General features: G+C 35.7%; 5 protein-coding genes and 1 long non-coding RNA gene across 11 annotated transcripts; 3 read left to right on the forward strand and 3 right to left on the reverse strand.

Moving 5' to 3' along the window:
• The first annotated feature begins 5,912 nt into the window (after positions 1 to 5,912).
• LOC149940555 (uncharacterized) lies at positions 5,913 to 7,712 on the forward strand. Its single transcript, XM_090179310.1, has one exon. The coding sequence runs from the start codon at positions 5,913 to 5,915 to the stop codon at positions 7,710 to 7,712; it is 1,800 nt and encodes a 599-aa protein (XP_090035436.1).
• A 26,635-nt stretch (positions 7,713 to 34,347) lies between these two features.
• On the forward strand, positions 34,348 to 49,088 carry LOC149940556 (meprin A subunit beta-like). Of its 4 annotated transcripts, none has more exons than XM_090178667.1 (11): positions 34,348 to 34,414; positions 36,769 to 36,787; positions 36,938 to 36,990; positions 37,064 to 37,145; positions 39,328 to 39,445; positions 40,604 to 40,785; positions 41,160 to 41,378; positions 45,503 to 45,682; positions 47,453 to 47,605; positions 48,390 to 48,652; positions 48,804 to 49,088. In XM_090178667.1, exons 1-11 carry the CDS (start codon positions 34,394 to 34,396, stop codon positions 48,921 to 48,923), a joined length of 1,410 nt encoding a protein of 469 aa, XP_090034793.1. In that variant the 5' UTR covers positions 34,348 to 34,393; the 3' UTR covers positions 48,924 to 49,088. The 4 variants fall into 4 exon arrangements, with proteins under 4 accessions (XP_090034793.1, XP_090034795.1, XP_090034794.1 ...); XM_090178669.1 differs by having other exon boundaries at positions 39,373 to 39,445; XM_090178668.1 differs by having other exon boundaries at positions 34,379 to 34,414; positions 36,965 to 36,990.
• Positions 49,089 to 51,147: 2,059 nt separating this feature from the next.
• On the reverse strand, positions 51,148 to 90,473 carry LOC149940557 (putative G protein-coupled receptor CG31760). 3 transcript variants are annotated; one of them, XM_090178354.1, is made up of 15 exons: positions 89,829 to 90,473; positions 86,699 to 86,894; positions 86,323 to 86,506; positions 83,110 to 83,509; positions 82,051 to 82,207; positions 76,933 to 77,075; positions 71,273 to 71,374; positions 71,040 to 71,193; positions 70,658 to 70,767; positions 63,518 to 63,732; positions 61,578 to 61,716; positions 57,751 to 57,856; positions 56,834 to 56,977; positions 52,530 to 52,579; positions 51,148 to 51,303 (listed from the first exon to the last, which is right to left on the reverse strand). In XM_090178354.1, exons 2-14 carry the CDS (start codon positions 86,855 to 86,857, stop codon positions 52,556 to 52,558), a joined length of 2,037 nt encoding a protein of 678 aa, XP_090034480.1. In that variant the 5' UTR covers positions 86,858 to 86,894; positions 89,829 to 90,473; the 3' UTR covers positions 51,148 to 51,303; positions 52,530 to 52,555. The 3 variants fall into 3 exon arrangements, with proteins under 3 accessions (XP_090034480.1, XP_090034478.1, XP_090034479.1); XM_090178352.1 differs by lacking the exon at positions 51,148 to 51,303 and having other exon boundaries at positions 52,547 to 55,595; XM_090178353.1 differs by lacking the exons at positions 51,148 to 51,303; positions 89,829 to 90,473 and adding an exon at positions 87,368 to 87,441 and having other exon boundaries at positions 52,547 to 55,595.
• Positions 90,474 to 96,812: 6,339 nt separating this feature from the next.
• LOC149940558 (uncharacterized) lies at positions 96,813 to 98,100 on the reverse strand. Its single transcript, XR_016481402.1, has 6 exons — positions 98,017 to 98,100; positions 97,870 to 97,956; positions 97,717 to 97,793; positions 97,472 to 97,656; positions 97,179 to 97,412; positions 96,813 to 97,094 (listed from the first exon to the last, which is right to left on the reverse strand). It is a non-coding gene; the product is annotated as an uncharacterized LOC149940558 (long non-coding RNA).
• Positions 98,077 to 99,555, reverse strand: LOC149940559 (uncharacterized). Its single transcript, XM_090179312.1, has 6 exons — positions 99,515 to 99,555; positions 99,155 to 99,442; positions 98,916 to 99,094; positions 98,764 to 98,851; positions 98,433 to 98,682; positions 98,077 to 98,368 (listed from the first exon to the last, which is right to left on the reverse strand). The coding sequence occupies exons 2-6, from the start codon at positions 99,414 to 99,416 to the stop codon at positions 98,077 to 98,079; spliced, it is 1,071 nt and encodes a 356-aa protein (XP_090035438.1). The 5' UTR covers positions 99,417 to 99,442; positions 99,515 to 99,555.
• Positions 99,556 to 125,555: 26,000 nt separating this feature from the next.
• Positions 125,556 to 126,142, forward strand: LOC149940560 (uncharacterized). The gene is made up of 3 exons (XM_090179313.1): positions 125,556 to 125,697; positions 125,751 to 125,960; positions 126,012 to 126,142. Exons 1-3 carry the CDS (start codon positions 125,556 to 125,558, stop codon positions 126,140 to 126,142), a joined length of 483 nt encoding a protein of 160 aa, XP_090035439.1.
• The last annotated feature ends 18,037 nt before the right edge of the window (positions 126,143 to 144,179 follow it).

Raw genomic sequence — 144,179 nt, forward strand, 5'->3', positions numbered from 1 at the left:
AATCCGGGCAAAAGCAAAGTCCTACACCTAGGAAATAATAATCTTAAACAACACTATACAATCAACGGTTCAAATATAGAAAGTTCGACGATTTTCGTTTGACTTATTCATCACATACACATAATATTAGCAAACGCATTAACTCAATCACTGGTTTGACTTTTTTTTTCAAAACCTTTATAAAACTATTTACAATTCTTTAATCCTACAAAATATTGACTTTGTTTCTGTGGTATGGACTCCCGCTCTGGTGGGTGATAAAACAGAATTGACGGTTTGACCAAATCCCATACGAAACTCACGCGAGCCCTGAGCAAAACTCCACCGATTCGTCGAAACGACGCCTTAGGACTTGTGGACCCAATAACGCGACATCGTGTTAACGACCTCGTTTATGTGTTTGACCTCTACCAGCGTTACATAAAGACTCTGGATAGCGCTACTCCTCGACCTATTTGCGTTATCTACTAATGCGCATACAAGGGGTCATCAGGCCAATAAGTTAAACCTTTAGTAAAACGCTCTGTGCGTTATCGTCACTTATCAAGCCGTGTCATAAATTATTAGAATGAAATACCGTCGGACATTCTACAATCGTCTTCCATAATTGCTTTCCGAAAGGCCATCACAGATTCGTCTATTATTTCCAAAAGCGCCGCACCCCACTTAATCCTCAAAATTTTTAGTTTATTGTTATTATTATTCATATTAAATTTTTATTAGGCTCAACTTTTCAGTGTATATTAACTTTTATCTAACTTTTATAAAAATGTAACTAACCACTTATGGACCGCACATAAGCCTACTGTGGCTTCGTGGTCTTTGTTGTTGATATCATAAATAAATAAATATGTGGGGTAACCGTTTGCACTGTTTAAGCTCATATATAAAAAATACCCATGTTACTATACAGTAAAAACATTACTATCGGGCATCTCGATACCATTTAATATATTTAAATAACATCAAGAATCCATTTAGGTACCATAAGAATATGGGAGCATAGCTTTAGCCTCTGGTATCGTCCTCGCAAACTTTGTAACGAAAGTTCGTCTGCAATTTTCACACCACGTACACAGCGCACTCAGGCGTTAGAATCTGGCGTTTTAATTTTTTTTTTCATTTCGTTAAAATGGTGGAAAAAGAAAATGGATTTAAATCGATTTATTCTCTTCCTTGGCGGAAATTAGTGTAAATAATTTTATTAACGACAATGGGTTGAAAGATCTTAATACTAGTTAATTGTTATTAAATAATAATTCCGAAGGTAGTTTTTCTCTAATAAATAGTATTTGCTTCAATAATGGCTTTTGATTTCGTTTTCTTTTTAACATTTCTATGCGTAGTTCTTTTTTTTGGTCAGCTCCATTTTCAATTACTTAAAAAATAATATGTCAAGGTCGTGTAGTAGCGCGGGTTTATCATAGATGGCAGGAGTGAGTTACTCGAAATATCGAAGCAGACGATCTTTCGCTACAAAGTTTGCGAGGACGGGTATTGAATCGCGGTCCTCCCATATTCTTATGGTACCTAAATGGATTCTTGATAACATGTTTTATTTTCGTGATAAAGGTACTTATTTGTTGCCTAACATTAAATAAACATTTAACAACATTTTTAAGTAAAATTTGTAATTTTAGTATTTAATTAAATTTCATATTCAATTGATTGTTCCAACGGAAGGAATTATACTGTACTATTTTAACAAGAATATATGAATGGAGTATAAATAATATGAACTTTGTTCGATTAAATTATTTTCAGTAGGAGACGTAGAATAGTAATATGCTTGGTGATAAAAATATTTTGAATATGGTTAATTCGATCAAACAAACGCTTTATTTTGAAAACTGAATTTCATTGGAAAAATGGAAGCAAAAGAGAAGACCCTATCGTTTGATAAAAAATCAGCTGCATGCCAACGCGACGCTAAGATTTTCGGGCGTGTTCTCTCTCTGCGCCGAGAGCGATAAAAGCGAGCGATAATCATCTTAGTTCGCGACAGACTCGTTCGTCGCGCCGTAAGCGGCTTCCGTTGATCGTGGTATTTCCACGCTTAGAGAAGCTTGCTCGCTCAAGAGAAAGCAAACGAGGAGAGAGCGGGATTCGTTTAGCTAAGCTTAGATTGAGATTGCTCACTTTGAGATCCGTCGATTCAACTCACCGTCTTTAATAACTCTATTTAAAAGCCAATTTTCGACACTTAAATTCTCACTGTTCATTTAGTACTCACATTTTTGCCCACGTATGGTAGCGAAGGTCAGATTTTAATTTGCGGTCACCGTTCCAAAAAACGCGGGGGGGGGGGGTTCGGGATATTTTGGGCGTGTTATATCGTCTGAAAGTGTGAAACAACTATCTATATTATAAAAACCACTTGATCGTCGTCGTCGTCCGAGCTTCGTCTTTCTGGCCTCTGTAATCGAAAACCCTGTTAAGCCAGCCGAGTGTTATAGTCTGCGCGTATGGGTAGTGGCCCTTCTTTTTCCACGCTATTCTGTGGTCGAGAAAACCTATTAGCTCGGTCTCTCGGAGTCTTTATACTCAGTCGGGGTAGCAGTAGGTAACATTGTCAAAGCTTGGAGGGGGAATGCGGCAAGCTTTTCCATACTCCCGGCCTTTCCGCCGGATTGCGAGGCGAGGCGTGCATGGGAAAAAGGGGTAGGGGTGCCTCACTGGGGGCTTTGGAAGAGAGAGAAAGGTGAGTTTTTGAGTTATTTTTGCGAGGCAAAAAGGGTATCCTGGTAATTCTGGCATGGGAAAAGGGGAAGGGTGCCTTACTGGGGGGTTTGGGACGAGAGAGAAAGGCAGGTTTTTATGATTTTTTTTGCGAGGGGAAAAGGGGGTGGTTCGACTATGGGGAAAAGGTTACCACGGAAATTATCGCATGGGAATATGGTGAAAAGGGTACCACGGAAATTCTCGTATGGGAAAAAGGGCGGAAGGGGGTGCCTCACTGGGGGGAGGGGTTGGGACGAGAGTGAAAGGCGAGTTTTTATGTTACTGTTGAAAAGGGGGTGGTTCAACTATGGGGAAAAGGGTACCACGGTAATTATCGCATGGGAAAAAGGGGGGAAGGGAGTGCCTCACTGGGGTGGAGTGCCTCGAAACACACAACTAGCCAAGGGCCCTCCCGTAGGGTAGGCTTCTCGGCTAGTCCTTTATATTGTGCGCCTCGTGGCTTAAGCGTTTGAGAATCTTCGCTTTCACCATTTTTGTCATCGTTTTGCGACGGTCGATCAGCATTTGGGGTTGAATACTAAACATAGGTTTACACCTAGAGAAAGGTTACTAATACAAAAAGTAAGATTACCGTTGAACTTTGTGTACTTAATTTGTATTCATTGAGTGGATTTCAACGGATTACTTTCTATAAGGTAAGATATTTCTAATGTTAAATGAAATTATTGGTAGACTTTGAAAGTTAAAATTATTTACCCTAATGAATTTATTAAATAGAAGTCACTTCTTGCCAACCAAAAAGTAACAATATTGACATATTAGATAATCGATCAGTGGTGTAAAATGTAAAATATAAATGTGGTTCTATTTTTGTTATCGAAACAAAGCACCCTCTACGGAAAAGATTTGAGTGATATAAATATTACATAAAAACAGGTAATATTGAAAATGAACCGGCTGTACATATTTGGAGTTATACTAATGATTACATGCTGAATTTTGATGAACCGGAAATTTTGTATAGAGAGGTTAATTTGTTTAAACGCCGTTACGTAGAATCTGTTTATATTAATAATGCTACTAAAAAGCCAATGGATCTAAAAAATGGGTTTGAGGATGCGAAATGTTTGGGGAAGATAGTTAACAAATATCTGTATAAAAACAGCATGGGAGAGAAAGATTTGGGTCTACTCTCTAGGTCCAGTAATTTTTTACCTCTCCGAGGGGACAAAGTCCCCTAGGAGGGGTTATACAACGACCGTGTCTGTCTGTGGGTCTGTGGGTCTGTCAGGCCTGCGAACGCGTTCGCATTTTCGGTGCAAAGTGTAATCACTGCGTACGCAGTTTCTCGAGATCTCTGCGTTCGCAGTTGCTAGTAATTAGGGAACAAAGTTGAAAAACCGTGTTTGCAAAACCACCGTGGGACGGTGAGCGTTAACGGATTAATTTGCAGTCGGGGTTGGTTTGGTGGTTTTTTTTTTCGTCAACGCTCGCCGTCACGACAGGTTTAATTCAGGAGTTTGGATATTTCGCTATTGTAATGTTTATGTGTAGGGTGGTATTGTTGTGTTATTGTTATGACGTTTGTGGGTGTTGAGTTTGTGGTGTGTATGTACGGGTGGTAACTCTCCAACTCTTTCTTATTGACTTTTGGGACGGACCGAGTGCTGAGTGTAATGCTACCTCTCAACATCCAATGGCAGGGTTTCCACCAATTGTTCACGGTATTCGTCTTAGTATCAATTTGCGATCGCATCGGGCGGGTTTCGAACCCGAGACCGCCTGTTTGACAGGCGGACGTTCTACCACAGAACCACCGACACTTATTACATTTCATTGAAAATTAGACCTTCACCTTTATCGAAAGCGTATTTAATAAAACATGAAATTTTGGTTTAATTGAAATAGAGCAAGATTTCGTGAAAGATTTAAATTATTGCATCGAAGAAATTCTAATTTAGCGATTTCTCATTTGATTAAAAACAAATGCGTCACCCAGGTTTCGAACCCGGGCTGCTCAGTTAGGCAGTCGAGCGCTCTACCACAGAACCAACGATAACTTCAAGCTATAATGCAAATAAGACACTCATTGTAAGCATAATAGTTAACAAAGTCTTGAATTTTTTTACGAATGAAATTGTGAAGGCCTAATGTGGTTTTTTTACGAAAAAATTATAAAGACTTAATCTTGTTTAATATAATAAGTTGCTTTATTTCAATTTGGTACTTTTGTTTAGTGTTTTTTTAATGAATGGAGTTAAAGATTTTTTCTTCTATTATTTGACGTTTTATTTTAATGAATGGAGTTTAAGATTGTTCCTTCTATTATTTGACGTTTTATTTTTGCGGTTGTATATTTGTTTTATCTTTTATTCTTTTAAAATTATTTACTTCTTCCGCAAAATGGTTAATTTTTTGGAGGAACCTTTTTACTTATTTTTTGTGTATTAATGTTTTGAGAACCTTTACGTTTGGGAAAGGATAATTTTTGACGGAACCTTCAAAGTGTATACGTCGCATTTTCAAAAAATTTAATGGTCAAATCTTGTTTTAGCGCAGTCAGCAGATAAGGTAAAGGGTAGAACCCGTTAGTTTTTTGTAATTTATTTAGTTTTTTCAGTCGTATATTCTTATCTATTAGGTTTAGCGTATTGGTTTTCAAGCTTAATAATTCATTTATTAACAACATATCGAGTTGGTCTGGTTTTCAACTCGGTCGTAATTTATTTTAAACGTTTTCTCGGCTGATTAAGATGTTTAATGCAGTTCATCAATTGGGTTCGTTTGTGTTTATTTATAAAGAACCCTAACTATTCCCTCTGTTACGTCATAGTTCTGTTGTATAACCTTTTTATCATTTTAACGCTTATCAATATTTTTCACGATATTAGCGATTTTTTAAATGACTACATAAAGTTAATTATTTTTTAATTTTTGTATATAAACTTAACATTACTTATGTATCTGGAGTTACAGTCATTCGTCCATCAATTATGTAAGCATCCTACTCTCTTAATAAAAAGATTAGTTTAACTTAAACCCATTGGTATCACTTTATTTTAATCTTCGTTGCTGTCACGAACATCTTTTTGGTCCGTCGAGCCGGATATAAATCACCAAGCGGTTAATCAGTCAAATGAATCGTTAAGACCAGTATCCTTTATCGTGAGACGCAGCTACGCAAGTTTGAATTCAGTCATCTATCAACGGTGGTTAACTTCAATCTTCAAATGGATCCGTACCTCATCAGGAGACGAACAGTCAAGGGTCAAATAACCAGACTTGAGACGGTGAAGACAAATCATGCCATCACACCGATAATACCAGCAGCAGTTAAGCTGTATAAAGACAAGGCTAATACACTCGCTCACGAATTGGACGACGTACATGCAAACATCGTTAACAGGTGCCCGTCAACGGACTTAGAAACACATGAGACAGAGTACAACGATCTCGTCACTCGCATGGAAGATCTGGTTGTATTCTTCACTTTTCTCAGCAATCAAGTACCAATAGTGAGAGCGACTAGTCAACCCACAGCAGATATCAAGTTGCCAAAACTGGAATTACCTGTCTTCGGAGGGAATTATATCGATTGGTTTCCTTTCCATGACCTGTTTACTGCCACGGTCCACAGTAATGCAGCACTATCCAACGCTCAAAAGTTTCAATATCTGAAGTCTACTCTCCGTGGCGAAGCAGCGTTACTGATTCATTCGATACCAGTCACGGATGGTAACTATACCGAGGCTTGGGATATATTACTTAACCGTTTTAACAATACGAGAGAGATCATAAATGCTCATGTCAAACGGTTATTCAATCAACCTTCAGTTAAAGACGAATCGGCAACAGCCTTGAGACGATTGATTGACACTAGCGCTGAATGCATACGAGCATTAAAGGTCTTAAACGAGCCAGTTCAATATTGGCATGCGATGCTGTTACACATAATTGGAGAGAAACTTGACCAGGAATCCAGACGGCAGTGGGAGTTATCACTAAAAGGAACCGCAAAGCCAAAATACGAGGATTTAACAACATTCCTCGAACAAAGAGCCAGGGCCCTAGCTGCCTCCCAACCGTCAAGCAATATAAAGATAAAGACGTTGGCGTTTCCCAAGACAAATCCATTATCACACCATGGTTCAATTCAAGACAACGTCTGTCCTATCTGCAGTGAACAGCATCCCTCCTTCAGATGTCCATCATTACTCAAAGCCAATCACGAAACCCGTTGGAGACTGGTAAAAACACATTCACTTTGTTTTAACTGCTTAAAGGGAGACCATGTTAGCAGCAACTGCAAAGCCGGAAGCTGTCGAAAATGTAAGGCGAAGCACAATACGCTTTTACATGCCGAATTGCAAGAGAATTCCTCGATTCAAGAAAGATCGAATGGAGACATCGTCGTTCATGTGTCACGATCAAAATCAGGACCTGCTCAAGTCATATTGCCAACAGCTATGGTTCAAATCCAAGGAAGTCAAGGCAGTACTTGGTCCAGTCGAGCTCTGATAGACTCTGGTTCACAAGCAAGTTTCGTGTCTGAACAACTCATGCAGAAACTAAAACTTAGACGGAATTATCAAAATATACAGATAGGAGGAATCAGTGCCACTGGTATCACTCATTCAAGAGGTGGTACAACGCTGAACTTGGGCTCTCACACAAACGCCAATTTCCATATCACTGTCCCAGTACTTATTCTCAAGAACGTGACGGAAAGACTTCCCAACTTCACCTTCAATATCCAAGACTGGTCTCATTTCAAAGGTCTAAAGCTGGCAGATCCCACGTTCCACGTATCAGGTTCAATCGATCTCTTGCTAGGAGCTGATGTCTACTTGGACTTAATTGAAGATGGGAAACTCTCGGGAAAACCTGGACTTCCTGGCCCTTTCAACACCGTATTTGGCTGGGTGGTAGCTGGAACTCTTGGAGGTTACGAGACCAAGACAACATCTTCAATCAAAATCAACCATTGCAGCCTCGAACAGCAACTCGCCAAATTTTGGGAAATAGAATAGCTAGCCCGAGACCACTTTTTACCTCCATCGAACGACAATGCGAAGCTCACTTTCAAGATACAGTCACTCGAGATCCCAAAGGAAGATTTATCGTCAGATTACCGATGAAAACTAACAAAGAGAAATTCGGTGAATCACGATCCATAGCCTTACGACGATTTCAATACATCGAAAAACGACTACGAGCTAATCCTGAAATCTACAACAAATACAAAGAATTCATGGATGAGTATCAGACTTTAAATCATATGGAATTGGTACCCACTGATCATCTCCAGGATGACAACGCTTATTACTTACCACATCATGCAATATTCAAAGAGTCAAGTTCTACCACGAAGACCCGGGTCGTATTTGATGGCTCGGCAAAGATGGCGAATGGAATTTCCCTAAATGACGTTCTTCTCGTGGGACCGAAATTGCAAGACGATTTGGTGAACTTATTAATAAGATTCAGGAGTCATGCCGTAGCATTAACCGCAGATATCGAGAAAATGTATCGGCAGATATTGGTTGCCCCGGCAGATCTTCGCTACCAACGTATTCTCTGGCGACGACAGAAGGAAGATCTCATTCGAGATTATCAACTGAAGACTGTAACATACGGGACATCAGCGGCACCCTATCTCGCTACAAAAGTTTTGCAACAATTATCCGAAGATGTCAAGTCCAATTATCCATTAGCAGCTCAAGCGTTACGAGAAGATTTTTATATGGACGATCTCTTATCTGGTACTGACGATACCAATACAGCGATTAAACTACGAGAGGAATTAAATATAGCAACGAATCAAGCTGGACTCCCATTGCGAAAATGGGCCTCAAACGATTCCCGTCTCCTGGAAACCATTCCGTCCGACCTACGAGAAACTCTAGTTCCTCTAAACATGGATAATGCAGAATCAATTCTTACCTTGGGATTGCAATGGACTCCAGCGTCAGATGTCTTATCCTTTTCTGTCAAGTCACCAAAGTCACGACTAAAAGTCACTAAACGCACTATGCTGTCTGACACGGCCATAGTGTTCGACCCGTTGGGTCTCCTAACACCAGTCCTCGTTCGAGCAAAGATTCTTTTACAAAAAATGTGGCAAATTAAGATTGGTTGGGATCAAGAACTACCCGAAAATATCGTTCAAAGATGGGACACGTTCAGAGAAGACTTAACCATGATCGAAAAACTACGTATTCATCGACATATCGGTCAAGTACACATCAAGACGTCGAGTCTTCATGGTTTCTGTGACGCCTCAGAGACAGCTTATGCAGCAACGGTGTATCTGAAGACCACAACTTACTTTGGAACGACTAAGGTTCGACTGATCATCGCTAAAACCAGGGTCACTCCTCTAAAGCAAATTACACTGTCCAGACTGGAACTTTGCGCTACGGTACTCCTCGCTCGACTCCTTATGATCGTACAACAGTCTCTTCGTCAACCCATAGCGGAAGTTTATGGCTGGAGTGATAGCAAGATTGTACTGTCATGGCTAGCATCGACTCCTCAGCGATGGAAGACCTTTGTCGCAAACAGAGTTTCTGAAGTTCAGAACGTAAAGCCCTCAATTCAATGGCATCATGTTCCTGGTATATCCAACCCATCTGACTGTGCTTCCCGTGGAATCGAAACAAAGGAGCTCCTTAATCATTCATTATGGTGGAATGGTCCAAACTGGCTTAAAAACAATGTTCCATACGATAACGAACAATCTACTAGAGATGATCCTGAATGCAGTATCGAAGAAAGAATTCACACGGTCACCGTCATGCAGTGTAGCCTAGATCAGAGCCTTCTCCAGAAATACTCGTCGTTAACCACGGTACTCCACGTAACGTCGTATATCCAGAGGTTCAGTCGCAACTCCAGAACAACTAGAGACCAGAAAGAGATGGGACCATTGACGAAAGATGAAATTGAGTTGTCCCTTAACCATTGGATCAAACTTGCTCAGATGAACGAGTTTCGCGACGAAATTAAGCAATTAACAGCCAAGAAACCATTGTCCTCAAAGAGTAAAATCCTGACGTTGACACCCTTCCTCGACCAAGCCGGCCTCTTAAGAGTTGGAGGACGCATCCGGAACGCTAAAATCTCTCTGGATCAGATCCATCCAGTCATTCTTCCACGGAAACACAGATTTACCGATCTCGTCATTCAGCAAGAACATCTCAAAACCCTTCATGGTGGGCCTCAACTTATCATGGCGTCACTACAATCAAGATACTGGATTCTGAACTCCCGTGACGCTGTCCGGTTCCACGTTCGCAAATGTATGCGATGCGTCCGTCAACAAGCACGTACAATCAGACAACTAATGGGAGATCTACCATCAAATCGAGTCAATCCCGGTAGAGCGTTCCTGAAATGCGGAGTGGACTACGCCGGACCCTTCCATCTTAAAGTTTTGAAAGGCAGAGGATGCAAGGGTTTCAAAGGCTACATCGCACTTTTTGCATGCTTTACTACAAGAGCTCTACACTTAGAACTCGTGAGTGACATGTCAACCGAGGCCTTCCTAGCTGCATTCAAAAGATTCACCTCTCGCCGAGGAAGATGTATAGATATCTATAGCGACAATGGTTCAAATTTCATAGGCGCTAGCAAGGAGTTGAAGGATTTCGAAAAAACTATCAACACTACTACGACAGATCAGTCCCTTGCTAGATGGATGAGCGACGAGGGCGTTGTCTGGCACTTTAATTCTCCAGCAGCTCCACACTTCGGCGGACTCTGGGAAGCCGGCGTAAAGTCGGTTAAGTTCCACTTAAAAAGAGTCATCGGCGAAACCCGTCTGACCTATGAGGAGATGCAGACCCTGCTTTGTCAAGTGGAAGCGTGTCTCAATTCTCGCCCGCTTACCTCAATGTCCGCAGATCCAACCGATCTCGCTGTATTAACTCCTGGTCATTTCCTGATTGGCAGTGCTCTGACGGCCATACCAGAACCGGACTTCACATCGACCAAAATAAATCAAGAATTCTATAATATAACGTGGTTAAAAATATATAGTCCCCCATGTAGTGACGTTTTCCACATTGATTTGCGTCATCACAATAGCTTTATTAGTGCACAAAATTTTAAGAATTTTTTTCTCAGTGGTAGAGTAACATTGGTAACGTCAGCGTGAGATTATCTTGGAAGCTCGAGAGTGCCGTACCTTAATTGGCAAATGGTAAGGTTTATGAAATTTTTCTCGTTACGTCATCCAGCGCGCATTGGCCCACGAATCAACGTTTTTAATTATTATATTAAAAATTCCTTTTAATCATAATTGAGAATAGGACTGTACTAACTAAAAAGTAATTTTTAAATACGGGTATAGTTTGCCTACTTAGTATGTAAAGGCCGTTATATATAGGCTGAAAAGCAAAACTCCCCTCTAAATACACACCAGATTTCAGTACCAGATTAGGGACGATTCCACTAAATTAGGGCGATGTCACTAGGTACTATGCCGTTTAGGGCGATGCCACTATAGGTACGGTTCTATTTAGGGCGATTCCACTAGGTACGATTCTATTTAGGGCGATTCCACTAGGTACGATTGGGGCGATGTCCCTTGACACTATGCCACTTAGTAAGATATCATTAGGTACGATGCCAGTTAGGGCGTTTTCTCTAATTCCTGTCCCTTCTTGGCCGCAACGAATGGCACAGGACTACCTATATATAACCTTCTTTACTCCGCGTAGCTGAGCTTTTTCCTATAATATTTGTTCCTTCTTCTAAACAAAAGAAGCGTGCATTCTTTAAGAATTTAAATTTTTAAATGTACTACAAATGTAACATTTTATAGTATAAAATATAATATTTCATATTATTAATAATAATTTTTCATTAATCATAACAATAATCAACAACTAAGCTAATACGTAAGTCACCAACCCAGGTCTAAGTCATCTTGCAACTTATAAGCCCTTATTATTACCGGTGGCCGGGTGACGAAGCATAGGACGGTGGGTAGTCAGCCTTTCATGTCATACGAGCTAACCGACAGCTCCCTACACCTACTGTTACCGTTAATCTTTATCAGAAGGAAAATGGAAGATCTCGCGGGAAAAGCCCTTTAAACAGTGGGGAGATAACTTATTTCGCTTAAAACCGTGAACAAAAATTATAATGGATACCAACTACATGTTTATATACATGAATGATCGGAATATCATTGGTTTAAAAATATAAGAGTACTTTAATTTTTAATTATTTATAAAAATCACAGATTAAACAAAATACAATAAATAAATGTTATTATCGTTAAAAACATTTAAATTGATCATTCTTAGATTAATTTCCACAATTTTTAACAATAACATTATTTTATTATAAATATGTTCATAAACACATTTCAATATTTCAACTTAATGAAATCAGAAATTTACTAGACGCCACAAGATAATAAATATAGCCGAAGAAATCAGCAGTTCGGGAATAAAATTAAAGAACAGAATAATGAATGTAGTAAATGCGGATATAAGCATGAATCGGGAAAATGTCCGGCCTACAAAAAAAAATGCTCAATTTGTCAAAAATTAGGTCATTTTGCTAAGAAATGTAAAAATCAAGATCAAGGCCGACAAAGAAATGTAAGGTCTATTGATACGAGCGAGAACGCCGAAGAAAATAACAAAGAATTATACATCTCGGAAATTAGAATCAATGAAGTATCGGCCTTAACTAAAGACGATTGGCACGTGCTAGCACAATTAGATGAGGTGCGTGTCAACCTAAAGTTAGATACTGGAGCAGAATGCAATGTTTTTCCGCTGAAAATAGCTCGAAAAATTAATAGGCCTATTAACAAATCTAGTACAAAGAGAATAATTTCATTCACAAGGGACACGGCAAATGTACTCAGAGAAATAGATGTACCTTGTCAAATTGAAAATAAAAAAACCCATATAACGTTTTTGGTCATACGCGGTAACGTAACGCCTATTTTAGGAAGGTCAGCTTGTACCGGCTTTGGCTTAGTTAAGAGAGTGTTGTCGGCTGAGAAGCAGAGAGAAAACGAAAATATAAAGATATTCGAAGGACTTGGATGTTTAAAATATTACGAATATGAAATAGATCTGAAACCAAATCCTACACTTTCTGTTAAAGCTCCTAGAAGAATTCCCTACGGGTTACGAGACGAGGTGAAGAAGGAACTCGACAAAATGGAAAGCATGGACGTCATAAAAAGAGTCAACGAGCCTACACCTTGCGTAAGCCAACTAGTGGTTGTTCGACAGAAAGGTAAATTAAGACTTTGTATGGACCCAGTAGAGCTGAATAAAAATATTCTAAGACGACACCACCCGCTTAAAACCTTAGACGAAATAGCAGCCAAGCTGAAAGGTGCTAGGTATTTTACGTTGTTAGATTGCTCAAGAGGATTTTGGCAAATAAAGGTGTCCGAACGTACAAGTAGTTACCTGACATTTGCAACCTATTGGGGGCGTTACCAGTTTAAACGTATGCCATTTGGGATTTCCTCAGCACCAGAGGTTTTTCAAGAGTTGGTTAGTGGGTTACTTCAAGGCTTACCAGGAGCAGAGTCCTCCATGGATGATATCTTGTTGTATCACGAAACTGTAGAGGGCCTTGAAGCGTTAACAGCGAAGGTTATGAAAATTATAGAAGAAGCAGGCCTAACTTTAAACAAGAGTAAATGTTTTTTTTCCGTACCAACTGTAAAATTCTTGGGACATATTGTAACGCGAGAAGGCTTACAAGTAGATCCGGAGAAAGTTTCGTCAATAGAGAAACTCAAGGAACCGTCTAATAAAGAGGAACTCAGACGTTGGATAGGCATAACTACTTACTTGGGGAAATTCGTACCTCAATTTTCGAAGAAGGTTGAACCGTTAAGGGAACTGCTTAAGTTGCAGGCGGACTGGTCATGGGGTGAGCTCCAGCGTAAAGCCATACAAGAAATAAAAACAGCATTGACCACTGCACCAGTACTTCAGTACTATGATGTTAATTTGCTAGTAAAGTTATCAGTAGACGCCAGCTCAAAGTCACTCGGTGCTGCTCTTATGCAGAATGATAAGCCGGTTGCGTTTGCGTCCGCCGCACTAACGGCGTCTCAACAAAATTATCTGCAAATTGCTAAAGAAGCACTAGCAGCTCGGTTTGCATGTGATAAGTTCCACCCATATATGTGGTAAAGAATTGGTGATCGAAACTGATCACAAACCGTTAGAAACACTTAGTCTAAAACCACTTTCAGCAGCGCCGCCCAGACTACAACGTATCCTATTCGACATACAACAGTATTCGCCGAAAGTCGTTTATCGCAAGGGTTCAGAACTCTACCTCGCGGATGCGCTAAGCCGAGATGTTGAGACGGCGGAGAGTTTTACGACGGTATCTCAGGAAGATATGACTGTCTGTTTGGTTGTACCGATGTCCAACTCGAAATTTAAAGAACTTCAAGAAGAGACAGCCAATGAGCCCGTGTTGTCGAAGGTCATAAAATATCATTCTCAGGGTTGGCCGGCTGATGGTGCAAAGATTAGAGACCAAGTTACGACATACTGGTCCTTCAGGGATGAAATTTCTGTTCACGACGGCGTGGTCCTCAAGGGTGAACGCATCGTTATACCTACCGCCATGCGGCCTACGGTCTTGAAGCACATCCATGAAGGCCATCTCGGTGTTCAAAGTTGCATAAGGCGAGCAAGAGACGTTCTCTACTGGCCTGGCATGACCAACGATATCAAGCGCCTGGTAGAGACCTGTGCAACTTGCGAGGCGAATCAGAGGGCGCCAGCGAGTGAACCGTTGCTAATGAAGCCCGTTCCGGAGTATCCCGGCCAAATCCTAGCCGCGGATATCATGTACTACAAGAGAGATTTATTGGTCATGATGGATAGCTATTCAGGATACATAGACATCTGGGAACTACCACGAAGTAATACCGCAACGGTTGTTCAATGCCTGAATCGTTGGTTTGCATACTTCGGGATACCAGAGGTATTGGAATCTGACAACGGTACTCAATTCGATTCCTTCGAGATGAAGAAATTCGCTGAAGATTGGAACTTCGACATTCGTACGTCCAGTCCTACTTATCCAAAATAAAATGGTCTGGCTGAGAGGGCAGTGCAAATCGCCAAGAACTTGGTCCGTAAGTGTGACAGAGACGGGACGGATCTACAATAATAATAATAATAATAATAATAATCAGCTAGGCTAATACCCAAGGCACCACCTTAGGCCTAAGTCATCATGCGACTTTTGAAGCCCTTAATTCAGGTGGCCGGGTTACAATGCGCAGACCTCGGATCTCCAGCTCAGCGTTTCTTGTCTAGAAGACTACGGTCCACACTTCCTAGCACCCAGGCGAGGCTATTGCCAAAAGTCGAGCATGACGTAACGCAAGAGCTTAGTAGGGCTAGACGCAAACAGAAGTCGTATGCCGATAGAGGGGCACGGAAAGCTCCTGCTATGCAAATTGGAGATAAAGTTCGACTTCGTATTGGACCTAGGCAGTGGGTTCCTGGTCATATAACCTCTGCTACTGGAGCTCCTCGCTCTTGGAATGTACAGACGTCCCGGGGCAACTACCGTCGGAACCAGAGCGTTATCCGTCCTACTCAGGCCGATGGCTGGAGGGAACGTATCACGCCAACTTTGGAGTCGTCACCAGTATCCAGGTCACGCCTTCCAGTCACCGAGTCTTCAAGCGCCGGAAGTCAGATCTCAAAACCGACATCTCCACCGGTGCCATCATCACCGTCAGTTCCTGTGTCCAGTGTTCCTGAGGTTCCAGACGTCTTGCCCAACGCTACTGTCACGCGTTTTGGAAGAGTCGTGAAGCCACCGACTCGATTCGGTTTTTGTTAGTTCTGTTACCTGTTTTGTTTTAACTTATTTTCGCGCGTTTGAACTTTGCGTTTTTAAAGTTGTTTCGTTAAATACTTAAGTAATTCATTGTAAAAAAAAAGAGAACGATGTCACGATAGACGGCGCATGTACAGCGCCACCTGTACCTAACGAGGTTTATGTTTTTAAAATAAAGGTCACTCTTCCCTTGACACTCGTTGTTGTTACAGGTATTAAAACTATTTCTTTTTTACTAGGCTAATTTATAAAGGAAGTATTGGATTCGAATTTATTTCTATGTACAATACGGTCTATGCCACTATTTAAAATATCACTGTTAAAACCTCTATCAGTAGCGATGGATTTGACAAATTCTAATTCTTGAGTTATGGTAGTTTCATTTGAACACAATTTGACTGCGCGATCAATGAAGAAGTAAAAAGAACTTAATTTATGATGACCGCGTTTGTCCTGACGAAGCCCCCGAATGGTGACGAAACTAGTCGTCCGAATTTTAAAGATTTAAATAAAATTTTTTAAAGATTTAAATAAAATTTTTTAAAGATTTAAATAAAATTTTTTAAAGATTTAAATAAAATTTTTTAAAGATTTAAATAAAATTTTTTAAAGATTTAAATAAAATTTTTTAAAGATTTAAATAAAATTTTTTAAAGATTTAAATAAATTTTTTTAAAGATTTAAATAAAAATTTTTAAAGATTTAAATAAACTTTTTATTGTACAAGAAGTTTTAGTTGGGAGCCTCAATTCTCAAATTTAAAAAAGGGTCGTAACTTTTATCGGAACTGAAAAAATCTAAATCTCGTGCGGCGCCGCTAATAATTATAATTATAACAAAAACAGTTCTTCGAACTGAAAAAAAAGAGAGTTTTGATACGTGTAGCCTTAAAGGGACATATTTTAATTTTTATTGTTATAGGTGCGGCCTTGAAGTGGCATATATTTTATTTTATTTTTAATTTATCGGTCCATTTAATTACAAGAGTATTTAGGTATATTTCTGTGAACAACAATGACGTCATTCCGGCTTTAAGTCACGGTTCACAGCTCCTCCATTTTTAACACAATATTTGTGGTCACATTTAGTCCATAAAGATATACCTATTTATTTTTATCCCTTCAAATCTAACACGAGGGGTCGGACATTTGCCTGTTTTGTGTACGGGATTTTGGATTTTTTTAAAAGCCTGGATTTTTTATGGTGGATTTGTCATACAAAGTCTATGGGAGCTTAATTCTTGGATTTTGGATTTGTGGATTTTTTCCAAATTTTGTACGGGATTTTTCGAAATGACCGACCCCTCGATCTAACATTTATAAGTTTAAAATTTAATATTATTATAATTTTTTATTTTTTGTTGCAGATCATTGCATGAAAATTAAAAATAATATATAATATATGCCCCTTTAAGACTGCACCTATAACAATAAAAAATTATGTATGTCCCTTTAAAGCTGCCCCTATCTAAACTGTTTTTCCATTCGAAGAACTGTTTTTGTTATAATATATGCCCTTTTATAAGCAGTGCTTTGGGAACTCCTAGCTTTTGTTGACATAATAGCATCCCAAAAGCCATTTTTCTCGAAAAACCCCATTAGATGACGCATTAACTGCTAAACCTAATGGTTTTTCGTCAAAACTATACGAAAGTATTTCTAAAAAAATACAATAATAAATAATATAAAAATCTAAGAAAATACAATACGATTAAAATCTAAGAAAATACAAATCATACGTTTAGAATCTAAGAATATACATAACATACGTTAAAAAGCTAAGGAAATAAAATACATACGTTAAAAATCTAAGAAAATATAATACATACGTTAAAAATCTAAAAAAATATAATACATACGTTAAAAATCTAAGAAAATACAATTCATACTCTAAAATATGTTTTAAAGAAATAAATACAATTTTAAAGGTTAATACTATAGAAAAAAATAATTATGAAAACCCCAAGCTCATTAACCGTCAAACCTTGAAATTGTTTTTGTATACCGCGTAAAGGCCGAGGTCAAATAAAACTCTTTATTTTTAAAACCTAATTTCATTGGAAAAATGGAAGCGAAAGAGAAGACCCTATCGTTCAATAAAACAAGTTGGCAAGCCAAAATATACCTCTCCTCGGAAGAATTGTCCCTAGTGGTATTAATTTCTCGAGATAACCCATAAAGATATCTCCGCAATTTAGAGTTATTTGTTAAAAATGTTATCCCAGTTCTATCCCGCCCGGTATAAAATTTTAATTATAATTAAAATAATTGAGACGAAACGACCAATTTTAATTTATTCAGAATATCATAAGTTAAGTAGTTACAACAGTGAGTTAGACGTAGTATAACAATGCACAATTGAATTAAACCCTTTTTACTGTACAAGTTTGTCAGTTGAATATAATACAAAGCAAATTTTAATGAAAGAAATATCTACAGAGGGTATTATAACGACCATTCGCTTTTTGGTTCATAATTTTAACGCAATCGCGCCGATTTGAATTAAGGGATAGTTTATCGAAATTTTGTTAAAATATTCCCTAATTTCCCGTCGCCGTTATATCGAAAATTTAGTTGATTCGGGATTGTGGGCGAGTGATTAGAAAATAAAATGGCAACCAGAATTATGAAAATTATAAATGTTTATTTTTATTCAGAACAGTCTATGGAACGTTCTAGATTTAACTTTCATCAATAACCCAACAATATATATCCCTCCTACGTAATTGTACAGAACTGGTACTCAAGTGTCTAAGACTAGATGTGTCTTAGTTCATCGTGATTGAAAAATAAACACTTACACTTAAGTAAATATAATAAATTATACTGAGTGATTTTAACTAAATTCAAACTACCTTACTATAAACTCTTGTCTTAATTAACAGCTGAGAGCTGAGAGCTACTAATTACTTCCAATCTACTTAATTAGCCTCACAGGTTGAGTTGATAATTTCAAGGGTATAATTAGTTTATTCCAATTCAAAAAATAAAAACAATCAATTTTTTCTTACAGCTGACTTGACTTAGTTCACAATTACTTTAACACTTTCAGTCTTAAACACGCACTGTTCATACACTTAAGTCCATTCACTCACATTCCAAACGCGAAACACAATTTAACTCTTTTCTTGACCGAAGACCGAACATACTAATTAAAACCGCAAAGTTACCTCATAACTTTTGACCGACACCAGGACCCCGTCCTGTAGTAGTTCGTCTGACAGCCAAGAACTAAGAAAGACTTAATCTTCTAAATTGACGGCAACGGCTTTATATACTTCTATTTGGTGTTTTTAGACCTGTCAAGATTTGACTAAAGTTCGAAAAATTTAAAAGATTATATTTTTTACCCGGTTTGATTGATAGTTCTCCACACGGTGGCGCTATATTATTACTTTGATATAGTTTCCGCGGGAGTTTTGAATAATTATCCTTTTTCTAAGCGTTATTAAAAGGTAAAAAACCCGCCTTATCATAATTGTTTCTTTACTTTCTATTTTCCTAAAGAAAGGCAATGGCTCGGCGGTAAACTATCTGCATTGTAACAATGCGACCCGAGTTCAATTCCTGAACACGATCAAATAAATTAAAATACTCAGATATTTAATTAAATAGAATATTAGTATAATTTATTAATATTTAATTAAATATAAGATTAATATAATTTATAAATATTTCATTAAATATAAGATTAATATAATTTATAAATATTTCATTAAATATAAGATTAATATAATTTATACATATTTAAAATGATGTAGAATAAATTATAGTACCTAACGTTATAACTATGTAAATGACATTCGCCAAAGCTGAGTGGTTAGAGTAAATCTCTTGCACGAAGCAGACCCGGGTTCGATTCCCGGCCGGCGCCAATAAATCGCAAATTGATACTAAGACGAATACCATGTACAATTGGTGGAAACCCTGCCATTGGATGTTGGGAGGTTGCATAACACTCAGCATTCGGTCCGTCCTAAAGTCATTAAGAAGAAATTGGAGATAAAACGACCGTACAAACACAACAGACTCAACATCTACAACCATCATAACACAAACACCACAAATTCAACACCCACAACCGTCATAACACGAACTCAACATCCACAACCATCATAACACAAACACAACAAACTCAACACCCACAACCGTCATAACACGAACTCAACATTCACAACCTACGCATAAACATTACAATAACTAAATACCCAATCAAACTGAGTTAAAACCGTCACGACGGTGAGCGTTAACGAAAAACCACCACCCAAACCAAATCCATCCGCAAAATAATCCGTTAACGTTCACCGTCACACGGTGGTTTTGCCAACACTACGAAAAACTGCGAACGCAGAGATTCGAGACATTGCGTACATTGATTAACCTTCGCACGGAAAATGCGAACGCGTTCGCAGGACACACACACACACACTCAAACACAGACACGGTGATTGTATAACCCCTCCAGGGTACAAAGTACCCTCGGAGAGGTAAAAAGTGAAACACGCGAACTAGTTCAAACAGTCTCTCAGTTCGCAACGCAATCTAGAATAATTGACATCGTGAATCAGTACCATTAGAACTTTTTGTAATGTTGTATACCATTGACTGGCTTAACTCCTGTTAAAATTGTGCGATTTAATATTAACATAATAATAATAATATATATAAATATCAATATTGAAATATTTATAGAAATAAAAGGTGACTATTGTAGAAGAAATTTATTTATTGACCTAAAATATTATTTTGTTTAACGTCTTAGTTTGTATATGAGTTAGTGTACAATTCCTCGCCGCGTGAAATATTCTGTCTATTGCCAATTGGAGATAATTTCTGTACAAATTTACAATATTTAAAATTTTTCCGAATGCACTTCTTCTAGGGCAGCGGTTCCCATTTAATATTGGAATATTTAAAGTAATAAAAGGTAACTATTGGTGAAAATAAAAGAGATTTTATTTAGAACATTTCTTAATTTCTTTATTGCCTTAAAATATTTACAATATTCACAAATTTTTATTTTGTTTAACGTATCTCATTTTTAAAAATGTAATTGCTTGAATTAAATTATTAGTTTCAAAAGGATATTTACAAATCTTATCCACACTAATTTTATTTTATTTTCATTTTTGTGTTTTTATAGTATATATTTGACTATGTTTGTGTATAAGAATTGTATTTTACTTTATTTAAAATATAGATAAGTTGGTTTTGTTTGTCATACATATTGGAATTGTATTTTACCATATTAAAAGTAGAAAAAAGATTTTTTTGCAGTATGTTTCCACCTATTTACATATCAGAAATAGATTTGATTCGATTTAAAGTAGAGTAAAGATGTTTCTTGTGTGTAGGCTTAGGTTACTATTCTTGTTTGCACTTCAAAAACTATTTATGAATAAATTATATTAAAATAAACTTTGTCGCCCCTAATTTTAAGACGTTAAATGACTTAGTGTTGTAAATAAGAAAATTTAATGAGTTAGTGTTGTAAATAAGAAAATTTAATGAGTTAGTGTTGTAAATAAGAAAATTTAATGAATTAGTGTTGTAAATAAGAAAATTTAAATTTAAAAAAAATAGTAAACTACGTCACAAAGCTAAATAGAATAGGTTAGTGTTCCTAAATTACATTTAAAATCGATAATGTCGTGAGATAATATCCAACCATTTATTTTTAACAAATTACATTAAAATAATTTTGTTTGTCTATAATAACATTTGCTTCGTCTTACAAACAATTTTACTTACAATAAGAAATGATTTACCAGAGCAAACACAAAACGCGAAACTCGGATCAAATAGATCTTCGAGTAATACACTAAATTAAAAATAAATAAAATAGCCAGAAATTCCAACGGTAGACCGGTTTCATTCTCTTTGGAACTCATCAGTACCGTGCGGGAAATCTGGCTGGCGACTGTCAAATCTAAAAGATAAACTAAGCCTAAACATTAAAAATGTCCAAAATTTCTGGCTATTTTATTTAATTTGATAGAACTTTCAAGTAAACAACAAGTTCCGAATTTTGCACTGAACCCAGGTGAATCTGATCTAGAACTAAACATAACTAATTAAATGTCTTGTATTTCAGAGTAGTAATATACACCACCTGGAATCTCCTCTAAGTCTTAGTTTCTTTCCACTTACAAGGAGAGTACCCGAGGTGTTTATTGCCGATTTTGTTCAAAGTCGGGCGTAATGTAGAACTATATGAGATATGAAATTTCATTGTTGTGGAGAACCAAAATCTGTTTGACTAGCTTTATCACAAATTGATGGGGTAGCTTGACACGCTAGTGGTTATATTTTCATTTAATTAGTAAAAAATTCGCATAGCCCAAAGCCATACCTATACCCGTGTTATTTTTTTTAACAACACACTGGGTTGCACCGTCCTTATAATACCCTAACACTTTTGGATGAATTGTTTGAGTGGCAGTACCTTTGTTTCTACTAGTAGCGATAGTTTTTAGAAAAATTATCATTATTTTAAACTTAGTCATATATGTAGATGTAGCCCACCTTACCCGAGTTTTCTGGTTTTTGGAAAGTGGTGTTGGTTTGGCGGTTGATGTTGAAGCTTGGGGGTCTAGTGGGAATGAACCTTCTGGATTTTTTTCTAAATATGAAAATTTTGTGGGAATCGATCCTCGTTTTAGCATGATTCCTATTTGAGACTGTAAAAGTGCTACTACTGAATGTTGTTTTTCAAAGCAGTCAGATGTAAAATGTTCTGAGCAAAGTCTCATATATGGCTTATATTCGAAGCCATCTATTTTGAACTCAATTTCCACTAAAAACATTTGAATTTGAATTTGATTTAGAAACACCCATATTTTTAATCCACTGTTTTCTTAGTTCTACATCTTTTGGGAAACGATGGAACGAAGCGCCTTTATTTCTGCTATAATACTTGCAAACCGGATCTACACAGCGATTCGAGACAGACGACTGAGGATTAGATGCCATAATATTATACCCGGAATACGAAATAATATAAATAAGACTCGTATTTGAAACTAACTCACCAAATACAAATTAAAAAAATACGAGACCCTAAAAACTATTAGATGACAGTAAGTTATTAGTATAACATTTTCAACTGGAATTGACAACAGCGGGATGTTGAAACTGATGTTATTTCAGAAAGCAGAAGTAGAAGGAAAGTGAGGGTGTGGCGTCAAACCCGGGTTCGGGTTTGGGTTCGGGATCGAAATCCGGGATTTAAGGGGTGAAATGGGGGTAAAATCGTCGAAAAGTCAATGTATTTATGGTATTTCTCGCGACGATTTGTTTTCCCGTATATCAACATATTGTGTCCAGGCCAACTTGTTTATTTATCTCCGCTTATCTCAAATTTCAAGAGTACACTTATATGGTACTTGGACGTATTTCTTATCGCGTTTTATCATACGGAATAAGTTGAAATGATGTAAAAAGTGATAACCTAGACGGCGCGTGCGCGGATTTCCTAGGGGCGCGGATTACCCGGGAGGCGCGGTTAATTTGAATTTAAGAGTGTTTTGAGGTCATGGAATATTTGTTGTTAAAGTAGAATGGAAATATTTTTAAACTTCATTTTAATATCGTACGTAATAAGATGAAATGATGTAAAAAGTGATAACCTAGGAGATAGCACGCGTGCGCGGATTACCCGGGAGGCGCGGTTAATTTGAATTTAAAACATGGAGTGTTTTGACGTCATGGAATATTCGTTGTTAAAGTGACGTAGAATGGAAATACTTTTAATCTTCATTTTATTATGTCGAGTGATTCAATACTTTAAAGAGATAAACTGTTATATAAGACGCGTGTGGCATTGGGTAGTGGGGGTTTTTCCGGGAACTTTCCCGCACACGAGTGCGTTTACCGCGTATATTTCCGTATAAGGGCGTTTTCCGCGTAGTTTTTCCTCGAATGAGCACGTTTTTCGACACCGGCGCGTTTTCACGTAGTTTTCTGCATTGAGGATCTTGTTTCTTGGTATGTTGATGAAAACATACATATGAGATATACTGATAAAATATTACTCTGATTGACGGGAATTCTCGTCACTGCTTATCGAATGTATAACACCTTTTAAGGAAAATAAATTTTTGAGACAAGGCTGCCATTTATAGAAGCGTTTTACAGTTCATTGAAAAATCTAATTTTTTTTAAATCATCATCTCGTTCGTAATTGCCTTTCGATCTCTTCAATTTTAAATGTATATCCTAATTAATTCTATATTTTTAACATTAACAAGTCTCCAAATTATACCAACTTTTAACCAATTTTCCCCAATTGTACTAATTTTTAACAGAATTTCCTAAATTATTCTAATTTTTACCATAAGCCAACTTAATTTCAAAACTATTGTCTATTTATGAAAATTGAGTTTTGTACGTATTTGGAATCGTTTAATTTTGATCCCTAAAGTGGGTGATTTGTAGGAAATTTATATTATTTTATTGGCTTTACGATATTTCAAGTTAATTTATAAAATTTATAAATGAGTTTAATTAAATTAATAATTAAGTTTCGTTCGTATATTGAATCGGTATTTATTTATAATAATTTTTTCACCTAGATTAATTTTTTTTATCCCCCACACTCTCGATCCAGCTCCCTACTATACGTGTCCATTTATAAAATCAAAATTGAACCGTCATGAATAATCCATATAATCGTAAAAGACGCGGGCGTCTTGAAGTCCAAGTTTCGTTTCCACTGAAATAGAAACAACAAGAGGAAAGGGTCTTTCTGGTGACCTAACTTTTAACATTGCTGGACGTTTTATATTTATTGTGTTCTGTTACTTATAGTCATATGGATTTCCATTCATTCGAGGAAGTTAGTGAAATAGTGGAAGAGTATAATAGGACGTGGTTAGATATGCAAGAAATAAAAGGGCATTTGGACGAAATGGAAAAGCATTTAAAAAAGTGGGAATTGAAGTTAGAAGAAGCTTGTCAAAGGGAAATTGTACTGAGAAATAAAGTTAAAGATATAAAACCAAATACAATTGGATTGAAAACATTGCAAGATAGTTGGAAGGAAGCAGAGAAGTAAAGGGATAATATTGTATGTCATTGATTGGCTTAAGACCTGTTATATAAAAAATAAAATAAAATATGAAATAAAATAAAATATGAAATAAAATAAAATATGAAATAAAATAAAATATGAAATAAAATAAAATATGAAATAAAATAAAATATAAAATAAAATGAAATAAAATAAAATATAAAATAAAATGAAATAAAATAAAAAATATAAAAATATTAAAATATTAAAATATTAAAATATTAAAATATTAAAATTACTAATTTTTAACAGAATTTCCCAAATTATTCTAATTTTTGTCATAAGCCAACTTAATTTTAAAACTATTGTCTATTTACGAAAATTGAGTTTTGTAGATATTTTGAATAGTTTCATTTTTATCCCTGGTTAAAAGTTATTATAATTGGGGTTATTTTGTTAAAAGTTAGTATAATTTGTGAGATTCTTTTAAAAAAAACTGCATAGTTTTGGTTATTTTCCAACAAAAATAGAAAATTAAAGCCTGCTTTTTGATTTTGGATACCTCGGAGCTTAATAACAACGCTAATCACTTGCATCTTGTAAAAAACAGTAACCTGAGATTAGAATTAAAATTTTCCAAACCGTTACCGGAGCCGATTTCCATTCTAATTTACGCTGAGTTTCTTTAAGTATTTTTTCAATCCTTATACCCATATTTACATATTGGAATTGTTGCAAAAGGTTCTTTTAAACGTAACTTAGTACATTAATTTATTTTGGAAGTTCAAAACGTATTAAGAGCCCTTCAAAGTACTATAAAAGGATTTCATTTACAAACTAAATTAATATTTTCTTCAAACTTTCAATTCGTTATAATTTGAATTTAAATGAAAACATCATGGATTATAGGTGCGTAATCTACTATTTGACCGAACGGTTTTAAAAATACTTAAAGTAAGTGGTTTTACTGAGAAACTCTAAAGGAATTTAACTTTAAAGGGTATCTTAGATTATTGTTTTTAATTTTATTCAAGTTCAAAACGTATAAAGAGTCCTTCAAAGTACTTTAAAAGGATTTTATTTACGTACTAAATCCATATTTTTTTTCAAACTCAGAAGTTAGTTTGTATGAAATACTTACTAATACCTGAAAAATGGACTTTAGAGTGGATAAGATTTGTAAATATCATTTGAAACTAATAATTTTTACGCTTTATTTAAGTCAAGCAATTACATTTTTAAAAAGGAAAGAAGTAAAACAATATATCAAGGTATTACACTCAGGTAAAAAAAATTAGTTGCATTATGTTTTTATATTTCTTTCTTAATTACAGTGATGCTTAAAAGCAAACCTCAAATCTAGAAAACAGAGTTTTTTTAACAAGGGATAAATTTATTTAAATAGATGCTTTGGTGACATCTAACGGCGGCAATGGAAAATAATAAACAAAATACTAAAAGTATCATGTGTTATTAAAATTTAAATTGCTATATTATATTTATTGTATGTACTTGAACCCATTATGGTATTTGAAATAGCTTAATATATGAAGAAAGTAAACATATTTCTTAAAGCATGGAAAGCGTTATTATTTTTATAATTTATTAATTAACTATTAATATGGTTACATTATTTACATAGGGTTCTTAGTTAAAAAGATCCAAGTACCTTTAAAGCTCACCAATACATAAATGTAATATTTAGTTGCATAATCTTATCGGTATTTATATTATCAATAAACACAAAAATACAAAACCTGATACATTAAATTATGCATTTGTACTTTAAACAATACCTGCATTTGAAATTATATAGCATAAAACCCCACAGCTTATAAATAAAATTACATCATGGTTTTCAAATCAGTATTATCAGTTAAAAGAATTAAATTCTTTGCATTGTGTTTTATATTCTTCAATTGTGTTGAAATCCATACGGTAATAAGGATCAAAACGCGATAATATAAAAAGTTCTGCAAAACTAATCCTTCATCGAAAAGTCATCTTAGTATTGTTGCCCCTAGGAAATCCGCGCACGCGCCGTCTAGGTTATCACTTTTTACATCATTTCAACTTATTCCGTATGATAAAACGCGATAAGAAATACGTTCAAGTACCATATAAGTGTACTATTGAAATTTGAGATAAGCGGAGATAAATAAACAAGTTGGCCTGGACACAATATGTTGATATACGGGAAAACAAATCGTCGCGAGAAATACCATAAATACATTGACTTTTCGACGATTTTACCCCCATTTCACCCCTTAAATCCCGGATTTCGATCCCGAACCCAAACCCGAACCCGGGTTGGACGCCACACCCTCACTTTCATTCTACTAGCAGAGTTAAAACTGCTATCTTAGGGCCCGGTGCAGAGACGTTTTTAAGAATCGCAAAATAGCGATTCCTCGCTAAATTAACGGAAAGGGGGCGTGTTTCGGAAAATTGCGAGATTCACGCCAAATCGGTGTGCAGAGACATCGCGATCGCAAAATAAACAGCGTACAATTAAGGAATTATATATTAATAAGTAAGGTGAATTTTCTAATATTAAGTTGATAATATTTCAATTGTATACAGTAAGCCAACAATTTCTCACTTAAATAAATTTTCTGGTGAAACCCAATCGCCCAGCTCTCACCTCCGTATAAAGTCTAAATTTAAGCCTTTGCTTAGTAACGGAAACCATGCCTTGTGGAAGGCAGGTGGGTAACAAAAACAAGACTGAGCCCATGAGTACGTGGTTTTAGCAAAATATGGAATGCTTATTAAATAAACATCTATAGGGAATTGTTTATTTTTCTCGCTTTAATATTGCACCTTAAGTTTCGCTTTGAAGTCTATTTTAGTTTGTTCCTTCATGTGAGAGTGAAAATCAATTATACGATTAACTTTGATGGTCAATGTTAAAAATTCATGGTTGTGGTTCTGTGAATTTTCGTGCTGATACTATTCTATGTTTTGGTTTGTTGACTAGATATGACTCGTTACACTTATAAGAAGCTGTGTTCCATGACTTCAAGGCACAGATATCGATTAGTGGAAAACTCAATGAACTATTATCATGAGAGTAGTGCAGACGTTCCAGTTTCTCAAGAAAATATTAATGACACCTTAAATGTTAATGAAAATACTCGAAAGGAAGAACATATTTTTGAAGCCTATGATATTAAGGACAATGATGACAGTTTTAAAGATCGAAATAATGATTCAGTCGACTGCAGGGACAATGACAGTGAAAATGATAATGAAAAAGTCCGTTGTTTCAGTGATGCCATTGAAAACATTGAATTAACGATGCAAAATGATGAAGTCTCTTTTCCACCAGCTGAGAAAGAATTTACTGATATCAACCTTCGCAGTAAACTTGCTGAATGGGTTACAAAATTTGGAATCACTAAGCGAGCAGTAAACAGCCTTCTTGTCATTTTAAAAATGCACGAATGCCATAAGGGACTTTCATTAGACTCAAGTACTTTGCTAAATACACCTAGATTTGTAGCTGTTGATAAATTAGACAGACGGGAATATTTTAATTTCGGTCTAGAGACTGGTATTCAATTGGCAACTTCGCAAACCGACTGCAGTAGTGTAGATCAGTTAGACTTTCTAGTTAATGTTGATGGGTTGCTGGTATATTGCAGCTCTAAAAGCCAGTTTTGGCCTATTCTTGGTGTAATAAGAAATTTACAACCCTCTAAACCTTTTCCCATTGGTATTTATCACGGTTTAGCAAACCCAGAAGACTCTGACGCACTGTTATCGCCCTTTGTCTCCGAGGTCATTGAAATAATAAAAAAAGGATTACTGATAAACGGAAATCTAAAACAGGTCAAAATCATTGTATTCAAGTTGAAGTTCCAATTTATTTAGTTTTTCAAATTAATTACATATGTGCTGTAGGGCTAAGTCATTGTTTGACTTGTAAGCCCTTGTTTATTTTAGATAATATTTTTTATAATTCGACGGCATTAGTAACAATTTTGTTTAAAAGTTAACAAATGTAATACATAAAATATAAATAACAAAATGAAAATATTAAAACAGAAAATAACGCGTTAAAAAAGGTTACAAAAAGAATTGATTTAATAAAATTTATACATCTCTTTCCATTAGGACAGACTTAAGATCTCGTTTAAATTTATTATATTTTTTATTTATGTCTATTTTGTTTGTCAAGTAGTCTAGGAGTTTTATTCCACTATAGTAAATAGATGTAAATTTTTTATTCGTACCGCAGTGTGGAATTTCAAACATATATTTATTTCTTGTATTGATAGGTTTTTTTTAATTTTTACATTTTTTTGTTCTCCATGGTAATCTTTATACAAGAACAACATTGATAAGTAATCGTATAATTAATATATAGTTAAAATTTCTTCTTTTAAAAATAGTTCCCTTGTGTGCGCTAGATAAGTGACGTTGTTTAAGGCGCGAATAGCACGTTTTTGAAGAATACTGATTCGATTTAAATTGTGTTTATTTGTATTCCCCCATATACAATAGCCGTAGCTCATTTTAGCGTTAAAAAGGGCATAGTAGACTTCTTTCAAAATTTTGTGAGACATTATTGTTCTACATTTGTATAAAATTCCACTTGTCGTTCTCGACATGGAAATTCCAGTTTAAATTATGATCGAAGATTATTTCTGGGTATTTGTACGTGTATACTCTATTTATTGTTTGGTTGTCTATGGTTAATTCCGAGGTTAATTCAATTGAAGTGTTTTTATTTTTTCCTATGTTGCTAAATATTATATATTCAGTTTTTGAAAGGTTTAGTGTTAGATTATTTTTTTACCATAAATTTATTTTATCTAATACTAGGTTAACTTTTTGTAAGACAGATTGCGCACATTCCCCCCCCCCCATTAATAACAATTGTGCCTATATATGTAAAATGAAAGGACATGGTGGAAAATGCATGCAGAAGGAAGAATATATCAGAAATCGCGTTTGTTTCCCATTAACTGATTTTGAACCGAGAACAGACGAGATATTCAGAAATAAAACTAACTTAGATCACCATAATGGAACTTCTATTTTGGAAACTCTACCTAAAATTGATATGGTGAATAGTTTCCCCTTTGATTACATGCATTTGGTTTGCCTGGGGGTCATGAAAAAACTTCTTCAATCATGGATTACAGGAGAATGGGCGAATTTTAAGCTAAATGCAAGGCAAGTTTTAGAAATATCAGATATACTGATATCTCTATCGCGAGTCACTTCTTCAGAATTTGTAAGAAAACCTCGGTCTCTATTAGATGTACCTCAATGGAAAGCAAAGTTTGAGTTTTGAGTTTCGACAATTTGTGCTATACTCGGGAATACTTCTACTTCAGAAATATTTACCGAAATCTTATTATGAACACTTTCGTATCCTGTATGTAGCTTGTAGAATTTTAGTTTCTCCGGTAAATCAGCCTGCTTTAATTGAATTCTCGGAAACTCTCTTAAAGTTTTTTGGAGATTCATATACAACACTTTATGGAGGACATTTAATATCATTCAACGTTCATGGCCTTATTCACCTAAAACAACAAAGACTAAATTATGGACCGTTGGATACTTTCAGTGCTTTCCAATTTGAGAATTATCATAAAACTTAAAAACAAACTAACAAATTCAGGCAGACCCCTGAAACAGATAATTAATCGCATTAGTGAAGAACGCTGCAATTTTAATCTGTCTGCATTTAACGTGAAAAGTTGCATCATTGTTTTTACAGTCTGAGTATCTCAGCCAGTTTGGAGGACTCATACTAAAAGATGTGACACAGAGGATTTTAATCCATGTCTTTAGCAAGACCCTTGGATCTAAGTATAGTTGAGAGGGGACAAAGGGAAAAAAGCTACAAGATTTTCGTACAATTAAAATTATTCTGAGTATGTATATGTAAATGTATTTTTTAATTATATCCATTATTAACGGCCATTATTTATGTGCATTTATAGAGGCAGTAAAAAAGTCGAAATGTGGGGAAGGCGCACAATATGTTGAAATAGAACAAATCTTAAAAAAATGGTCTCGCCATTGCCCAGCGGGAAGCAAGAAAGAAATTTCTAACATTGAAACTGCGATTGCTTAATTTGAGCTGATAAATTGAGCTGTATAAATTTTTAAAAATTTACATAGGCCCAATAAAGTTTTATGGAAATTAATATTTACGTATCAATTACAATTTGTTTTCTGTGATATGCAACACCACAATGCATGCAGTTATGGAATATTTTAATTATATTAAACCGATGAAGCCATAGGAAACGTGTAGGGGAACTTTATTGGAAAATATTTGTGTACAATTAAACGTACGAATATCTTTTTCTAGACCATCTGGCTAAAAAGGATATTCTTTTGTATAATTTTACACAGGATCGATCATTATACCCCTGCACCAGCTGACTTAAGGATATTTCAGGGATATATCTATAGAACATAGATAATTATTATATACATTAAAGTTTTGAGTTATGGTTAGGCAATATGATTAAAATTGATATTGTATGTAGAGACACGATAATACATGACTTTGATAAATAATTGTTTAATTAAAACCGTAGTTTAAAAACATTACATTTATTTATTACGCGAGCTTTCGAACCGTGGTTCCTCGTCAGGCTACATTCCAACAACTGATCGCGTTGTTATTTTTCACATTATGTTTTTAAACTACGGTTTTAATTAAACAATTATTTATCAAAGTCATGTAGTATCGTGTTTCTACATACAATATCAATTTTAATCATTGAACATAGATAAGTTATCCCTAGAATGTACTTTTATCCATAATATATCTTAAAGGATATTTTTGAAAACTGGGGTATGTCTCTACAACATCCCTCGGATATTGAATATCCTGCGTTTTGATATCTACTGAATCTCCAAAACCATGACATATGGATATCTAGTAAATATCCAATATACATCAAGCATTTTTACAATATCGTTTACTTAAAGTCTATGGAAGTATCTCTTTAAATGTACAGAAGCTAGCAAAATTTCCAGTTGCACAAATATGGTCGAAGAAGACGAAGAATACCATCGCGACCGGAGCGACAATAATTATTCGGATAATGAGAACGAATAAAGTTTTTTTCATAAATAAATAAGATTAATAAAAAACGAAAATATTATTACCAATGTATAAGTATTCTTTCATAAGCTAATGGTGAGCACAAGTGAAGGGAAAGAAGATGGAAAAAGAGTTAGTAGCGAAAAACTTTTTAAGCCGAATATTATACCGGCGTGCCGTATTACGTAGATTACTATAATCTTTGATTCTATTCCAGCTTTAACGCTCTAAACTACAAGAATAAATTGATAAAATGATCAGCTAGGGGCCTTTTACGGTTTACAAAAATTATCTACAAATAACTTCACTTATAACCGATTAATAAAAAGTTTTTTTAAGTAACGTAAATTCATATTGCTTTAATTGGCCACTAGATTGCGGACAATATGAAAAATTGTCAAAAAACACACAATGTAGGAGCCACGTTATTCTTTCGATTGATGTATTACCCCTCAATCCATCAAATAGCGCCCGAGATATAAGACTTTTATTGTTCTTTATCGCCGCCATTTTAAAACGGCCGCCATCTTGTATAGCTGACCACAAGAACCCCGAAGGACCGGTTTTCCTATATTTTAGGTAATCATGATTTTGAATAATAACTTTAAAATTTAGCCACCCAAATTGGTACCTGAATGACCTATTTCGGGTAGCTGGCTCATGGACTAATTAACTTAATAAACCCAAGAGCAATTTTATCGAAAAATAATTTTTCAAGTTACCTGGTTTTGGAACTATGGTATCGAAACGCGAACAAGTTTATTTAAATTAAATTTTAGGCAACCCGAATTTTTCGAGTTACCGGGTTCTGGAAATAAGGTAGCGAAACGCGAACGAGTTAGATGCGCCTGTATCAATTTGTACGAAATTAAAATGCGTACGTGGGTTGTGGGGTTCAGCGATTTGGCCAGAAATTAAATTTTCTTAATGCAACCGAAAACTTATTTCAGAAATGATCAAATCTAACTATTATATTCAACCAAGTAGGTCTGAATGTATGTACATTTAAATTTGAAAATCATTAAAATGTGCTAATTCCTCACTTCCGGAGCCCTGGTCACTAAAAATGTTAACAATACCGATTGAGTTATCATGTGTCTTTATACCTCTAACGTACCATGAGAAAGCGGGCGAACACCGGCGGCGGCGGAGACACACAAATCCCTTCGGATTGTGTTAAAACCGACTATCACTTTTCCGAAGCTTAGAATATTTTAATCATAAATAAAATTATAGTTGTCAAGACATATACTGGGTGTTTTTTGCCTTGATTGTGCATTTTTATCAAAAACCACAAGAGTATCGAAATTTTTAGGGTATTATTTTTAGTATGGGAACGCTTAAAATAAAAATTTTCAAAAATGTACAAGGAAAAGATTCCATTGAAAAGGACCAATTTTTACGAAGATACGAGATGATGAAAAAAATCCAGTTGTTCATGCCAGTTTTGTGATCAAATTTTAAAAACAATTTCTTAAAATAGGTTTTTGCATGTGATTTATCAAATGTAAGAAATCTGATATACGAAAAGTTAAGTTAGAAGAAACCACCTATGGACTGTGCGAAGGATGATAAAATACGCGAATAAGTAGATTAGTCCATAATTAAAAGGGAGAAAATAGCTAAACCCTAAACAAATTTGAAGAAATTAAAAAACTTACAAATAACTCGTACCAATCTGATTCCTACTAATAAGACATTTTCTGTGGCTTTTGCGCAAAGGTCGGTTGCAAAATCTTTCAGTTTCAACCATTCTCTAAAATTTTTGGTCGAGTTATTTTACGGAGATTCCAATCGTGACGCTCATTAAGTAAGTCAAATGTTTAGTATTCGTTATCCTGACAGAAGAACAAGCCGCGAGACCGTTCTTGCAGCTGTTCGAGACTTCGACAACTACAGAAACAACAATCCCAGGTCGTCTAAGCCTCAACATGGAAGAAATCATTCTATCCTACTTTGCTGCGTACCCTCGAGCAAGAATTAGACGTGCAAGTGACGATCAAGGAACTACGTTTGGAAACTCTTCTCAATCACCACTTTCATCCGAATCGAGCTACTCTCCACCAAGCTCTGTGCGAACGAGTTATGGAACGACGATATGATTTCTGTAACTGGCTAATTAACATGTGTTATGATATCCCAAATTTCATCACTCATCTGGTTTTTTTCATCACCTCGTATCTTCGTAAAAATTGGTCTTTTTCAATGGAATGTTTTTCGTTGTGCATTATCGACAGTGTTCTGCAACCTTTCATTGGAATTTTGGGCCAAAATAAAAGTTTTTCTAAAACTTGAAAAAGGTTCCAATTTTTCGGAAAATTTGGATTGTAAGCGTTCCTATACTAGACATAATGCCCTAAAAATTTCGTTTTTTTAGAAAAATTCCCAGTCAAAGTAAAAAGGGAGACCCTGTATGTATTTATTCCCCAATTTCACAGATAAATCTTAGTCTAGTTTTTTTATGAACAGATGTCGCGCTTATGAAATTCTATTTGCGTAAAAATTCAACGAAGGAAAAAATGCTCTGGAGAGATTGCCTCGAGAATGGAATTCCTTTAGCTCGTATAGAAATAGAGAGAGGGAAAATATGCAGATGTTATGATTAAAATGCCAGCCGCGAAGGTATGTTCGTTCACAATAGAATGAAGATAAGATAACTCGTACTGTATTAAGATGTTGAGCACCTGTAAATAAAAGATAGTCAAAAAAATGGTACCGAAATGGACGGCCTTTGCTTTTTTGTTTTTCACCATAACGGAGTTAATGCACGGATACGTTTTAAAAGTAAGCAAATGATAGACAGTTTTTAAAAATCCCTAGAATTTGTAAATGCGAACGTCCGGCAGTTTTGAAATTGTTTAGTAAGTAGCTGTTGAAACGTCATATGACTTAACAAATATTGGGTGCAATTACGGATCCTTTTGGTAAAATATGGTACACGTAGGGAATTCCGCTTCAATGTTTGCTGAACTGCAGTAGCTAGCCGTGGTGATTCAAATATGTAATGTAGTACTGTTCAAATACGGATTGCTTCGTCGTGCGTCCTTCTTTATCGGAATAAATAAAAGTCTGACAAATTGCTTTTGGCTGTTTCAATTTTTAACTGAATGTCAAGGCTGAAACCATTGAGTTGGGAATATTAATCTAGATATCCAATCAAATCTGCTCCCCGCGAAACAAGTTTTTCAAAATTATGAATGTGCCGTCTCCTCTAAAATAACGAGAAAACGTTATCATATGACCGGTGGCGCCATCCATTATTTTCGAAAAAAAACATTTTTGCCGGAAAACGCGTCTTATTTGAACGAAACATTGAAAGATAGACGGCGCCACGGGTAGAATGATCAAGTTTTATCGTTATTTGGGAGCAGAACTCAGCAGACGGCAGTATTCTTATTTTTTAAAAACTTGTTTCGCGAAAAACTAACAACCGACGTTTTGATTGGACCTCTAGATTAATATTCCCAACTCAATGGCTGAAACGCCAGGAAAATCTGTTCATTTGGTGTAGACGTTCGTGTTGAATACATTTTTATGGGTTACTAAAACTGTATATAGCATCTTTTTGTAAGTCGTGTGTTAATAGGAAGTTTAGTTAAAATTTTGTTTTTTAAAATGACCGCGATGATATTTTCAACAAAATGTTTTTTTAAGAACCGGATAAAAAAGAGGCTCCACGTTTAAGTTCCATACCTGTAGAAAGGTTTACGATGTTGGGACTAACAATACATTGTGCAGTAAAATATAATCTAATGAGCCCGTAGAGCCCATTCATTTTTATCCGTTGAATAGGTGTCGTTATAGGTCGAGGTTTCCGCAAATTATTCATAGTTCAATAAATTTTCTCAATCCAGTTTGACGCTTACTAATTAACTAAAAGTAAATGTCCTTACTTGGGACCCTTAAGTAAAAGAAAATTTAGCTTCCATCAGGCTCGGACTGGCCGGGGCGGCTAACCAGGCAAAATTGGGGCCAAAGTGGAAAAATTTGGCATTAATTGGAAATGGTGCCAACATGACTGCCGGTGGGGCCAACTTCTAGCCAGTCCGGCCCTGGCGTCTATAATGTACCTTTATCTTGTTATATTTTTCTTTATAAAATTACAATTACCACAATTCTTTAGTGTGGTATTCTACTAATGTATCTGAAGGCTCTCTAGACCCAATGTTGAAACCATAGCTTACATTCTTTTGCGGAGTATCAAATCAGACTTTCTCAAAATCTCGATATATTAATGTCGGGCCAGGGCGGGGCAGGGCGTCGCCCCGGTGCTTTTTTTCAAAGGCAGGGCCCCGCCCCGCCTTGGTTTTTCCATTTTGCCTCTTTTTTTAAACTTGCCAGGGCGCGCCTTGCTTCTATTTCGTATATCATTTTTCTGGAATAAAGGGTGTGTGAATTTATAATAAATTTTGCCGGCAGAAAAATACCATAACAATCGAAGTTGGACGTACATTTATAGCGGCCAGTACCACCATCTTCGATTTCGCGCGTAATTGAAGTTGGCTGTACCCAGGTAGCGCCCCGGTTCTTTTTATTTTAGGACTACACTACTGTATATTATATATTCTCTGAATACCTAAAATTAAGGTCTGATTAACATTTTAGACTTTCAAACTAGAACCGTAATATAATCTTTAAATTATATCTTTTAAATATTATATTCATTATTTATTTTGAGCAGATGTTCAAGGAAATGCATAAGCCAACTGATTCCTAACTGGTTTATTTGAGATTTATTGTCTGAAAGTTATTGGGTTTATCTTGAGAGCAAACATCAACTTGCCGATTAAAATATTTCTTCGAAAATTTCGCAAATACATACAGTTTCGTAATGGTATTTAATTAAAGATTGTAATTGTCGTTAACAGGGCACATGAAAACATGGTTACCACAATTGCTTTTCCAACGTTACCAGAAATTTATTTATTCGATGTCAGCTCATTTTAAATGATTAGCGAAGATTATTTTAAAAAAAATTGTGGTTTTCCTTGCTACTATTACTTATATCAATCGTCGTTCAACATGAAATATTTTCAACTTATGTTTATTTCTTAATATTTATATAAATGGCATTTTCTAGTTACTCTCTGAGTTAAGCTATGTAATGTTGACATGTGGTTTTAATTTTATGATTTCAGGCAGAAAACAACGGACAATGTAAGTAACTATTTTCTTTAATCAAATCTATTTGTTAAGGTACTTCGATAACGTATATTACGATTTCAAAATTAGTGTTTCTAATTTCTATCCTCATAAATTCCTATCTTATGTTTTCTGATGTTTTTAAAATTTATTTCAATTTATTAGATAATAAAAATTTAACTTTGGTAAAAGGCGATATTGTGTTCCGAGATGATCCTGTAAATATAATTGAGTGTATCACAAATATTTGTGTATGAATAGTTTTTGTAATGGTAACAATATTTTTCCCAGATGTTATTTTATATGGCACCGAAGGATAAATACCGGTTATGGACCAATAGAGTTATCCCGTTTGTCTTAGATCCAGGATACAGTATGAAAATGATAATTTTTTGCTTCTTTCTTTTGTATTAGGTGCTAAGTTAAAATAACTAGGTCCACAATTAACTCAGAACATTTAAAGCAGCTCTCCAATTTTAAAAATAATTTTATTCCAAAAAAGTGGTAATAAATGAACTTGCTCTGTGTGGAATAATGATAAAAAACACAAAGAACACATTTTTATTACCAAGAATGCATGTATTTATACGTTAGGAGAATACTTCTCTTAAGACAATCCGTGGATATCATAGTCTGGATTTCCTCCGTGACGAGCAGGGAAAAAAACAACGTTACCCCGTAGGTAACCAGTGAGATACAGGGCAGATAAGATATTCTTTTAAGAGAACGAGCATACAGGCAGAGAAGTTAAAAATTCCGGGCGTTTACACACTATACATTATACAGTATCTGCGTCTTCACATAATATTAACAAGTTGGCAAGCCAAAATATACCTCTCCTCGGAAGAATTGTCCCTAGTGGTATTAATTTCTCGAGATAACCCTTAAAGATATATCTCCGCAATTTAGAGTTATTTGTTAAAAATATTAACCCATTTCTATCCCGCCCGGTATAAAATTTTAATTATAATTAAAATAATTGAGACGAAACGACCAATTTTAATTTATTCAGAATATCATAAGTTAAGTAGTTACAACAGTAAGTTAGACGTACTATAACAATGCACAATTGAATTAAACCCTTTTACAGAACAAGTTTATCAGTTAAATATAATACGAAGCAAATTTTAATGAAAGAAATATCTACAGAGGCTTTTTGGAATTACTCGCTTACGAAATACTTGCCGCATCTTTAACGCTCATTTTATTTCAACACTCGCCCTTGATGAAGATACCGTAGATATCTGGTAGTGGACGACTCGTTCACTTCCTGTTGACGTTGTGACGCATACCACATGAAAAAGACCAATGCCGTCCAATTTCCAATATCATATAATGACTCGCACACCCAAGAAATCATTGACTGCGTTAGAAATCGTAGATATCCAAATATCCACACCAAATGTATTTACAAGAAGCAAAAACCTTACCATCAACAAAGCACAGAGAGCCACTTGACTGACCGCCACCTCTTAAAGCAATTAACGTTAAATTATCTCCTTTGAATTAACAGAACTATATATAGGTCGTTAAGAAAGTGGACCACCCACAGGGTCTACCCTTTAACCCTCTAATCTCGGCTGACTGCGTTAAAACAAGATTTAACCTTTAAAAAATACCAGATTAGGCCTTCATAAATTCATTAACAAAAAAAGACTTTATTACCTATTATGCTTACGATGCCTGTCTTAATTTCAGTGAATCTAAGCAGCTATCGGTGGTTCTGTGGTAGCCAAGCCGAATGGTCTGGGTTCGAAACCTGGGTGGCGCATTTGTTTTTAATCAATAGAGAAACGCTAAATTAGAATTTCTTCGATGCAATAATTTCAATTTCAATTCTATTTCAATTAAACCAAAATTTCCTACTCTATTAAATACGCTTCCGATAAAGCTGAAGGTCTAATTTTCAATAAGGCGTAACAAGTGTCGGTGGTTCTGTGGTAGAACGTCCGCCTGTCAATCAGGAGGTCTCGGGTTCAAATCCCGCCCGATGCGATCGCAAATTGATACTAAGACGAATACCGTGTACAACTGGTGGAAACCCTGCCATTGGACGTTGAGAGGTAGCATTACACTCAGCACTCGGTCCGTCCCAAAGTCATTAAGAAGAAGTTGGAGAGAAAACGCCCATATAAACACAACAGACTCAACATGCACAACCATCAGAACACAAACACAACAAATTCAACACTCACAACCTACGCATAAACATTACAAAAACGTAATACACCAAACCGTCACGACGGTGAGCGAAAAAACACCATCCAAACCAAACCGCAAATGCATCCGTTAACGCTCACCGTCACACGGTGGTTTTGCCAACCCTTTGAGAAACTGCGTACGCAGTGATTACACTTTGCACCGAAAATGCGAACGCGTTCGCAGTCCTGACAGACAGACAGACCCACCCACAGACCCACCCACAGACCCACCCACAGATCCACAGACCGACACGGTCGTTGTATAACCCCTCCTAGGGGACTTTGTCCCCTCGGAGAGGTAAAAATTGTATTAACTCTTCATAAATTTAAAAAGCTAGTGTTGTTTCAATTTAGACGAGTTTTACCAAAAGCAAATTCTTTCGGCTATGTACGCTATAGAAGACAGCACCTGCATTACCTTCACAAAGAGAGAAAAAGAATACGACTACGTACTTATCGTTCATCGAGATGGGTAAGCCCTTGAGGAATATTATCGTGCACTTTGAAGTATTTTATCTCGGCAACATTTTATTGTCGAGTTTGTAATGCTTTTTTCAAAATGACCACAATTCAAGGATGCGCTTTAAAAGAGTAAGCGAGGCCTAACCAACATGTTATTAGTTGTGCTCATCCCGAAAAAAGCGTTACAAGTTTGAAAAATGGAATTTGGTATTCCTTTTACATTTATAGGCAACTTACAATTATTTGAATCGTAAATCCTTAGTTTTTCGTAGGCTAATGTAATCTCAATTCGTATATCATCAATCTTAGGTCTTAAAACTTACGCTGATCACATTAGGAAATTCATTATAAGGCTATCAAAGAAGGAGTGGTTATTATGGTAATAAGAAAGTGTTGAAGTAAATAGAGTTCACAGTCATTTCTCGAAATGCTTGAGTAGGTGGTACAAACCAATTTAAATGAATTTGCTTTACACGTTAAAAATCGTTCGAAAAGCCTTCTGATATCAAAAAGATGCTATTTAGTCTTTTCCTTTTTTTCTGGTTGTATATGGTCTCAGCTGTTTGCTAGTGTTAAACGGGAAACGAGAAGCTACCAATGGTCAATTGTATTATGAATATGGTTAAACAATGGTAATAACACCTTATTTTTAATAAGAAAAACCCAGTACTTCGGCGTTTGTTCTTATTAAAATTAACGGTCGTATTACCATGTTTTAATTTATTAAGAAGGTAAACAACGTTATTGGAAAACACAACTTTTGGCGTAGATAATGATAATAGTTAGCTAAGCTTATACCCAAGGAACCACACATGCCCTAGTCAACTAGTGACTCGTGAAGACAATTACCGGTGCCCGGGTTATATTGCGTAGGAGGGTGGTGGCTAGCACTTCAAGCCACGAGAGACAACAGCTCCCTACACTTACGATTACCATTAAGCGCAGCAAGATCTAAAGGTTCCCTTAAAATATGTTTTTACAGTTTTTTAATAGTGAAAGTCTCTTATTGGTTTCCACCTTTATAGAAAGAAGGACTCTCTTAAAATCGTTTGAAACTTTCCTTATTAAACAATGGCCTAAAAATGGTTTAAATCGATACAATAAATACATATTACATACATAAATAAAATATATATTAATTTTCAATATATTAATTGCATACATGTAGGTGTTATTCGGACGTTGGGCGATACGGTGGTCAGCAGGAAATATCGCTTCACACGCGCTGCCTCGTGAATGGTCGAGGAATAGCGATTCATGAGCTCATGCACACTCTGGGGGTCTGGCACGAACACAATCGACATGATCGGGATAAATACGTAAAAGTGCATTTTGACCGAGTCATACCCGGTAGGTTCAGTTTATTCGAAAGTTTATTTCCGCGCTCCATTTTATCAATTTCCGAGAACTAAAAAGTTCCGATGAAATATAAAGCTGTCAATTTCGTACTTTCGCATTCTATAGGCCTACATTTTAGATGAAAACATTTAAAACTTCGTTATTACTAAGAATATGAAATATGGCGCCCATACAGTTACAGAGTCATCGATGTTTGAGTATTTTTAAATAGAATTGCATAATGCCATTTATTAAATGTAAATAATCTTTTTCGGAAATTTAGTTTTGAGATATCTAATTTTGGAACTAACCGGTGATTAAGGATGTACGATAAAGTATAATTTGTATTTATGTTTCTGCTCAAAACATTGATTTCCTTTCTTAAGCGAAAAGAAATAATTTTGAACTGCGCCCTCCAAATATCGCCGACGTTTTGGGTTTGGATTACGACTACGACTCTATCATGCATTATGGCAGCTCTGATTTCTCAATTAACGGCGAGGACACCATTGAAGTGCTCGATCTTGATTATCACGGTACCATTGGACAGCGTAAATATTTAAGCGAAAAGGATATTGAAACGATTAACCGACTTTACCATTGCGGTTGGTGTTTGCTTACTTTCATTCCTTAAACACGACCTTTCATACCCTTTCAATTTCCAAAATTATATTCAAAATTGAACAGAACCAAATTCAACAGCTTATATTTAATTTGGCAGTTAGAAAATTAAATGAGTAGTAAATTAATAGATGAAAACAGCAGTAGATTAAACACCAGAAAAAAAAAGAAATTTGGCAGTTTGACGCAAGTCACCCAAAGCAGTTAAAACAAGTTGCCAAGCCAAAATATACCTCTCCTCGGAAGAGTTTTTAATTTTCAGTGGAGCGTAACTGTATCCGTGGTTCTGCGGTAGAACGCTCACCTATCGTGCAAGAGGGCTCGGGTTCGAATCCCGGTCGATTAAAAAATTATACTACACCCAATGACAAAAAGAGGGCGCTTTTGGAAAAATCTTTTCCCTGATTCTAAGAAACTGTGTACGCAGTGATTACCCTTTGCCCCGAAAATGCGAACGCGTTCGCAGGCCTGACAGACAGACAGACAGACACGGTGGTTGTATAACCCCTCTTAGGGTACGAAGTCCCCTCGGAGAGGTAAAAATTAATACGTAATTTAAAAAAAATAAACTGTCTGTTTAAAATTAAAAAGTCTTTATTTTAAACCTTTCGGTCGACCTCTTTTAGGTTTTTTACCAATTGCAATTTGTTTCGTTTCAACCGAAAAAACTGCATATCCTCTAATAACCGATATCCCGAAAACATGTTTACACAAAAAGCTTTTTTAAGAAATATGCATAAGAATAAGTAGACAGTTTCCAATTGCCCGCATCAAATCGAACATAATAGTAGCTAGATACAATTTTTTGTAAGGATATGAAGCTTCGTATATTTTTAACAAGTTGGCAAGCCAAAATATACCTCTCCTCGGAAGAATTGTCGCTAGTGGTACTAATTTCTCGAGATGACCCTTGAAGATATCTCCGCAACTCAGAGGTATTTACTAAAAACCAAAAGTAAATAGGGGGAGAAAGTCTGGCACTTGGGTCCAACCGCACGACATCTTATTTGAGGGGTAAAATTTTTGGGCTTCGGAAATGACTTCCCCCTCGCCTCTTTACAGGGACACAAAGGTATCGGTTGTACTCCGCCACGATGAAAAGTAGTTCTCTATAAAATACGTGAATATTAAACTTTTGCGTTCGAAAATTTGGTTAATTTAGTTCCTAAATAAAGTAGATATATTATAGAAACTAAAATGCGACATTTTAAAAATTATAACATGACTTTTGAAAAGTAATAAACCGTAACGCTCACTTAAATCGTGGAGAGCGTGGCGCCACCTAAGAGCAGAGATCGGGACTAATTGGTAAATCTACGTTTTTAAGACCTAACAATTTGCAAGTTAAACTGAAATAATAGCTTTTTTTGTTTATTTTACAATTGATATAGTAATTATTAATTAAAATCAACCGTCATCGAAGGAAATAATGGTCAGCATTTGACAGAGAGACTATTTGAAATCGCGAGGCGGTGACATGGTTGCCAGGGAATAAAATTCAAAATTTTCATCTTGAGCGCGGACCGGAATACCACAAATGCACTACTTCGCGCGTAATGTGCTATCCTTATTGGTTAGAAATATCACGTGATCACTAGCTCTTCAAAAAGGTTGTCAAGCATGGTGGAAGGTAAAATCTGAAGGCAGTGATTTTAATTTTAATTAAAATAATTGAGACGAAACAACTGAGTTTAATTTATTCAGAATAATATAAATTAAGTAGTTACAACAGCGAGTTAGACATATTAAAACAATGCACAATTGAATTTAACGCTATTTACAGAACAAGTTTATCATTTAAATATAATACGAAGCAAATTTTAATGAAATAAATATCTACAGAGGGTATTTGTATTTTTCTCGCTTACGAGACACTTGCCGCATCTTTAACGCTCATTTTATTTCAACACTCGCCCTTGATGAAGATACCGTAGATTCGACATCTGGTAGTGGACGACTCGTAGACTTCCTGTTGACGTTGTGTCACATGGCGCATGAAAAAGACCAATACCGTCCAATTTCCAATATCATACCCAGGAAATCAATGACTGCTTTATTAATCGTAGATGTCCAAATATCCACACCAATTAAAAATGAATTAACAAGAAGCGAAAATCTTACCATTCACAAAGCACCGAAAGCCCCTTGACTAAATAATAAATGACCGTAGACGGAATAGTTAAGGCTCTTTATAAATAAAACAAACGAACCAAATTGATGAACTGCATTAAACATCTTAATCAGTCGAGAAAACGTTTAAAATAAATTACAAAGTAATGACGACCCAGTTAAAAACCCAGACCACTATGTAAACAATTCGATATTTTCTTCATAAATGAACTAATACCCTTGAAAACTAATACGCTAAACACACGCAATAGATAAAAAAAGACTGAAAAAACTAAATAAATTCCAAAAAAATAACGGGTTCTACCCTTTAATCATTTTATCTGCTGACTGCGCTAAAACAAGATTTGACCTTTAAATTTTCATACGTAAAATATTTAGACTTTAACAAAGTTCAATAAACAATATATACAGATATTGTATTCATCCGTTTAGTAAAAAAACCTGCCTTATCATAATGGTTCCTTTGCTTTAAAATTTTCCCTAAGGAAGTCAATGGCTCGGCGGTGAACTATCCGCATTGTAACAATGCGACCCGAGTTCAATTCCTGATCACGCTCGAATTTTACATTAAAGTACTAAAATATTTAATTAAATATAAAATTAATATAATTTATAAATATTTAATTAAATAAAAGGTTAATATAATTTATACGCAATGGTTACGCTTTGCTCCGAAAATGCGAACGCGTTCGCAGGACAGACACACACAGACAGATACGGTGATTGTATAACCCCTCCTAGGTTACATAGTACCTCGGAGAGGTAATAAAACGGTATAGGATTAAGTGACGTTAATAACTTAATAACAGCGGAAAGGACTTTTGTCAAGGCTGTTTTCTAAAAACAGCGGTTATAAACAAGCATCGGTGGCTCTTTGGTAGAGCACTCACCTGCCATGCAGGAGGGTCCGGGTTCAAAAACCGTCCGATGCGATCGAAACTTGATAATACGACGTATACCGTGAACATTTGTTGGACACCCCACCTTATGGACGTTGAGACGTTTATCGTAACCCTCAGCAATCGGTCCGTTCGAAAAGTCAATACATAGACGTTGGAGAGTAGATCACAAAACCACAACGCGTCACAAATGCACAAGATACATCTACATTACAATCGCAACTTCTCGAAAACGACTACTAAGTCACAACCGTCGCGGCAGTGAGCGTTGACGAACAAAACACCAAAAAACCCCAAAACGCAAATATTATACGTTAACGCTCACCGTCACGGCAGTTTTGCCACAATTTAGAATCAAAGAAACTGTGTACGCAGTGATTACGCATTACGCTTTGCCCCGAAACTGCGAACGCGTTCGCAGGACACACGCACAGCCACGGTGATTGTATAACCCTCCTAGGTTACATAGTACCCTCGGAGAGGTAAAAACTACGTTAGGTGTTCTGGTATTTAAAACGTTGTTTCCTGAAGCAGGGAAATAAATATCAGTAAAAACAGTTAAGCGAACTTCAATACGTTTCAGTACACATTCTTATTGACTACTAAATTGATAGAAAATTTAAAATATGCTTAAAAATATTACTGCTAGTTTCCAAATCAAACTGCCAAATTAATTTTTTAACTGCTTTGGAATAAACTGCCATTTTATTATTTTTTTAAATCTAGTTTACCTACTGCTTATTTCATTTATTTATTTCCATTTTTTTACTGCCATTTTAGTTTTTATTACTGCCCCATTAATTCATAGCCAAATTCAACTTCGACCCAAATTTAGAATCTAAAATTTAATTTATTCCATTTTGGTCAAATTTATTTGATTTATATAATATGTGGTTTGATTTCGGCATTGGATCAAGATATAAATCTTCTCTATTGTAATGAGAAAAACGATAAAAACTTAAAAATTTCACAAGTTGACCCTTTTCATAGTTTTAGTTACACTAAAATTGCCCGATGTTTCGGTTAATACTGTATTTGCAAATACTGATAATGCGACAATAACTTAAAACATTTTCTAGAAAAAGTGGTTTGTCCTGTTCCTGCAATTCCGATATTTGGGAAAATAATTTCAAACGGGCCATATATGGTGGGCGATCCAATTTTATACGGCTGTGACGCTGATAAATCTCTGGTTGGACCGAATGAACGACACTGCAAATTTGACGGCAAATGGACAAGTGTAGATCCAGAATGCTTAGGTAATCAGCCATTTTTACTGGGATTTATCCGCATTTGCTAAATGACATCGAACCTCTCACTGAAACTCTGAAGGTGGAGAAGCTCTGAGGTGCATACCACTTGCCGTAATCGGTGCACACACTGACGGAAATGATTTCAGTAATCTAACCATACTCAATTTTGTTATATAATCGCTAGTGGAAAACAAGCTTAACACTGTGATAGAAATATGACACCATTTTACAAAATGACAGATATCAATATCTCATAATGCGATAACTGCCGAAATTATTTTTACATTAATTTGAAATCTGCCGTATGCAAAATAGCGCATAACAATATATCTCTTGATTGTTATTAGAAAAATTACCGATTATCAATAATTTCCCGAGTTATCAATAATTCCCCGAGTTATTAATAATTTCCCGAGTTATTAATTATTTCCCGAGTTATTAATTATTTTCCGAGTTATCAATAATTTCCCGAGTTATCAATAATTTCCCGAGTTATTAATAGTTTCCCAAGTTATTAATAATTTCCCAAGTTATTAATAATTTCCCAAGTTACCAATAATTTCCCGAGTTACCAATAATTTCCCGAGTTACCAATAATTTCCCGAGTTACCGATATTTACCCGAGATACCAATAATTTCCCGAATTACCAATAATTTCCCAAGTTACCAATAATTTCCCGAGATACCAATAATTTCCCGAGTTACCAATAATTTCCAGAATTACGAATAGTTTCCAGTAATACCATAGTTTCCAGAATTACCATTAGTTTCAAGAATTACCAATAATTTCCAGAATAACAAATTATTTCCCAAATTACCAATTATTTCCCAAATTACCAATTATTTCCCAAATTACCAATTATTTCCCAAATTACCCAAAATTTCCTGAATTACAACCATTTTCTGAATTAACAATAATTTCCCAAATTACCAATAATTCTACATTGCCAATTGAACTAATTTAATAATATTTCAATTTTCCCAAATTATGCCTAAATGATAAATTTAACCATAATTATTTTCTTTTAATCCAATGATATAAGAACTTACCCAATATTATTGGATTTTGCCGAAATGTATTAAAATTTACCCATTTTATATGAAGTTTCCTATAATTATTTTTAACAATAACAATATAGAATTTATCGCTCCAAGGGATACATTGATGTGCGTTATTTTGAAAAAAGGAGTATTTATCTCAAAAGAAATAGGACTAATTTACTCGGTTAGAAATATAAAATCGACAAATAATTTCGGCAGTTATCGCATCATAAGTTATATTTATATCCACCATTTTTCAAAATGGCGTCGGATTATTATTGGAAAAACCATCGGTCTAATTAACTCGGGCAGATAATGAAACGTAGAAAATTTCTTATTAATCGACGAATATTTACGGAACTTATCGCACGATGAGTTTTATTGATATCCGCCATTTTCCAAAATGGTGTCGGATTTCTATAAAAATCTATAGTACGAATTCATTCGGGCAGATAATGTAACTTAGAAAATCTTAGGTTAATCGGATACAAATTACCTAACTTATTGCACCATGATTTATATTTGTATCCGCCATTTTATAAAATGGCGTCGTTTTTCTATCGAAATCTAAAAATCTGTTTACATCGTCGTAGTGGTTTATTGTGGAGATAAAATTGTTGGGGTCCTCTTTAAAGAGCGCTCAGGTGGTTATTTTTAATTTAATAGGGACGATATAAAATGCCGTAGAAGCTAAGTAATCATTTTAGATTGTTTTAAATCAAATCTGCTTTTCAGAACCGTACACCCATTTTTCATGCGATTTTGAAACAGACATGTGCGGCTTCGAGCAACACGACGAGGATGATTTTGAGTGGATGAGATTGAGTGGAAGCACCTCATCTGAAAACACGGGACCAATGGTGGATCATAGCAGGGAAGAGTCTACAGGTAACTGTAGCAGTATCAGTGGCCAGTTTACGCCTACCGCCCCCACCTGATATTTAGGGTCTATGTTTTACAATTGGATGCGTAACTTAACATGATGACATCTTTTATTAGGTCACGGGGGAATGGAAAACGGTCCCCAAAATCCCTCTACATCTAGAGGCCTGAAGGGGTACGTCCCTAGGGTTGGCCATTCAAATTTTGAAGGGCTTCAAACATTGAAATAATTAAAATATTTCATTAAATTCTACTATAATTTATAAAATAAAGCCTAAACAATAATATTTTTAGACTAAGGAAATTAAAAATGCGCCATGAATCCTTATCTCTTTATTTTATTCGCTGTTATCGCTTTGACCTGGAAGCAACGAAGGGGCCATTGACAATTTACTTAACGCAAAGTAACCGACATTTTCGACACCCCATCGTTGCCTTCATTAACAATTGGAATAACGCTAGCACTCTAAATTAAATATTAAATTATTTGATCAACTCCTCAATAATAATAGCACCATCTACCAAAATTTTTTTTAATAACATTCTATCTGTTTTACCCCTAGAAAACCTTTTGCTATTATAAAGCAAAAAAATTTACTCAAATTGTAACCTAAAAAATGTTCAATTTCAAGTTTTGGTCAAATTGTGGTATGTTTCTTAACCTTTCAGCAAACCCTTTCTAAGTAACACTTACGACGTAAGTAACGCTTATAATAGTCGATAGCGTCTTTCAAGGCGAACTGCATTTCCAATGTTTTGAACGTGAACTGGAACTTCTATTTCTTCCCAGGGTATTACGTGTACGCAGAGGCCTCATTTCCACAAATTCCGGGACATCGAGCGAAACTTATTTCCCCAAGTTTCGAACCATCTGGTACATGTACTGAAATATGCGTTAGATTTAGTTATTCAATGTGGGGCTTTACCATGGGCGAATTGCACATTAAAGCTGCCACGGACGGTAACGAATGTACTATTGATAAAATATCCGGTAACCAAGGGCCACAATGGATGGTAAAAAAATTCTCCTTTAGCATCAATTCACCAGTAAAGGTAATTATTATACAAGTTGAGTGTATCGATGTAATGTCCTTTGATGTGAGCCCTAAGACACCGTAATTGGTGCAGTGGCCAATTTACGCCACTGTTTCTAGTATTAAGTAGCATTTAACAATCTTTTCATATCTTACCTGTACATTTTCAGATTGTTTTTGAAGCTGTTATTGGTTCTGGTTCGTCTAGTGATATCGCAATCGATGATTTTTTGATAAGAAAATGCTCAGAGGAATACGAGGGTGACTTTCCGCAGATACCTTGTCAATGATTAATTAATGAAAACCATTTTTAATCATTCTTAAAAATGTATAAAATTCTATAAGTTCTTATTTTTCAATAGCCCCGGAAAGCTTTTTCAAGAAACCAATATCTCACTGAATTTTAAAACAGACTAAGCTATTTTATTTTAATAAACGTTGTTTTTCGACTTTCATCTCCTTTTTAAATTGTATGCGTGCTTAAACTCGAATGAAATAGCTTTAATGGTTTAATAATATTTCTCTTATACATGTCAGGGGCTAGGAATGGTACTAGAAATACCAGTTCGCTTAAGTGGTTCGTCGAGCGCGGTTGTTCGGCTTTTTTACTATTTGTCGTCTTTTTGTAGTATTGCTGTTTTACCTCGTTCGGAGTTATTTTTAAACACGTAATCTTTTGTATGAAATATTTTCGATATTCGTTATGCTTGCGCTGATGTTTTTGTACCCGAGAAGTAGAGCTATAGTAAACAAGCCATACCGTCAACTCTTTGGTTATTTTTGTTTAAACACTAAAACTAATTTAAACCTTTGTATAAATCAACTAAGAAAAAATATGTTTTATAAATTTAGTAGGTTTAATTAGACCATTTTATCTTTATCTCACTTGTTTGTTGATGAGTTATTCTCAAAAACCATTGAGAACAACCTTTTGGCCTGCTATGGGGAACCTGTTTTTGATCGAACAAACGTTATTTCTAGGTTTTCCGGTGTTCTCTACAACTTTCGCGTTGAAAATTGTATCGGTCAAAAAAGAAATTAAAAGGAAATGTGAAAACTTATTTGAGTTAAGCGTTCCTAACTAAATACGCATACCCTGAAAATCTCAAAATTATACATCAAATAGTTTTTTTTTGAAAGACATCTGGTCAGAGCAAATCGAGCCACCCTGTATACTTCAGGCTCGTATTATATAGAGCTGCGTGAGTCGTTGAGATTTAGCGAAGTATTACGCAGAGGCAGAGTTTAAGGCGAAATTAAGGGTTACATTTATGGTCGGAAGTCGTTGAAGTTTCCGTTGATGACGGAAAGTACGAGTATTGTAACCAACACCATGCTATACAGCGAAAAGCTTTACTGACATCCAAACAGTAGAACGTTTCGATAGTGTTCGACACGGTGCCCAAATTGCGCTTTTGTAAAGGTTATTTAGTACCAATTTCCCGAATTACGAATGTCAACCTAATGGACATTCGGATAAGTTAATTTGTATCCGTGGTGACCCGTAGATGACTAGGAATTGCGTAGCAATTGGTTCCAAGATGACGCTGTTACCCTAGAAGATGTGACAACTCCGAGGGTGACGATGAAACGAATTAGGAAGGCATTCCAGTTTCTGACTGGTGGACCGAGAAACAACGTGTATTTTTTTTAAATAAATTAATTACGATATTATTTAAGTAAATATTTTGAGGTGAATTTAGTTTGTTTTGTACTTTTTAAGAAGGTTAGTGTGCAAATATTTTAAGGAGTTGTAGGGGGTGAGTTGTGAAGTATGCCTGTTTTTCCCCATTTTCCTGCGATGAGTTAAAAGAGCACCTGAGAGCACTTTCTGATTATGCTTTTTTTATATAAAAGTAACTTTGCCACGAATGGGCCCTTTCAGAAATTACTAGTCGCGTAAGTATTTTCTTAATTGTGCGTTTCAAACCGCTTCTTTTTAAAACATAAGTAAATAATGGAAAACAATATCACTAATATCTAATGTTTATTTAAGCAGTACCTTTTCAAACATTCAAAGTTCTTTATTTTTTTATGGGTATACACAAGTTGCTCTATGGCAAATAAGATAATAATATTTTGTTTTTCAAAAATTTTACTTTCTATATTTCAAAAGGAAAATAATTAAAAGAACTTATTTCACAATTCCATAGCGAATATATGCTATACAATATATCTTTACTCTCAAAATTTAGACGCTTTTCAAAGCTTCTAACATTATTATTATTGTTTTTATCTGTTAACAGGGTTATTTAGAATACTTCTGATTTATTTTTACAATATATTTTCTTATTATTTACAGAAGGGTATCAGCCACAGTTAGATTAGATTTACGTTTGAATAAAATCCTAGTAAATATTTTGTGGTTATCAAAACATATATAATTTTATACAATATTTAACGAATTATAGGTGGCGCTATGTCGATACCCGTGATTATTAATTAATTCACAATTAATTTATAATTGATAACATTATTTTTATATTTGTAAAGAAATTATGAACATAAACCGTAACAAACGCATATTAAATAACCATTTTTACGATGGTGGAAAATTGTATAGCCTATTTAACTTTAAATTAGCCGAAATCCTGGATTACTTTCAGGGTAAATAGCTGAATATGAACCTTAAAATGTGAGCTTTTGGCTAGTGACCTTCCTCGGGTGTCGCTGAAATAAATATTCAAATCAATTTGAAATTGTTTGTTATGAAATAATATAACTACGTACGAATATAATAAACATCAACTTAATAATTAAGGATATTTCTGAGATTATATACAGCTCAACCGACTGAAGTTTTGGATCTTTTAAGCAAATTAAAAGGTTTAACAGAAGTTTTCAAAAAGACAATAAATTTAATTTACACGAAATATCTCAACGTATAATTAGTTTCTTTTGAACCTTTTATAAATAATTTGAATATCAAGGATTATCTTTTATTCAAATTTAATAGGACTATATAATACACCAATGAAGTATTCAATTACATTTATTATTGGAGGATTTACATACTCTGTCATGCTTTTTATCTCTGTAGTCAAGATTGGTTTTTCCCCTTATGAACCAATTTTTTGGTCTTACTTTCTTCTTCGCATCTTCAAACTTTCATCGGTCTAGCTGTCTCTTTTAACTTTGGTTTATTTTTTTTTTAAATGTGAGTCCTCGTAGTTTTAGTAAATGTTTGGTCGAGGAAAATTAACCAACTAATTTATTGAAAATATATATAGAGGATCGTTGAAATATTTTTGCTTCAGTGAAATTGAATGTGTCGTGGGGTTTTTGGGCACTAACTATATTTCCGTTTTCTTACGACAAGGACGGCGATCGATCAAGAGGAATTTCGTTTGCCTGGTAGCATTCAGTTTTCTCCGTCTCTTTTCGATTAGTGCAAATTACTAGATTTGTATTTTGCTACTAATTGCAAGTGCACCACAAACTACGATTGATGTCCTTTAGATAGTGATAGGTGAAATTGTGTAATAAGATATTTACTTGGGTAGGCACAGCCAATATGACTAAGGTAAGCACAGCCATAGCGTAAATTTGGCATCATGAGCCCAATAGTGGCTTTTCGTACTTCAGAACTAAATATTATTGTTAGGCTCGTGCACTTTCACTTTTCCGATAAATTGAAAAGGGGGCCACAAATACTTAATATGAAATTGATCATCTCTGAAATCTCTCTGGTAGAAAACATTAAAAACATATCACATGGCATTTTCAATACCGTTGGTAAAATAAATAAATGTGTCATTTGTGTAACAAATAAAAATAAAACTAATAACACACCGCTGAAGTTTAGCAGTTAAAAGATGGTTTCGCGTAAAACTATTTAACAAAATGTACCTTTTACTTATCTTGTACCAGCAAGACTATAAGTTTATTTTTCTTACCTAATAACATTGCTCTATTTTCTAATTCAGGAATCCAACAGATGGATACGCTAGATAGTTGAAAAAAATAAATACAATATCAGGATTATCCCTGTTTTCGTAGAATCAAACTATTTTTACTGTCGTGAGCCAACCATCCTTACCGTTAAACACGTAACGATTTATCGAAACGTAATATAAACAAACATTACTCAAACACGATGAAAATCATGATCGATTATAGCTCATCTTTCGTCATTTTGTATATTAGCAATTAGAATTCTATGAGGGTAACTTTCTTTGTACTACGTGCGAATTTATTATTAACCGCTACGGGGCTAAAATTAATGTTGTCGGGGTGTATTGATAAATCGTGCTTCAGGTGTGTACATTTATGGTGCCCTTTGGTATGATTTCAATTTATTGGATATAAAGTTGTATTACGCATACACAATATTTTTAAGTGTCAAGGAGTGGTACTCTAAAATTTACATTGATGGCACATTTTAGATTGGCACGTAAATCATTATTTTTTCGGAACTTTTTAAACAGAACGAACAGAAACCTTGGAAGACAAATAACGATTTCTCGTTTGACAATAGCGATATTTATACTCAGTCGTAACCAGATGTTATTAGCCGGTCATCTAATAAATATGAAAACAAGAGTTTAGGGGTGAAGGATGAAGTTATATATCATAATTTACGATTAACGGAAAAATAGTGAAGACGGACATTATATTGCAATTTCACAGATAATCAGACGGTTAACACCTCCAGCTGTCTTAATAATTTTCTCAAACTGGCAAAATTCAAAGACCGAATAATAATAATAATAAATACCAAGACACCACACCTAAGTCATCGAATTACTTTTAACCTCATTATTTTAGGTGTCCGGGTTATATGACTTAGGAACCTTAGTCTTGACGTGGGCTAACAGTTTTATACACCTACGATTACCATTAACCTCTGCGAGAACTTCCTTGATAATTGTTTTAAGCGAATTACCACGCATGGAAATACTATTTAGAGCGTTAAAAGCATGGTACTGCTAATTTCCTAATATTTATAAGTTATGGAATCTTTGAAATTTCTTAGAGAAACTTATTTTAGAAGAACGGTGAAATAATATGTGATCGTCCTGTCAACCTCACTGAAAGCCAAGCCTATTTAAATAATTTTAGTGAGAAATTTGCCTAAACATCAGAAAAATTGCAAACCGGCCTCATAATTGGGTGGTATGACCAATTGAGTTATGGAGGAAAATAAGCATTTTAAATTAAGAACTGAAATCACAAAATTAAAGGTTTTGCTATTGCCTACAAAAAGTCCAATGGAAAGGTATAGTACAAGCAATAGTTTATTCGCAATCATAATTTAAAGATGTACTTTAAACAAGCCATAATTTAGCGCCTTCGTTGATTAAAAAGATAACAATGCCTTAAGGCACAACATTGGTTTAAAGTTTTTTGTAAGGAATTGCCTAACTTTTAATGGATTAGTTTTAGATTTAAATTCAGTACGTAGTGTTTTTTGTGAATAAGCATTTCTGTGAGCCTATTTCGAATCATTGTGCGTACATCCAAATGACGGCGACGTTTGGTGCATGCTAAAATTCAGCCCGTTTGCAATTTTTCCGAAGTGTCAATTGTTTTACGAAATAAACGCGTGTTACCGTTTGTTTATTTTAGATTCAGACCAAATTCCAATTATAAGAATTATTTACTTTTTACAGCCTTTCAAACTAAATAAGGTTTTCTCAGAGTGTAATTTTCTATTCAATACAATAGTCAAGCTTTAAAAGAACATTACCATATTAAATGAGATATAAGAAATTTTCAGTATAAACGAAAAGTTGGCAGAGCTATCGCCTGATTAGGTACCTAGTTATTTAGTTGCAACGGTATCTAACATATATCAGAAACCCAAAAATGAAATGGTGGTTTTCAATTTACAGCCGTATAAGGAAATCATATTGGAGTCCAATATATTATCAATTCGTGTTTTATGGGGAATGTTAATTATCTAAGCTCAAACGAGTAGAACATTGTACTCTTAAAACGAGCTCCCCAAATGGCGATAGTGCCATCTAGGCTCTTTGGTGCTCAGACAAAAATTAAAATCCTTAGAAACGTACACACTTAAATTTAAATACATAAAAATCGTAAGACAGTGTCAAATACCGCAGTTGTTTCGAAAATATATTTTGGCTTGGATTTTACACCAAAACGCCTTCGGGCCTCGGGGCCTAATGTATAACTCTTGTCATAATGTCTGAAATAGACGTAGAATCTCTTGCCACAGACAGTTTTCACGCTTCTAAAATTCAAACTTTAGAGTCAGTATTTTATGTAGTTTTATAAACAATATCAGTCCAAAATATAGTGAGATAAAAATGGAGCGCGTAAATGTTTCTGGTTAAAAATTATCAAAAAAATGGCCTGCTGAAAAATTGCCTATTGGTCTCAAGAATCGCGTCATTGGTTCAGATGAATACTAGGATTGTCTATCTTGAACTTAAGAAAACTGTACACTTGCTGCGATTTTGAATTATATTTTTGGTATATTGGTAGTATTTTGTGTTGAAAACTGAGTAATCACAAATAATTTTGAAGAACGTGACGTCTCTCGAGGTCATATAGGCACAAACGAAATGTTTCTAAAAACGAACATTAAATCGTCTAATTTGCTAATATTTAAACTGGCTATTGTCTTTTTAATACACATATTTTTCCTTAAATATATAAAGTTCTTTATTATCACAGATACGCAATTTTGTAGAGATTATATATGTCTATATTTAATCCCCGAACATTTCATTGTTGCAAAAATTTGGCTAAATATTGTCTTTTAATTTGAATCGCTCTCAAACGTGTTCGCTAACTAGTTCGGCGGCTGGCGAGATCCGCGATCCCGGAGAATCGGTGCTTTCGAATTTCATGTACATGGATTTAATGATGGGGCTCTGCGTGCTGTTCGGTTGATTGAAGAAACTTCCGTGTTTCGGTTTCAAGTGGCGATTGTTCATCTCCATGTGTACGATTTTCATGAATTCTATTTGCGCCGCTAACTTCTGAATTTCCTCCTGCGAAAATTACAAAACAAAGACCGAGACGTGCTAATGTTAATTTAAAACGTACTCCCGCAACTATTTTTTATGTTTTATTATCACAAACCCAACGATCGTTGATATTTTATTTCCCATTTAAAATTTTCCTTTGATTGATATTCCTTCGATATCAAAAAATATATTTTCCCAATTTTCGCTCTGTGTTCGTTTCAATATAATTTTTACGTTGTTTTAAACGTGGTTGTCAATTTTAGTCGCTATTATCCTATTAAGTTTACATACATAAATAAATTCAGTAACATCTGAAACTCACCCGTTTGCGAAAAGGTAGAAACGTCCATAATAAATTCCTAACACATTGGATCGTACCAGGCATTTTTCCCAAAAAACTTTACTTTCCAGAAATATGATATTTCTGGAAGTTCACTATCGGGAAAGGTCGTTGTAAATTTCAACAAAATCTTCCCGGATTTGGATTTTTTTTACGCTAGGTAGTAGAAGAAAACTTTAGATAGCTGTTTACGGCTATAACGAGGTATACTTGATTACTGAAGTACGTTGAGATTATGATTTTAATATCGGTGACTCCACACTTTAAATACTTAAAAGAAACCTAAATTTAAACAAAGTGCAAATTCAAAAAAGATTTGGGCAATTCAGTTTTTGGAAATTAGACATTTCTTAGACTTCTTACAACCTCCTTTTTTAAATTTTGCAACACTTTTTTTTCTCAAAATTAATTATCAATAGTTTAGAAAACGTTCGTTTTTAGCAATCACACAAACACTACCAGTTAAGTAGGTTTAATTGTGAAAAGGCTCAGGCCACCTACTACCAACTTCTTATTTTTCATGACTTAATATATTGGTGACAAATTGACCTATTCCGACCTAACCAATTTTATATAAGGTTTTCGAGTATGCTCTACTACTTGTTCATTTATAGTTTTCATCTTGAATTTCCAAAACCGTGAACAATGTCACGATTTTGCTGAAATTTACAATTAACAACGACCTTCCCCGATAATGTAAATCCTGAAAATGTCACATTTCTAGGTAATATAGTTTATGAGAAAAATGCCTGGGGTGATCAAATTAAAACGCCCTGTATAAACTGAAAAAGCTAACTGTCGTAGCTGAAGTAAAAATAATCTGATTTCTCGTTATCAGTGCAATACCTAGAATTCAACTACAATGTTCAACTCCCACGTAAACTTTTAAGTTGGTTTTGTTTTTATTGAGAATTAGGTTCACCTTTAGTTCTTCATTTTCCTGGTTCAAATCCGGAGTTTCTTCGTGCATGAGGCCAACTCCATTCAGCGAGAAAGAGGCCGTGACGCCTCTAGCCCTTGCCCGGTTATCCCACGTGTCTCCTTGGCCTTTCATTACACGGTAAAACTGAAAAATATTATAAATTAGATGAGTGAGCTACAGCTACATACAGATTGATCGCTGAAGCAAATAAATTTATAAACCTTACCCTATCTAATGAGTATTATAGGATTAAGTTAACGCGCCCACTTTATTTCGGTGCACACTAAAGATTTCAATAAAAACTAGATGACAATTGACGGTTCAATAAAACCCTTTTTATTTAGCCTAGGTATCCAAAGAAGAAACTACAATACATTCTGAACGAGGTTCGTCATCCGCTTGATAGTTGGCTTTCATTTTTCAAAGCTAAAATTGAAACGACGCGCAAAGCTTTCCTAGGCCTAAAGCAACACTTTTTTATGCGTTGACACTCATCTAGTGGCAATTTTCCATTTTTGAAAACCAGACCTTTTTCTTTTACCGATTTAAGGCTAAGCGGCAAGAACCACAAAGAGTAGCTTTCTCGATCAGGTTCGGCGTATCAATACTTCCGAGAGAATTTTTTTATTAGGCTTTTTAGGTTTTTCCATTGACATAAAGCTACCTAAAGAACCTGCTTGACTTTCACATGCTAAGTAGACGCTTGGTATTTAAGAGAGCGAAGGGTCTGGTTTGAAGACGGAAAGTTTGCACCTACGTGAACATCTCGCGTTAACTGAAAACCGTAATACTAGTGAATTTTTAAAGGTAGCATAATGGTACTATTTAGAACTACTTAAGATAATGGTATCTTAAAAATATAAATCGAGACTAAAATTAAATTTTAACGAATAAATTAAGAAAAAGAGCCAGGTTACCTTGGGACCAAATATAAGGATTGTTGTGACTGTTGTACTCATTTGGGTACGAATGAATCCAAACAAGTATTTTATATCTGGACCAGCATGTGGAAGAATAACTAGGCTGTGCAAAATATAAGAGAAGTACTTGTCAATAATTAAAAATTTTGAATTCAGTATTCATTGTTGACGTTATTATACTTTGCTATTATACTTTTTTTGCTATGACTGGGTATTCAATATAATTTTTATGGTTTTATATTTGGAAAATGGGAACATTTTTCACGGCTTAAATTTTTTTAAATGTACCAAAAAATCCATTGAAAAAGACTAATTTTTCACGAATATATGAGGTGATGAATAAATAACAAGTTGTCCATATGGTGCAATAGCCAGTTTTGTGCCCAAATTTAAAAATGTCTTAAATATCTTAATTTTTAAAGTTTATTCGTATCTCCGTTCGTCAAGATGCATGTTTCGGCACGATGGTGAATCTCTCGAAACGAGCCGGCCCGCGATCATATTAGGAGGGAGAAGTGCGAAGACTGCACTAATTCTTTGTCGTCATTCATCTATGCTCGCAACGGGCGTCTCGTAAATTGTTTCTTTGATGAAACCCCATAAGTGAAAGATGAGTGATCAAATTTGGGACATCATAAGACATGTTAATTAGCCAGTTGCAGAAATCATATGTTCGTTCCATATCTCCTTCGTGCAGAGCTTGGAAGGTAGCTCGATACGGATTTAAAAGGTGATTCTGAAGAGTTCTCCAAACGTAGTTCCTTGATAACCTGCACTCTTAAAAATTGCTGTTCTTAACGTTTTCTGAAAAGAACGGCAATGATCTAAGTTGAACGCAATCTGTTCTAAAATAATAAATGCTGTTATACATTGAACAAAGGTCCCATTTGAACAACTAAATGTTCTATATAAAAACAAGTAACATTTAAAGGAAAAATCAAAATTTTGTTCAACAGAACATTTCTATATCTTCACTTTTTCTATTTATTTCCAAAAACTTCTTTTAAATTATTTAATATTTTTATTGTTTCGTTAAAATTAAAAAAATTATGATATTCAAAGAGATTTCCGTTTTAGTTACTAAATTGTTTTACGGTCACGGTCATATTCAAAATAATTTTTGTTAAACTAAAAACAAATATCATAAGCTTAGGGGAAAAACTAATAGATAATCAACACTGTAATTCGACTAATAGGTATTCTAGGAGATAATAGAACTTATATTTTACCCTGTCCAACACTTTTTTAGAAATAAAAAAATAAAACCAACTGTTAGTCACGTGAAGACACAATGAGTTATGCCTTTACTTTTACCTCGTTGCGGGTAACATAGTCTCATTCACGCTTTAGAAGACGTTGATTAAACTAATTAATGTAAATATCTAAAGTAAATTTTCTACTAAAACCAAATAGTTAATAAATTGAAACTTCTGTAGGTTCTGATTCCTAAATTGAGCAAAAGATGGTGTACAAAATATTGTTGAAGCTCTTTTGAATGCGGTGGAGCCAGAAAAACAAATCGTGACGGATGAAATTTTTGAAAGTAATGAATTCATTTTTTAAACTGTATTATCTCTTATATTAAAAATATTATTTTTTAATTTTCAGACTGAAGAATTACCTAATACACCAATAATTGGTTTAAATTCCATGGACTTTTTCAATTCAGAAACGAGCATCGTATTGGAAAACAATACCATGTATTGTTCAACTTTACAAAAAGAAACTTATTCAGCTGCTATTTTACGTTCCAAATAAAATATGCCCAAGGCCTAAACAAGACATTGGAGTATCTCCAGAAAATGGTTTTTAGCATTGATTACAAAAAAAATTGAATTTCGGTGACAAACTTAGTTAATAAGATTTTTTAAAATGTGTTTTCGAATGCTTAATCGAAATCTTAATTGAAATCTTAAAGATTAAAATTTTTAATGACTTATTTTTTGTAATTATTGTTAGTGACACTATAAGCTTTGTGTATAAATAAGCCTATAAAGAAAAGTATTTGGTAGTGAACATTAAAGTTTTAATTCGCACACTCGCAAGTTCTTTGTAGAACTGTTATTGTTCACCTTTGAAAAACTATTTTGTTCTATTAAAAAAGGTATTTGGTCTATGTAGAACAGTATCATGTTCAACAAGTGAACATTTAAGTTCTTTTTAGAACTGTTATGGTTTAACTTAGGTCATTTGTTTGTGCGAAAGCAGAACAGATCTGTTGTACTTAGAACACAATGCTTTTCGATTTGTAACAATAAATAGATGAATTTATCAATTAAAACTGACTTTGTAGAACAGAGTGACCTGTTCTTCATTGAACAAAACATTTATCTGCATCAAAGTACAACTTTCTGTTCTCTAAAGCCCCAAGAACAGCATTTTCTTCTAAGCTTAACAATTTTTTTTAAGAGTGTAAGATCGTTGCTTGCACCTCTAATACTTGTTCGAGGGTACGAAGTGAAGTAGACTAGATTGATTTCCATGTTGAAGTTTCGACAACCTTGTCCACGGAACCTGGGATTTACGTTTCCTAAGTTGTCGAAGTCTCGAACAGCTCCGAGAACAATGTTTTGGCTTCATCTTCTGTCAGGATAGCGAATACTACACATTTGACTTACTCGATGAACGTTAAGATTGGCATCTCCGTAAAATAACTCGACCATAAAATCGTGCTGCTCACGAGAATGAAGGGGCATAGTTGTTGATTAGACTCAATAAATGTTAACGAATGGTTTAAAACTGAAATATTTCGCCATAAATAGTACCTAACCACCGATCTTTGCGCAAAAGCAACATAAAATATTTTATTATTAAGCTTGACATATGGATAAATTTTCGCACAAAACTGTCTTCTGCCCCATGTGGAAAACTTGTTTTTATCTCCTCATATCTTTGTGATATTCATAAAAATAATATTTTCATAATTTAGGTTTTAAGCGTTCCTATAATAGACATATTACCCTAAAAATTTCGTAACTCTCAATCTTGTTGATTTGAGAAGATGCCCAGTCAGAGCAAAAAAGACACCCTGTTTATTATTTAATATGGATGCGAAAATCGTGAAGCAAAATTATGAACGTTCTTGGTTTCTATCAACTTTTAATAGTTCTAAGGTTAATAAGTATTTTGGTAATTAATGGTTCCAATCTCTGGGACTTCCGCCAAAGTACTCTTAGAGCAATCCAATAAAAGTTAAATTAAGTGTGACTCCGTTTAAGTGAGTATTCAATTCAAAAGCATTTGAATAGCATATTTGGTAATATATTTAGCTTATAACGTGTGTTTTCAATTCCTATTCAGTGTAGCCAAGAATACATTTATTTATACTTCAGGAGTTTGACTATGTTGAGACGATCCGCAGGCATCGTAGTCGAATTGACTTAGCACGAGAGTCATTCTCCTCAAGTAGAAAAAAGGTATTCCTGGAAAGGCTACACGAAATGTATTATTTATTTAAAAACGACGTTAGAAGTAAGATTTAATGTTTTTTCGAAATACATTTTTTGTTTGGGGCATTCGTTAAAATTAAATAATTATCAATTTACTTTATAAATTCAATTAATTTTCAAAGCAATTACGGTTGAGATTCTAGAAAGTGGCATATTTATTCGCATGATACAATTGAAATTCTAATTTGAGTATTTGTAAATGATAAATAATCTACATGATTAACGAATTCCAAAATGACTGAATATTAACTTTAACATGTTAACGAAAGGAACCGTGTATAGGCACTAAGATCCAAATAGCCATAAAATATAGTATATTAAAAAAAGATATATTTTATAACACTGTTGAAGTTACGAATTTGTTTTATAACTTACTGAATTAAGAGCATTATGATGTTGATGATAGTGATGTTGTAAACAGCCCATGTAATGTGTTTAGCTTCGTTGAAAAACGACTCAGCGTTCCTGACGTTGTAGCAAACTTTTATTCCCCAGAGAAGGAAGAGAAATTCACCTTTAGGCGGAAAGTCATAATGAAAATAATCAATGAACACGCCACTAGTAAGAAGGGTCGTTTTCTCTCATCCCATCCAGCATTTACACTCTACGCAAAGATTCAGGACCTATATATTCTCAAACCAATATCGGAAAACGGGAAAAGCCGCTCTTTTAAAGGAAACTCAGTTCCTCTTTTAACCTAAATCTGGGAGGAGAAAAACCAATTGCCCAAGAGCCCGATTCTATTGATCCGCGGAAACCTTTAAATGCGACGTAAAACTAACGTTAAAGCGTAAACGAGCTATCTAGGTTTTCGATGCTATAAGAGAAATCTCTTAAGCAAAGACCAACGAAGGTTTGTTCACTTGACGTTTTCTCCACTAACGGGTGATTTCGTTAACCAGCCGTTTTGAATATCCCAAACCACATTCGCTAATGCAATGTTTCGCAATTTAATTTGACTCCGCAATTACTATAATACTATGCGAGATTTAAGTGGCTTTAAACCTGGTTAACATATTTTGAGTTACTGACCAGATAATTAGCTTCCCTAACAATCCTCGTCACAATTTGACGATTCGCGTCGCTCTCCAGTATCGATGCGCGAAAAATCTCTTCAATCAGCTTCTTTAAATTTTAAGGCATATCTTGTTGAAAAAATAATACGTTTGCTTAAGTAAAAATACACAAAATTTTAGGAAATATTTATGAAATGTTAACTTGGAGAACTAAAGCGATATTTATAAATACTATTTGAACAATTTGTAACTTAAACGAGATTTTTGGTTGAGTTCAACTGAACATGTTTACAAAGCTTTTCATCTAGATTTAGAGGCTATTTTATAAACTGAACTTAAAAGTATTAATTGGGGACATCTCAAAGACTAAGTTTACAAAACCTAAGTCCGAGATGTCCGCTTACGGCAGCGCATAGTTGTTGGATGTGAGAATATTCGTAATTAACCACAAATCTTTTAAAACATTCGTCAATCATTTTTTCGACGTTTTTGTTGGTGTATTAGAGCCCAAGGTAGGCATTTTGATCAGTTTTTTGTAAATAATTTTTTGGAATTGATTAAAAAATATAACAATTTCATCATCATAGCTGATGTTGAAAGATTTAGTAATAGGTCAATCTCTCCAACTTAAATTTAGTACGGTAAAAATCTGGCGGTGCATACTTCTGAACGATCTCTTTATGATCTTTTGATATTAGAAAATCTGTTTATCATTTTATCGCTTAAAGACAACCAATAAATTTACGAAAACAATAGGGGTAAAGGAAGAGTAAAGATTTCACATTTGCGTTCATTTCGATGTTTTTAGGCTTATTTTTGAGAGCTCGTAATTCTTATACGGGGCTTTTTAGGACCATTGTTCTTTTGAAATTTCTACTCGAAGTAACCCATAGAATGCAATATAAAAGCTTCAGTACACTAACCCGTAACACCGTGTATTTTAAACTCACTTGGAGTGTTTAGCACTTGATAGCATAGGAACTCCACTTATGAAATATAATAAATAGAAAACTTATACAATGTCCAGTTTTTTGACGGATTTGAATAACCTTGACCAATGTATTTCGACATAGTTATTGTTATTTTTTAAGAATTATCTGTAAAAACTGGTCTAAGACAGCGTTTAATAAGTAAAACATATGAAAAATATAGTTTTTCACAGTCTGACAGCTACATATGTAACAAAAGTGTTATAGGAAATATTTTCAGGTTAAAATCAAAAAGGATAGCAGTCAACAGTTAAATCAATTAAAAGATACTAGACACAAATGTATTAAAATGAGTTTAAATATTCATTACCTATTGCTAAACTATGGTCCCACCAGTTGTAGTCGCATTGCTTGAATTTGAGTTTGTACCAGTCGGTGAGATATATGGCTACTGGAGTCGAGGAGATCGTCCACGTGCTGAGGTAAATGGCCATCACCAACAGAATCGGAAACAGCCAGTGCAACAATTGCTTGTCTGTCAACTTCAATTTGTGAGCTGACTTCACACGGTAGGTCAAAGACACCCTGTTTCGGGTTAGAAATGGAATATCGAAATCAAACCAGTTACATAAACCATTTATATACGAAAACTTTAAAATGAAGTGCTATTACACGCTAAAAAAGGTTGGGTTAAATATTCTGGGTAAAATTCATTTTTAACCAATTTGAGTTAATTTTAACCCATTTTGGGTTGTTCTAAATCTTCTGGGTTATTGTGAAAGGGTTACGTGTTTGGGTTATTTGCCGGATTTTTCTTATTGCCCAACTTGGGTAAAATGTACCCAAAAAATGGTAAAACTCCATTATATCGGCTGCTAAACATTCTGATTGTTTGAATGTTGAGTTTTTATTGGTTCATTATTTTAACGGTTTCTTGCCAAATAGTCGAAACTAAAAATTTTGTTGGCAAATGTCAGGAACTTTTAATGTTCCAGGAACGGTTTAGTTTTAGTTTTAAATTCCACAAAACAACAATTGAATTAAATGGTAATTTTAAATTATTCTTAATTTAGTTATAAGCAGTATGAACTTACACACTTTAAAACATTGCATTATGTTCTAAACTAAATTTTATGCATTTCCTATACCTAATAAGGCTTAAACAAGAACTAATTAACGTAATTACGTTAAATAGTTCATGGCTTAAAGTTATTTTTTTCAAGTGTTTAGGCCTTGTTTGATTATTGTGTGAACATGTTTTTTACATCCAAACATCAGAAAAGTTTTACTTAGGTCTAGTTGTTTAAAAATATAAGCTTATATGAATACAAAATGTGAACTGGTTTGAAGTTCTTGAAATTAGTGACAGGAATTGTTCTTAAATCAAGGCAATTACTATGTTGTAATATCACCAATGTCATTAATGTGTTCAGTTTACAGGCAATAAATTACTCAACGAGTTTCTTACTATAAGCATTTGAAACTCGGAATTGACAAACCAAGTTCTTGTAAACGGAGAGTAACATTTGATTTTTTCACATTTTGTGCATTTGGCAAGCCAAATATTTGAGGGAAAGGTGAAGCTGATATTTTTTCTGGACAGAAATGTGGTTCTGTATTTTGGAGAGTATGAGTGGAATTGGTGGAATTTTGACCTTTATAAGTTAACATCTAACAGATATCTGGGAAAAAATTTCAACTTATTTAGCGAAACAGAAATATATCAAATTTTCAAAACATATTTGGTTGTTTTCTTGATGTTATGGATAGGATGAGTGCAATTGGTGGAATTTTGACCTTTACGAGTCACTATTTAACAGATTTTTGGTAAAAATTTCAACTTATTTTAGCGAAACAGAAATATATCAAATTTTCAAAACATATTTGGTTGTTTTCTGGAAGTTATGGATAGGATGAGTGCAATTGGTGGAATTTTGACCTTTACGAGTCAATATTTAACAGATTTTTGGTAAAAATTTCAACTTTTTTAGCGAAACAGAGAAATATATCAAATTTTCAAAACATATTTGGTTGTTTTCTTGAAGTTATGGATAGGATGAGTGCAATTGGTGGAATTTTGACCTTTACGAGTCAATATTTAACAGATTTTTGGTAAAAATTTCAACTTTTTTTAGCGAAACAGAGAAATATATTAAATTTTCAAAACATATTTGGTTGTTTTCTTGAAGTTATTGATAGGATGAGTGCAATTGGTGGAATTTTGACCTTTACGAGTCAATATTTAACAGATTTTTGGTAAAAATTTAAACTTTTTTAGCGAAACAGAGAAATATATCAAATTTTCAAAACATATTTGGTTGTTTTCTGGAAGTTATGGATAGGATGAGTGCAATTGGTGGAATTTTGACCTTTACGAGTCAATATTTAACAGATTTTTGGTAAAAATTTCAACTTTTTTTAGTGAAACAGAGAAATATATCAAATTTTCAAAACATATTTGGTTGTTTTCTGGAAGTTATTGATAGGATGAGTGCAATTGGTGGAATTTTGACCTTTACGAGTCAATATTTAACAGATTTTTGGTAAAAATTTCTACTTATTTTAGCGAAACAGAGAAATATATCAAATTTTCAAAACATATTTGGTTGTTTTCTTGAAGTTATGGATAGGATGAGTGAAATTGGTGGAATTTTGACCTTTACGAGTCAATATTTAACAGATTTTTGGTAAAAATTTCAACTTATTTTAGCGAAACAGAGAAATATATCAAATTTTCAAAACATATTTGGTTGTTTTCTGGAAGTTATGGATAGGATGAGTGCAATTGGTGGAATTTTGACCTTTACGAGTCAATATTTAACAGATTTTTGGTAAAAATTTCTACTTATTTTAGCGAAACAGAGAAATATATCAAATTTTCAAAACATATTTGGTTGTTTTCTTGAAGTTATGGATAGGATGAGTGAAATTGGTGGAATTTTGACCTTTACGAGTCAATATTTAACAGATTTTTGGTAAAAATTTCAACTTATTTTAGCGAAACAGAGAAATGTACCTAATTTTCAAGCCATTTTTGGTTTTTTTCTTGAGGTTATGAGTAGGAGGAGTGCAATTGGTGGAATTTTGACTTTTGCTAGTTAATATATAACAGATTTCTGGAAAAATTCCAACACTTGATTTCATGCATTTGGCAAGCTAAAAATTTTAGAAAAAGGCAAAACTGATTTCTTTTCTACAAAGAAATGTGGTTCTGTATTTTGGATAGTATGAGTAGAATTGGTGGAATTTTGTCCTTTAAAAGTTAATGTATCACAGATTTCTGGAAAAATTTCAACTTATTTTAGCGAATCAGAGAAATTTACCTAATTTTTAAAAATGTAAAAGTGCTTAGATATTTTGGTAATGTTTTTGTAAAATCTCTGAAGTCTCATTATACATAAAATCATATGTTATGACTATTTTGTACAATCCATAGAATTTAAGGTCCTTCTGAACTAAAAAATATATAAGCTTAAATAAATAATTTTTTGTGGTTCTTTAGGTGTAAAAATTTTGTACTACAATTATTTTATATTTTATGACTATAATGGTCTAGAATATTTTTCAGAAAATATCCATTTCAATATTGAAATATTGAATTCTATGTCCTTAATTAATTGTGACAAAACACACTCTTCATTATATTATGTTTTTCTAATTTGGTTAATTTAGTAGTATATTCTAACAATAAAGTAGCTCGTACATCATTGAGGTTTGCCCTATTGCTGATGAACCACCTATTGGGAAAGGGATAAATAAACTAGTTATCATCACTATATCATGGAGAAAAGGTTTCTCCATGACTATATAACATTCCAAGAATATTTTTCGTAAACTATCATTTTTAAATAACCCTTTTTCGTCTAAGACATGTCCACCTTTATCTTAGGTGAGAATAGTATCAGACCACGTATACTCTATTTCCACTGTGATAAATTTTCTAATTTTTATATTAATCTTTCCGGATAAATGTTTTTGTTATTTAGCTTAATACCAAAATTTCAGACTCGTGTAAAACAATCTGTGATAAGAAGATTTTCATAGTTTTAAAAACTGTTTGTAAAAATTTCGAGTTTAAAATCAAATTCCATAAGTTTGTGAATTATTATTGTATATTTAAAGTACTAAAATAAAGTGTTTTTTACGGTTTATTTTCGAAAGTTAATGGCTACTTTTTCGATGCACGATGCAATTTTAATTATTTGACAAGGCCGTAACTTTTGCAGGGGACTGACTATACATATATTATAAATACCCAGGCTTAATTGTAGATCTTGCCCAATTAATTTGGTCAAATGTCAAATTTTAACCATATAATTGGGTAGTTTCAACTACCCAAATCTTGGGGTAAAATGAAATTATTAACCATAAAATTGGGCAAAAGTCGCATTTGACTAAAATTTTTGGGTTAGTAAACTATACCTTACTTTTGGGTTAAATAAAAAACAACTTAATTTTGGGTCATTAAATAATTGACCCATTTTTTGGGTTATTAAAATGCTACCCAACCGCTTGGGTAGTTTTCCATTGACCCAAGCATGTGTAATTTTTTAACCCCATCTTGGGTTGTTTCAAGTTTACCCAAGTTTCTTGGTAGGTGCAATACTGACCCAGATTTTGGTTAAAAATTAACCCAATTTGGGTAGTTTTTAACCCAACCTTTTTTAGCGTGTATTATGGACATTTAATTGGATATCCTGGTACTATTGCTCTTACAAATTGTGCAGCTAGGAATAGCTTTTAAAATAAAATATAAATATAATTCCTTTTTTTATTAATTTTTTTTTAAAATACCACGGAAATGAATACCATTGACGATGACGCCGGCTAGAGCGTAGAAACAACCGTAGTAAAATCTACCATAAAAGACTGTTTGCCAAATAACCACGCATCCGCAGCAGAGATGGGCATTATTTGAATAAAATTTTATTTAAATAAATTACCAAATAACAAAATATTCGGTCATATTTATTCGTCGCTTGACAGAGCCAAATATTTTAGATATATTTATTTGCCAAATAATCAAATATTTTGTGGGAACGTTATATATAGTAAATACTTTTTTTTTTAAATATTTCCGACTATTATCTGATAAATAATGTTTTAAGAATATTTATTGTACATTCATTTGATAAATAATCATTGATTTTAAATAGTTTTTATCTAAAAATTTTCCGACGTTTATTTTGCCGAATAAAAAAATCAAATAATTCAAATATTTTCTTTAATGCAAATAAGGAATAAACAGTTTTGTTCTTTTTGTTTGGTTAGTCCATAAGCAACGTGACATCAATAAGTATCACAATTCCAATTTTTTAATACAAATTTCATAACGGAACCTTTTTTCGACACTGGCTCTCTCGATCAACTTCGACTTGAGCTTGAACGGAACTCGGTAATATGTTTTCATCCTTGGTTAATAATGTATTTTTTTGGGATCTCATTAGTCGCCATTTTACTTACTGCCATACTTATTGTAATTAAGTTACTTATGATTAGTCGAGTAAACGTTTGCGGGATTTTTTTCTTTCTGTTCAAATAAAATTGTCGTCGTCAACCTTAAAAGTCTTTGACACCAGAATTTATCCCAGTTCACAATATTAAATTAATTGGGCCACTTAATTGTGTCCAACTAATTGTTAACAAGAAAATTGTATAATTGTATTACGTGAACTGTAACCATTGTTCCCACTTTATCTATTCACACTATACAATTTTCTTGCTTGCAATTAGTTCAATACAATTTAGTGGCGCAATAAAATCAATAGTGTGAACTGGGCTTTATTTTAACGTAAATCGTGTTATATTGAAAGGAAAGAACGGGTCACACGTGCCCTATTTATGGTAATAAAATCTATACTATATTTCTCAATGTTTGTCCTTTTGTATGTATGTATGCATGTATGTATGTATGTATGTATGTCCGTCCCATTAATAACTTCAAACGACGATAGGTAGGATGCTGAAATTTGCACCACGTGCTCTTTTTCTAGCTCAACGCCGTGATGGCGGTGGTGGAGAGGGGGGGGGGGGTGCGCTTCACAAGCGAATCACTTTCCCAGAAACAACGGACGTTTCTACAAAGGTTATGGATTTTCGTTCAGTAAAACAACGGTATTTACAAAGGTTTCTTTGTACAAAGGTATTTATTTATTAAGGGATTTAATTATTAAAGTTTAGGCAGGTAAAGTTTGTTGTTAAGTTGTCAAGTTAGTTGTGAAATAGGCAGATACTTGTCAATTTAGGCAGAAAGGAAACAACAGACGTATTTTAATTTCCGTTGCTTACTGTATTACTGTTTAACATAGACATACGAAGTGCCTACACTAATTTCAGCCAAACAGACAATTTCTATTATGCGGGTACAAAAGGCTAGTATAGTTAATAAATTCAATTTAACAGCCATAATCTTTCTAAAATATTTGGAAAATAAGATATTACATGTATCATTTTGGGAGACGTAAACTACGAATTTTCACTCAAAATCTCTAGAAAATTGACTAAGTTTGCGTCGTTACACAGAAAGTCGACCAACGAAAGGCTCAAAAACGGCAGAGGCTTATAAAACTAAGTATTTTTTCCGTGGTTTGAGTGAAAATGGATAGTTCACATGCCCCTAAATGATAACATTTTATTTTCTAAATTTTCCGAAACCGTAGAGCTATTATTTGAACCGAAAACTATGGATACGCCCTCTTTTAACAATCAAGTCTTAAATAAAGTACAGTTTTTCCTTTGGAATTATTTGTTTTGCTATTATAATACAACACGGAACAGAATCGACTCCCAGATTTACGAAATTTCGATTATAGCAGACGCTACAAACACAAGAAATGGCGAGGGAACGTCGGTGCCGCAGCGCCACCTAGAACAGTTTCTGTCACGATTATTCAACTACCTTAAACTCTTTTTTAAATTTACACTAAGAATCCGTAACGCTATGAGAAACCATTACCGTCGCTGAGAAAATACTCTTCTGTCAAACTTTCGAAATCTGCCACTAGAGGTCTTAGGCAAGATTATCAAAAAGTATCTCTATAAAGTAACGCGGCCTTCTTGTTTGAATGTTGGTCCTACGTCACTATCTTTAGCTTAAAAATATGGCAATAATTTCAGCGATTTTACTTGTGTCTAGCCCTCTCAAATAAAGCTATTTTCGACGATCTATTTGTAAACTACGCAAACCGAAAATAGTTGATGACAAAATATTTAAGTCCTATTTTATTTTCAAAATAAATTTATTTGAAATGATTAGATGAAACAGATATTTTGGACTTTTTATTTATAAACTAACTGTTTTAAAAAATATTTTAGTATATTTATTTCAAATACTTTTATTCGATTAAATTATTTGCAACGTTATTTATAAACCACCACTAAAAAGATTTATTTTATTCGTTATTCAACAAATGATTTTTTGCCCATCTCTGATCCGCAGCTAGTACTAGTTTCGGTTTGGCTTAACTGTTCAATATTCGAAGAAAGCGTTAAAAATAAAAGTTTAACTTACCTCCAGGTTTTGAGTAGGAGAGCGCTGTACGTTATGCAAAATCCCATATGCCTCGTCCACTTCGTAGCTACGCAACTATACGAGTCAAGAACGGGGAATATTGCTGCCATCTAAAATAATTAAAATAGACTAGTAAGTTTTCCTTGATTGTGCCTTATTCCATCATACGAAATAAAACTAATGCATTTCATTTTGGAAAGTACACACAGCACTAAAATGTACAATACAGCCTCAAACATGATAGCTTTTCATGTAATATTTACAAATAAATTCAAGTTATTATTATTATATATCCTTTTTAGTAGTATTCATCGGTGATATTAAACTTAATCCTAAATCAATTTTAAAACCAACTGGACCATATTCAAGGAAAAGGGCTTACCTCACCGTACATGACTGCGCAGCCTAGAAGAGTAATGCAAAGGAAAATTGGACTAGCCACTTGAATGACTTTTAATTTCCGGTAACGGTAAACGTACAGAATTAAAATGAGCGTCAGAATTATACAGATAATCGAGATTGTTAATAGAGATATTCTGAAAGAAAAAATTTCATATTTTTCGAAGATGTAGAAATTGAGATAAACTTTTGCAAAATAAATGTCACCTTACTGACCTGAAAGCCCAGTTATAATGTGAGAGACAAGGGTCGTCATTCACACATGTATCACAGCCAGGTTGGCAGGGCTTGCAGACAAATAATACATCGTATGACGGACTATGTAAAAACGGTATTCGGTTATAAGCATCATCATTAATATTTCTGAAATACTTAGCAAATCTATGCTATCAGAATCAAAATGGTTTTTATTATATATTATCAGGAGACATGACATGGAGTGATGTCTCCTGATATTATGACCAAACTGGTTTACCAAAAGTTATTTATCAACCAAAATCGTTTCACTTCTACAGGCAAGCGTTTTTCTGAAAAACGAACTGACGAAAAATTGTGATATTTTCAGGCTATATACAACGCAAAGTAATCCATTGAATTTTAAAATTTTCAGAAAAATTGGATAATTTTGTTGGGTTTTAGAAAATTTTCTTTTTTCACCGGTAGGTCGCAGACTCGCAGACAAAAGAGCATATTCAAAAAAGTAAGAATACATTTGGTTTGGTCAAAATACGGTTATTTTTCCAAGAGTTTTGATGGCTTGAAAGAAGACAAGTAGGATGCCAAAGCTTCTTTTGATACCAAACTAAGCAAATAACAAAAATGTACGTTTGTGTGAATTTAAGTTTCGGATACTCGATAAAAACGTTTAAAGTTTATTGTTTCAACTTTACAAAAATTGTTCAAAGATATCACCGTCGACTGCGATATATATTTGGGTACGGTGAAGCATATTTCGAAAAGACTTTATATTATTTCTGGCGTTACAAGACGAAAAGCTTCGAGGTTTCTCTACCGTAGCTCTTCGATGGGCGAAACGGCTGCCGGTAGACGTAGTCTTAATAAAGCCGCACAAGAAGAAGTACAGAGTAAGTCCATTCCTCCCAACCCATCTATTTGGGAACTGATTGTTGAGGTAGTTCACAACGTCTCGGTTCTGAGGAGCTGGCGCACCATCCTGTTGAAACTAAAGGTGCAGAGGAAGGTCATCCAATTCACCCGATTCCTCATTTTGTAGAAAGGCCAGGTAATTGAGTCCATTGAGTCGAGGCGGAAGGAAAAATGTACCAATAACACTTTCGCCTACGAGACCTGCCCACCTTTTGACTCGGAATGGTTCTTGATGTGGATTTGGATGTTCTGGGGGTTGAATGGCCCATCTCTCGCCAACAATAACTCATCGGACCCTAGTAGATGACGCAGAAAACCCTGGTCTCCATCTGTCATGATATTGAACCAGTTGCCAAACTCGTAACGGCGTTGCATGTCCCTATCGCGTAGTGCTTGGTGGAAGGTTGCTCGGTAAGGAAGGTATTGATGACGGTTAAGAACTCTTCAGATATAGTTCTCTGATATTCCACGGTCGGTGCTCGTAGTTCTGATATTCGACGGAGGATACGCATTGAAGTACGCCAACTTCGTAAAGTCGATGTTATTTCTACCTTGTATTTTGACCGAACCAATTGTATTCGTGATTTTTTCAATATGCTCTTCAATTTTCTCACTGGCACTTTTTAATTGCGACCTACCGGTGAAAAAATAAGTTTTCTAAAACGCAACGAAATGCTTCGATTTTTCTGAAATTTACAAATTCAATTGATTTCTTTCCCCAATTTTTGTCGCGTCGTATTTGAGAAAACGCCGGGATCGATAAACTTAAAAGACCGTGTATACTTTTCAGAATGAAACATAACGACCAAATACTAACGTTTTAATATGAAACGAATAATCCTTTAGAAGTAGAAAGCGTAGATTGCCATGGACTATGTACATATTTCTGCCATTTAATTAGTATTTTATTTACGGCGGAAAGAAACCTAATTTAAAGCCGCTGGCTAAAAATCGTCAGGCGTCAAAAATTTCCAATAATCTTTTTCGCAATGAATAACAAAAAAAAAACGAGCCTATTAAATTTTAACCCACTTTGGGTAATTGTCAAACAAATTTTCTGTGTATCTTTGTTTATTACATAACCTAACAGACGAGCGACATATATTATCTAAATACTTGCAAACCACATTTTATTATTACAATACAATTCAACAAGTCACTTTCAATCATGGCGATGATAACCCCTTGAGTACTATGCTTTCATAACCTTTGTAGTATCTGAAGTTTGGTATATTCTTGATTTGAATTTTTTTAAAGAATTTCTCGGACATGGAACGGTTTTCTCGTTGACATCCGGGAGAACGCCACCCAATCCTCAATTCCACAATTTCGTTCGCTAGTCTAGGTTCTTTTTTCTTATTGGCTTTCTTAAAATTCGTAGGCCAATTTAATTTAATTTTGTTTTTAAATTTAAGTTTGTTAAGTAATTTTGTTTTATGTATGTTTTAATTTTCAATCCGTGTTGTCCTGGCAACCACCCTGTAAAGGCTATGCCTCAGTGGTTGCCTGAAATGTGTATTTTCAATATTATTATTGTTATTATTACTAATATTATTATTAGTTCCCTTTTTCACTAGAAATATCCGGGGTTTTCACCCTTACCCTTGGGAGATAGGGTATGGGATTTCAGCAGCATACGTATTAATCGCTTTTGCGATGTGTTGGGAATTAAATTAAATTTTTAATATTTTCTTTACCAACTTACATAATCTGCCTTTAACTTAGCTTTCATATCTTTGTGATCGATTTTTCTAGAGTCCTTAAAGGTACACTATCAAGGCACTTGGCCCCGAAACCAGCTTTTTTTAAAAGAAAATATTTTTACAAAAAGCTAGTTCCAGGGAGTAAATATTTTACAACTGTAGAGTAAAAATTCAATCCCCCACTCTTCCACACCTTCAGGGCTATTCCCAAATACTACGAACTGACCAGGGGTCGGTTTGTAGTAAGAACGGCATCCCCACTCCGCTAATCCTCATCCCCTGTCACAAAAAGGAATTCCCTTAGAAGAACTTGAGTTTTTTTAGGACTCTAGCCCAATTTGTCTGTGATGTTAAATTTACGTATCTCCAGACAAAATCAATTGCAAACATTCGATATTATAATAATTAAATTAGTTTTAATAAATTTATTGAAAATGAAAAGGAGCACTTTCTAAAATGAATATATAATATACACATACACGTAAAATATATTATTTATTTTTGATACTTATAGTTGTGCAATAAATTAAATATACAGCAGAAGTTACTTACGGATTTATTTCAAAGAAATATCAGATCCTGCAATATTATTATTTAAATTTACTTTATATTATTATGACACTACTTTTTCGTTACAAATAGAAGTACTAAGGAAGTAAATCAATGTAATTATAATTTACCATTATTTAATAATTTTTAATTTCGTTTCATTTGTATTACACAATTTAATTAAAACGGCCTGTGTGAGATGTTTAGTAATTATTTCTGTAAACTTTACTTGGCGCGTTGAACTTTTGAGACAGGATTACACGGAAAAATGCACAACAAACAGACCCTGTATTTCCCAACAAATTTGACACCTGCACCTGGCGGTTCTATGTAGATAGCGTGCTAGTTAGCACTCTTTCCAAAAGTAATTAGTTCATCCCTTTATAAAATTATAGCATTATAATACGTGTACGTAACTAATGTTAGATTACACGGTATATAATTTCAGTGGAAAACAAGGATAGTCTTAGGACTTGGCAGCATGACGTCATGCCGTACCTTTGGCCATGGCCGCCATGCTGGTATACTTTTTTTGCCAGTTGGAAAAAGCATGGGTGACGTATTATTTACGTCATGTTGCCAAGTCCCTATATTGCAAATTTTTCATTCGTGATTTCTAATTGATATCTTTCATTAGTCCATCGAGTGTACCCTTCTATCCCCAAATTAACTCTATATTCCTTCCGCTGCATTTTGAGTCGTGCAGTTCACGACTACGCGAATGTAACAGTGAGACAGACCATTTCGAAGAAGGGTTCTGAAGTAAATAGGACTAGAGGCAAAGATCCAGTTCGAATGAAACTGTTTTGCAGTTGGCATTATTCAGTGTAAAAGAATGCACGACCCTAACGTAGGAAAGTTCCTCTCCGCAGGGAGTAAAAAGCGTACACCTTCTTTGCACGTGCTGCTTTGGAATTCATGGAAAAACTAATATTTCTAGATTGAGTGCGAAAAAACATCATTTATATTTTCGCGGCTACTTCTAAGTTCTAACATGATAACACTATATTCAAGTATCCATAGATTATTTTTAAATTAATATTTATTAAAATATTATTTATTTCATACATTTACGGTGTACCACTTACTCATATTATGAACATTTAACAGTTAATTAATTGAATTCAAATTTGTATGTTTACACAGCTACTGTTTTACTCGGTTTTAACACTCAGTGTAACAATTAAAAAAAAAATCCCAGTCCCTAAAATTTGTAACAAAACACTCGTACCCCATCAATTATAATAGCATCATTAACCGTCATTTTTCTTCCCAATGATTTATTAAGGTTTCAAAACTGGAATTGAAAAGTATTTATTCAATGACATAAAATTAACAATACTATTATAAATGAGAAACAAGTATAGCAACTTCTACGGTTTGTAACATTCGAGAGGCTCTTCCCCGTTGTAAACTTTAGTAATGCTTATACCATCCCCCCCCCCCCCTTTACAATGATAACTTTAGTAGTGCTTAAAAAAAAAGCCCCCCTCCCCTACCGTTATCTGTGAACGGCCTAAAACTTATTTTCCACTTTATATTTGACAAAAATCGGAGCTTCGGGGAATAGAAGAGTAGACATGCGAACCTTTTTTACCGCGCAATAGGGAGCCATATTGTTGTAAAGCGAGCTTTGTGAACAGTGGGGATTAAAATGACGGGTTGGATTTTCTTCGTTCACTTTTTCCCAAAGAAAAGCAAGAATAGGTATATCTTAAAGATTTGTACAGGCTAACACTGCAAGACAAAAATCCCGCCTAGGAGAAAGTTTAGTTAGTTCTAGTGCGTCGCATCGCGACGGTGGTGCCAACTGGATTCAAAAAAGGAAGCTCAACATCGACTTTAAAAAAAATGCCCTTGACAGTGTGCCTTTAAAGCCCAAATGAGTGTAAGTATCCTCATGCTTAAGCTCTTCCGTGTAACGACGGTCTTAAAGCGCGTGACTTTCCCAGTGGTCTCGGGTGCAGATCCCTTCATCAAGTGAAGCACTTCCCATTTTAAAGGACCAAATTGCATGCCTTTATCGTGAGTAAATACATCAAGTTCCGAATTAGTTTGTTATTAATATTTTATTATATTCTTCATTTTTAGTTAAAATAATATTTAAGGTTTTCTACTGACTCGTTGGTATTTGTTCTGTTTTAAAAAATCACTTAATAAGCTGATATTCAAATAACCACACCTGTTTAAAATGTAAGTTTTACGTCAACACAGGTTTAAATATAAGCATCGTGTTAGAAATAATACCACGTTGAAAAACAAAAGACACCTCCAGTAATTATGGTTCACTTTGCTAGTAAGGTAGATTTCGCAGGGTATTCGTTTATTATTTCTTTCAACCGATTCTATTTGCCATAAAATTAACTAGTAACGTTTTTTGGAGCGATCACACTTTTTAAATATTGCTTTTACCTGTATGGTGATTGAAACATATTTTTAACTGGAGACATTGTATAAACCTTAAGCCTGTTCCTTCTCAGGTTTGTATGTAAATAATGAAATCAGAACGGTCGTTACCTGTCTATTGAATGTTTGTCTTGCCAAGCTGATTCGACGAGAGTACCATTAAAAACGGGTTTACCCATTGCTGAATAGAACCCATCGCGACAACGGCACTTATAGCCTCCTCTATTCCATCCTTCTCCAGACTCAAATATGCACTGGACAAACAAAAAAGTTATCAAATATAACGTAATATAAAACACAAAGATTTAAAAAAGCGGCAATAATTTCACTCAATAAACATTTTAAAAATATTTTAGTTTAATAGTCATCACTCTTTCCATGAAAGTATCAGAAAGTGATCTGTCTAAGATACTACTCATAGTTAAGAAATTCTGAATTACTCAGTGTATAAGAAATACAATGTAGTAAGGAAATCAGACAAATATGCACCAAAGTATTAAAAAGTATTTGGGAACTGATATTCTGTAGCTAAAAATGGAAAAGGTTCGTTGTCGCAGTATTTTTCAACGGCAATTTCAGAGTGGGTTATAACTTCCAACTTAGAATGATGTTAGCGAAACACGGTCCAATGATTCAATGTTTACCAGTGTTACTGGACGGAAGAAGGAATTAAGCCTGCTATGAATGGCCCGAACGGAAAGATAAAAATTCATAACGGCAAACGTATTTACGTCATTTTAAAGATGGAAAATAGTCTAGCAACCAATTAACCTATGTCAACGATGGACTACATAATAAAATAAATAAAGCCACGAACAATATATTTAAAAAACATCAATCTAATTTCCTGCAAAACCCTACACGAATTAAGGATACTAAAATCCACCGTCAATAATATTCACATAATTTGTCCGTTACTCTTTTTTATTGTAGTTACCTCAGTTTCTAGCTAATATAAAGTAAATGATTTAAGCTACAGCTGACCGTAACAATTTGATTTAGATAATAAACAAATATAGAAGGTCGGTATAATAATTCATTCTCTATTCATAGTCGTAAATTTTTTGCATAAGTTTAGTATTAAATATTTTCTTAAATCTCCATTTGGACTGATTAATCATGAAGAAATAAATTTTTTTAATAACTTTTATCTTCAGTATTATCTTCTTAATTAATAAAAAATGCTATTAACTAAATGCCATGCTAAAAATGTTAAGCCACATAGCTCTAAGATAAAAAAATGCGCACTTTGGTTACGCCTTATACCAACTAAATGATCAAATAATAAGGAGAAATCAGCGTTTCTCATTCCCCCTTGCTCCTGTGGAAGTCATTCTATGGCATTAGCTGAACCGAAGCTAGAAGTACCCTTTGTTTGCGCGTACAATCAAAAATGTAACTTGCGCTCACTTTAGCAAAACTAATTAACCCTCTTAAATTGGGTGTGAAACTAAGTTGAGTGAAACTCCCTTTGGGGCGGCATCATAGCGACTCTAACCGTTGATCGCCACTATTCATTCTCGAATCTATATACATTAAGACGACTCATTTGAACTAAAACACCTAATTGAGACATTATACGGAACTGGTCGTCCGCATTTTGGCATCTTTATAGGGGCCCACGGATTATTTAGACACTAGTTGAGAATTATTCCGCTTTGCTACAACTTTTATCATTCCTGTGACGAATGTTTTAACTGGAGATTATATGATAGAAACGGCGTTAATAAATAAAACGTTATCGGTTATTTAATTGATTTTTGTTTGGAATTATTGAGGTTAGAGCTGCGCAATCTTCTGAACTTTCGAAGAAAAACTATTAGCAGAGAGCATATAACTCTAAAAAAGCTCAGCGCTGAGCTCAACGGTCAGCGGTTTTTTGCTGAACGGGTTTTTTTACTTCCGGTTTTGACGTCACGTTGATCATCGGAGACTCAGCGGAAACATCGGCTGAGCGAGATGGTTTTTCCGTTGCTCATCGGTGTCGTGACGTCATTCGACAAAGTTAAAGGAGGGGTAGCAGACGATATTTTGTTCGTTAAGTCAGCGAACTATAAAATCGTACAACAACTTTTAGATTTTTGTGACGTAGCGTTGATTATAAGAACTCAACGATCACTCAACGGTTTTTCTCCGTTGATAGTTGTTGAACGCAGCCTATATTATATGCTCTCTGCTACTAGTGTCTTCCGATTCTCGTTCGCTGCCATGGCGACCGGCATAAGGTAAACGCCTCAGTATTAACCATTGTAGTTTGTTTTCGCGTCTTCCACTATAACACTCTGCGGGTGGTTAAAGTATAGTCGAGATTTTTAAAAGGAAATGGGGCTAAAATTTTTGATTGAAACCGAAAAGGAAATACTAGGCCTATACTTATTTGTTCCTTAAAAGTTAATGTCTTAATTAGAAGCTTAATCAACTTTTAAAACGCAAACATTGTGATATTTGAATTATCGTGGCCTTGGTCCTATATAGAGCAACAAAAGCGTTGTGTGATGTGAGGGAAAAACTGTGGAAAAAATAATTTTCAAAGAAATTCCGCCTGTGCCTTTTTCGTGTCTTGAAATTTGTTTGTATTCATTCCCTAACGCCACTTTTTGTTTTTCTTTAAGCGGAAGCTTCCACCGAAACGGACTAGTTAAAAACTTTACCATAAGAATATATTTGAAGACGCTTCAAAACAGGCCCAAGCCCCAGAATATACTTACTTTAGAAATAATATAATTTTAAAAGACAGGTTTAAAAATATTTACTTAAAGGAAAAGTCCAGGTTGGGTACAACTTGGGTCTATTTGAAAGACCATGTTTAAATATACTAAAGATATCAGTCGTAAAATTGTATCTTTTTTTAATGACGATAAATTAATTTTTAAACGAGCGAAATTTACCAGCCAAGCGAGCTGCCATTTTCTTTGACCTTCCCTCCGCAGACCGCACGCGGAACAAGCGCGCGCAGGGATCAGAGCGCTGTTATACCGCGAACAGCGCGTGATTAAAGTCCTAAAACGTCACCGCGAAACAAAATGGCAGATCGCTTGGCGGGTAAATTTGACTCATTTAAAAATTAATTTCTCGTCATTAAAAAAAGATACAATTTTACGACTGATATTTTTGAGTTTATTTAAACATAATCTTTCAAATAAATCCAAATCTTACCCAACCTGAACTTTTACTTTAAGTACATTAAAAATGTACATATGGCGAGCTTTCGAACCGGGGCTCCTTCTCAAGCCGAGTTATAATCTTAACTGTTACATCCACTCATACATTTTATGAAATTGACCAATTATTTTTGTTTTCTAAAATCATTATTTAATAGTTTTTATCTATAAATCTTCCCAGAGTTCAATGTCTAACGGCCCTCTATCTTAAATTCCTTTTACTATCTTTTTTATGTATGAGGATTCTTATGAATCATTTCTGAATATAAAAATAGTGTAGAGCATCAAAAACCTAAAATCGTACTCCCATATTCAAAAGGAATAAGTGAAAAAAACAAAAGGCCAACTAGTAAAATACAATGTAAAATTAATCAACAATAATTTCGGAAATTTTGCTACGAATTTAATTAAAAATAAATCAAAAATTACGAAACAGAAATAGTGTATAAAATTCCATGTGATTGTTAATCAAAATATGTAGGACCAACAAAAATGAGATTTAAAACACGTAAGTCAGAACATTAAGATGAAATATGTAAACCAAACTTTTAGCAAACCATCTGAGAAAAAATCAAAAGCATAAATGTAAAAATTATAACTAAAGAAACGAATTGGTTTAATAGAAACTTTAAAGAATCCACATACATAGAAAATATAGAAAAAAAATCAATATAGAGGGCCGTTAGACATAGAACTCTGGGGAGATTTATAGAGAAAAATAACTGGTAAATTTTATAAAATGTATGAGTCGATGTATCAGTTAAGATTCCAAAAAACTTGTAGAAGCAGTGGCGGACTGGCCATAGAGTGAACCTGCCCGATGGCAGGTGGGCCCCACGGACCGTTCATGAAGTGGGCCCCTCAAAAATTATAGCGTTATAGTTGTTAAAGCTGGGGCCCTTTGTCTTCTGGCAGCCCAAAATATTAGACCCAGTCCGCCACTGTGTAGAAGTTAACGGTTATATAGTTAGTGTAGAGAGCTGTTGCCATCGCCATGGACAAGATACAACAGTAAACAGCATATGAGTTGAGTTTTTTTTAATACCATTCCCTAAACCGGAAATCATCATCATTATCTACAAAATAAAATCAATTTTACAATAGAGAAATTCTGAAATTGATAGCGATAAAAAGGGTGTTAATTAAGCCTTGATATACACTTACCAAAAACAAAATCGACATCCAAGTGGAGAAATGAACATCGTTTCATAAGTTTATGAAGAAAAATTCATTTTCTATTTAGTTGAAATTCTAGTTAATTTAAATTCGAAAAACGAAACTTAACGCACCACAACATGGTAGCCACATGGACTATCTATATGGTCATTCCACCTTTTCTCATCTCCGTTTGACCCTAATTTTCCGTTAGTTTTTATCTATACCGATAGAGCGCACGTTTAACAATCACCTGAAGCAAATATTCGGAAACGGGTTGTCCCTGTGTTAATTAGTCCATTCCACCACCCTCCTACGCATTGAAAACCCGCCACCTGTTTAAAGGCATTATAACTTGCTAGATGACTTGGGCCTAAGGTGGTGCCTTGGGTATTAGCCTAGCTGATTATTTTTTATTTATAACTCGACTTGAACAGGAGCTCCGGCTCGAAAGCTCGCTATATGTACATTTTTAAATATGTACTTGATTAAATATTTTTAAACCAGTCATGAAGTATCTCATCTTTTAAAAATATATTATTTCTATAATAAGTATATTTTAAGGCTTGGGCCTGTTGTGAAGCGTCTTCAAATATATTATTATGCCGAAGTTTTTACCTATAGTCCGTTTCAGTGGTAGCTTAACCTTAAAGACAAACAAAACCCGTCATGAAGTATCTTGTCTTTTAAAATGATATTATTTCTAATATATTATTATCAACCATAACTTCAAAAAAGTGAAGGACTAAACTATACTTTTCAAACGACTAGATTTTGGCGGAAATCAAATATATTTTCTGAGGCCCTATTCATACGCTTGGATTGGTTCGCACTCAGAAATGTGCATGTTTAAGTGTCCAAATGGGAAGAAACATTTTCCACCTCGTTTTAAAAATATTATGAATATTCTCACCTGGCTTGTTTCGTTGTGACACTTGTGTGTGCCTATGAAAAACCATAATTGCCTATTATCCACCAAGATATTCGAGTGGGTTGTCATGGAAGGCACATCGCATTGATTTATATTCAAATCAGTAACATCTACATCAACGCTCACCAAACCTACTAATCTGAAAATAAAAGCCAACGCAAATAAACGTTAAAAATATAAGTTTGCAAGGCATAGCCAATTAAAGAAAATGTAGTCTCCGATTATGTTATGTGTCTATCAATAGATTAATAATAGGAACGTCTTTGCGATTTTCATAATAAAGTTAAAATTCTCAAAAAATTAATAGTAATTAGCAATTAATTTGAACGCGAAATAAACTCGGCAGTTTGTTTCGAATTTCGATTCGGAAATTGTTTTTCTATGGAGTCACCAATAAAATGAATTGCTGTCAATAACAAATAAAGACAGATTTACTTAATTTAACTAAGTATTTCAACCACTATTATAAATAACTAATAGGTGTGACACTTCCTATTCTCCAAAATTCTTTTTTATGAGTATGTTAGACAAATGACCATATAAATCATGAAAAGGAGAAAGAATATCCTCGAGCTAACGGTGCCCGGGAAATTTCCACCGAAACCCTATTTCAAGAATTAGCCGAGGCGCTATCAAGAGGAAAAACAAGGTTTACATTGTAATAATTTTTTGAATCTGAGCATCAAAATTTACTATTATAAAGAATCGTTTTGTTTTTGAAAGTAGTTACTTTCAACTTTGAGACGTATACGCGTTTCCGCTCATATTGGTCGCCATCACACTAATCGGGCAATCATTTTTCAAGTCAGACTATTAACGGGCGTCCGTATAGGAGCAAGGGGGCTTAATTAGTGTTTCATTTATGTAACTTATATTTCACCCACAAACATGGAAATTCAGTATGAAATCATCCCTCGTTCGGTGTTAACGGATTTGTTTATGAATATATCTTTAAGTCGTATTAAATTGTAATCTATCTAAGTCTCCCCTTCGCTATCCTCATCCAATTCTAAATATTCCATATAGTTACTTGTTAATTACCGGCCTGTAGCTTGTCTCTTTTTCGTCCTACTTTCCGCATAGGTGAAGGCTGTGTATGAAATGAGCCATTTACGTTTCTCGCAGTAATAGTAAGGATTCGACCAGTAGCCGTAGAAATTGTCATCTAGATGGCTGCCGTGTCGTTCCCGGCTTCCCCTGGCTTCGTAGATGGCCTTGGCTTCGTCGCTCAACCAAGGCATGTCTTTGAGGAGCGCGTTTTGCCTCTCGAAGAGGAAGGGCGAGTTCTCGTTCATTTCCTCTTCCTCGCCGTCCGTCGGCCTGTGTACCTCGGCGTAGAAGAGCGGCGCCCACAAGGATCCATTACCAACCCATATCAGACGACCGGAAAATATACCACGCTCCGATTTCAGGAGCTTCTCCAGAAACGTACGAAGTAATCCTAGAAATACCACAAAAATATCAATTTAATTCTACAACTCTTGGCAAGTTATACCAGTTATTTTTAAATATCTATCTACAGGGTAGGCTTAACTTTGTTAGTTCAGTTAAGTTAAAAGGAACCACCTATGGACTGCATTGTAAAGGATGATAAAATTGGCGAATAATATAATATTAATATTAATATTTAGGCTTAGTTTCTCTATTCGGTGTTATAGTCGCAAGCCAGTTTTCCCGCACGGTACTGACGAGTCCCAAATATTATTATTTAATTTAATTATTCACTCGAAGATCTATTTGGTCCGAGTTTCGCGTTTTTGTCCGCTCGAAGACCTGTCGGTACGAGCTATTAGTAAGTTTTTAAATGTCTTCAAATTTGTTTAGGGTTTAGCTTTATTATCCCTTTTCATTTTGAACTTATCTACTTATTCGCCAATTTTATTTATCCTGAACTTAGTTCAATTGAGGGCTTTAAAATTTAAAAAGAAACTGTTCACAATGATAAAATAGTTCAACTTGACTGTACAAAACATGGTTTTAACGTACTAAATTCATCGGCCAAGAAAGGTCCCAATTAAATTCAAACTTCTCGACTCATTTTGTGGATTCCAAAAGTTTAATACCCGTAAAATTATTTCAATTGAAAAAGTAAATTATCCAGCTATTTGAATAATAGCAGTACGTCGGTGATCATAAGGCTGATTTTTTAACTGTCATAAATAATAATTATGATAACTATTGACCATTCAACCTTATTTTCTTTAAATCCGATTTCAACGAGAAAGCACAAATTGGATTTATCTAAAGGATCATTCTATATAATTATGATCTTTGCTGTGATGATTAGGAAGTTCAATCTTGAGTTACTTTGTTTAAGAGTATTAAAAGCGAGCCAATAAGTTTCCAATTTCAAACGTGAAGTTTGCTTTTATTGATCACCGGGAAAAGGATATATTTTTTCGCTTGGTGCTTAACTTATAAAAAATTGTTTTATGAGGAATTCAGGAAAATAATTGGAGATGAGGTTGAGAATGAGTATACTCTTTTATCATATACTACATTTACTTACTATCCAACAAAAATCGATTATCTTTTCATTTGATAAATGGATAAATTCAGTTAACTGAGATTAACAAGATATCAACGTATTCACTTAGATTTAAAAGTATTATAAACCTAATTTATTTATTCGTTTGCAATTTACAAAAATATATTTAGAGAAGCGGTATTCCGATACGATCGTTTTCATCAAAGAAAATTACCATCTTGAGATCAAAAATTGCCTTTACACCTATTATAATTTATATCTTAATTTTTATTATTTCCCAAAATCGTCATCTCGAACAATCGATTGTAGAATAAAGTTAAGGCGGACTATGTGAATATATATCACCATAATAAATTGACAAAGAACATGTGATAACGGCTTCGCACTCAAATTTAAATTAAGATTTCAAAAATAAATAAAAAATTGCTATGTTCATCTAAATTTCACGATGATCGATAATTAAAAACCATTTTATGTTTGGTCCAATTAAAATTTATCAAATTCCATTTTATATCGATATTATTAAAATTATTTAATCCAATCAGAACACAATTCAAACTAAATATGTAGTAATTCCATTTGAATCTAACTTTGGATTAAGTCAATTTCGTGAGGGATATACGGTCCTTGGCTAAACAGATTATCATTAAAAATGGGCGTTCAGAATACAAATCGTGCCATACTTTTTTTATTATGTTACTTATGTAAACATTAGAACTGATATAAGACTTTTCATTTACTAATAATGGAAATACAGTATATTGAAATTTAAAAAAAAAACTAATAATAATTTGATATTAATTCGTTTTGATGTGGTAAAAAAGCACCTTACTGAGAGTATATTGAACTCTAGGCTTTTAAGGTTCAGTTTCAGGTTCAGCACCTTGTAATAAATATACTGCATTTCTTCTTATGTTGCATTACGCCAGCGATTTAAGAGGGCGGCTTCGCTGGCGAGTGTTTTAAGCCATTGAACAAACGTACTCGGTTCGGTTCGATCGATAACATTTTCACGCTCGTTGAAGGTTCGGAAACGTAGAGAAGTTGCCGGGGTAGCTAACAAGTTGGCTTTGGCCGAACTAAAATATATCTCATCAAGCATTTTAAAACCTATGTCGATATGGTGGTTTTTGAAATATTTTAGATTAAGTGAAACCAGCAATGACTACGGGAGAATGACTATTCTTAAATGGTCCAAGGTTATCCTATAGTCGAAGCTTGAGATTACCTACTACTTTAAGGTAAATCGTGACCTATTGCTTCCAACCGTTTGTCAAATGAGAGATGCGTTATCAGAACCAAGATAATATTTACCGTAGATTTGCATTTAAAAAGGTAAAAATACAAACCAGCTGTTTTAAACCCAAAACTAATTTAAATTCATCGGAAGCTGACAAAAGGTGAGAGGCTTTAAGATGCCTCAGAGTTTTAGATTTTACAAATCCCTCGATTTAATTCTTTTAAAAATATAAATTTTGGTTAATTTTTATTTGGTTTCGAGAATATTGTAAATCTTCTAAAACATAGATGCCAGATAATTTTTTTTCAGCTAATGGAATATAATAGCAGATCGGTTAGTTGAGATAATGAATATTATACAATAGGAACCGGTTATCTGAAAATTTTGACCCTAATAATGGGAACAGGTGGACGTTGGAAGCACTATCGAGGAAATAGTCTCACTCTCTAACAGTAATAATATTAAAAATGCATAATAAGATTGCTAAAGATAACATCCATTCTTATTGGATTAATTATAAGCTTACTTTCGTCGTTACGAGGGTAAAACTCGTTCAGTATTCTGGCAACGAGATCGACACTGTTTCTGACGCCTTCAAATAGCTTTGTGGAAAGTGGGATGGGAAAAATGAAGTAGTCTGACGCTGAGCTGCAGTGAATGTTAGTGATGTTTTCTAGAATATCCTCCTTCAGAGTATTGCGAGTTGATTCCTGGAAATTATATAGTTTTAATTTGGCTATTTTGGTTTTGTTATTATAAGTGTTATTATTATAGTCTAGATATAATAAGGTGACAACTTTTAAGCCTAAGAATTTACGCAGTGTAATGTGCATTTACTTCATTTAATACTACGTAAAATTTTGATTTTATATTTTTATGAGGACATACAAGACTGTACTTACGTCTTTCTCAGCGTTAATGATTTTAGTCGAAATGCGCTGATTGGAGCTATTGGGTGGTTTCTGTTTGCACTGCAAACAGCCCTCTGCCAAGTGTATTGGATGCAGTTTTCCTACCGTACACCAGGCAATCGTTAAAATAACCCACTTGCCTAAGTTCATCACGCGACTGCAGGCCGCTCAGTGCGTCTTGTTTTTGCTGTTAAATGAAAAGATATGAGTTTTTTATTACGAAATATAATAGGAAATTCTATTGTATAAAATACAAAAATCTATGGATATCATGAAATAACTAGTTCAGATTATTTATCAAAATAAATGTTTCCTTTAGAAATATAGTTCCGAATTTTTTTTTAAATGTGTTGTCTAGATTCTATGAATTATATAATTTATTAATAAATAATTAAGTGATTTATTTTTATTTATATTAGAAGTGTCCTTTTGATTTCGGGTAAACTTTCTTTTTGTAACTGGTTCCAATTATGAGACAAACGGATTTCAATATCAATGTTTTTTTTTATTTATTTTATACTTGTTTTTCGTTCATATTCGTTAAATTATCTACTGAGTTATAATAGCAATAAGGAAAATAGTAATTGTTAAATAAACAAATTCCAACAGAAAAATAAAATTTTTCATTTCGGCATACTTTTGCTACGCCTAAATCCTTACCTTCAACTTACATTCCAGTTTTATTTTATTAAAATATATTCTTTCTTACGTAAAGAGGGACGACTCAAACATTTTCTTGATATTTATAGTTTGATTCAAAAATTAACGCGAGAGCAGCTTAGAGAGGAAATCGCCAGTGAAAGGAAACAAGCTGACACTTTTAACGAAACGTATTCGAGAAATTCCGGATTTCCGAAAGTTTCGTCGTCGAAAAGGGGATGCCTGGAGTCTGATGCAAGAGTGGACTCAAAAGCGCCGTTCTGCAGCAACCAACGCCGGAAATGTGGAGTGTAAGTGACTTTTATCCGCTTAACAGACAGATTTCGCAACATATAAGCTGATAAAAGGGAAATTGAGGTGTCTTATCAAAACAAGGTGAAGAGAAAAAGAGGGTGCCTTCCTCCGCTTTAGACTTTCTCGAGAGACGATATCTGATTAACGCGCGGAATATAAAGTCTTAGCAAGGCACCCCCTGGCTCTTCGTTTCGTATCCGTCCTGCCTTCCACAATGCATTGTCTCCGTTACGAAGCAAAGGCTTGTGAAACGTAGGACGAAGACGTTAAGACGAGCAGTGACCGCCTGGCTGCAAACAGATATATATTGAAGAAACGAGAAGAATGGAACATTAGTTACTGCGTTATAACAAAATTTCTTTAAGCCTGGTACTTTGGGAGCCAAACAAGTGCTGTCGCAATTATAATTCTTCTAAAATAATAATGGAAAAGTCCGAAGTCTCTTAATGTACTAAATCAATTTTCCCCATCAACAAAAGCGTATGAGACTGAATTAAAAAAAAACAAAACAATGAATGAATCCATACTTCATAGTTTTGGGGTTAAATAAGAAGTGGTAATTGACGTTTCTATAATATATATATATATATATATATATATATATATATCTCGCTCAAATGACTGGTTACAATGACGAAATTACGAAGATAATCAGTAAACTCGTAGCCGTTTAACATATCCACGAAGAATCATTGGTAGAGCCCCGAATACTTTATCGTACTTGAGCGGTATATTCCTTTCAAGGGAAGCTATAAGAAAAAGATCCTCAAGCTGTGGGAACTGACTTCAAACAAAAATGTAGCCAACGGTTCTGTGCGTTGAAAATGAGAAAAGTCTGTTCAAGGATGAATATTGCTTGCGGTGCAATGCGGTCCGGTATAAAATGAAGATGAAGCAGTAGCTTACCAAAAGAGTGTGATACAAGATAAAATTAAGAAGGCATTTAAGAACACACCACTACGAAACCTTTCGATGGATAGATACCTTCCATGTTGAAGAGGTGAATGTGAGATAAACAATGACCACAATTCGTTTGGGGTCAAACCGTAAGTGATAAGATAGAGTAATAATAATTATCTCGCCCACCCACTCTGGTGCTTTATATACCCAGATCTGATCAAGCTCCCGAATGATGCCTTGAGCAAAATGACTATTACCCAAAATTTATTTATTTTTACTTCGGGAGAATTATAATCTCTAGTTTATTTTTACGTTGTGCCCAATACTCTCATGCTATAGCAATAACCTCGTTCCTAAAATAATTAAATGACCCCGTTCCATTTGGCCTTTTAATTACTTTTAAATATGGTATGTGTTTTGGGCTTAAGTAAATGATTCCAAAATTATATTAAAAATTGGGCAGATGCAATTTCGACTTTGATCGAAAACTTCAATCCAAAATGAGATATATTTGATCCAAGTTCCATGCTATAATTTATTAACAAAATTTATTCCGATTTAAACAAAGTTATTTGATTCAAACTGGACGTGATTTTATTCCATTTTCTTCATTGAATTAAGTCAATCTCGTAATTGAGGATGATTAAATTATTAAAGTTCGAAAATGACTGACAGCTTGTTTGTTAATGGATGTAACAGGGGTGGAACACTTTTAGACGTGAAATATGACGAATTGAAAGTAACGAATATAATCGAGTTATCTTGGATTAATCAGATCAGGGTAACAGATTTCTTTCCGTTTGGCAAACTTTACCAATAGCGTTCCGAAATATCAAAGGTTCATTAAATTAGGCTCTAATCGAATTTTTCAACCGAAGTCTTTCAAAATTTAAATTATAATATCCTTTGAAAATATCAAAGATTCAAACCATTTTGACTTCATTCTTAATATTAAACGTCATTTCTCAAATGTAAAAATAATAATTTGCACAAATACTAGTCTCAATGCTATATCTGATAATTAGGGGATATTTTTCAAAAGTAAAGTGTTACTTTAAATCATGTGAGACATTTACCCCATCTGGTATATTATTAGGAATTATCACGAATTTTTCCGATTTATTTTTGTTATTACTCTTAATCGATAATTTTCGTGATGGAATACGGTTACTATTTTAAAATACTTGATTAATATTATTCTGGCACACATATTAGACTATATTTATTAAGTGACGATGAACTCAATATAAAAAAATATAATACGAACTTGACATTGGCGTCTCTTTCAGTAAAAAGATCAATCGTTCCTTCCGTGTGAGAAATATTACGTAAATCATTGCCCCTCCATGATGGAATCTCTCGAGTTAATTGGCGTGTACCACGACGCTGTTGCTCATAGAAGGAGAACATACGGTTTTGAAGTTGATCCAAAATGGTCCTTCCTTCCAATTGTGTCGCCTTTTTTTCGGAGAACCTTTTTTGCCCGTTAAAATTAAGTCTCGGCTGTCGCGAGGACGTCCGAGGCGTACTCTGGGAACTATTTTCGATTACTACGCGGAGTTAAGCTTCCAGGCAGCTTCGACGTTTCCTCTCCCGACGAAAGGTACGGGTCTGCCGCCGGGTCAAAACCTTATAAACGTTATTCGAGAGATGCGCGACACCTTTTACGAACTCTATCGAACGACGTTTCGCCAGCACATTATGATAAACCTGAACGCTGTTGTCCCGGAGTATAACAATCACCATTTAGTTGGTCTTCCAAGAATCTAATTGTTGTCGTGCCTAAGCGAGTTGGGGGATAAAATCAATTTGCGGGGCTACAGCGAGTTTTCTTTGGCGGAGGGAGAGTTCCCGAAATGTTTTCTCGCCGCGAAATCGGGATATAAAGATGGGAATAAAGCGGCCTACGAAGGAAGCTGGACATGGAAGGCTGAAGAGAGGCGGGGAAGCTCCGCGAAATCTCCCGATCGATATGGCGGAGGCGGGAGGGGCTGTTATTCGCGAGGCAGCAGCCATCCCGCGGCCCATCCGCGCTACGATCGTCTCATCGTGCATTCGGGGATGGCTCTTCACTTTCGCTCAGGGGCGCAATGCAGAACGGAATTCCTCATTAAGTTAAAAGCCTAGACGCCGACATTAAGTTTGAAGTTGAAAATAAAAATTAATAGAACCTGTCGGATCTACACAACGTTTTAAAATGACCGTCGAACCATTTCTATTACCCATTTTTGTAGAAAGCGTTTATTTTTGTAAGGTCGGAGAATAATTTAGAAGAATATATAATATAAAGAATATTGGATATTAATTTAAATTCGAATAACAATTTCTAGCGACTTAATAAGGTAAAATAATCGACTTCGGAACTTTGATAAGTCGCTAGGAAAACCGCCTGGCTGTCCAGGGTCTCTATAAATGCAATAGGTTTTCTATTTATTCTTATTATCCACTCCCGTATTGGATACCTTTAGGTTTGCTTTGGCAGACAGTACTTCATTATACTTTCAATAAACGGATTGCTCTGTACAGGCATTTTTTAAAAATTGTAATGCAGGTTATGGCTTTTCAGATGTAAAGCAAAGGGCGTATAAAAATTTAAAACGATCAAAATAAAAACGAGATAAAAAACGAACTTAAAATCTATGTTTTTAAGAGAAAACACTCGGAAACTCATTTTATAAATATTGGTATCCATTATATATTGCATGAAAAAGGTCAAATATACACTGTAAGTTTCATTTTTAAGCAGTTTACTAAATTTTGTAAGTGCAAAATTTTACCATTGGCCATCTAACCTAAAGACTAGCCGGCACCCGTTTGTCAATCCATTTTCTTTAAGTGTTTTCCTTAATCAAAGTCGTTACAAGGATGTTTAACGTTTTTAACATAGACGGAATAGAGAGTTAGATATGTTTCCCCTTATGGACTTCTGGTTATATCCAAAAAGATAAGTTGCCACTAGCGCGTACTATGTGCAATTTGTGAACCTTCAAAAATTAATAGTTTCTGCCTTGGGTCAACAATGGCTGGTATCTGGTAAAAAGGATTACAGAGGTGGGCACTGAAACGAGATTCAATATCTTTCAAAATATTCTGTCGAAGTGTTTCAAATTTGTTCGTGGTGTTGCCGTAGATAGGGTCAAATGTTTCCAATAATTTCATTACGACGATGGAAATTTGTCGCCCATCGCCTTATAAACTATCTGTAGCATCTTTCAATGGAGTTAATAAACTATGCGGGTTTTTAATATTGTTGAACAAGCCAGCATTTGTTATTCCATGAATAGTTAAAGCAGGAACTTTGTCATTAACGGCTTCCATTATTAGCTTTGTAATTGCTGCCTTCATCTCAGGCTATAAGAGACATATATATATATATATATAACCATAAGTTAATTAATAACTAGCTCCCTATAAGTTAGACAGACAAATAGACCTAATACATTTGGTGATTTCTTCCACGGCTATCACTTAACGTTTTATGGCGCCATCTGGTGCCGAAACTTTTTACGGTTTCTTTTTTTTTTACTTCTCTTTTACGCCGAAGCTGAGTGGCCTACGTAGGGAGCCAATTTCATACGTCGCGGCTCAAAGTTCAACGGGTATCTGAAAGTTTGGCGGGATAACTATTTTGTCTTATATTCAAACATATTGTAGTTAATATTGCAATTTTTGTGTCAGTTTTATGCAGAACGCACGCGCACACTCAATGTAATATATTTTTACTACAACCTACTATTAAAAGTAAACATAAAAGCACTTCTTGTGATATTAGTGGGCTTGGCAAACTAAGTTAAAGTTGTCCGTTTAAAAAAAAACCAAACAGTTCCAGCTTTGGATGGTCGATTAATAATCATCAAAAACAATTATACCTCAATATCTTCACAAAGTTTTCATCCAAGTGTTAAATCAGTATCCTCTCAGTGTTGCCCTTTTCCACTTACGTATCTACTCGAAATACAATTTCGTAAGTCATTAGAAATTGTCGCGCCGTTCGTCGAGCCTCGCCGTATTTCATCACGCTCCTCTAGGCATCAGAAAGAAGGGCAGTCCGCTCCAGTTATCCAGCCAGCGAAGTTCAAAGCTAAGTCGTACCTGTTTAATTTAAAATACTTACCTGTGAAATCTAATGACTGACCACATAAATTAAGAAAGTTATCATAAAAACTCCCGTAATTTTTCAGAAAAGTGTTGTGAATTAGCGTAGATAGTATAGTTATTATTTTCACTCGAATTCTCCGCAACATCAGCGTCTCAGTCCTGTCATCCAGACTACAGAGTTGAAAAGCTAAGTTATATCTCGTTTCAATATACTTACCTTTCATAACAAAGACAATATCAAAGTTCCGGTCCCACGGCGAAACACAAAACATTTCGTAAACTCTACAAAGTTCGGCTTCTATGAGGTTGATCGAATCAGACAGACCTACGGCACGTACTTTATTCACCGTCTTATATTTTCTTCCTTGGAAACCCCTGCATAGGTTTAAAAATCTATGATCTCTCTCGTTTCATTACACTTAAATTCTATAACACCTTGGCGTATTTATGAGTCTTTACCTTGAAACGTATTTTATTTAACGCCTGATCTGGTCACGCGCGGCTTCAGTGCATTAAATTACAAGCCCTTCTTGGCGTAAGTCTACATATACTTACTAACATACATATTTTCTTTACGCCTGATTAAACCGCGCTTGTGACAATCTGAAAAAGTTCTTATAGAATGTCTCAAGAAGCACTGCTTAAACAACTTCTTAGTGAATTCAAGTCAATGAAATTGGAACTAAAGGGGGACATAGCCGAGGTCTCAAAAGAGGTGCATTAAACTAATAAAAAACTAGACGCAGTATTAGCTCGAGTTGAAGAGCATGAAAACCGAATTAGAAATTTAGAATCAGAAACCCAAGATATACCATCTATAAGATTCGAATTGGAAAATTTAACTGAAGATTGCTCAAACAAATTTAGTGATAATAACGCTACGATTAAAAAACCAAAATCCGAAATAGAATTTTTACAAAGTGATGCTAGACGCCAAAATCTAGTAATATCTGGTCTACCTGAAGAGCCAGCCGAAGATGTAAACTCCCTCGCTAGAACGGTTAACGATATTCTAACTGACCTATTAGGATGGCAAGGTGTCATTAAGTCGCTTCAAGTTAAGCGCAGGGGTGCAAGCACACCAAAAGAAAGGCAGCCAATGAAAATTGTTCTAAGACTTGAAAACAGTATTACGAAACTCGAAATTCTACGTTTAGCATATAAATTAAAGGGCTCAAAAAATTTTATTGCCCACGACTTTACCCCTGCCCAAGACAAAGCGCGCTTTTTCCTAAGGCAATTTATCCGAGAACAAAGTCCTGATAAAAAAGCTAAATTTATTTCTCACTTTGTTATTCAGCTCGGAGAAGATAAATTTATTTTCGACGACGTTAATGAGTGTGTTATTAAAAAACCTAATTACTTTGAATTTGACTGTAACCGCTAATACACAAATGAAAATTGTTTACTCGAACGTAAGAAGTGCCAATTGTAATTTACTGTCCTTGGTTTCATATTTTAAAGACACTGATGTAGATATTTTTGCTTTAAATGAAACATGGCTATTAAATGACTGTGCACCATATTTACCTAACTATGAATTTGTGGGAATTGGAGGTAGAATAGGTGAAGGCGTAGGACTATATTTTAAAAATAAACTTGACTTTAAGATTTTAAATTCTACGTGTTTTTTGTGTTCTGATATCGAAAGCTATGGAATTGAAGTTGGTTCAAAAAAAGACATTGTTATTGTTTTTATACAGACCACACAGCGCAATATTCTCTAATTTCATAGAAAAACTAGAAGAAATAATTACAAATGTAAAGCAACTAGACGGTAGACGAATTTTCTTGGGAGATTTTAATTATGATTTTAATACTAATAACCTTTGTTCACAATCAATTTTAGATCTATTTAGAAGTTACGGTTTAAAACGTTCGGTCTTTGAGCCAACTCGTGTAACTGGCGTATCCTCAAAATGTATAGATAATGTTTTTGCTGATTATGAAATCTCGACCAAGGTTTTACAAAATATTGATATTTCTGATCACTTTCCAATCTGTATAGAATATAAAGAAACCGTAAACACACTTAAAACAATTAAAATTAGAGACTTCTCTAAACTTAAAATGCAAAAGTTTTTTAATCTTATCAATGAAATTATCTGGAAAAATTTATAAACGATATCAAATATTAATCTTGCCTATAATAATTTTGAAGATATAATATCGAAGGCCTATAACTTAAGTTTCCCATTAAAAGATATTAAAATCACGTCAGACTCTTGGATAAATAAAGATCTTCAAGCAGTGATTAAACTAAAAAGGCGATATTACCAAATATCAAAAAAGAAACCAACTTCTGAAAATCGTAAAATATATATTGAATATCGCAACTATTGTACTAACCAAATTCGAAATGCCCGTAATAACTACATATTTAACAAAATTTTGAATGCCAAAACCACGAAAGAAAAATGGAAAATAATAGACCAGGTAACAAACCGAAATAAAAAAACTGCCTAATATTGGAAAACTTAACCCCGGACACACTTAATACGCACTTCACCAGTGTAATAGATGCCAATGAGGCGTTTGATTCACCCCTAAGTTTTCAGAGTAACCCATCGAGTTGCGCCTTATTCGAAGTCGTCGAAAAGGAAGTCGCTGATATATCTTTGAGTTTACCAAACTCATCAAGTCCGGGTGTCAACGGATTTCACCCAAAACCACTAAAACACGTGATAAGTCTGCTACTTACTTCTCTAGTATTTTTAATTAATTGATCCTTTTCTTCTGGTGTATACCCTGATCGTTTAAAAACAGCCGTTATAACACCTATATTTAAAAAAGGAGACCCTCTAAACCCAGGAAATTATAGACCAATTTCCGTACTTTCATATTTTGCCAAAATTTTTGATAAATGCTTTATTAATAGACTAACCTCATTTTGCGACAAACACAATATATTAGTTGAACAACAATTCGGTTTTAGAGCAGGTAGAGGTACAGAACTGGCTATTGCAACTGTCTACAAAACAATACTATATGCTATTGACAGAAGTAAATATTGCCTAGGTTTATTCATCGACTTAGAGAAAAAATTTGACAGCGTCCCACACCATAGGCTCTTGAAAAAACTTGAAAAAATAGCGGTAATAGGGGTTACTCTAAATTGGTTGCGTAGTTACCTAACTAACAGAAGCTGTATAACTAAAATAAACAAAAGGTTATCTGATACTAAAACTATTAAAATTGGGGTTCCTCAAGGCTCGATAATATCTCCATTATTATTTAACATTTACATAAATTATCTGGTTTCGGTTTTGCCCCTTGGTCTATTATACATGTATGCTGATGATACAGTATTGTTAATCCAAAATACAGATTTGTATGAACTGATAAAAAATGCCAATGAAAAACTAAATATAATTAACAACTGGTTACTACAAAACGGACTTAAACTAAATAAACTTAAAAGTGAATATATAATATTCGCAAACTATGGAAAAATTCTTGACAATTTAAGATATGTTGTAAAAATTGGAGTCACTGAAATAAGAAGGGTTTTTAAATATAAATATCTAGGCTTAGTGTTCGACGACAAACTAAATGTAATGTTCCCAAGTTGGCTAGGGAAGAGCTCTCGAGCGACAAAAGTGGTTGTGCCAAAAATGGCGGAGAAAAGGAGAAAAATTCCACAAAAATCCCTTCTTTGGGAAAAATCGTCCCCAAGAATCGCAGAGGAAGCCCAATGTCGAAAGGCCATTAGACAGTTCATACCTGGTGTCTTTCCTATTAGAAGAGTTTCGAAAAAGCGGCCGCAGTGGCCCCTTCCATGAGACCCCCCAAACATGTCAATCACTATACCCATCCGCTAGTCTTAGGTTGGCGGAAAGCAATGGTTTACTGTGGGAGCGCCTTTACAATGGATACATACAATATTATAGAAAACGAGCAGCTAGTGTTGATATACAAAATTAGGGATAAAACAAAAAGTTAAAGTGAAATTACAACTAACAAACATTTAAAACATATATAAGTAAAATTACCATTAGGAGTTACAATTTTTGAGGATATTTTTATTACAGATAGATCACGATTTTATTCATCGGATAAAAGTTAAAAACCAAAAGGGTTCTACCATATACATAGTATAGGTGTTTTTCCTAAATCTTTCTACAAGTACGTTCTAAAAATAAAGAGCATTACATTAGTTTCAAACAAGGGCGTATTCAGGATTTCATTTCGGGGGACTTGATGTCAAAAGGGGGTGGTCCTGTGAATTTGATGTTTAACCCCCCACCATCAACATTAGAGGAGGGGGTTGAACCCCCTAAATACGCCCTTGGTTTCAAAACGTGATTGAATTTTGTATGGACTACCTGGATAACATAGTCTTTGTGAAAGTGTACCCTCTTCGGTATGAACGAATTCCGAACAGAGTGGAAAACTTCAAGTGAATATGTTTGAAATTTCTCCAACAGTTGGCTTACTGCGGCCAAAGTGTTCGGTACGTGGATGATAGGATAAAATTATAAATATATATTCAAGCAATTTGATTGGTTGAAGGGTTTACCTCTATGTATCCAAAACCACTCTTCGTCAGCTGGAATTTCATCATGGAGGCAGTTAGGAAAGGCTTTGTGGTGACAAATGTGGTTCATCAACGAAGTCCATTTTCCGATGCGCTCTTCTTTAGTTTTGGATGATCGAGCTACCCAATAGAGGTGGTTGATAATTGATTGCATCCAAAATTCCAGGTCTTCGCAGCCTTTCGTATTTGCTACACCCCTTAATTTCTTCTTTAAATCTAGAGTAATTTTATTTTTAGAAAATGGTTCTTAAAATTAGTGTACAATCATATCCTACTTTTTGCCACGTGCCAATTGTCAAATTCGTGAATTATTTCAGGGGTTTTTTCCTCATATGCGCAGTTATTCCAATATGACGATCCGTAATGAAGTGGCCAATTTTAATGCCTTTTTCATGAAAAACTTTAAGCCTCTAATAAGGCCTTCCATTTCCATTTGGTTCGAGCTTTTGACTTCAGTTGACTGTATAACATTTAAAATTGTAATTTATTTATAATTTTTTGGGGATAGGTGGATTATTACCTTTACAAGCTCAACATGCACTATTTTATTATTTCCCCCCTTCATAAAATGGTACTGCCCATATTTAGCGGAGAAACCTAAATATGTAAATGGCGATTTTAATTTTAATTTTTACTTATTATTTAAATGAAAAACATTAATTATAAAAACAACCGGGCTATCTGATCTGCCATCTGCGCACACATTAAGTAATGTTCCTTTGGTTTCTTCCAATAACTTTTCTTGTTCACTATGCCATAGCTAAAAAATGGACGAACCAAAATAAATATCAAAACTTTAAAGAAAATGCACAGTATCTACCTTTTGTATTACTGGATGTAACATTCGTTGGTAATTGAAATACATAATCTTAAAAATGTTTCAAAACCATAAGAAACTTGGTGGGTAGAACTGCGGGGAAAAAATGCAAGCAGCCAGCAAATAGTTCCCCCACGCTGTGTTACCAAATTTTGGCTGGCTCTCCCATTTAAAAGCGTGACCTTCAGTGCATAATGTCGTAACACACAAAAGTGAGCCTCGAATGGTGCGTTTAACATCTATCACTGGGTGCTGATGGCATATTTGACAAATTTTAAAAAGTGTCAAAAGACACGAAGAAAACACTATATTTTTATCTTCCATATGGCGATCACATTCTGATGGAAATCCCTCCCTATTTAACAAATAAAATAATTTCAAATAGAAAATCATATTTACTGGTATTTGAAATGTCGTACTTGGAAGTTTCCAAATCCTCATTGTCTGGGCTATCAGTTACCGTTTCAAAACTTTGAATACTGGGTTCATATGTAGAATCACTACGACGTTCATCAGTTTTAGTTGAGCTAGATCCTTGGGAGAAAGTAATTTCTTGTGGCATAGGCTCTTCATGTGATTCTTCATCTTCGGTATCATAAGTTGATTCACTTGCCACAATGGGAGAAGAAAACATTTTGGGGGCACCAAATAGTGCTGTCAAGCCTAAATCTAAAGAAGCATATTATGAAGTATCACGTCACATTTAACATATTATTATAAATACAGTAAATGTTATATTTTTATTTTTACCTGATGGTCGTACAAGTGTTGATACGGTTTTGGTTATAGAAACTAACGCTGCTTCTTTGGTTTGAACCCCTCTTGATTTAGTGGTTTTCTAAAATTTAACAATTTTTCTAACCAAAATAATTATTACACTTGACAAAAAATGTTTGGTTTACTTTTGAGGCATACGAGTGTAACGCTAAAGCTTGTGCTGAACTCTGAGCCTCGTGAAAACTTGCCTCGGTTCCAAAACACACACTTTCAACTAAAGAAGGGTTCTCTTCTATATTTGATGGTTGAGGAACTTCTAATGCCAGAGTGACAGAAACAGCTGATGAGGTTGGTTCAGCGCGATCTGCACTAGCAACGACTAGTCTAATTATTTTGTGTTGAGAATCATCATACTGTATATTACCAAATGAACTGGGGACTGAGCCAGGTTTAAGGTGCTGTTTTACGCCAGCATAATCATAATTATAACTGTCTTCTTTAAAGTGGTTGGAACATACTCCTAAACCAGCAGAAGGATTCCAATCATTGGCTCTCCCCAGGGCTTTAAACCACTGGCTTTTAAGATTGGGATCCTTGGGAAAGTAATGAAACTTTATGTTCTCATTTTTCGTATTCTGACGAGTATTGTCACAGGTGAAAACTGCACATTTGTAACCGCCAGGCATTTTTCAATAAGATTTAACAAAATTATCTGAATTATAGATATTTGTGATTATTCATTCTTACCAAAGAAGCCTAAATGTTGCGAAACATCTACTACAACCTTTCAACGAAAGACGTTGGCCTACCACCAGGATATTTGCTCGGCGGGAAGTAAATTTAAAGGGAAGCAGGCGGAAGAAAACCTAGGCCTTTAAATACTAAGAAAGCCATTATTTTAGTACAAGTTTTAATCTGGCGCAATAAAAGTTTTCAAATATCGACGACCATGACGTCATAGTGGCCTTTAAAGAATTAATTCATAAATAAAAATTTAAGAAGTATTTTAAATTCAAAGAATACACTGCGCGTAATTCCATACCAGAGAGAATGAGACAAATCATTTCACCTCGGGCAGGAATCGAACTTCGACCTTTGGGTTACCGTCTCAACGCCACTTCCATTGGACTACTCAGGCCACTGTTCAAAAGGCCTCGGACGTCCAATTTCTGGTTCGCTTATGTTCTTCCGACATTGGGCGTCCGAGGCCTATTGAACCGTGGCCTCAGTAGTCCAATGGAAGTGGCGATGGGACGGTAACCCAAAGGTCGCGGGTTCGATTCCTGTCCGCGGTGAAATGATTGGTCTCATTCTCTCAGGTATGGAATTATGCAAAATGTATTCCTTGAATTAAAAATACTTCTTAATTTTTCATTATTCCTGTGCAATAAATACATTTGTATATATTTCTCACGCATTTACAAGTCATAAATACCTTAGTTGAAACGACACCTAAGTTTTGAAGGATTTTTTGCAGTTTCGAAAGTATTTTTTCACCGGTATGTTAATCTTCGAAATGAGTGAAAGCTTGAGTGCGATGTACAAGGTTTAACTGTTCATTGACGAAGGGACATTTTACCCCAAGGACTGCTTATCTATATCTTGAACTCCAAAGATCAAGTGATAGGTGCAAAAACGAGACATCGGTCAGCGACTCCTTTAGGTTTGGCGTTATATTTTGGGAAGTGAATGTTTGCAAGTCCCTCCTAATTGTTCGACGGCCCCGTAGATTAATTTCTGTAAAGAACATGTTCATAAAAGCCTGAAAAACCTTTCCTTCAACGAAGTTCAGTGGAAAACCGTCAACTGCTACCAAGGGCGTATCCAGAATTTTATTTCAGGGGGGGTTGTGAAGGAAAATTTTAAGGGGGGGTGCGGACGGAAGTTTCACTGATTTTTATTAGGCACCCCCACCCCCCGTCATCAGCATTTCGGGGGGGTTTGAACCCCCAACCCCCCCCTTAAATACGCCCTTGACTGCTACCAAATCTACCATGCACTGTTTATAGCTAAATTGTACGGCTGAAGTCAGTGAAATCTTTTCCGCAGACTTTAGGGGTATATAGTACGATTGTAGAAGGTCCAACTTATTCTGAACATCGTTGCGTTGAGAAAGTGAAACGTTTTGGTGTTTTCTCTAAAAACCAAAAATCTTTGAGTTCATCCCGCGTATAAAAGAAAAAAAGGCGTATTTTCAAAAATAAGTCACTATAACAGCAAGTGACGTTCAAAATTTCCCGGTCCATTTTAGTTTCCTTACAAATTTTGCATTTTAACACTTGGTGTGATGTCAGGTCATAGGTTAGCCTTATCTAAAGACTGTTTATTTATCCCCGCTGTATTACGCAATACTAGCCTTATAAATACTCATGTTTTTATTTCTACGATATCCATTTCTGTACTTGCCTTCATCATGTAAATAAATCGTATTTTATCTAAACAACTTCGTGTAGTCACTGACATACGAAACATGGTGTCAGAATCGTTGAACTTTCGCTTGCAGTCCGTAAGTTAAAATTATAGTATTCTAACTTATCCCGCCGTTAGACAGTCAACAGCGATGCCGAACGACGCACTTGCTGCAGTACCAGCGCCAACTTCTTTTCACGTCCTTCCACCGGAGCCATTTGACTTCTCATGTCCTAACGACTGGCCGAAATGGAAACGGAGATTCCAGCGTTTTCGCATAGCGTCTGGTTTAAGCTGCAAGTCGGGTGAGGAACAGGTCAACGCATTGATATACATGATGGGAGACAAGGCGGACGACATCTTAATTTCGTTTACCTTCGCAACTGACGCGGAAAAGGAAAACTATTCCATGGTCGAACAGAAATTTGAAGATCATTTCGTTATACGTAGGAATGTGATTTACGAAAGGGCGACTTTAAATTCAAGAATCTAGCAAGACGGAGAACCAGTGGAAGATTTCATAACAGCTTGCCGAGCTCAGATCGAGAAGTGCAACTAGGGCACGCTACAAGTTGAACTTCTGAGAGACCGTATAGTCGTAGGAGTACGAGATAAAGCGCTATCGGAGAATATGCAGCTAGATGGTACCCTGACGCTAGAGAAGGCCATATCCACAGCCCGTCAAGCGGAACAGGTTAGACGACAGCAACAAGCTCTACATGGTTCAAACTTCAGTAATGGACCAGCCGCCACTATTGACCGATTACGGGGACAACCCAGCTCGCGAAGAAACCAGAAGCCGTCGAAAAACCTCTACTAATTCTTATTTACCATCTTGCAAGAAATGCGGAAAACTCGAGAGACATAACCGATAAAATTGTCCAGCGCACAAAGCAGTCTGCCGAAAATGCAAGAAGATGGGCCATTATGAGTGAGTATGTTTGGGATCTGCAGCCCGCGAGGTCACTACGGAAGCCATGTCCACCAGAGTCGGAGCGTTGACGTCAGATGTTTTCCTGGGTGAAATCACAAATACAAAGCCGATACGAGGTTGGATGATAGACATCGGAGTAAATGGAGTGGAAATCTGATTCAAGATCGATACAGGCGCTGACGTATGTGTTATATCAGACAAAATTTATAATGATTTTCTTCAAGATTTACCATTGAAGAAACCTGACCGACGTCTATTTGGGCCGGGAAAGACTATGCTCAATTGCAAAGGCATGGTTGAAGCACGACTATCAAACAAGAACATTGTAATACACGACCAGCTTTACGTAGTAGCTGGATTGCTAATTCCACTGCTGATCCTCGACGCCAGTGAAGGTCTTCGAATCGTTCAACGCGTCGACGAAGTGCAAGTAGCAGAATTGTCAACCGTCAGAATAATGGAAGTGTACCCGAAACTATTTACCGGACTTGGCCGAGTTAAGCGCCAATACAAGATAAAACTAAAACCGGGAGCCACACCGTATGCGATAACGACGCCAAGGAGAGTTGCGATACCGCTATTGACGAGAGTAGAAAAGGAACTAAAGCGCATAACTGAACTGGGAATTATCAGCAAAATCGAAGAAGCTACGGATTGGTGTGCCCCGATGGTGGTGGTGATGAAAGATTCAGGAGAGTTGCGCATCTGTGTAGTCGATCATATGCTTGGACGATTGGCCGGAGCACAGGTTTTCTCTAAGCAGGATTGCAACTCGGGATATTGGCAAGTACCATTGCATCCTGAATCCATACCATTAACTACATTTATCACCCCATTTGGTTTAACGTCAGCCTCTGAGTACCATCAAAGTCAAACGTCGAAGAACACGACAAGAATTTGAAAATGGTCCTCGAGAGACTGGCGGCAAACGGAATCACACTCAATAGGAAGAAGTGTGAATTCGGAGTGACCAGAGTTAAGTTCCTGGGCCATATAATAGATAGTTCCGGTATTCAACCCGATGACGACAAGGTCCGTGCGATTACTGAGATGAAACCACCATCTGATGTCCCAGAGCTACGCCGACTGTTGGGAATGGCGAACTACCTTGGGAAGTTCATTCCGTGCATGGCCGAGCAACTTCAACCGTTAACCAGCCTACTTAGTAAGAAAAACAGCTGGGTATGGGGTACCGGTCAAGAAAAAGCCTTTAAATACTTGAAAACTACCTTAACGAACAAGCCAATCTTGGGTGTCTTTGACCCACAGAAACCTACTACCGTATCTGCCGACGCCTCGAGCTATGGGATCGGTGTATTTCTGAAGCAAAAACAGACCGATGGTACCCACAAGGTAATAGCCTATGCTTCAAAAACCTTTTCACCTACAGAGCAAAGATACGCCCAAATTGAGAAGGAGGCATACGCATTGACCTGGGCGTGTAAACGCTTTGAGGATTTCGTTACTGGATTCACATTTATATTGGAAACTGATCATCAACCCCTCGTCACTATACTCCAGTCGAAGCATTTGGATGACCTCTCACCTAGGCTTCAACGACTGAGACTTCGTATGATGCGTTATTCATATAAAGTCATATATACGCCGGGGAAATCTGTAGTCACAGCTGATGCGCTATCAAGAGCGCCTCTCAAAGATGTCAATGATAACGAACTGCAGCATGAGCTTTCCGCTCATATTCAATTGGTAATGACGAACCTACCCGTATCCGATACTAAACTCGCCGAATTGCTCCGAGGGCAACAGGAAGATGCTACATGTCTGATCCTACGACGTTACCTAGCCCATGGATGGCCGGATAGTAAGCACCTTCATAGCACTTGTATGAAATACTTTGCCCATCGAGACGAAATTACAATCCAGGATGGTATCCTGATGAAGGGAAGTCGATTAATTATACCTATTTCCATTCAAAAGGACATAATGGCACGCATCCATGAAGGTCACCTAGGGATCGTGAAATGTCGTGAATGAGCCAAGCAATCCGTCTGGTGACCAGGAATATCCCAGGAGATCCAAGAAAAAATCCGAAGTTTCGAAAAATGTCTAAAAGAATCTGAAAATAATGCTTACTTTTTAAAGTTGTTCCGTTATGTTACTAATTTTTTTTTAACTTTACATTTAATTGTTAATTTTACGAGTTTTTTTCTAATTTCTTAGTTATTTATCATATTTAATCAAAAATGCGAGGGCTATAAGTCACATGCCGACTTGGCCCTCTTACTACAAAAATTTGTAAGAAATTGAAAATAAAAATTATTTGATTTGATTTGAAACTAATGAGAATGTGATTAAAATTACCAAGAGACATAGTAAAAATATTCATTTCTTTGTTTTAAGGTTTCTCAGAGGTTACATGTATTGTTACCTAACAACTTTCCGTTGATCATTGCATTTACAAAAGTTTTCGAAATGGCCCTCATTAGTGTGTAGGCAAGCTTAGACGCATCTTCGGAAAGGTCGTCGAACACGACGAAAGATTTCTGGCGTGTTTTGGATTGTGTCGCAGGCGTCAATTATGGGTTAACGTAAGTCTTCAACGTCTCACAATTCCGTCTTGTATACCAAGTGTTTGATATGACCAAAAAGATAGAAATCACATGGGTTAAATCAGGAGATCTGGCTGACCATGCAACGTTTCCGTTTCGACCTATCCTCCTCTGAGGAAATTCCGCATCAAGATGAGCTCTAACCCGAAGGTTTAAATGAGATGGTGTTTAACGCAACAATTCAATTTCAATTTCAATTTATTTCAACTTCGAGGTAAGCCTGCCTCCTCCGCTTTTTGTTCATCGTTCATCGTTCCGCCTGGCGCCGTCGTTTCACTTGGCGCCGTCGCGGCGGGTTGGCCTTGTAGAAGACTATGTTACGAAAGTTTCAAAAATTATCCGCTAACACCGCCGAAGCGGCGCTGTGGTTGTGAAATCGCCGTCATGTTTATTACTTAACTTAAATATAAAAGCTCTTGGTTTAAAAGTAATTAGAGTATTTTTTAAGTAACGTAATATCATTAAACATAGATGGCGATAGCGTCACTAACTTTTACTTTTCAAACTTTATCTCTTGAATCCGGTTCCTGGTCAAGGGGTGTGACACTTAGAGTAATACGCGATGCTTACAACGTATGGCCTGAAGTAACAAATAGGTGTAACACGAAGTAACAAACAAGTAAATAAGTGTGACACGAAGTAACAAATAAGTAAATAAGTGTGACACTTATCGGAGGCCGTTCTAATGTGACCAAAAGTAACAAATAAGAGGGACACTTATAGGAGTAATACGCGATGATTACAACGTATGACCTGAAGTAACAAATAAGTGTGACACTTATCGGAGTAATACGCGATGCTTACAACGTATGACCTGAAGTAACAAATAAGTGTGACACTTATCGAAGGCCGTTCTATTCACGGCTTGGGCGTGGGGATTACACAGCATGGGCTTCTGGCATTCAGAAGGTCGCGGGCTTTAATTTAAATAGTTAAAACGTTTGTACTATAGAGTGTGTCAGAATTTATAGCCCGGTGTACCTAGTAACAGAGACCATACCACCGGATGCCGATCATCATAGTGCCCTACGCCAGCGTCCCCAATCCCGGACAGGTGACAAAACCAGCATGGGTAGCAGAACCCCACTACTGATGGTCGCACGTTGGACGCAAGACACCCAACCCAGCAGAAGGAGCAGCAACGGGTGGACCAATCCCCACTTCGCTCACAGCAGTGGGAGTAAGAGTGGATGCTGTAGCGACTCCAGCCGACACCCCACCTACAGAGGCAAAGAGTCAAACCCTTTGGAAAGAGCTCCTAAAGGGGAACGGCGAGCACACAGCAGTCCGCATAACCCGGCACAGCTGGCACCGGAGATCCCGGTGGGCGTCCAAAAGGCCGGGAAACAGGACCGCCGTGCCTTCATACGGAGGCCCGCAGTCCCACAGCAAGCTACCCAATCCGCCGAGGTGGCCAGTTTGCACGGACCCTCTCCGTTAGCCTGAGCCGGACCCCGACTCCCCGGTAAAGCCACCAGTTATTGCACACCCTTACCCATTAAGGGCCTCTACTATAGAGTGTTGCTAAATTAAATTTTACAGAAACCAATTTAACACTGTTAAACTTGATATCAAAGGTTGGGGGGCTCTGGGCTTCAAAGATCGCCAATGCCCTAGGTTAGGCTGGGGCTCGCGAGCGCAGTTGCTCTCTTTTGTATATTAGAATGCCGATCTCTCCTTGATATATAACGGTTCGATTGATAGCCGGGCAATGAAATAATATTATGGCCTTCTTGGCGAACTTGTTTTAATAGGTGTAGTCACTTAGAAACATCTTGTTATTTTGTTAAACCGTATTTCTACACGAACCTTACTTCTTTCATTTTAATAACGCACTTTTGTTACTAGTTTATTTGTTTATTGAAATAGATAAGAAACCAATGCTTTGTGAAAGGAATTATTTGTGTCCAAGAAATATAAGAAACTAAACATTTGCGCTTTTTTCGACGTTTTGGAGGCCGATTTTTGACGGCCAATTAATGGAATACAAAATTACATATTAATAATACCCATAGAATGGACCCAAAAAATGAAATTATATTCTTTTGGAAATAAATTTCACAGTGATTTGACGGCCAATTAATGGAATACAAAATTACACATTAATAATACCCATATAATGGACCCAAAAACGAAATTATATTCATTTGGAAATAAATTTCAGTGATTTCGAACCCAGTAGGTGTAGACACGGGGAAAGTTCGAATTCGGACTCCTCCCCGAACAATGTTTATCATAAATCATTGCTTTAAACATACATGTTTTTTTTTTCAGTTCGGAGAACGGTTTCTGTATAATTATTATTATTTCAACACGATCGAATAAATCGGCGACGAGTCTCATCTATTTTTGGCACGCAGAGTACAACTGGGAACGAGACGCATCGAAAAACTTGATGTGTGTTATTGGACAAAACAACCCGTTGTTTACGTCTTATCAATGGTTTTAAATTACACTGAACATTTCTAAAAACTCAGTCCACGCGTGTGGTATGATGGTTACGAAATTACATCTTCCCGTGCGTACAACTAATAAAACGTTGTTAGTAATTAAACAGTTTCGTTACACTGTATTCAACCTTAGAGCAAGCAGAACACTCTGTTCAGAGGAGTGTGCTTTGTTGTCTGCTTGTTCGTTTCTCTTATTATTTTTGCACGGGAAGATGTAATTTCGTTACAATCATACTCCTAAATTTAATAATAATAATTTTTAGAAAGAACCCCGCACACCACCTATGGAAAATGTCCTTCCGCCAATTTTTCGGAAATTTGGGTATATTGTACTTCTGACCATGGTGAAAAAAAGTCTTGCTGGGCACCACTTCCAAAAATTAAAATCGTGGCCGCTAGGGCCGGGCAAAGATCGGCGATTTACAGTAGTAACATGTTAAAAATCCTATTTCTTCTTCGACGTATTCCCACTACACCTAACTTTTGTATTTTTTCAATCCGTCTGATAGAGATCAGCACTAACATCGTATTAACACTAAACCCAACTTTTGTAAGATTTTGTCACTCTGATAAAGATCAGGGCTCACATCGTATGCCTTCCAAGGAGGATTATAGAAAGGTTTGTCGCCTAGGCGCGTTAAAAGCGTGAGAGAGGGGGAACGAAAAAACGGGTGGTTTATGGTGGACCACGGGAAAAATCTTTTCACCGCGAAATGAGATTTCAAGTAGTCCGCCAAAAACTCCCCTTTGTTTCTCTTTCCCCCTCTCTAGCGCTTTTTTAATATTATAAGCCGCAGGGGCGTATTAACCATTAGGCATAATAGGCACGTGCCTAGGGCGCCATTTTTCTAGGAGTGCCAAAACTCTGATAAAGCCCCACGGTTGAAGTATTTGACTTGCCCCTACAATGCCCAGGGGTGAAAAACATTTCTGTGCCTAAAGGCGCCGAAAGGGTTAATCCGCCTCTGATAAGCCGGCATACAAGAATTGGCATTCTATCATTAATCGTCCTTGTTCCGTCTATACTCAACTTCGGAAGTGTTTTTGTATTTAACTTGTGGTTTCCCTTCCATTGGTTAAAATATTTCTTCATAGTAAAATACCATTGTTGACGTCAGCCTTTACCTCGCATGGAACACGCACTGCAATGCATAGTGCCATATCATAAGTCTATAATTATTTACATAAGTGTGTCAGTTCCCTATCTTCCCCATGTTAATTTTTTACTGAGAGCTAGTTCGAGAACCACCTTTGAATTTGGCGGACTTTAAACCTTGGGTTTTCCGTAGGTCTACCAATATGCTCTTTGTCTCGTCAACTATTGGATACCAAATTCAAAAATTAGCCAATAGGGGGAAAGCCGTGAAAGTAGTTTCGAATTTCAAATTCCTTAGTCAAAGTGGCGGCTAGCATAGTTTAATAATGTAATTATCGCTGCGAATTCGTGAAGTTATACACTATTTTAGAATTAAATTTAATAATTCTTAATCATCATGCACGCCTCAACGCAGTGTAATTTGTACGTGAAAGCTATTATTAAGAAGAGAACGATCGGGATACAAACAAACAAGATATCTAAATTCACATGTTTTGATGATTATGAGACTGTGGAAAGGCTTAATATTCCAACCCAGCCAACCAGTGAGCCAACCGTAACAATAACAGCTGCTGAAGGGAAATTAGAAATCCAGGTAGTAAATAAATAACTAATAATGAAATTGCAATTTGAATTTAACCAAGTAAGTTTATATTTCAAATATTATCACTGTTTAGGTTCCAGTGGAAATGTTTACCCATAAATTTGGATCTGAATTTAAAACTTTGGTTTCATCTTTCAACAATCTGTCACATGTTGGGAAAATGTCCACAAAAGAGGTACAATTTTGTAAAAATATTACCTAGAACAGTTTGAAAATTCAGTTTCCATTTATAGATTTTCATAGAGGTTGTAAGAGCGAACCAGAAATTGGTTGCGATCCCTGTCGATTAATTCTCACCCAAGGAGGTCTCTTACAGTTCCATGTCATTTTCAAGGGATTAGCAACTTCTGACCGATTTTGCACAAGAGAATAGAATATTTTGTAGAGGTATCGGAAGCGAAGCTAAGGAAATCATTCCACAATTAGCTAACCCTCCAAAGCGACTAATAATTCATACCCTTGACTCAGTCAAGTTAAACGTCTCATTTAATCCCTGGTTTAAGAACCCTTTCAACCTTAAAAGAACTATTGGATAATTTGTCCGTCACATGAGGTACTCAATCAGTTTTAATGAAGATTCTACCTATTTTGGCATCATTTAATTAATGTATTTCTTTAAGCTCAAAAGTCTGATCAATGCGCTCTACTCTTCCCACAAAAGTAGAGCTGAAGAGTTTCAAATTGGTGAAGTGACATTTGGATGGCAACAGATCATCGACCTTAAATCTAGAGATGATGTCCGAAGGGAAAAAGGCAATCCTCGTCTGATACCAAAGTTATTAAAAAGCTACGTTGATCGTGATCAATGGACGAAGCTTAATGTTTTACCTGCTAAAATATTACAAGTATAATAAAAAAAAATCGTAAATTTATATCATAAGTAACATAATAAACATAAGTATGACAGTGAACAATGTTGGTTAATGGTAGTCTGTCGCGGGGTGGTTGCGTAATCAGAGTATTCTAAACTGGAAATTCGTTAAAAAACATATCTACATCATTATATACAAATCAAAAGGTGTTTGGGTCTCGAATTCTAACAGAACTACCTTCAGAAATAAAGTTTAAAATGTGTTCCGATTCAACTCTGGGAACGAGTTATCACTTCTTAGGTCTCTTGTTGAGACAGACTATCATTAAGAAACTTATCATTGGGAGAATAGGAAGTGTAATACCATAAGTCTATAATGTTTTTAAGTGTGACACTTTCTATACTTCCCATGCAAAATTTTACTGAGACCTATTTCAAGAACGACTCTCTAGCGGGCCTTCGTCGAGGCTTTACGTCCGTTTTCTCTGGCGTCACGCGTAGCTTTTGACAGTGCCTCGCTAGGTGGCGATTTTCCTTCGGTGATGACGTCACTCCGTTCATGACTCAGTAAAATATTTCAGAAAAAGGCAGACTTATGTTATATTATAAACTTATGGTAATACTTATAGTTATTATGTTACTTGTGTTTATATTAAGTTTTACGGAAATTTTTTTTAAAGCAAAATGATGTTCTATCGGCTCTTCATGAGTATGCGAAACCAAAACAAACTACACCACCAGAGGATTCCAAGAATGTAGCAGCAACTTTTAACTTTCTCGAAGCATGTAGTAAACTATTTGAAAATGGGATGCTCTCTCATGTAAAAATAGAATCGTCTGAAGCTGATTCCACTGTGATGAATAATATTCGGAAAGGATTTGAATATTTTACAAACTGGCTTAATGGTTTAATGGGTAGGTTGTAAATTTTTTCTTATTTTCTATGCCTTGGTGCCTAGGCTGGCTTCAATTTAAATTTAACCAGGTCCTAAATTTCCCTTTTATTTTATATTTAGCAGTAGATCCTGAATTTAAGCCCTGGACTACCTTGCAAAAGAAATTTATTTCCAGACAGGTAACAATTGAATTGAATATAATTTGTATACCTTGCTTTAATTTTTTTTCCAGACTTGGTCATTATTGCGTGTTATGGTTTTTGGAATTGAGGGATATGTGAAGGAGTATTTTCAAGTTTATCCGAACAACTATTATTTATGCCCTGTTCGAATTAATGGCAGTGCGGTAGAAACTCTGTTTTCCCAGTTCAAGCAGCATGCAGGTGGAAAGCTCTCTAGCACCAACTATCATGTCATGCGAAAAACTGCGTTAACAATACGAGATGTTAAGGGACACCACAGTGGTCGTGGCTACCGAGATGTGAGGGATGCGTTTGCTTAAAAATTTGGACCAAAACCAAAATCTATCAAGTAACCTGTTGTTTTGAAAATCAATGACATATCCTTGATTTTATTTTAGGGGAAGGGGTGGTAATGGTAGTGTTAAGAAATTTATGTTACCCCCCCCCCTGAGTCATCAGCATTCCAGAGGGAGGGAATGTTTAATACTACCTTTAATCCACTCTTGTTATATGTAGGGGTGTGCGAGTACTGTTTTATGGTCCTTAAGATTTATTTCGAGTAATTCGAGTCTTAATTTGCTGGTTGAGTCCAGTTCGAGTACTCAAGATTTAGCTTGAGTCGCATTACTGGATTTCGCCTGGTGGTGAGCCGTTAAATGCAACTTCGCGTAAAATATTTAGAGAAAAATAAACTCCTTAATCTCATTAAAAAATTAAGGACTCATAAGAATCTTCAAAACAATAAAGGACTTGGTGAAATATTTATTGACTCGAGTTCACTTAAGAGTAATTTTTCAACCTTTGCAAAGGACTCTGTTACAGGCCTAGTTATATGCAACTTCTATGTTAAGTAATATTGAACTTTTACAGGGATGGTAAGGAAAGCGAAATTCAAGAAGTGTAGATTTCCTAGAGGAAATGAAAAGGACATTTTTACACAGCAAAAAGCAAGAACTTTAATCTAGTTGTGTTCCATGATATGATGATGTGATAAAGTGTAAAATTATTAGAATATGGAATAAATGATATTGTAGACTTAGGAACCTTTTATTATTGCAATTTAACTTCAATTCTTAAAAAAATATCACAAAATTACATAATTAGATAAATGTGCAGGTACTTTTTTTAACCTTTTTGAGCTACTTTCAAATACTGGACGGTTTTCAAGTTCAGGTACTGTGTTGGAAATTATTGATTCACTCGAGTGAAAATCAAGCGAGTGACGGTTGCTTTCTCTGCGCTTGTTGTAGCATTGGCTTTCTGGAACAAACTTTATGATTTTCTTTTTACACAGTCGTTTAATTTTTTTGTTTGACTGGCGTTTTGGAGTCATTTGTATTTTTAACTCCTCGAGGTTATTACTACCTTCAATTGGCACTGTTGCAGTACCTTTCTTCTGGTAAACTTTCTTTCTCTTGGGGGTTCCTTTATTTGGTTTCTTACCATCTTGAATTCTACTGGATTTTGGATTGGAGTCTCTTTTTCTCGATAAAACTTTCTTGCTCTTGGGGGTTCCTTTACTTGGTTTCTTACCATCTTGAATTCCACTGGATTTTGGATTGGAGTCTCTTTTTCTCGATAAAACATATAGATCATCTCGAAGCCCGCTACAACCTTTCGATGACGTATTTCTCTTTTCTTTTTCAGCTTCATCCATAGCAGTGATGAATTCATTTGAAAGGGCATTCTTGAATTTTCTCTGTAGATCAGGCAATAACAGTAGACTCTTTTCCTCAGTTAAAACGTCTTTAGTGCAGTCTAGAAAACAAGCTTTTAATTCTTCATCTTTTCTTTGAACCTGATCTGTAACTTCCTAAAAATATTTCAATATTTTAATAATTCACCAAAAATATGTTTCTTAAATGAAATAGAGAAAAACCTTTTCACCTTAAGAATTCCATGGCCGTAATTTTTAACACCATTCTTGTTAAGGATTTCTCGACAAGTCTCGTTTAACATATTTAAAAATGGCATCACACATTCCTTGGGTATAAATAAACCCCCGGAATCTCTCATTTGAATACCCGAGAACTTTAACTCTGCTTTTTCTTCAGATGTAATCTTTGTTTTTAATGTGCAGTCCCACAACATTTCCGCTTTCTTCTTTTGTTCATTAGTCAGACCCATTTTCTTTGCTAATATCGTTCGCCTTTTATTTACCTTCCACACTTCTCCCATACATCCATCTCCGATGGTGAGAAGCGACCTCTCATATTCTTCAGTGGCCTATAAATAGTGGAGATAAGGTAAATTGTGTCGTATGTTTATGAATCAATTTGCATTTACTTAAAATTATATTTATATAATGCTTACCAGAAGTAATTCATTGTCTGTGGCTTGCATTTCATTTTCACTAATTAGTTTTCTGCTTTCCTCACACCAAGTTACAAAAATGTCATGGGCATATGAAGTCAAAAGTAAGAGGAAATTGTTCTTACTATCCCAGGAATCAGTACTTTGCTCACGCCACCTGTATTTTTCCTCTAAAGTTCCAAAATTTCTACGAACTAGCATGTTCCATTCAAATCGAGCAGCTGTGCTATTTTGTTTGGCTTCTTTTTTTGTTTTTTTTTTTGTTTACAACCTTCTTAGGCTGATGTTTACGTAAAACTAAACTAAAGTCTCTTTTCAAATCTTGAATTATCACATTAAGGTCACCGTTAAGTTTTAAATATTTATGTATATCTGAAATTTCACTTTCTGCATCAAAATTCCTCAGCACTGACAGCTCAATATTTTGCAATAATGCATTGTTGGGAATATTTACTTCCATAACTAGGTATTAGCTATTTTCAATATTTAAATATAATATATTATAATATCATAACAGAAAAAAACTTTTAATTTTATTTAAAGCTCGACAAAACCATGCTTAAAGTAGAAACAATCTTATCACAGATATTTGAAATAAACGCGGATTACTTAGCAGACGATGTGGGCGTTACCAAGACAGAGCACCGACGCGCAATAACATTTTTAATCGAGTTGAGTTTTTCCCCGCTAGAGGCGCTTTTCTTCTAAGGTATCACGTCAAAACTACGTCACTTTCAAACTGACTCTCAGTAACGATTTGAGCTTAATGTCAAACTTATGTAACTAATTATAAACTTATGGCCATATACATGAGGTTATTAATGCATTCTACTAGGTGACAAGGAAATGATGACGTCGTATTTCTTTGCGTACTCGAAGTATATCTACGTGCCTTTTTAAATAAAAAATAAAACGAGATATGGCAAAAAATGCGGATATGAAATGGAAGGCAAACTGAGAGACGCTTGCGTATGACGTTTCATAAGGACGGGTATTTATGCGCGATGTATTCCGAGCAATTAGCAAGATTTGCGCTCACGTCTGTTTTTATGTTAACGACCTGTTTTTTTTCTCTCATACTTAAAGTAGCCTAAGTATAATTTATCATTATGTCGCTTTTGGTATTAAGGGTGACCGGTGATGGTTCTAATTTGCCGCATGGGACTAGTATAAATCTGGTACACGTCTGGGTGCTACTCGGAACCCACAAACAGGTCGACCCCTTTTATAGGGATCCGAAACCTACGGTTGCCGTTTTGGAAATTATCTGTACGATTATTTTTTCCGCCTCGTCTCCGCGTACCTTTGGTGCTTACTTTGTATTCCCATTATACCCAACTTATCAGAAATCACTGCAATACAGGCTGCGGATCTCGTTACAACAATCCGCAAAACCGAAACTTAAAATGCAGAAAAGTTATAAAAGTTCGGTGTAGTGGGAATACGATGTGAAATTAGTGTCTACCATATCGCTTGGTTTTAAACGTTTTTGTTACAAGTGCCAATAAAACTGTAGGGCTTGCTAACCTAAGTTACCAACCGTCTCGCTTGCGTTCGTTTACAAAGAGCCGAGGTGTGTTTGTAACCAATAGGGAACGATATTACTAAATACTAATAATTGTAAATCGTCACACGTATTACGCTCTATAAATAAATATATAAAGTGATTTAATCAATAAAAATATAATTGTTCATTTTCAATGCTTTATTAGACTAAAGCCAGTAGGTCTACAGTGTACTTTACAAAAATATTTGGTTTTTTAACCAGTTTTACACGTAATCATTGCCATGTTCTGACGCTCTTACAATCGCGGCGAATTTTCTCACATTTTCATTTTCACAAAATCACTGATCTGTAACGAATAAAATTCCTTGATTTACGACCTTAATATTCTGCTTTACGAACTCGGTTTCTAGATTTACGAACTACATTACGGACTTGATTTACTGATTTTTTGTTTTTCGACCACAAATAACTGAGTTAAGGACCTGATTACGGACTTGATTACTTGTTGGTGAATCTGTTTACCTGAAACTATGCCAAATATAAACCGACGTGCGCATTAAATTTGTCAAGCAGTGATGAACTTACAGCAAATGGAAAGAATTGATAGGGAGGAAAACGGTTAAAAACGTGAAACCGAAATTACAAGGCGTGAAAAACAGCAGGCTTACCAATTGCTGAAGTTAACGAGCGTACGCGTCTTTGCTTTAGATGTAATATGTTGATACAAGATGAAACAAAATTAATTGATCCATCGTGTTTGAGACTTAAGGTTTTAACTCAAACTTCGCGCGATACCTGTTTGATACGTAATGCACCACATAATATACGCAGACTGTCCGTTGATAGCAGAGTTTAAGTATATATTGCAAGAAATATATATATATATATTCCCGAAAACACTAAATGTTGTCAAATTCATCTCGATGACAATGGAAATATTTTAGAAGATTTGTATCGTGGTTTGCGCTTTGTAAACCAACCCTATGTGTTCAAAGGTAACCAACTTCAGCAATTTCTAAATAAATTACGTGGCGCCGCCCTTGGTCGTGCTGAGTCGCCTTACGACGATGAAAATTCGTTTTCCGATGAGGAATTCCTTTCATTTTTTTCTTTAACCAAAGATAAGTTTCGGAACATGTTTGAAATGTGTGATCCCGTACCAGAAGGTGATAATCAGCGACACGTTACACAAAATATCTTTTGTCATTTCTCTGCAAGATGTGACAAGGTCTATCCGACGAATTTTTGAAGTTTGTTTTCAAATATTTAAGTCGAGAAAATGCGAGTCTCGCCGTTTCCAATGTCCGTAAATCCTAATTATAAAGATTTGTACCAGAGAATCTGGGTTTTCAGACAATAACGCGACAGGAATATATACTGAGGCATATAACCCCATTTGCAAATGAATTGTACAACCCACAACCGGAAATTCCACGAGCCATTGCGTACATTGATGGTACATACTGCCACATTAAAAAATGCAGCAATTTCAGGGTTTTACGGCAGTCCTACTCCATTCACAAGGTTTGCCATTTAATGAAACCAGTGTAAATCGTTGCTCCTGACGGATACATTTTAGACGTCAAAGGTCCTTACTTCTCCGATTCGGGCAATAATGACGCTCAAATCCTTCGTAATGAGTTCTACAAAGATTTATCCGAAATGCGAGAGTGGTTCGACGAAAACGACATATTTATTGTAGACATGGAATTCATAGCAAAATGCCATCTCTTTTAGCTCTGAATGAGAGACAATTTGCCACTGAAAAAGCCAACGCGTCACGCTTAATCACAAAAACCAGGTAGATACATGTAGTTGAGGCGCGCAATGGCCATATTATATCCAAATTCAAGCTCTTTTCTTCCGTTATGCCGATGGCACATGCTCTGAATATTGGAGATTTCTATCGCATAGCCGCCGCAATAATAAACGCCTATCACTCGCTTATTGAAATGCAGGACGCCACTGTCGAAAGAGCTCGAACCATTTTGTTAAGGGCACAAACCCCTAACGTAGTTCAAGCTCGAGTAGAGGTCGAAAACTTAGTAGGAAGAAACGGTCAGTGGGTTCGCTCGTGACGTAATCATGAACCAAGATTTCCAAGACTAACACTGGACTACTTACGGGATCTATCTATCAGAGTTTATCACATAAATATCGCACCGTCTTATATACATTTCAAATTACAAAGAGAAAATGCGGAAGTATTCGAATTTGACGTAAGGTTTGACGAGCGAGGGTTGATACGAATTAGGGTATATTCGCGATTTCGAGATGCTGTTAAATATCAGCTAGTTAAAGCATTTCGAGTAGTCACATGATCTCGGTGTTAACTTTAATCAGACGAAAGAGCGGAAGAGTAGAAGAACTAAAAGTGCAAATAATGAAAGGAAAAACGCCTACGGAATTGTGATTTTACTGAAATAAAATAATCGATAAAGCACATCAAGAATGCGAAGGGTCGGGCAATTGACAATTGCACGAAATCCTGAAACTTTGAAATCGCGAAATACCCGGGAGTAGAAGGAAAGTGAGGGCGAGACGCCAAACCCGGGTTCGGGTTTGGGTTCAGGATCGAAATCCGGGATTTAAGGGGTGAAATGGGGGTAAAATTGACGAAAAGTCAATGTATTTATGATATTTCTCGCGACGATTTGTTTTTTCGTATATCAACATATTGTGTTCAGGCCAACTTGTTCATTTATCTCCACTTATCTCGAAAGACACTTGAACGTATACGAATTTACGCTCCGAACCCACTAAAATAATCCAGACTGGACGAGGGTCATTACAATCCTCAGGAATTGGAGACGTCAAGTTACCAGTAAAAGTGAAAGGTCAAGTTGCTACTTTACACTTGAGCAAGGTTTTGGTTGTTCCGTATTTAAACGAGAATTTAATATCGGTCTCAAAACTACGGGACGATGGTTTGATTATTGAATTCGATCAAGAGGCGACAATTAGACGCAAATCTAATGGAGAAATACTTGCTATTGGAGTAGAAGACAACGGCCTTTATCGGTTGGATATCGCCTGGGAGATATCTGAAAAGTTGACCTTCAAAATCTGGCATCAATGGCTTGGACATTTAAGCATTGGAGGAATGCGTCGCTTGAAAGGAATGGCGGACGGAACAGAATATTCGTCAATTCCAGAAGAAAGTGTTTGCGTACCTTGTATCATGGGAAAGCAACACAGAACCGCGTTTCCTAAGAAGAAAGTACATCGCGCACGAAGCGTACTAGAACTACTTCACTCTGATTTATGTGGATCCATGACGGAAAACTCGATCGGTGGGGCCAGATATATGTTCTGTTTGACTTAACACGGATGATTTTTGTCCATTTTCTTAATGCGAAAACAGAAGTGCTTGTAATTTTCAAAGAGTTCAAAGTACAAGTTGAAAAAGAGACTGGAAGAAACATCAAGAAGTTAAGGATGGACAATGGAACGGAGTACGTTAACGCCAAGATGGAAGATTTTCTCAAATCTGAAGGAATTATACATCTAACAACGGTACCATATTGCCCAGAACAGAACGGTGTAGCGGAACGAACAAATAGAACGTTAGTTGAAAGAGCTCGAGCAATGTTGGTTGACGCTAATTTACCAAAGATATTTTGGGCAGAAGCAGTCAACACCGCCTGCTACCTAAAGAACCGGGCACCTACGGTAGCGGTTAAGGAGAAAACACCTTACGAAGCGTGGAGTGGTGAAAGACCAGATTTAAAAAGTTTGAAGGTTTTTGGATGCAGAGCGTTCGCGCACATCCCTAAAGAAAAAAGGAAGAAATGGGACGTAAAGTCAACTGAATTAATGTTCGTCGGCTACAGTTCCACGACAAAAGGATATCGACTGATAAATCCGAGAACATTGCAATTTACTGTTTCAAGAGATGTTACTTTCGTAGAAAGTCAGATGGCGAGATCACTCGAACCAAAGGAAGATACCGGATCATTCTTCATAGAAGAAATACCGATAACTGACGCAGCAGCTGAAGCCGTTGCAGCGTTACCTATCGTACAACAAGAGGAGGTTGGTATGGCTGAACATCCTGTCTTGGTCAACGATGAACGTGAAAATATAGAGGTCATCATACAAGAAGGCGAACCGAGAAATGAAATTCGTCAAGACCAAGGAAATAACATTCAAGACGATGAACAGCGTCATCCTGAACAGAGAAGATATCCGATACGGAACCGAAGGTCCCCGATTCGTTATGGTCGAGATGAATATACCGACTACGCCAAAGCAACAGGTGATTTAATTGATACCTTAGAGAAACGAGAAGAATCGCTCCCTCTTGTGTCTTTTAGCGACTATATACTAATCGCGAACGAAGAAAATAATCTCGGTGGAAATGAACCCAGTTCATACGAAGAAGCGATTCAAAACTTCGACGCTAACATGTGGAAGAAATCGATGAAAGACGAATACGATTCCATAATAAAGAATGGCACGTACGAACTGGTTCAACTACCAGAAGGTCGTACAGCCATCTGAAGTAAATGGGTTTATAGAATCAAACGAAACGCTGATGGTTCGGTAAAACGATATAAAGCGAGATTAGTAGTTCAGGGTTGTTTCCAGAAAGACGGAATTGATTATACAGAAACCTTCTCACCAGTGGTAAAATACACTACGCTGCGTTTACTGCTAGCATTGGCAACATTGTTCGATTGGGACGTGGATCAAATGGACGTGGTAACAGCGTACTTAAACGGCGATATAGAAGAAGAGATATATATGAGACAACCAAAAGGCTATGAAAAAAGGGACCCTAACGGTAATATCTTGGTATGTAAGCTAAAAAAGGCCTTATATGGCTTGAAACAGGCTGGTAGAGCCTGGTACGCAAAGTTAGATGGGATGCTACAAAACATTGGCCTAAAATGCGCAACGTTTGACTGTTGCGTCTACTATCAAATTGAAAATAACAGAGTGCTCATGGTAGCGGTGTACGTCGACGACTTGCTTATTTTCTCTAACGACAAGATTGCGAAGTCATGGCTACAATCCGAACTACGAAAGAATTTCGAAATGATAGACCTAGGAGAAGCGCATTATATCCTTGGCATTCGCATCTTACGTGATCGTAAAAATGGGACGATTACGATGGACCAGTCAACCTACGTAGAAGACATATTGAAGGCATACAATATGCACGATAGCAAACCAGTCCTTACGCCGTTAGACAAAAATACAACCCTATCAAAACTGATGGAACCGTCGCCCGCAAAAGAAATCGCCAATATGGAAAATTGCCCATATCAGTCACTCATTGGAAAGATGCTTTACGCAGCTTTGGCCACTCGACCGGATATAGCTCACGCGGTTGGAGTCCTAAGCCAATATTGTTCTAATCCAGGGAAGCCACACTGGAATGCTGCAAAACGTCTATTGAGATACCTACGTGGTACAGCGGGCTATAAATTAACATTTTCGAAGTCAGGAAACTCCGAACTTTTAGGATACGCAGATTCCGACTACGCCAATTGTATAAATGATAGAAAATCTATCACAGGATACGTGTTCGTATTGGCCGGGGCGCAATTTCATGGAACTCTAAGAAACAGCCTACCCCAGCACTATCGACAACCGAGGCAGAATACATGGCATTAACAGCGGCGTGTACCGAGGGAATTTGGCTTCGGCGAGGTCTCACTGAACTACAGATTCAAGGAGCTAATGGTCCTACCGCTATTTTGTGCGACAACAAGGGCGCAGTTGAATTAACAAAAAACAGTGTTTATCACGCCAGAACCAAACACATAGACGTGAGACATCACTTTATACGCGAAGCGATAAAAAGAGGAGACACCAAAGTACATTGGATTGCATCAGAAGACATGATAGCAGACGCTTTAACAAAACCGGTAGAGTGTCGTAAGATGGAACTTTGTAATTACGCAATCGGTTTACGAGAATAAATGAAACAAGGGAAAAAGGGGGAATGTTGGAAATATATATGCTTGTTTGTCCCGTTGTATTAATCCTCCTTGGTTTTTAGTTCCACATCTATATGTATATATAGAGTGGGACTATTGTTTTCGTTAGAATGTTGTGAAGTGTAGTCGTCGTCGTCGTCGTCCACATTTGCAACATCTTCCATATCTTTTGAACGGGGTGACATAACCCCACCGTTTTTTCTAAGAATGCTTAATATGGTTGCCACTATCTGCACAACCAAGTTTCACGGGTTAAATTTAGTTAGCGGTGCTTTGCCAGCCCCTTCTATCCGAGCCCCCTTAGGCACTTTTAAAAAAAATACGCAGTCTTATTTTAAAAATACGCAGTCTTGTAATTTTGGATACGATTGATTTTTAAATTCCGTTTAAGTTTTAATCTATATAACCGCTATACCTCTACAATGTGCGCACGTTTCAGCTCTGTCGTGGAAATAGGGGGCGCAAAAGCCCCACTTTTCCGATTGTGGCCGTTGATTTACGCACGCTGATTATTACCCAACTGAGTGACTTAAAAATTTAATTCCTTTTTTAAATTACGTATTTACTTTAGCTCTAATGGTTTGCCAGGTTTCGGTGCCCTAGAAAAATTAGGGGCCCTTGGGCGCCGCATAAACCACATTCCCGCTGACGTTCGTTTTTGCCTTACGCAGAGTGCGTGATTTACGTATCGAAGCCGCGTATGGCCAGAAGAAACAAATATGTGTGACACTTAGAGTGCGTGATTTACGTATCGAAGCCGCGTATGGCCAGAAGTAACAAATAAGTGGGACACTTGCTTATCGAAGCCGCGTATGGGCAGAAGTAACAAATAAGTGTGACACTTACTTATCGAAGCCGCGTATGGCCTCAAGTAACAAATAAGTGTGACACTTACTTATCGAAGCCGCGTATGGCCAACGCTATTCGGGTGCGATTTGAGATATAACTTTGAAACTGGATGTAGTTATTAGGATGGTCATTGCGGATATTTTAATAGACTTAATTTTAATTTAACCAAGGCTTAGCTTGTTTTGGCCTAATTTTAACGCTATTCGAGTGCGATTTGAGATATCACTTTGAAACTGGATGTAGTTATTAGGATGGGTATTGCGGATATTTTACTAGACTTAATTTTAATTTAACCAAGGCTTAGCTTGTTTTGGCCTAATTTTAACGCTATTCGGGTGCGATTTGAGATATAACTTTGAAACTGGATGTAGTTATTAGGATGGTCATTGCGGATATTTTAATAGACTTAATTTTAATTTAACCAAGGCTTAGCTTGTTTTGGCCTAATTTTAACGCTATTCGAGTGCGATTTGAGATATCACTTTGAAACTGGATGTAGTTATTAGGATGGTCATTGCTGATATTTTACCAGATTTAATTGTAATTTAACCAAGGCTTAGCTTGTTTTGGCCTAATTTTAACGTTATTCGCGTGCGATTTGAAACTTGATGTAGGTATTAGGATAGGTATTGCGGATATTTTACCAGACTTAATTTTAAATTAACGAAGGCTTAGCATTTTTACGCAGTCTTGACTGGATTTGAGATACGGGGCTCAAACTTTTTATACATTTAAGAAGCTGAAGTCTGACCCTATGTTTAACTCTTTTAACGCGCGCCAAGGATTAGTGAGCGTATGCGAATTTTCTTCGTAGTTCCTAGTGGATTTGAGATAAGGAGCTCAAACTTACAATACAGATAAAGAAGCTTACGTCTGACGTAATGCTTAACCTTTTGACACGCGCCAAGGCTTAGAGAATAATTAATTAATTCATCCATGTGGAACTAATATTACGGCCTTGGCCGACTTGTTTCTTTTGTGTTTGTTATTTCTCCCTTTATCCTCTAACTCGGTGAACTTTGTTCACACCCACACATTTTGTATATAGCAGAATTTTTCTTTGTTGTTACCAAAGCTCAATAAAACAGTTCCGTTTAGACCTTTTATGGCGACTGCCTGTGCATTCTTTTATGAGACTTAAGTTCGATATTTAGGCAGCTAAAATACGATTTGAACTCCAACATATCTTATCACGTGCTATCGTACGGAATAAGTTGAAATGATGTAAAAAGTGATAACCTAGGCGGTGCGCGCGCAGATTCCCCGGGAGGCGTGGTTAATTTGAATTTAAGAGTGTTTTGATGTCATGGAATATTTGTTGTTAAAGTAGAATGGAAATATTTTTAAACTTCATTTTAATATCATTGTAGTATGCTTGAGTATTTCTTAAAACGAATATTTTAAGTATGAGAAACGTATTGTTCTCAAATGATACTTGAATATACTATAAAAGAGGTTGTATAGCGTTGTAGGAGGTCATTCCACGGTTAACTGCGGTAGCTATATTCAAGATGCCTAAAGCCCAACATATTTGCCCTACGTGCGCGAAAAGTTTCGCTACCAAGTCCTCCTTAAATCGGCATGTTAGAGAAGTACACGGTGATAGACATACGTTTGTCTGTGAAGTATGTGGTAGGAATGTTGCTAGATTGGAACATTTCAAGAGCCATCAACGAACTCATGACTTGAACGCACCCGGCCCTTCCGAACCCATGGACCTGTCTTGCACACCGTCACCAATGCAACGTTCGCCAGCATCTTTCCGTCCACCATCGCCATACCGTCCACCTTCACCTAGTCTGCTTCAAGACATTCAACTGGAATCTACCCATACACAACCATCTACAGCGGATTTACCCAACAACCCAACGCCATCACCTGTTCCCGCCTCATCAATACTTGATGAAACACCACCAGCATCTCCAAGTATGGTCCAGGCCTTGAATGATACGTTAGCATCTATCCGTTACAATGCTGAAGACTATGATATTAATGCGGGGATGTTTTTCGGACGTTACCGAACCACTTTCAGTAAATTTCTAATGGAAAGACTCACCAGTAAACGTGGAATTAAATGGTTCTTACTCGTAAGATCAGCCTATATGAGACCTTTAGGAGGTGCGGAACAAAGAGCGAAAGTACGACCCTATTTCCGGAGCACTATGCAAACAACATTAACGCCCGACATCATTGACAACCAGCTGAATGACTGCATTGAAACAATACAGTCAGCAGCGGAAAACTTTGAAGCGACAGGTATGTACTAAAATTTATAAGTTATATTTTGAACTAAAACATTATATTTTTGATAGGATCGGGTTGGGTAATTGACCGTGTTCTGTATGTAGAATTAAATGTAGCATCTTACCAACCGTTGCGAGGGTCATCGTATATGGAACTACCTGAAAAACTATCTCGACGTCACGCGATTCTTAATATTAGAAACGAAAATGATGATAAATGTTTTCTCTGGTCAATTCTCGCTAAACTTCACCCAGTTTCTATGCTTCATCACGCTAACAGGGTTTCCAAATATACACCTTATGAAAACGAACTTGATACCAGTGATATATCTTTCCCATTCAAATTAAACGCTACGGAACTTAAAAAATTTGAAATAATGAATAATTTATCAATATCTGTGTTTGGCTTCTCGGGAGACATATTCCCCCTTTACGTAAGCGCTAACAAGTGTGGTAAGGAAAGGGAGGTTGATTTGTTATACATCACCGATGAAACTAAAGATATTGACGATGGGAATAGACATTACTGTCTTATACGAGACCAGGGAAAACTGCTACAGCATCTAACAAAACACAGAAGTACAAGTTATTATTGCAGGTAATTTAGTTTCCAATATATTAGTTTGCAATCTACTAATTATTTTCTGTATTAGAATGTGTCTTCACCGATTCAGTGGAAACAACACTGAACAGCGACGTGATGCGCATATCGAAAAATGCGCCACCCACGGCATCCAAACAACATTTTTCCCTACCAAGAAGAAGACGCTTTATTTTGATAAATATGAGTGGACGGAAAAAGTAATAATAAAAATTATTTAATTTAACTCTTAATGAAATGAAATTATTTGGTATGTATTTTACGCCGATTTTAAAGCAATCCTACCGAGAGTTCAAGGATGTGATCTAGATCCCGATTTAAATACCAGAAAAGTAAACATGCATATCAGCTGCGCGTATTCGTGGGTGCTTGTTGGACCTAACGGTAAGTTATTTGGCAAAATTCCCTTTTAGATATATTATAAGAGAATACTTATAGCTGTACCTGTTCGAACCCATTGCTATCGAGGACAAGATGCAACTCGAAGATTTCTGGAGTCTATTCTAGAATTAGAGAAGGAGTTGATGAAACTCATTGAGACCAATGTACCAATGATTATTACCCCGGAGGAGGAGGAACAGTTTCAAGCTGCTACGCTTTGCTACATTTGTCAGAAGCAGCTAAATCAGGAAATATGCTCGCTGTTCGAGATCATTGTCATTTCACTGGGAAATACAGGGGGCCAGCGCATAGCCTCTGTAATCTTCAAAAGAAAGTTTCAGAATTTATTCCCATTTTCCTTCATAACCTTAGCAGGTAAATTTATTAATTTAATTAACCAGGAAATAATAATAATAATAATAATAATACATCTTCATAGATACGATTTACATCTTATATGTCAGGAGATTGGTCATTTTAAGGAACAGATACTTGACTGTTTTCCTTCCACCAGCGAAAATTATATTTTGCTGAAACTAGGTAAAATATATTTAATTATGAATTTAGCCTTAACATTAATTTTATTATTATTTTAGGGAGATTTCGGTTTTTAGACTCTTATCGATTTCTAAGCGATAGCCTCGATGCGTTAGTATCAAATCTCGTTTTGGAAGGAGCCAATAAATTTCAGATTATAATAATTAAAGAATTTAAAAACTAGGTTCTGCTACTTCATGGTATACTTTTATTTATAATTTTACAAATACTCTGGACGTTTCGGACCGAGGTCCTTCTTCAGCCGCGTCTAATCATATTAATTAATAGGATTAGACGCGGCTGAAGAAGGACCTCGGTCCGAAACGTCCAGAGTATTTGTAAAATTATAAATAAAAGTATACCATGAAGTAGCAGAACTTTGTTTTTAAATTCTTTAATTATTATATTTTAGCCATGGTCAGATTGTTAAGAACTATTTTGAAAGTGATAAAGTTCAACTGCTTTTGCGGAAGGGGGTCTACCCGTACGAGTATATGGACGATGAAACGAAATTTGACGAGACGATGCTGCCACCTAGAGAAGCGTTTTTCAGTTCATTGAAAAATCAAAATATTTTAGAATCTGATTATTTACACGCCCAAAATGTTTGGACAGCGTTTAATATTCAAACATTAGGTAAAATTACTATAGTATAAATATTTCAAATCTCTTAACCTCGGTTTTCGTAGGGGAATACACCGACCTCTATGTGAAAAGCGATGCGTTGCTCTTAGCCGACGTTTTTGAAAATTTTAGAACATTATCTATAACTCATTATAAATTAGATCCCGCTCACGCTTACACCGCACCAGGTTTAGCCTGGCAAGCAGCTTTGAAGATGACCGATGCTCGCCTCGATCTCATACTTGATATAGATCAACACTTATTTATTGAAAAGGGTAACGCTATTTGATATTTTAAATATTATTGTATTTACATTGAATTTTTAGGTATTCGAGGCGGTGTTTCAATGATCTCAACTCGTTATTCTGAAGCGAATAACAAGTATATGCCCAACACATATGATTCGTCTAAAGAGAGCAGTTATATATACTATTTAGGTAATTTACTTTTTTTTTAAATATTTTTTTTTTAATTTTAATTATTTTAATTTTAATTATTTTAATTAACTTAATTTAACTTAATTGAAGATTCGAATAATTTGTACGGTGCTGTTATGTGTGAACCACTACCGCTAGGCGACTTCCAGTGGGTTCAGGAGGATGATTTGCAAACACTCTGTGAAAATATTCTGAGTATTCCCAATAACATTGAAAACGGATACATTTTAGAGGTAAATAACAAGTGTTATAATTATTGAATTATATTTTTAAAGAATTGTTTCCTTTGCAGGTGGATCTTGAATATCCTCCAGAGTTGCATGACTTACATAACGATCTCCCAGTAGCGACGGAATCTAAAGTTATTACACATGATATGCTATCTCCATACTCCAAAGATCTGTTAGGAAAATTAAAGATTAAGAATAATCAAAGTCTACCAAAAATTCCTTCCTAGTTTAAAAATAAAGAGAAATACATTACCGCAATTTAAAATATTATGTAGAATTAGGTTTGAAAATAACCAAGGTTCATCGAGCTCTAACCTTCACTCAAGGAAAATGGTTGGAAAAATATGTTAGATTCAACACTGAACAGAGGAAATTATCCAAGAGCTCATTTGAAAAGAATTTCTGGAAACTTATGGTTAACTCTGTTTTCGGGTAAATAAATTTAAATAATTTATTGCTGTTTTTTCCCTTACTTCATTTAATTCTTTAGAAAAACAATGGAAAATCTACGGAAGCATATAAATTTCGAGTTGATTCATAAACCAGAAAGAATGTTAAAAGTTACAAGTTCCCCGCAGTTTGAACACTTTACCATCTTTAATGAAGAGTTAGTGGCGCTCATAAGAAGAGAGCTAAAATTGTTCTTAACCGGCCTATATTTACCGGATTCACCATTCTAGATTTATCCAAGAAGCTCATGTATCGGTTACATTATGGATTCATAAAAAATACGTACGGGAACAAAGCATCACTATTATTTACAGACACTGGTAATTTAATTTAATATGGATTTTTTATTTAAATAGTACTAATATATAAAATATTTACAGACAGTTTAACGTACAACATTAAGACGGATGATGTTTATAAAGACTTTGAAGTTCATAAAAACCGCTTTGACTTCTCCGTTCGTACCTTAGCGCACGGTCATAAAGATATTGAAAAATGATAATGAATGCTTGTATTTATGTATATATAAAAACTGCTATTGCTATAAATTGTAAAAAATTATTTTATTGAATACATTTTGCACATAAACTCTTTAATCATTTTATCGTTTACATTTTTATCTTTCTTAAACCTAGACACAATATTATACATTTCTATTCCTTTACACCTGTTTATAGCAAAATAGATACAGAATGCTCCACACGTATTACTAGAATTACTCTGTAATTGATTATAATTAAAAATAACAGTTTTACTGTCTCGTTCAATAAAGTCATTAAATTTAAAATAATCTGGCGGGTTTCCAAAGGAATCCATGAATTCACTATTTTTATGTTTAGAAAAATATATTAGAACCCAGTGTTCTCCAGGTCCAACACTCGTATCGGTATTTACAAAAAATGGAGAAGGGAATATTTTTACATATTTAGGTATCTTGTCAGCCGCGAACACGCCTCGAAATATACTTTTAGTACTTAAATCTTTTTCAAGAATTTTAGTTATCTGTAGCGAATTAATTACTGTAATCGAAAATCACGGTTCGATTTTTATCAATTTCAATCAAATTTTGAAACTCAGCGTAAATTAGAATGGAAATCGTCTCCGGTAACGGTTTTGCAAATTTTAATTCTAATCTGAGGTTACTGTTTTTTACAAGATGCAAGTGATTAGCGTTGTTATTAAGATCCGAGGTTAAATTATACGCAAATAAACAATTTCCGTTAGGGTAATCTTCCCGACTTATCTGATTCCCTTCATCTACGTTCCACTGATTAGTTTGAATGAAAAGATTGCAATACGCTTGAATATATTGATTTTCTTCAAAGTTTAGAGATAACGCCTTATGAGGGACGCTGCTACCGTCAATGTACAATCCAATGCTTGATAAATCGAAATGTTGAAAGTTGTACGGTGATTTTTTCAAATCTCCTAGCCATAAGACCAGCGGGTATAGAAAATGAGGTGCACTCCGAACGAGTTACAGGATATTTAGCAGTTCCATATTGTAGCACCTTGGCTTGAGCGAGCGATAGTTCCGGTATCACTTAAACTTTCCTCAGATAAAGGGAAGCTGATAAAATCTCCACTTTTCATTTTACGTCGGAGTGAACGCAAAAAGCTGCTCTATTTTTATCGAATTCAAATTTCAAATCAACCATATTTAATAAAAAGCGTGGTTGTTGACATAAATCAGTATGGACTACGCCTAAACTCGCTCGTTTAGAGAAACCATCGTTATAGAAAAATGAATCGAACTTCCCAGGTGTATCCCGATAGAAAAGTGAACTCGTTAAATAACTTTTTTTCGCAGAATCTCCGAACGTTAATAAAGTTTGTATCATACTTTTATAAGCGTAATTTTGACTTTAAGGTGTTACTGATCTTTCATTAAGAAATACATGGACGTCGCTAAAAAGCGAATGAAGAAACAAATTCTCGGGGCGATATTGTCGGCTGCCCCACCCGCAACACCTGGAACCGCGGGTTGTGGTAGTTGACCATTATCTTTAGTTACCTTAACTCGAACGTGCAACAAAGTTTGTGAAAGGTCTATATACGTTTCAGAGTTACCGTTGATAGAAAATGTAATTGATGCGTTATCAACTATATTTGATATTGGATTATACTCAACCCATTCACCACCAATAATCGAAGATTGTGTCATAGGTACTTGAAACAAATCTAGCTCGGAATTTATACACTCAACTGAGTGCGGGTGTAAAAGGGACATTATGAGAAAATATCGGAACGTTTAGGGAACCGTCCTTTCGCTATCCTGCCTGCTGTTGAAATGGCGCTTTTCGACTGAGTTCGTTTCCTTTTATTTCCGGAACCCGTCATTCTTTTAATATGATCCGTAGCTGAAGATGTTAGTCTCAAGGCTTCATCAGCTGCTGAAGCTAAAGTTTCCCTTCCAGCGTTTATAGAATGCCATTTAAGCGCGGTTTTAATTGGGACTCCGCTAACAACATCGGTCGCTACTTTCGCTCCGGTACTTAAAAGTTTTTTTCCCAAGTAAGAAGCGCCTTTCTTCAGTAAAGGTACCGCGAATCTAAACGCTTAAGATAATATATTTCCTAGTCCATGTCCTCTTTGCACAGCTAAACCTCTATATACAGGTATTCCACCGAAACCAACCTGGTTTAAATAGTAACCTTCATAATCAGTTCTTGAGGGTGAATATTCAGACCTCATGATTTTAACTGTTCGCTCTCTTAAGCTAGAATGAGGGTGTGTCCTGAATGATTAAAGGTTTATAGTGAAGTCCACATTTTACGGGGTTTAAAATGTAATACAACGTGAGCTTTTCCACTTTGAAACTGTATTGGCTCACCTAAATCATCTGTTATATTAATCTCTATAGCTCTATAGTCTTAATATTATTACACACGACTGGTAGGTAATGAGGTTGTGAAAATATTTTTGTAGCTGTTTTCCCAGTAGACTCGGCTTTCTCTTCGACGCTTATGATTCTTAATAGAGGTGCTAAACTATCCCCAACAAAGCTATTTTCATCCAGATCAGAATAAACGAATAAGGAATGTAACCCAGCGTTCATATCAACTGGGTAGGGGGTTATCATTGAATTTAAAATGGTGAAATCATTATCTCTTTTATCCTTAAAACCTAGTAAAATCGATAGATCGGGGCCAATTACAACTCTGATTTTCGGTTGCAATTTAACTTTAATTCGATTAGAATAATTTAAATAAGTGAATGTAACTTGTTCTTCTTGGTTGTGGACGTTCATAACATGTAATAGTTCTTCCGGAGTTTTATAAAAACCCGCGGGAAATTTTATTTATTATTATTTTATCATATTCGAGAGGGTCTTTAATATCCAATAGATTAGGTTTTCCAACGTTATGCCATGTCCGAGGATAGCTTATTTCCGCTAACCCAACTTCGTACTGTTCCTCAAATCTTAACGGTTCAGCTAAATACGTTCGAAATTTACCAACGCTATTATCTTGGTAATATAATGACGAGGAATCTGAAGGTAGCGTTACGTAAAAACTCATTTTAAATCCACTTCTTGTATCCAAGAGTTAAATGTAGGGTCGTAATCTTGCCACTTGACATACAGTTCTACGCGGCCGTCCGATTTTTTCCTCATTTTTATTACTTTTTCGATTATGAAGTAACAGTCTTTTAAATCTCGACCAACAATCTGAACCTCCTCTCGATAGAATGCTCCTAAAATGGGGTTAGACTTTAAATCCATCAGCTTATATACAGGTGGGTCACGTGGTAGTCTCTCAGCTATTTTAAACAATTCTGTAGTAAAATTCGGGTTAAATTTCTTATCGAAAATTGATAAATTTCTACTTACTCTACAAATATCTCCAATTTCAAACGCGTATGTTAACGGAGGAGAAAAATTTACCGAACCGTAAAGATTTTTCCATATTTTAGCAGAGTTATCCAGAGTAACTTCCGCGGGTTTACATTTAATTGATCTGTGATAACTATTGTTATAAGCGTTTATAATATCATATTTAAGGGTGTTATTCTGCGTGAAATAGCGATATAAACGAGATTTAAAACTTCTTATGAATCTTTCAATAATGGACGCTTTCATTTCTGATCGAGTAGCGAAAAAGTTAATACCCCTTCGCTGTAATTCACTCTGCACTTCTTGACAGACAAATTCGTTTCCATGATCACTTGGAATTCTTTTCGGTTGACGACCTTTTTCAAAAACGTTACGTAAAGCTTGTTTTCCACTAGCGCGCGTCATAATGTTATTTTCTTTACGCGCGTAAAAGCGTTTGAACGTTTCAAAGCTGAGAAACGCGTCGTTGCGCGCGCCAGTGGAAAACAAGCTTAACGCTTCTAAAATTGTTACACCTTTCTTATTTTTAACCGCTACAGCCATAGCGTATTTGCTAAATATGTCAATAATACATAATACGTAACGAGATTCTGAATTATATTTAGACAGCTTCTGAAAATCTGCCAAGTCCGCTTGCCACTGTTCGTCAATTCCATAAACAATAGTTCGATTTCGTTTGAATCGTCTTCTAGTAGGTTTGTGCAGCGTATATGTATCATGCTTTATTAGAAATTGTTTTACTTTTTCCAATGAAACCTTTAAACCTTTATGTCAAGCTGAATTATAGAGCGTTCGAACTCCAGCGAATGACCCTGGGTCTGCGGGATTAGTATAGATTTTCTCAAGCTCTTTCTCCATATCGGCTAACATTTTGATGTAATGGCATGTAACGCCCAAAAAGGAAATTAAATAATTCTAATATTATAATAACTATGATAATTAATACAGCTGTGATAATTTTCGGTGATTTTGAAAATGATTGTGATAAATATGCTAAAAGTCCCAAAGAGACCGTTTCTGTACAACCTTCCATTGTAGGCTTATACTATGAAATGAGAACAACATTATCAGGTTAATATATTTTATTTAGTATGTATCCAAGGTCTTAGAGGACTAGGTGAAGATGATGATAACATTGAACTACTTGGTGGTGTATGAAATACAGCGAATGTTTTTAACAGTGTCAATCTTACAGGATTTTTAATTAAACGTTTTGAAATATTTGACTTATGAATGCCCTCGTAAAACTCAGTAACTCCTATAGGATCAATCACGGTTCCAGGCGTTTTTCTCACAGCGTCATACAAAAGATCGATTATATTAGATCCTCCAATCACTTGTCCTCGAATAGAAAGCTCTCCTGAGTTAGTCCATCTAATATATCTCGGATCTTCCGTAGTCGCTTGGTATAATGAAATTGCATCACTAACATAAGTTGCAGGTAGAGAATAAAATATTTGCGCGAACCAAGTTTTAGGTCGTTTAGAGTTTTCAATAACGGGAGAGATTTGCTCTTTACGTACGTAAGTTAACCGTCGTTGGAGAGTTTGATTGTATAATGCTAACTTCTCTGATTCGTTTAAATCTGGATTATCTAGAATAATTTCATTTCATCATCGAGTGTCTTCTCTTTTTAAAGTTCAGGTGTTTCTTCTGTTTTGGAAGGTGTAGTGTTTTTTAATCTCTCCATTACATCTTCAGGTACTAGAAGCATTTTTCGAGCCATCATCGGTTTATAGCTCAGCTTATTGCAATTCCGGCGACTGAGCTAACGATAGATAGCAGTGGCGCTAATAAAAATGGAAGAAAACCACCCATTTGTACCAGAATCTTTCGTCGTTTTGATAAAGGGTTCTTCTTCGACACGTTTCGTATAACCGCGCTATGTTTCTTTAACCGCTTACGATGACGTTCTGACAGTTCAATTGTTCCGTGCAATACATTTATACAACATTCAACGAGAGCCAATATAGCTTCCTTGCTAACGTATTTAATAGCTGTCTTTCTTTGATTTAGATTACAGGATGTTAGGAAACGTAGAAAGTCTATGTTTTTCTTAACTCGTTTTGAGACATCCATTTAGAGATTTTCTTAGCCTTTCTTAAAGCGCAATGAACAGTTTCGGAATGAAAAGGACAGTCTAATTCAACGTCTTCTAGTTCTGATAATTTAGGACAACCGGTATCTTCGATGTTAGTTACTGGAACACCGAGGAGTGTCGATAATACTGCAGCTTTTTCTAAACCTTTGGTGAAAAACGAAGTCGCTTTTTCCGCTATCTGAATGCAAATGTCACGTCTCGTTCTGTAAGGACGTTCGCCGTCATTCCATCGAAGATGACAAATGTTATGAGATATCCATCTGCATTGTCTTTTATCTTCGTTTGAAAGCTCTTTGAAAGGGCATGGAGATTTGAAAGTAAACACTTCCGATTCTTCAGTTTCTAATACTACGTAAGCTAATTCTTTATTAATCCACTCTCGATTAACCATAAAAAAATTCCCTTCTATAATTTTGGAATAAAGACAGCCGATTCTTCACCCGGTATTAAACCTGTTCGTAGTAAATACTGATCTGGGGTGTGAGGTTTCAAGTCAACTAATAAATACCCAAACTTCCGTGACGTAGCTTGTTGAAACGCATCAATAACGTATTTGCTATTGGTTGGAGATATCTGCCTCGCGAGATGATAAATTGTTGATTTATCTCGTGGTTATTTAAAAATAAATAGATAATGAGCATTTAAATTTTAAGTTCTTATTTCTTTTCCGGGGTAATAAAGGTTTTGCATTAAAATTAGTACGGAGGTGTTTCTGTGATGAGATCCACGAATAAATAAATTAGTTACATCTTTAGTATTAGATATCTCACATAATAAGTCGTCTAAAAACACTAAATTCCTAATTTGAAGGTGTGTGTTCTAATATTGATTGAAATAGTTTCGGCTGATACTCGGTATAACACCATATTATCCTCTCCGGAGGAGGGGATATGCAGGTCTTCTTATATTGAATCAACCGTCCCACCAGGAATGACTTTCCGCATTGGGTGGACCAGGCTACAAGCCCATTCATTGGATGTTGTAAGCTTAAATCCATAATGGTAAATGAGAATCGGAACATTAGTGCAATCAATTTTATTAGTTTTTTAACAAGTTTTTAGCATTGCATATTATTAGTGACATTATATTATTTAAAGTTTCTTTCGACAATTCACAGTGAATAGTAAACATTTCAATAATATTTTCACTATCTACCAACATAATTTTTCATAAAAATGCAAATCTACACGCTTAGAATAATCCGTCATGATACAATCATGCTGGAGTTGAGATGGATGATCAATTTGACAGCCATTGCACGCTTTCTTAAGAGCTTCGTGTAATTGTTTAATTACAACGTTAGTCATCGCCTCCTTTATTTCCTTGATTTTCTTTAAACACTTCTGAATAGACTCGTACTGGTCGAGGAAATTCAACCAAGAAGATTGAGCGAAAGCTACTCCCTCTTTAGTCGGTAACAGTTTTCCATAGTTTACTCCATAACCATGGTACATTTGTCTAACATCTAAAACCTTTTGTTCGACAAATCTATGAACCGAAAACCGTTTGGTTTCAGAACCTGGGATAACCCACGAAGTTTCAGCTTCGTTATTGAAATAAGCTTCAATGACATCTTTCTTTGTCCATAGCTCTTGCAGTTCCGCTTCTGTTAGTTTGATACCCTTTGTTAAATCTAATAGACCGTAGTAGATGGTTTCATCTGCATAAACGATTAATTAATTTCATTCTACTTTAACAACGAATATTCCATGACGTCAAAACACTCTTAAATTCAAATTAACCGCGCCTCCCGGGGAATCTGCGCGCGCCGCCTAGGTTATCACTTTTTACATCATTTCAACTTATTCCGTACGATAAAACGTGATAAGATATACGTTCAAGTGTCTTTAATCCCGGATTTCGATCCTGAACCCAAACCCGAACCCGGGTTTGGCGTCTCGCCCTCACTTTCCTTCTACTCCCGGGAGGATTTAAAAAAAACTCGGGAAATAGATTACTAATTAACAAAACGGAGAAATGAAATAAAACATAAATGGTTTTGGAACACACGCTTCACGTTGCTTTCTAAACGGACTTGATAAATGCGAACCAAAATGGTCACCGATATTGTCAAAAGCCACATAATGGTTTTTTCATTAGGCTACAATCTCTTTTTACTTTTATTTTCATGCTGTAAGTTCAACCAGAGAAAAAAGTCAATAATCAAGTTTGTTAATTAGGTAATTGTTTACGTTTACGGTCAGTTATGTTGTCAAAAGGAAAATGCGCGAAACCTAACCACGATTGTAATAGCGTCGACACGTGTATATAACTGACGTCGTGAGTTTAAAAGTAGCTAAAAAACAATTAATTTTGTGTTGTGGGCCTACTAGCTTTAGTTTTATAAAGCTGGTAAAATTGATTTATCTAAGCTATTTACTTTATATATCTAATAAGGTTTTTAATTCGCGTGCCCTGCTTTATCCCCCCCCCCCCCCGAAACGTATGGTCGTACGTACAAATATTTTTATTTTTTACTTTTTTTCCAATGGTGTTACCCCCCCCCCCCCGAAATAAAATCCTGACTACGCCACTGACTCTTGTAAACAAATTCGGTTAAAGGCACCCGTAAACTTCGTCGTAGTGATGGAATACAGGGTCTTTTTTTTTGCTCGGAAAAGTGTTTTTTTTCAAAAACTATTTATAGTACCGATTTCAAATTTGGAAGGTCAATTCTCTATACCGGGGGACATCAGTTTGAGAAATTTGAGCGTTTTCGGTAATGTTTTTCACCAATTTTGAAAAATTATTTTTCGACCACTAGGTGCGAGATAAAAAATTTCTATTATAAAGTTGTAGGCCGTCATCGAAAACCCTTAAAAATTGTTCACTCGACGAAAAACAATTTATTTATCAGTGAAAATTCGAGCTTGAAAAATTAACAAGTTGGTGAAGCCAAATTACGATTGTTTGAAACGATAATTGAAACCGAATTACCTAATCCAGTTGAAACTTTGGTTAAAAAAACGACCGGATTTAAAAAACACGAGGCTATAGGTCAATCCTAAACATGCATTGGGTATTTAAAGGAAAACTTTGGGAGATTATTATTAGTGTTTGATAATATTTCGAACAATGCCTCGTTATTCAGTAGCTGAGCGTACCGAGATAGTTGCCATTTACTATGGAGAAGCAGCGCAAAACCTTAGAAGAGTGACTGAAATCTTCGCAGAAAGACATCCAAATGGAGCACCATCTGTAAATACAGTAAGACGAGCAATTCACGATTTCAATCAATTTGGTAACTTGCAACCTAGGTTTCGCGGATTGGGTCAACCGGATTTAGACTTCGAGAACAATGTACTCGCGTACTTTGTGGCATATCCTCGTCACAGTTGCGCTAACGCCGCTGCTGATTTGGGTTGTTCTGCAAATCGTGTGTGGAAAATTCTTCGTAAGAATCGCTATCACCCATACAGAGCTACGCTCCACCAAGGACTAATTGACGGAGACCATCAAAGACGTTATGAATTTAGCAACTGGTTACTAAATGCTGTCCAAGAAGATAGACAATTTTTGCGCCATGTTTTGTTCTCCGACGAAGCGTCATTTTCTAGAGATGGGCCCTTTAATCATCGAAACAGCCATCTTTGGTCTGACATCAACCCACATTGGGGTTTTGAATATCATCACCAGGTTCAATTTGAACGGGTCAATGTTTGGGTTGGACTTGTTGGAAACCGTTTGATTGGTCCCTTTTTCCTGCCGACGAACCTCAACGGCCAAAGGTATTTACATTTTCTACAGAACGAACTGAGTGACGCAATCGACGACCTTCCATTGGCTGAAAGACGTCAGTTGTGGTTTCAGCAAGATGGCGCCCCTCCGCATTTTTCCCGGCAAGTAACTGAGCACCTCAACAACGAGTTTCCTGAAAGGTGGATAGGGAGAAATGGTCCAGTGCATTGGCCAGCAAGGTCACCTGACCTAACACCGCTGGATTATTTTCTCTGGGGATTCGTTAAAGCAAAGGTATACGCCACGCCCATTGAAACTAGGGAGGAACTCATTAGACGAATAATCAGTGCTTGCCGAGACGTCACACCAGAAATGGTAGAGAAAGCGTTTGAGAACTTAATTGTCCGCGCACAAACCTGTGTTGCAGCCAATGGTGATATTAATGAAAATGTTTTGTAAGAATTTATGTGAATAAAATATCTGCATTTAAAAACCAAACGTGTACATTTTTTCAAGTGTGAAAACTCTACTACGTTTGTATTAGACTTGTTCCCTTTTCAATTATCGTTTCAAACAATCGTAATTTGGCTTCACCAAGTAAATTTTTCAAGCTCGAATTTTCACTGATAAATAAGTTGTTTTTCGTCGAGTGAACAATTTTTAAGGGTTTTCGATGACGGCCTACAACTTTATAATATAAATTTTTTATCTCGCACCTAGTGGTCGAAAAATAATTTTTCAAAATTGGTGAAAAACATTACCGAAAACGCTCAAATTTCTCAAACCGATGTCCCCCGGTATAGAGAATTGACCTTCCAAATTTGAAATCGGTACTATAAATAGTTTTTGAAAAAAAACACTTTTCCGAGCAAAAAAAAAGACCCTGTATATCGGTTTGATAAAGATGTAACAATTTCTCTAGCATTTTTTAACATCGTCGCTCACATCGTATCCCCACTCAAACCAACTTTTACGATATTTTTGTAATTTAAGTTGATAATAGTTTTAAAGGGAATATTACCCCTTGTTATTGTTGCCCCCTTAGGGTTCCAATTTTCGCCACCGCCACGCCTTGGCGTTAGATTAATATGGATTAATATGGTACTGCAAGCACGCGAACCTCTTTTATTTTGTAAGGAAATCTAGGGGTGGTCCGTAAAGATCGCCTTGTAGGTAATATTCCTTTTAAAAGGATCAAAATATAACCTACTGGTAGTTTACGAGTATCAATCGAGTTGTAGAAGATTTATTCTAGTTCCAATAATCACTGTATACGAACCAAAAATTAACTAAGCGACGTAATGGTATTTTTTTACTCTATAATCCCACTGTAACTTTTATGCTATAACTACGATCAGAAAAAGTCAGATCTTCTTCATGAAAACAAACCAGACAGGAGCACAAATCTTTCAAATCCCTCGGGAAACCTCACACATAAATCCCGGTCCTTATAAAACGTCACACGCGAGCGTCTCACACTTTGAGCAGCAAAATCTGCGAGAGGGCTCATTAATTTTTAAATTAAGTTTTTTCTGTGGTACTTTCAAATTCGTAAGTATAGTACTCTAAACAAGAATAATGATAGGGGCTTCCGCCATCAATGGCATTTTACTATTTGTGCATATTTTCCAATGAAAGGGAATCGCCACTTAAAAGTATCCCCAACATGTATTGCTGAACTTAGCAAAACGTTGGGTGTAGTTGTAATACGAAGCAGACGCCGAAGCTTTGCAGAGGTGAGAAGGTAAAAATTATCGCACGGACTTAAAAGATAATCCGTAGATTGCGGATCCCTTTAAATTACAAAAACTTCCAAAAGTTGGGTGTAGTGGGAATACGATGTTAGTGCTGATATTTAACAGACTGATTAAATATATAGAAAAGTTGGATGTAGTAGGAATACGTCGGAGAAAAAATATTATTTTAAATATGTAACAAGTGTAAATCGCCGATATTTGCCGGAACCTAGCGGAGAAGTACAACATACCAAATTTCAGATAAATTTGCCGAAGGACATTTTCCATAGGCGGTGTGCGAGGTTCTTTAAATGTATAATTCGTCTGCTAACAATTCTGATCTTTCGCGGCGTGTTAATCTTCGGCAGCGCGTATAAATTTACCTAGGAATCTAATTATACTCCAGTACCGAAGACACTTACATCCTCGGTACTCAATTAACGGTAAAGTTAGTTTGACTATCTCAGTATTTCGAAGATTACGACTTACGGAATCGTATAACCAAAGTACAGACCCGTCTCTTAAGCTCTTCGGAGTGTCATCCTCTGTGGCGACACATTCATTGACCCATCCCAACTGGGATCCCTAGTTCACGCAACATGCATTTTATATAATCTTTGCTTATAATGCCTGAGTCCAAAACATCGCTAGAAGATTTCTACTTATTTGTTTTTACACACACCACCTCTGTTCTTCAAAATATCAAACATAAATTGGAAAGCAACATTTATTTTGCCGGTCTTAAAAAACAGTTGAAAAAATTTAAACATGTTTATAAAGCTCGATTTCTTAAATCTAACATGTTGAAAGGATCTTTTGCTAAAATATCGTTATTTATTAAAAACAACACATTGAGTTTTGACGCACCCTTCCTAATTCCGGTGACAAGTCCTGCATGCCACGCGAACCAACAGCTCCCTACACCAACTATTACCGTTAACCTCAACATGTTTTTCTGGAAGAGGAAACCGAAGAACTCGAGGGAAAACCCCCTTAAACCAGTGAGGGAAGAACTTGCAAACTCAACGCAGAAGGAGTTGTTCCGAGTTTTCGCCCAGTGCCACCAGTTGGGATCGAACCCGGCTCCTCTTGCTGCGAGGCGAAAGTTCTAACCACTCCGCCACCCCACCGACAGCATTTTGCTAATCTTACACTATTATTTATGTTGTTCTTTCTATAAATTTAAGGAATCGTCTGCTATCTAAAAGGATATACTGACGTAGCAGCAGAAGACGTAGTCGCAGATTTATCGGTAAAAAAACGGAACTAATAATGAAACAATACATCCGTCCCAGATTGCCTCGTTCCGTTATATTGTGACATTGAATTGGGAGTAGTACCGCTAGAATTACAATTTCACTCTGCCTTCCGCGAAACAAATTTTTTAAAATTGGAAACTCTATTATTTGTCGGTGGCGCCATCCGCTGTTAGCGGTGGGAATTATATCCTATGAAAATGACTTTTCCCAATATTCCACCTTGAAAGTGATAGATGGCGCCATGTTTTAATGATAGAGTTGACGGCTTAGTCCACCGAATCAAAATTTCAGAATTTGTTTCGCGAAACCACGACTCCCGAACGCGCCTATGTAATTACAGCAGTACAACTCCCAATTCAATGTATTGTGATAGTTTTGGCGAGCTAAGCGACAGAAATTTACATCACTCGCGATTGAGTAGTTTGAATTTCAACCTTTGTGATTGGTTGTAGGGCATCGTTGATTTACTCGTAACATTTCGTAACAGTCAAAAAGGTTTTTAAGCGACACAATTCCGAACTAGTGCCGAATTCTTGACGTGACCCGAGTTTAGATAGGTAAGACAATTTTGGACTAGTAAAAATCTGTATGTGACACTTTGGGCTACCGTTAGATTTCCTAGCACAAGTCAAAAACTTTTGACATGTCCAAAGCGTTGCTTGTGACCAGCAACCTTGGCTTGTGACACTTTTGGCGCTCCATAGACGGCTGGACTTTGGAACTGACTGCTGAATTCGGTGGCTAAGGACCCTCAATTTATCCGCAACGTGCTATTTCAAGAGACGGGCCTTACAATCGCCAAAACAATCACTTTTAGCATGACGAAAACCCAAACTGGGTCTTTGAACACCGTCACCAATTTCCATTTGGGCACTTAAACGTTTGGATTGGTATCGTAGGAAACCGTCTAATTGGTCCAGTATTTTTCCCTCAAAATATAACTTGCCAGTTATTTCGATTTCTAGCAAAATGAACTGAAATATCAACTTGACCAACTGCCGTTAGCCCAAAGAGCCAGACTATGGTTTCAACAAGACGGTGCTCCGCCTCATTACCACAGAGATGTAAACTTTTCCTGGACAAAGAATTTCCAAAACGATGGATATGGAAAAACGGTCCGGTGCACTGGCTAGCAAGGTCACCAGTGTGTCTGAATTTATAGCCCGGTGTACCTAGTAACAGAGACCAAACCACCAGAGGCCTATCATCATAGTTCCCTACGCCAGCGTCCCCAAGCCCGGACAGGTGACAAATCCAGCATGGGTCGTAATACCCTACTACTACCCATGATGGGTAATGTATAACGGTCCGGTGCACTGACTAGCAAGGTCACAAGTGTGTCTTAATTTATAGCCCGGTGTACCTAGTAACAGAGACCAAACCACCGGAGGCCTATCAGCCAGCGTCCCCAAGCCCGGACAGGTGACAAACCCAGCATGGGTAGTAGTACCCTACTACTGATGGTCGCACCGTCGACGCAAGCCACTTAACCCAGCAGAAGGTGCAGGAATGGGACGACCACACCCCACTTCGCCCACAGCAGTGGGATTAAGATTGGATGCTATAGCAACTCCAGCCGACACCCTACCTATGAAGATAAAGAGTCAAACCCTTTGGAGATAGCTCCTAAAAGGGAACGACGAGCACACAGCAGCCCGCATAACCCGGCACAGCTGGCACCGGAGATACCGGTGGGAGTCCAAAAGGCCGGGAGATGGGTCCGCCGTGCCTTCATACGTAGGCTCGCCGCCCCACAGCAGGCTACCCAATCCGCCGAGGCGACCAGTTTGCCCGGACCCTCTCCGTTAGCCTGAACCGAAGTTCAGTATCCAGCCCAAACCTGACCGAAGTCGGAGGTGGAGATAGGACAATTTGATCAGAGCTAACATCTCCCAGTGCGCCACCGCCCTTATGGGTTACAAGAGCCGGACCCCAACTCCCCGGTAAAGCCACCAAAAGGTCACCAGGTCTGACAACGTTGAATGTTTTTTTGGGGCTTCATTAAAGACAGAGTTCACGCCACTACGGTAGACACGCTCGAAAAACTACGCCAACGAATTATTAACGCTAGCCGGGAAGTAACCCTATAAATGGTTCAACGTGCTTCGACAACATGATTTTTGTGCCCAAGCGTGCATCGCAGTCGATGGCGCAGTATTTGAATCACCATTTTAAATTTTGTTTGTAATTAGTTAATTTAAAATTGGTGTTTTCATGAAAATGCTAATATTTTTAAAACATACGTAATTTAGATCATGTAAGCTTAATACCTTCTTTGGTCCTTGTCTCCATGATTTTAATGTGGTGTTTATTGAATTGAAGAAAAGTTTGCCAACTTGTGACTTTCATAAAGTTATCTAACTTTACTTATGGAAATTGGGAAAACTTACTTTAGCTTGCTCAACCTGTGTTTTTTCACTGAAAAATTCCTTTTTTGTTTTCGCGCTTACGATAATTCCACGTTTTCGGTGACACTCTACAAGTGTCTAATTTCCATGTTACACCTAGCAGTGACAAATAAAAGTTTCAAAAAACGTGAAAACGTTTTAGGATTTCGATGAAATTTCACTAACGCGTGTCACCCGGTATGGATAACGTTAGACTTTTTTTCAACATTACGAGCAAAAAAATATCCTATTAATTGCAAATATTATTCGCAGAGAGAGAGAGAGAGAGAGAGAGAGAGAGAGAGAGAGAGAGAGAGAGAGAGAGAGATAGAGAGAGATAGAGAGAGATAGAGAGAGATAGAGAGAGATAGAGAGAGAGAGAGAGAGAGAGAGAGAGAGAGAGAGAGAGAGAGAGAGAGAGAGAGAGAGAGAGAGAGTGAGAGACAACAAGTTTAAGCCCATCGAGCAAGTGCTATAAAACCTTTTATCTAGTGACTCATCGAGCTGCCGCTGAAGCCGACTATTGATCGACGCCCTGAGACAATTTCCGAAATATGATTATCTCTCTTCCATGTCTGATTGTTGAGGGAGGCGGGCGCTGAGGTACCCGCGACGCCAGATTCGTGATTTTGCCCGAAGGCCATTAGTAGCGCTTATCGCGGCTTTTATCTCTCACTGAGATAAAAATAGCACAGTCCTTGGTCACTTCAACCTCATATTGGTTACGTAGAAATTCTATTTCAATTTAATGGCTAGACGATTTTGCAGTGAGTGTTTATTTGGTTCAATCAAAAACTATACATCATTTTCGATTAATATTCTTCCAAACTTAGGGAAAACATTTTTGAACTTTAATTTGAACAAAGAAAACCGTGTACAGTACCTTAAAAAACCAAAGAGTATTCTTCCAATCGATAGTTCAGACTGAAATAAAAATGGTAACGTAAATATACGAATGGGAGGATGCTCAAAATTTAAAAGTTGGGCGAGCCAGAAAACATTTTGGTTTTATTAAAAAAAAATTATGTTTTAAACATATTTTAAAAGCCAGGCTCCTGGCAACTGCATATCACTTTTGGAAAATTTATTTTGCTGATAAACATACATTCAGAATAGACGCAACTATATGCATTATTTTGATAACTTGTAAGTACCACGGCCGAAGTACCACGTATCGGTTTAACGTATGAAATAAATATATTTTAGTTTCCCCAAACGTTGTTGGTCTTTTTTACCTCTTCAACCGTGTTCATTATTTTGATAGAGTTTTGTTAAGACTGTTTCACTTGAAAAATATACATTCGGACCATGTAATCGAATATTGTATATTAAAATAATTAAAGTTACAGGCAGCTGGGGAATTAGCTATTATGTACGTTTAATTTGGAGAGAACAAAATAGTGTTCAAATTTGTTTAATGAAGTTGATTTCTTTTATTCTTCCCCGGAATAGGAGATGATTGGATATAGGTTCTACAGTAGTGTAAATAGGTTTTAAAAACTATTGATATTCCTTTAGCGTATAATTCTGATTTATGGGGAAATCTAGTCAAAATGGGCAATTGTATAAAACAATTAGTAATGTTAATAATGAGTATCGGTGGGAAAGTTGTCCTTTATTTTAAAAGCAACATTTGTTTAACACTATACAGACATGGAAAATAAACAATTGAGTAACGGCACTCCTTAGTTTAATTTTTAAAAGAAAAGGTTTAACGAAACCTGTACTTTCTGGACAGTTTTTCATGAAATATGTCCCATACGAACAATTTATAATGATATTTTAAAAGATATATGTCCTAAAGGAAATCATATCCTTAACAAACCTGCCAGTTTTGAAAGTATAAATTTGTTTATCTTTTTATGACGTTCCTCACTACCAATAAGCCAAAATGAAAACCGATGTACTTTAAGTAAACGAAGATGAACGCGTTTGTTTTTTAATAATTGATTTTTAGCTTCCATCAGATTTGAGGTAAATTATAAATTCAATGAGTGATTATAGAATGACACTATTTACTTTTGCTTATGCATTTCCGAGTTCCCTCATCGCTTGTGGTACTTGTAAAGATATGCTATCTGACCAAAATTGATTGAGGCTGACTTCTTAATTTGATTCTCCTTAATCTGTCTTCAAATTTATTGCTGATGTTATGAAATGCACAAAAATGAATTCAATTCTTGAGACTCTGAACACAAAATGGCACAAAAAATGGAATCTAATTTCGATGATTAGAGTACTTTCTGTATTCGTTATGGAGAAAGAGGCAACAATTAGTTCGTATAATAAATAAAATACCGGGTTTGGCTCTCAAATTCGTGCTTGGACATGAGCTTAAAATGGCATTATTCGCGAAAGCGCCAGCCGCCTGGAATTAGCTA

This window comes from Leiobunum rupestre, chromosome 6, assembly GCF_980474605.1.
Source record: "Leiobunum rupestre chromosome 6, qqLeiRupe1.1.hap1, whole genome shotgun sequence".
Taxonomy (NCBI): Eukaryota; Metazoa; Arthropoda; class Arachnida; order Opiliones; family Sclerosomatidae; genus Leiobunum; species Leiobunum rupestre.

What these genes read in the sequence shown, in the direction of transcription:
- LOC149940559 (XM_090179312.1), bottom strand. Translation starts at nt 99,416, where the DNA reads ATGCCTGGCGGTTACAAATGTGCAGTTTTCACCTGTGACAATACTCGT. An exon ending in TACACTCGTATGCCTCAAAA is followed by an intron (nt 98,852 to 98,915) that starts GTAAACCAAACA and finishes GTTAAATTTTAG; the next exon opens with AAAACCACTAAATCAAGAGG. An exon ending in GAGGATTTGGAAACTTCCAA is followed by an intron (nt 98,369 to 98,432) that starts GTACGACATTTC and finishes TTTGTTAAATAG; the next exon opens with GGAGGGATTTCCATCAGAAT.
- LOC149940560 (XM_090179313.1), top strand. Translation starts at nt 125,556, where the DNA reads ATGGACGATGAAACGAAATTTGACGAGACGATGCTGCCACCTAGAGAA. An exon ending in GTTTAATATTCAAACATTAG is followed by an intron (nt 125,698 to 125,750) that starts GTAAAATTACTA and finishes CGGTTTTCGTAG; the next exon opens with GGGAATACACCGACCTCTAT. An exon ending in ACACTTATTTATTGAAAAGG is followed by an intron (nt 125,961 to 126,011) that starts GTAACGCTATTT and finishes TTGAATTTTTAG; the next exon opens with GTATTCGAGGCGGTGTTTCA.
- LOC149940555 (XM_090179310.1), top strand. Translation starts at nt 5,913, where the DNA reads ATGGATCCGTACCTCATCAGGAGACGAACAGTCAAGGGTCAAATAACC.
- LOC149940556 (XM_090178667.1), top strand. Translation starts at nt 34,394, where the DNA reads ATGCACGGATACGTTTTAAAA. An exon ending in TGTCTTAGATCCAGGATACA is followed by an intron (nt 37,146 to 39,327) that starts GTATGAAAATGA and finishes GTTTCAATTTAG; the next exon opens with ACGAGTTTTACCAAAAGCAA. An exon ending in GCATCAATTCACCAGTAAAG is followed by an intron (nt 48,653 to 48,803) that starts GTAATTATTATA and finishes GTACATTTTCAG; the next exon opens with ATTGTTTTTGAAGCTGTTAT.
- LOC149940557 (XM_090178352.1), bottom strand. Translation starts at nt 86,857, where the DNA reads ATGAACTTAGGCAAGTGGGTTATTTTAACGATTGCCTGGTGTACGGTA. An exon ending in TTACCCTCGTAACGACGAAA is followed by an intron (nt 83,510 to 86,322) that starts GTAAGCTTATAA and finishes TGGTATTTCTAG; the next exon opens with GATTACTTCGTACGTTTCTG. An exon ending in AGGAAAATGAAGAACTAAAG is followed by an intron (nt 55,596 to 56,833) that starts GTGAACCTAATT and finishes TAATTTTCGCAG; the next exon opens with GAGGAAATTCAGAAGTTAGC.